The sequence below is a fragment of the Aotus nancymaae genome, unplaced genomic scaffold, assembly GCF_030222135.1.
Source record: "Aotus nancymaae isolate 86718 unplaced genomic scaffold, 86718_ANA_hifiasm-v0.15.2.pri h1tg000076l, whole genome shotgun sequence".
Lineage (NCBI taxonomy): Eukaryota > Metazoa > Chordata > Mammalia > Primates > Aotidae > Aotus > Aotus nancymaae.
Window position 1 is genome coordinate 25,199,915 of NW_026988491.1, and position 123,591 is coordinate 25,323,505.

Here is a 123,591-nt window from a genome sequence, read left to right on the forward strand (position 1 = left end):
AGACCTGGAACCAACCCAAATGCCCATCGATGATAGACTGGACAGGAAAAATTATGCAGCCATCAAAAATGATGAGTTCGCATCCTTTGTAGGGACATGGATGAATCTGGAAACCATCATTCTCAGCAAACTGACACAAGAACACAAAATCAAACATTGCATGTTCTCACTCATAGGCGGGTGTTGAACAATGGGAACACATGGACACGGGGAGGGGAGCACTATACACTGGGGTCTGTTGGGCAGGGAGTAGGGGGGACAGCGGGGGGTGGGGAGTTGGTGAGAGATAGCATGGGGAGAAATGCCACATATAGGTGAAGGGGAGGAAGGCAGCAAATCACACTGCCACATATGCACCTATGCAACAATCTTGCATGTTTTCCACATGTACCCCAAAACCTAAAATGCAATTAGAAAAATAAAAAAATAAAATGTTTTTATTACATTACATTTTATTTTTAAAAATTCCTTGCATATGATTCAGAAGACTAATGCAGAAAAGTAGTTATAAATCTCTATTAATTTCAGGCAATGCATAATTATATAAGTTGGAATTAGCTGGAAATACATAAGTTGTAGAAACAAATTTGTATGGACACAATTGTTTTAATTAATCCAAATTTAAAATGGTATTAACTCATATACAGTTATAAATTCATGAGATTAGTTACAAATCCTTAATCACTAAAACAACTAAAAAAAAAAAAAGATTAAAAGAGAATATAAACTGTAGACTAAAAAAATCAATAGAATAAAAATCTCAACAATAAATAAATTAGATTTCAAAAAGATATATCACAAAATATAAGTAGCAAAATAGTAGAATTCCATCTTTTGTAAATACTTTAAATAGAAATAAAACTGTACAATTACAGTGCAAACAGTGGAAAATTATTTAAAAAAATATATAATCCAACTTTATGTTATCTGCAAGAAACTCTCATTACTGCTTCTCTGTAGGTCATAAGTGAAGGAATTCCTAAAGATATTGTAGACAAAGAGTAACCAATAGAGCTGGAGTGGGAAAATAAATATTGAGATGACAATCTTACAAGAGACAAAGGAGGACATCATATGTTGAAGAATTGTAAACATACCAATATGATATAAAAATTGCAATTGTATCTACACTGAAGAAAGATCTCAAAATATGAAACAAAAAGACAGTTAATGACAGAAGAAAATTATACAGATTTGTTGACATAACAATAAGAAATAGATCTGTCAATCAAATACAAAAACTCTTTACATTACTTGCAAAAGAAATTAATTTAGTTTTCAGATTCTGAGTTGGTTTTCAAAAATTAATTTAGCAATCTTATTATATGAAATGGTTATTTTTGGAAAGATATATATATTTTAAAATTATACTTTGAGTTCTGAGATACATGTGCAGAACATGCATGTTTCTTTCATAGGCATGCATGTGCCAGGGTGGTTTGTTGCACCCATCAATCCAACATCTGGGTTTTTTTTTTTAAATTTTAATTTAGGTGCATACTATATCCGGCATTTCTCCCCCTGTTATTCCTCACCACCCCCCACTGTCCCTACCCTAGCCCCCTCAACTTCCCCCAGTGTGTGATGCTCCTCTTTGAGTCCATGTGTTCTCTTTGTTCAACACCTGCCTGTGAGTGAGAACATGTGGTGATTGGTTTTCTGTTCTTGTGTCACCCTGCTGAGAATGATAGTTTCCAGATTCATCCAAGTCCCTATAAAGGACATGAAGTCATTGTTTTTTATGGCTGCATAGCATTCATTGCTGTATATGTACCACATTTTCTTTGTCCAATCTATCATCAATGTGCATTTGGGTTGGTTACAGGTATTTGCTATTGTATACAAGGCTGAGCAAACATATGTGTGCATGTGTCTTTATAGTAGAACAATTTATAGTTCTTTGGGTATATACCCAGTAATGGGATTGCTGGGTCAAATGCAACTTCTATTTCTAGATCCTTGAGAAATCACCACACTGTCGACCACAATGGCTGAACTAATTTACACTCCCACCAACTGTGTAAGAGTTTTCCTATTTCTCCACATCCTCTCCAGCATCTGTTCTCTCCAGATTTTTTAATGATCATGATTCTAACTGGCATGAGGTGGTATTTCAACTTGGTTTTGATTTGCATTTCTCTAATAACCAGCGATGATGAGTATTTTTTCATGTTTGTTGGCCTCATACATGCCTTCTTTTTAAAAGTGTCTGTTCATATCCTTCATCCACTATTGAATGGGGTTGTTTTTTTCTTGTAAATCTGTTTTAGTTCTTTGTAGATTCTGGATATTAGCCCTTTGTCAGATGGGTAGACTGCAAAATTTTTTTCCCATTCTGTTGGTTGCCAGTTTGTTCTAAAGGTGATTTCCTTTGTTTTACAGAAGCTCTGAACTTTAATTAGATCCCACTTGTCTATCTTGGGTTTTGTTGCCATTGCTTTTGGTGTTTCAGTGATGAAGTCCTTGCCTATGCCTATGGCCTGGATGGTTTTCCCCAAGTTTTCTTCTAGTGTTTTTATGGTGTTAGGTTTTATGTTTAAATCTTTAATACATCTGTAGTTCATTTAGTATAAGGAGACAGGTGGGATACAGCATCTGCTTTCTGCACACTGCTAGCCCGTTTTCCCAACAACACTTACTAAACATAGAGTCCTTTCCCCATTGCTTACTTTTGTCAGGTTTGTCAAAGATCAGATAGTTGTAGATATGTGGTATTGCTTCTGAGGCCTCTGTTCTGTTGCATTGGCTTATGTCTGTTTTGATACCAGTATCATGCTGTTTTGATTACTGTAGCCTTGTAGTATAGTTTAAAGTCCAGCAGCCTGATGCCACCAGCTTTGTTCTTTTTGCTTAGGATTGCCTTGGCTATGCAGGCTCTCTTGTGATTCCATATGAAGTTTAAAGTGTTTTTTTTTTTTCCAGTTCTGTGAAGGTTATTGGTAGATTGATGGGGATAGCATTGAATCTATAAATTACTTTGGGCAGTATGGACATTTTCCTGATATTGATTCTTCCAAACCATGAGCGTAGAATGTTTTATCCATCTATTTCTGTCCTCTCTTATTTCCTTGAGCAGTGGTTTGTAGTTCTCCTTGAAGAGGTCCTTTATATCCTTTGTTAGTTGTATTCCTAGGTATTTTATTCTCTTTGTAGCAATTGTGAATGGCAGTTCACTCTTGATTTGGCTCTGTTTGTCTGTTATTGGTATATAGGAATAGACTCAACTAGTATTGTCTATTTGAGTCTATTCCTATATACCAATATCAGACAAAATCAATTGTGATTTTGGCACATTGATTTTGTATCCTAAGACTTTGCTGAGGTTACTTGTAAGTTTGAGAATATTTGGGGCTGAGAAGATGGGGTCTTCTAGATATACAATCAGATCATCTGCAAATAGAGACAATTCAACTTCCTCTTTTCCTAATTGAATATCTTTTATTTCCTTTTCTTCCCTGATTACTCTGGCTAGAACTTCCAATACTATATTGAATAGGAGTGGTGAGAGAGAGCATCCTTGTCTAGTGCCTGACTTCAACGGGAATTCTGCTTTTTTCCATTCAGTATGATATTGGCTGTAGGTTTGTCATAAATGCCTTTAATCATTTTATGATACATTCTGTCGATACCTAGTTTATTGAGAGTTTTTAGCATGAAGTCCTATTGAATTTTGTTGAAGGCCTTCTCTGCATCTATTGAGATAATCATTTGGTTTTTGTCTGTGGTTCTGTTTAGGTGATGGATTCCATTTCTGGACTTGCATATGTTGAACCAGTCTTGCATCCCCAGGATGAAGCCTACTTGATCATGATGGATAAGCTTTTTGATGTGCTGTTGCAATCAGTTTGCCTGTATTTTATTGAAGATTTTTGTGTTAATGTTCATCATGGATATTGGCCTGAAGTTTTTTTTATTTGAGTTTCTGCCTGGTGTTGGTATCACAATGATGTTGGTCTCATAAAATGAGCTAGGGAGGATTCCACCCTTTGTATTGTTTGATACAGTTTCAGAAGGAATGGAACCACATCCTCTTTGTATGTCTGGTAGAATTCAGCTGTGAAACCATCTGGACCTGGACTTTTTTCGGTTGGTAGGCTATTGATTGATGCCTCAACTTCAGCCCTTGATATTGGTCTATGCAGTGTTTCAACTTATTCTTAGTCTTGGTAGAGTACAAGTGTCCAGGAACTTATCCATTTCTTCCTGGTTTACTGGTTTATGTGCATAGAATTGTTTGTAGTAATCTCTGATAGCGGTTTGTATATCTGTGGGATTAGTGATTATGTCCCCTTTATCTTTTTTTATTGCATCTATTTGATTCTCCTCTCTTTTCTTTTTTATTAGTCTGGCTAGCAGTCTATTTTGTTGATTTTTTCAAAAAACCAGCACCTGGATTTGATTTTTGAAGGGTGTATTGTGTCTCTATTTCCTTCAGTTCAGCTCTGATCTTAGTTATTTCTTGTCTTATGATAGCTTTTTAGTTTTTTTGATCTTGCTCCTCTAGCTCTTTCAATTTTGATGATAGGGTGTCAATTTTAGATCTTTCCTTGTTTCTCATGTGGGTATTCATTGCTATAAATTTCCCTCTCGACACTGCTTTAAAGGTGTCCCAGAGATTCTGTGACTTCATTCTGATTGGTTTTGAAGAACATCTTTATTTCTGCCTTCATTTCATTGTTTATCAAGTTGACATTCAGAAGCAAGTTGTTCACTTTCCAGGTGGTTGTGTGGATTTGAGTGTGTTTCTTAATCCTGAGTTCTAGTCTGACTGCGCTGTGGTCTGACTGTTTGTTATGATTTCTGTTGTTTTGCATTTGCTGAGGAGTGATTTATTTCCAATGATGTGGTCAATTTTAGAATTAGGTGATGTGCTGAGAAAAATGTATATTCTGTGGATTTGGAGTAGAGTATTCTGTATATGTCTATTAGGTCCCCTTGGTCCAGCTCTGCATTCAAGTCCTGTATGTCCTTGTTAATTTTCCATCTTGTTGATCTGTCTAATATTGACAGTGGAGTCTTGATGTCTCCCAATATTATAGTGTGGGAGTCTAAATCTCCTTTAGATGCTTATTGTTTCTTTCAGGAGCTCTTGTAGAGCAGGTCTGATTGTGACAAAGTCTCAGTAATTGCTGGTCCATAAATGACTTTATTTCTCCTTCACTTACAAAACTTACTTTGGCTGGATGAGATTCTGGGTTGAAAATTCCTTTCTTTAAGGATGTTGAATATTGGCCCCCACTCTCTTCTGGCTTGTAGGGTTTCTGCCAAGAGATCTGCTGTGAGTCTGATGGGTTTCCCTCTGTGGGTGACCTGATCTTTCTCTCTGGTTGCCTTTAGCACTTTTTCTTCATTTCAACCCGGGTGAATGACAATTGTGTGCCTTGGGGTTGCTCTTCTTGAGGAATATCTTTATGGAGTTCTCTGTATTTCTTGAATTTGAAATTTGGACTGCCTTACTAGGCTTGGGAAGTTCTCCTGGAAAATATCACAGAGTGTGTTTTCCAGCTTGGATTCATTCTCCCCATGATATTCAGGTACACCAATGAAGCATAGATTAGGTCTTTTCATATAATCCCATATTTCTTGGAGGCTTTGTTCATTTTTCACTTGTCTTGCCTCGTCTTTTTATTTCATTGACTTAATCTTCAATCTCTGATATCCTTTCTTCTGAATGATCAATTCAGCTATTAAAACTTGTGTTTGCATGGCATAGTTGGGGGGCATATGGGAGAGACAATGGGGGGTGGGGAGGGAGGGGAGGAATAACATGGGATGCAATGCCAGATATAGTATGCACCTAAAGTAAAATAAAAAAATATAAAAAAACTTGTGTTTGCTTCACGTAGTACTCATGCTGTGTTTTTCAACTCCACCAAGTCACTTATGTTCTTCTCTAAGCTGGTTAATCTAGTTAGCATTTCATCTAAACTGTTTTCAAGGTTTTTGGTTTCTTTATATTGGGATAGATCCTGTTCCTTTGCATTGCGGTTTCTTTGCATTGAGATAGAACGTGTTCCCTTAGTTGAGAAAAGTTTATCATCAACCTTCTGAAACCTGTTTCTGTCAATTCATCACACTCTTTCTTGGTCATTGTGTTCCCATGTTGTTGAGTTGTGATCCCTTGAAGGAGAAGTATTCTGGTCTTTGATAGTTTCATCTTTTCTGCACTGTTTTTTTTTTCCCCATCTTGGTGGATTTATCTGGCTATGATCTCAGGGAGCTACTTGATGAGGTTGCTTGTCTGCCTGTGGAGGCACTACTAGATTTCTAGGCACTCTTTCAGGTTACTAGGTAAGCTTCATGTGTCTTGTTTATGCTGGGAGAATAGGCCCACCTCTTCTGCTGACCTAGAGGGGCTGCTGGGTGGTCAAGAACACCATCCCATGGCTATGTAGTCTTCCTGTGTTTTTTATTAAAACATGAAGCCAAGTACCACCCCTTTAAGGATTGGTTGTCTTTTTTCCACTGGGCTAGATCATTCAGTGCTCAGCTCAGACTGTGGCACTGGCTGCACAACCGACTAAAGTTAGTGCTTCAGTCCTCTAGGGTTTGTGGGGGAGGGCAGGGACCTGCCCAGCCACACCTGGCTATCTCCCCAATTTCCACTTCCTCTCTCTGGTCACGGGTGATGGGCCCACCCAGCTGCTCCACCCATCCTCCTGCTCCCTCTCTGGGCAGGGGGAGGGGGCAATAGCTCAGTCAGCAGGCTCTCATGTCCGGGTTTTGGGCTTATGCATTTGCTTAGATCTGTGCACCAATCCAGGACACCATCCTGGATTATTATTCAACTCCATGCTTGTAATTCCCAGTGCTTGATTGGCAGAAACCCCCTGTTCTGTGTATTGCTGAGGCTTTGGGGGAAGCACTGTATCTGGACCAGAGTGCCAGATGGGGAGCCTCTGACTCCCCAGATACACTGTTTGGGTGAAGTGGCACGCCTCCCCACCTCAGTCTGCCCTGTATGGGCTTTGCTCTCAGACCACACCTGTTGAAATGCATCTGGTACCTCGGTTGGAGCTAGGAGATCTCCGGATTTCTGCATCTCTCTCGCTGAGTGTGCAGTTGTGTTTTGTCTATTCAGCCATCGTGGCTCCTATGGAAAGATATTATTTTAAACTTTGCATAATCACACTCAATTCAATGTTTCCAGTATATTTTTTGTTATAAAATCATAGAAGTATAATTTTAAACTATTTGCATTTTCATCAAGATAATCATGAATCTGTGGCTCTATTGATCTTTTATTAATATTCCTTTTCAAAAAACTGCATTGTGATATAATTACATTTTCTATCTATACAATAGTACATTTTGTCATATTTCAATCTGTTTTCTTTTCACTTATGATGTATTTGAAATACATTCTTCTTTTTCTTATGTATTGGGAAATGTGTTTAAAAGAAAAACAGAAGAAATCTACATTCCTTTATATTTCTGCTTTTTCTTTTCCTTTAGAAATGTTAAGTCAAGTATTAGCAAAAATACTTAATCAAGAATTAAGAAAAATACACTTGACCGGGAACACTGGTACATGCCTGTCATCCCAGTACTTTCAGAAGCTGTGGCAGGTGGATCATTTGAGGCCAAGAGTTACAGAATAGCCTGGCAAACATAGTGAATGCCATTTCTACTAAAAATAAAAAATTAGCTAGCATGGTAGTATGTGCCGATAATCTCAGCTACTAAGAACACTGACACATGAGAATCTTTTGAACCCAGGAGGCAGAGGTTGACACGACTCAAGATCATACTACTACACTACAGCCTGGGTGAGAAAGTAAAACTGTCAAAAAAAAAAAAAAAAAAAAAGAAGAAAAAGGAAGGAAGGAAGGACAAACAAAATAAAAGACAAACTAAAAAAAAAATCTAGGGTTGTTAAAACAATAGAGAGACTAGTTAACAGTACTTTATTGTATGTCTCAAAATAGCTAAGGGAGAAGTTCTGGAATGTTCCCAACACAAAGAAATTATAAGTTTTCTGGAACCAAGCCATGAAAAAAATTTTCTTGAATAAATGTTTGAGCTGACTTAAAACTAACAAAGCTAATAAAACTACTAAGCTTTATTACACATTGTATGCTTGTATCAAAATACTACATGAGCTCTGCATATATGTACAATTTTTATGTATCCATAGAAATTAAGCCGGGCACGGTGGCTCTCGCCTATAATCCCAGCACTTTGGGAGGCTGAGGTGGGTGGATCACGAGGTCAAGGGTTCGAGACCATCCTGGTCAACATGGTGAAACCCCGTCTCTACTAAAAATACAAAAAATTAGCTGGGCATGGTGGTGCGTGCCTGTAATACCAACTACTCAGGAGGCTGAGGCAGGAGAATTGCCTGAACCCAGGAGGCGGAGGTTGCAGTGAGCCGAGATCACGCCATTGCACTCCAGCCTGGGTAACAAGAGCGAAACTCCGTCTCAAAAAAAAAAAAAAAAAAAGGAAGTTAAAAATAAACAAAATTCTCACAAATAGTAAGATAAAATTTTAATTTGTAAAATGATCAGAGAAAAAGGTAGTTAATATTGAATCACTTATGAAAGTAAACTTTAGGGAGTCTAGTCAACTTTTGCTTTGTAAAATTCTTCATTCTAATTCATTTTAAAGTGCATAGAAAAATGACAGCTGCCCTTCAGGAGAATAGGAGTTTCAATGTTGTACTGTACCACATTCTTTGTCTTCTCTTTTTGGTTCTCATTTTCATTTTTGATCACAATCAAGAAGTGTAATTACCTAATGACTTCCTGTTTTAAGAGATTATGCAGTGTCCTTTATCTCTTGGGTGGCAGTGAGAGATCTGAATTTGTTATCCCTATAAGACAACACCAGACACAGCTGATCCTCAATGACCATAACACAGAACATTTTAAAGGCCAAGCCCTGAGCTTTTTAAACACAAATATTCACCTTTGCTTTCTGGTATATGGTAGACTCCTGAGAGGTGTGAGTAAACTATTAGGAAATCAGACAACCCTATTTGCTGATATTAAGCAGGTTTAATCAGCAGAGATCTGGGGAACCCACACAGCCTCAAAAGGGAAGCTCATCAGACTAACAACAAATCTTTCAGAAGAAATCCTACAAGCCAAAAGAGATTAAATCTCAATATTCAATGGTCTTTAAAATGAATTCTAACCAAAAATTTTTATCTCATTAAATTTAGTTTCAGAAGTGAAAAAGAGATCACGTACTATTCAGATAATAAAATGCTAGGTCAAGCATGATGGCTAATGCCTGTAATCCCAGCTACTCAGGAGGCTGAGGCAGAGAATTGCTTGAACCTGGGAGGAGGAGGTTCTACAGTGAGCCAAGATCATGCCGTGGCACTTCAACCTGGGTGACAGAGTGAGACTCAGTCTCAAAAAAAAAAGAAATGAAATGAAAATGCTAAGAAAATTTGTTACCACCAGGACTACCTTACTAGAACTGCTAAAGAAAGAACTAAATAGGAAAGAGAATTACCAGATACTACAAAAACACATTGAAGTACAAAAACACATTGAAGTACACAAACCAGTGATACAACAGCAACCATAAAACATTGTTTTACACAATAAACAATTCTGTAAAATAACGAGATAAGCTTATGATGACAGAATAAAATCCACACTTACCAATACTAACCTTAAATGTAAATGGGCTAAATGCCCCAAAGAAGAAACAAAGTGACAAATCTGCATAATCAAAACACACTTGTATACTGTGTCCAAGAAATTTACGTCACATAGATGCAAAAAGATGGATAAAAACCTACCTTGCAAATGAAAAGACAGAAAAAAGCAAGTATTGCAATCCTTGTCTCTGACAAAACAAAATTTAAATCAAGAAAGATTATAAAAAGGTAAAGAAGGGCATTATATAAAGGGTTAACTATGCTAAATACATATATATCCAACATAAAAGTACCCAGATTCATAAATCAAGTTCTTCGAGAACTTTAAGAGACATCAACTCTTACACAATAGTAATGGGGAAATTTAACACTTCAATAACAATAATAGACAGATCACCGATACAGAAAATTATCAAAGATATTAAAAACCTAAATTTGACACTGTGTCAAACTGACCTGAGAGATATCTACAGAACTTTGTAACCAAAAATAATAAAACATACATTTTTTTACCACCATGATGCATGCTCTAAAATCAATCATATAATTGGAAATAAAACACTCCTCAAAAAATGCAAAACAGCTGATATTGCAATCTCTTGGACCACAGCAAAATCAAATTACAAATCGACTAAGAAATTCACTAAAAACCATAATTACATGAAAATTGAATAACCTTGCTATGTCAGAATAAATAAGTTTTTTGAAATTAGTCATAACAAATCAAAAACTTTAGAACATAGCCAAGGGAGTGTTAACACAGTAATTCACAGTGTTAAATGCTCACAACATAAAGTTAGGAAGATCACATTAAGAGCCTAATTTTACAAGTACATAAACTAGAGACAAGAAAACAAATCTCAATGCCAGAATAAGACAATATTAAGAACAAAATTTAGAGCTAAAAATACTGAATGTATTTTAAAAATCAGTAAATCCAGGAGCTATTATTCTTTTTAAAAATTTGATATTTTTGTGAAACTATTGGAAGTTATTCCTTTTAAATTATTCTGTGTATAAGATCTGTAATGCAAGCAAAATTACCACATTTATCTATTTTTAATTTTTCTGTACAGTAAATTTTTACAAAGTAAAATTGTGGACTATAAGACTTTTTTAAATGCCCCTCAACAGTAAATAAATTTATATTATATTTTTTCAGTATGAAATCTCCAATATTCAACAAAATTTCGGGACCTTTTAAAGGCTTTTTTACATTTTCAACACTTGTAGAGTTTTTCTTCATTATGAATAGTGTCATGTTTAGTAAGGGTTGAGAAGCACTTCAAGATTTTGCCGCATTCTTCACATTTGTTAGGTCTGCTTCTAGCATGAATTCTCTTCTGCTTAATAAAGTCTGAGGAGTAGAAAAACTTGTGCCATACTCTTCACATGGATAGGGTTTGTCTCCAGTATGAGTTCTGTTATGATCAATAAGATCTGAGGACCACATATAGGCTTTGCCACATTCTTCACATTTTTAAGTTTTCTCTCCACTATGGATTCTCTTGTGTCTAACAAGAGTTGAGTTGCAGCCAAAGCCTTTGCTACATTTTTCACATTTGTAAGGTCTCTCTCCTGTATGAATTCTCTTGTGTAAATTAAGAACTGAGGTGCAGCCAAAGGCGTTGCCACATTCTTTACATTTGTAAGGCCTCTCTCCAGTATGAATTCTCACCTCTGAAAGAACCCTAAAGACTTTGCCATTCTTCACATGTGAAAGGTCTCTCCCTAGTATGAATTCTCTTGTGTCTTTTAAGATTTGAGGAGCAATCAAAGGCTTTGCCGCATTCTTCACATCTGTAAGGCCTCTCTCCAGTATGAATTCTCTTATGAACAGTGAGCTCTGAAAAAACCCTAAGAACTTTGCCACATTCTTCACATTTGTAAGGTCTCTCTCCAGTATGAATTCTCTTGTGTCTAAAGAAAATTGAGGACCAAACAAAGGTTTCGCCACATTCTTCACATTTGAAAGGTCTCTCCCCAGTATGAATTCTCTTGTGTTTTTTAAGATATGAGGAGCGACCAAAGGCTTTTCCACATTCTTCACATTTGTAAGGCCTCTCTCCAGTATGAATTCTCTTATGAACAGTAAGCTCTGAAAAACCCCTAAGGACTTTGCCACATTCTTCACATTTGTAAGGTCCCTCTCCAGTATGAATTATCTTGTGTCTGTTAAGAGCTGAGGAAAAATCAAAGGCTTTGCCGCATTCTTCACATCTGTAAGGTCTATCTCCAGTATGAATTCTCTTATGAACAGTAAGCTCTGAAAAATCCCTAAGGGCTTTGCCACATTCTTCACATTTGTAAGGTCTCTCTCCAGTATGAATTATCTTGTGTCTATTAAGAATTGAGGAGCAATTAAAGGTTTTGCCACATTCTTCACATCTGTAAGGTATCTCTCCAGTATGAATTCTCTTGTGCCTAACAAAAATTGAAGACCAAACAAAGGTTTGGCCACATTCTTGACATTTATAAGGTCTCTCCCCAGTATGAATTCTCTTGTGTTTATTAAGAGTTGAGGAGCAATCAAAGGCTTTTCCGCATTCTTCACATTTGTAAGGCCTCTCTCCAGTATGAATTCTCTTATGAACAGTAAGCTCGGAAAAATCCCTAAGGACTTTGCCACATTCTTCACATTTGTAAGGTCCCTCTCCAGTATGAATTATCTTGTGTCTCTTAAGAGCTGAGGAGTGACGAAAGGCTTTCCCACATTCTTCACATCTGTAAGGTCTATCTCCAGTATGAATTCCCTTATGAAAAGCAAGCCTTGAAAAAATCCTGAAGACTTTACCACATTTTTCACATTTGTAAGGTCTCTCTACAGTATGTATTCTCTTGTGTTTAATAAGAGTTGAGGAGCAGATGAAACCTTTGCCACATTCCTGACACTTGTAGGGTTTCTCTCCAGTATGAATTTTCTTGTGTTGACTAAAGTCTGAGAAGCTATTAAAGGATTCGTCGTATTCTTCACATTTGTAAGATATCTCTCTGCTACAAATTTTCTTATCTTCATTTAGAAATGAGCACCACTCAAGAGTTTTGCCACATTTATTACATTGACTTGTTTTACTATGGATGGTTGATAAACATTGATGAGGGCAATTATAACTACTCTTCGGCCCCTTGCAATTATTCACATTTGGCCATTCTTTCCTTAAGTATAAATTATCAAGGTGACACTTTTCATATTTTCTCAGTATTATGTTTTTAGATGAATCTTTTGTGTCCTGCTTTGGCAATACCTCTGCAGAAAAAAAAAAGACCCAGTTGAAAAACAAATGATCTTACTTGTTAGACTAAGGTGAATACACTTTATGCATATAAAATTATACTAAGTACATTAACACAGTGAGACAACAAAATGCTACCAGCTCTAATTTCTTTATACACATATAAACTTAATAGAAATATACTAACCAAAATAAATACAAAAACCAGTTAACTATTTGCAACAACACAAGTGAGTAAAATGCCAAGAATACAGAAGTGGAAGAAAAGTTATTTAGCCACTACACCCATTCTTTTTCTCTACTACAGGACAGTGCCTTTGAGTATAAACACACAATTTCTGGCTTCTACTTTGAAAAATAAATAGTGCCAATGTGTCCATACTCCTGGCTTTCTTTTGCCTTGCCAAAAAACAATTTCTATGTTCCATGACAGTGCTGAAAGAAATGGTGATATACTTTGAATGACAGGTTTGGTCAGCTGAAATAAATGACAGTTACAAAAGAAGAAAAACTTCAATACCATAGACAGGCAATGGGTATAGAAAGTGATTGTAGGTTCTCTATAAAAACATGGGAATCTTCTTTAATGGAAAAACTCACAAACCAAGAGAAATCACATCCATATAACAGGTTTGAGAGACTGAAAAAATCTCTAGCCTAAAAAATTGGTGCCACATTAGCCCAAACCAAAGCCACTACATAAATATTTTGACATGGATTTTTTTGTACAAATCACAACCAAATACACAAAACATCAGGATGATGTGGCTGAATCAAAGAATAAAATGAATATCCAGAAATCAATCCTAGAAAAATGAATACGTAAAAATTACCTGAAACAATGTGAATTTAGCTAGAACTATCTTTTGAAAGAAAAACAAATCACCTTAATGTGCTTAATTAGTAAAATGGGTACATAGAAACAAAATAAAAAAAACAAAATGAAACTATCACCTAAGATATAAGCACATACAAAAAAATGTGAAGCAGAAGTACAAAGTAAGACTGATACACACTTCCACATTTTAAAAAATAAACTAAAAATCAAGAAGCTAAGCAAACTTTAACTAAGATTAACATAAAGAAATACCAAACAACAAAAACAACAAAAACTCCACAACATAACATTGATTTGAAAGTCACAAATAAGAAGAGAATCTGGAATGCAAGAGAAGAGAAAAGAAAGGTGTCACGGTGGCTCATGCCTATAATCCCAGCACTTTGGGAGGCCGAGGTGGGTGGATCACGAGGTCAAGAGATCGAGACCATCCTGATCAACATGGTGAAACTCCATCTCTACTAAAAATACAAAAAATTAGCTGGGCACAGTGGCATGTGCCTGTAATCCCAGCTACTCAGGAGGCTGAGGCAGGAGAATTGCCTGAACCCAGGAGGTGGAGGTTGCGGTGAGCCAAGATCGCGCCATTGTACTCCAGCCTGGGTTAGAAGAGTGAAACTCCATCTCAAAAAGAAAAAAAAAAAAAAAAAAGAAAAGTGTCATTTATAGCCGTGATCCTGCAAGACTGCCATGAGATTTCTAAACAGAAACCTTTGAGGCAAGAAAAAAGTTGGATGATAAAGTTAAAACACTAAAAATTAATTTTAAAAAATGTCTAAACAAGAATACTATGTTCAGCAAGGTATCCTTTGAAAGAAAAGAAAAAATTGACTTTCCAAGATACCCAAAATGTAGAAAACAGTGTGAAAACTTTTCTACAAGAAATGTAAAAGTTTCTCTCACTGAAAATAAGATAAACTAAAAAACATCAAATCATGTAAAAATACATAACTCTCTAAAAAAATATGTACATACTCAACTATAAAAATGTGTAGTATGGAGAGGAAGATCCAAGATGGCCACTTAGGAGCAGCTCAGGATTGCAGCTCCCAGTGAAAGTGCAGAGGGTGAGTGGATGCCGCATTTCCAGATGGATTTTTATTGCCCACAGACCAAGAGAATCCCAAGTGGAGGAGCCCCACGGGTCACCAGCGCTGCTGTTTTGCCAGCGTCCCGACACGGTGGTTTGCCATACAAAACACACTGGTCTGGTTCTGGTGAGTGGAGGTCCGGGAAGTCACAGTTGCCCATTCATCTGATTAAAAAAGAGGGCTGAAACAGGGAGCCAGGCCAGGAGATACCTGGGGAAAAAAAAAAAAAAAGCTCCATGAATCTCAGTGCCGCTGTTTCAGCCAGCTCAGTGGGTCACCACATGGGAAAGCACACAGATCCCAGCAACTTTTCAGCAGGCAAGAGAGTCGACCATTCAACTAAAAGAGAAAAAAGGGCTCTGAGGCAGGGAGCCAGGTGATCAGACTCGGCTGGTCCCACATCCACAAAAAAAAAAAAAAAAAAAAAAAAAAAAAAAAACGAAAAAAAAAACACGAGCAATTGGAAACACGCTGGGTTGAGAGCTTCACAGCAAGCACAACTGAAAAAGAAATAAAGGGTATTCAAATAGGAAAGGAGGAAGTCAAATTGTCTCCATTTGCAGATGACATGTTTGTATATTTAGAAGACCCCATCGTCTCAGCCCAAAAGCTCCTGAAACTGATAAGCAACTTCAGTAAAGTCTCAGGATACAAAATCAATGTGCAAAAAACACAAGCATTCCTATACACCAATAACAGACTGAAGAGCCAAATCAAGAATGAACTGCCATTCACGATTGCTACAAAGAGAATAAAATACCTAGGAATACAACTAACAAGTAATGTAAAGGACCTCTTCAAGGAGAACTACAAACCACTGCTCAACGAAACAAGAGAGGATACAAACAGATGGAGAAACATTCCATGTTCATGGTTAGGAAGAATCAACATCATGAAAATGGCCATACTGCCCAAAGTAATTTACAGATTCAATGCTATCCTCATCAAGCTACCAATGACCTTCTTCACAGAATTGGAAAAAACCACCTTAAACTTCATATGAAAACAAGAGAGCCCGCATAGCCAAGTCAATTCTATGCAAAAAGAACAAAGTGAGAGGCATCATACTACCGGACTTCAAACTATATTACAAGGCTACAGTAATCAAAACAGCATGGTACTGGTACCAAAACAAAGATATAGACCAATGGAACAGAACAGAGGCCTTGGAGGCAAGACAACTTATTTACAACTGTCCAATCTTTGACAAACCTGATGAAAACAAGCAATGGGGAAAGCATTCCATGTTTAATAAATGGTGTTGGGAAAACTGGCTAGCCATGTGCAGAAAGCAGAAACTGGACCCCTTCCTGACACCTTACACTAAAATTAACTCCAGATGGATTAAAGACTTAAACATAAAACCTAACACCATAAAAACCCTAGAAGAAAATCTAGGCAAAACCATTCAGGACATATGCATAGGCAAGGACTTCATGACCAAAACACCAAAAGCATTGACAACGAAAGTCAGAATAAACAAATGGGACCTGATCAAATGCCACAGCTTCTGCACAGCAAAAGAAACAGTCATTAGAGTGAATCGGCAACCAACAGAATGGGAAAAAATTTTTTGCAGTTTACCCATCTGACAAAGGGCTGATATCCAGAATTTACCAGGAACTAAAGCAGATTTACAAGAAAAAACAAAGCCATTCAAAAGTGGGCAAAGGATATGAACAGACACTTTACAAAAGAAGACATACATGAGGCCAACAAACATATGAAAAAATGCTCATCACTGGTCATTAGAGAAAGGCAAATCAAAACTACATTGAGATACCATCTCACGCCAGTTAGAATGGCGATCATTAAAAAATCTGGAGACAACAGATGGTGGGGAGGATGTGGAGAAATAGGAACACTTTTTCACTGTTGGTGGGAGTGTAAATTAGTTCAGCCATTGTGGAAGACAGTGTGGTGATTCCTCAAGGATCTAGAAATAGAAATTCCATTTGACCCAGCAATCCCATTACTGGGTATATATCTAAAGGATTATAAATCATTCTACTATATGAACACATGCACACGAATGTTCATTGCAGCACAGTTTACAATAGCAAAGACCTGGATCCAACCTAAATGCCCATTGATGATAGACTGGACAGGGAAAATGTGGCACATATACACCATGGAATATTATGCAGCCATTAAAAACGATGAGTTTGTGTCCTTTGTAAGGACAGGGATGAACCTGGAAATCATCATTCTCAGCAAACTGACACAAGAACAGAAAATCAGACACCTCATGTTCTCACTCATAGGTGGGTGTTGAACAATGAGAACACATGGACACAGGGAGGGGAGCACTACACACTGGGGTCTGTTGGGGGGAAATAGGGGAGGGGACAGTGGGGAGTGGGGAGTTGGGGATGGATATCATGGGGAGAAATGCCACATATAGGTGAAGGGGAGGAAGGCAGCAAATCACATTGCCAAGTGCGTACCTAGGCCACAATCTTGCATGTTCTTCACATGTACCCCCAAACCTAAAATACAATAAAAAAAAAAGTATAGTACTATATTATTTTCAAAAAAAATTTTTAATTATGCCTACAAGCTATTCCTTGATTTGTTAAAATAACAGGAAAAAAGAAAGATAGAAAGATACAAACATACAAATAATTTTGAAAATGTTGATATATAGGAAACATAGCATATTATTAGTGATACTGATAACAAAGTTGAGAGTAAATATAATGAAGATAAATTTTTGTGTGCAAAAGATGGCAAGTCATTAGCAGTTTAAATTCAATAGTAACTTTAAGAGGTTTTCGGTAATCCCCATGTTTACCACATGGAAAATACCTATAAAGACAAACAAAAAGTTGGAGTCAAGGGATTTCACTATCAAATAAATATTACAGAAAGAAACAAGAAGTGAGAGAGAGAAAATTGCTAAAAGTGCCAAATAAAACAATAGAATGGTGATAGTAAGATTTTGTTTTTCATAAAATTATTTAAGTAATAATGGAGTAAACTTTCTAATCTAAACTCATATACTGACTGTGAGAACTTAAAAAAAAAAAGATCTAACTATATCATGTCTCGAAGAGACTCACCTCAGATCCAATTTAACAATAGATTGAAAATGACAGGATAGAAAAAACATTCCATACAGGTATTAACCAAATAAGGAGAGGGAACAATTAATCAACAGCTGTCATGTTTCATGTAGTTTCCTTTAAGTCAAAATTCACAACAAACAAAGTAAGACAATAAATTATAGGAGCGTTCATTCATGAAGAATCTACAAATAGAACTGACATTAGTTTTTTTCCCCAACATATGAAGCAAACATTGACAGAATTGAAGCAAAAAATAGATAACAATGTAAAAATGGTAGGGTAGTTCAATATCCCACTTTCAGTAATGAATAAAGCAAAACTAAATATTAATAAGGGAACAAAAACTTGAATGCAGTATACAACAATTACAGTTAACAAATGTATACAGAGAGCAGAATACACATTATTTTTAAGAGATCATGAAACGTTTTGTTAGATAGACCACCTGTGATATCACAAGTCTTAACAAATGTTTAAACATTGAAATTTTGAACTATTCTTTATATCCCAAATGGAAGGAAAATATAAATCAGTAACAGAAAGAAAACTGAAACATTTACAAACTATAAAAATTAAATATATTCTTCAGCATGCTCTTGTTCAAGGGTTGAAAGGTATAATAATGTGAAGATGTCCATACTGCCCAAAGTGACTCACATATTGAGCACAATTCTTTTAAATTTCCATTTTTACTTTTCTGAAAATAGAAAACAAAAACAAAATTATATGAAATTTCCAGGGACCATAAAAAGCCAGATAATCTTAAAGAAGAAGAAAACTAAGATTCAGGATGGCTGATTAGACACAACTCCAGTGCACAACACCTAGCGAGAAGACATGCAGAAATCCAGAGATCTCTTAGCTCCAACTGAGGTACCAGAAACATTTCAATGGGTCTGGTCTGATGGTGAGCAAAGCCCACTCAGGGCACACTAAGGCAGGGAAGGGTGCAGCTTCACCCAGGAAAGTGCATCTGACCAGCAAGTCGGAGGCTCTCTCTCTAGCACTCCAGTCTAGATACAGTGCCTCCCCCAAAGCCTCAGCAATACACAGAACAGGGGATCTTTGCTACTCGAGCATGGGAATTACAAGCATGGGGCTGAATATGAGCGTGCGGACTGAGCTAACGCCCCCTCACCTTGCCCAGAGAGAGAGAGAACTGTAAGCGGGAGTAGCTGGGCAGGCCCCTACCCCATGACCGGAGGAAGCTGAAAGGGGGAGACGGCCAAGTGCGGCTGGGTGGGTCCCTACCCTACCCCACAAACCCCAGAGGGCTAAAGCGCTGACTCTAGTGGGTTGTGCAGCTAGTGCCACAGTCTGAGATGAACCCTGAATGATCCAGCCCAGTGGAGGAAGGGCACAACCCACGACTAGAGGGGTGGGACTGGGCTACACGTTTTAACAAAAAACACAGGAAGCCTACGTAGCAATGGGATTGTGTTCCTGACAACCCAGCAGCGCCTACAGGTCAGCAGAAGAGGTGGGCCTAATCTCACAGTATAAATGAAAAAGATACAAGAAGCTTCCATAGTAACCTGAAGGAGTCCCTAGAAACTCAAAAGTGCCTCCACAGGCAGAAAAGTGACTTCATCAAGCAGCTCCTTGACATCACAGCCAGGTAAATCCACAAAGATGGGAAAAAAAAAACAGTTCAAAAAAGATGAAACCATCAAAGACCAGACCACCTCTTCTCCTTCAAGGGATCACAACTCCACCGAAGAGTGTGATGAACTGACAGAAACAGGCTTCAGAAGGTGGATAATAACAAACTTTTCTGGGGCCAGGTGTGGTGGCTCACGCCTATAATCCCAGCACTTTGGGAGGCCGAGACGGGTGGATCACGAGGTCAAGAGATCGAGACCATCCTGGTCAACATGGTGAAACCCTGTCTCTACTAAAAATACAAAAATTAGCTGGGCATGGTGGTGCATGCCTGTAGTCCAAGCTACTCGGGAGGCTGAGGCAGGAGAATTGCTTGAACCCAGGAATCGGAGGTTGCGGTGAGCCGAGATTGCGCCATTGCACTCCAGCCTGGGTAACGAGCGAAACTGTCTCAAAAAAAAAAAAAAAAAAAAACCCACAAACTTTTCTGAGCTAAAGGAACACATTCTAACTCAATGCAAAGAAACCAAAAACCAGGAAAAAAGGTTACATGAAATGCTAACTAGAATAACCAGCTTAGAGAAGAACATAAACAACTTGATGGAGTTGAAAAACACAGCACAAGAACTACCTGAAGCAAACACAAGTTTTAATAGCTGAATCAATCAAGCAGAAGAAAGGATATCAGAGATTGAAGATTAACTCAACGAAATAAAAAGAGAAGACAAGATAAAAGGAAAAAGAGTGAAAAGAAATGAACAAAGCCTCCAAGAAATATGGGATTGTATGAAAAGACCTAATCTACGCTTGATGAGTGTACCTGAATATGATGGGGAGAATGAATCCAAGCTGGAAAACACACTCCAGGATATTATCCAGGTACCCCAAGGCACACAATCATCAGATTCACCAGGGTTGAAATGAAGGAATAAATGCTGAGGGCAGCCAGAGAGAAAGGGCAGATCAGACTCACAGCAGATCTCTCAGGAGAAACCCTACAAGCCAGAAGAGAGTGGGGGCCAATATTCAACATCCTTAAAAAAAAAAAGAACTTTCAACCCAGAATCTCATATCCAGAAAAACTAAGTTTTGTAAGTGAAGGAGAAATAAAATCCTTTATGGACAAGCAATTACTGAAAGAGTTTGTCACCACCAGACTTGCCCTACAAGAAAATAAAAAAAATGTTTATTTTCCTAAAAGAAACACTAAGCACAGAAAGGAACAAGTAACAGTCACTGCCAAAGCAAACCAGTGGACAAAGACCAAAAACGCAATGAAGAAAATGAGTCAACTAATGGCAAAGAAAACCAGCCAGTAGCAAAATGGTAGGATCAAATTCACAAATAACAATATTAACATTGAATGTAAATGACCTAAATGCCCCAATCAAAAGACACAGACTGGCAAACTGGATAAAAAGTCAGAACTCATCAGTGTGCTATATTCAGGAAACCCATATCACTTACAAAGACACACATAGACTCAAAATAAAAGGACGGAAGAAGATTTACCAAACAAATGGAGAACAATAAAAAGCAGGGGTTGCAATCCTAGTCTCTGATGAAACGGACTTCAAACCAACAAAGATCAAAAGAGCCAAAGAAGGACACTACATAATGGTAAAAGGATCAATCCAACAGGAATAGCTAACTATCCTAAATATATATGCCCCCAACACAGGAGCACCAAGATACATCAAGCAAGTTCTAAACGACCTGAAACAAGATTTAGACGCCCACACAGTAATAGTGGGAGATGTCAACACTCCACTGTCCATATTAGACAGATCAACGAGACAGAAAATTAACAAGGATATCCAGGAATTGAATGCAGAGCTGGACCAAGCCAATCTAATAGACATATACAGAACACTCCACCCCAAATCCACAGAATATACATTTTTCTCAGCACCACATTGCATGTACTCTAAAATTGACCACATCATTGGAAGCACATCACTCCTCAGCAAATGCAAAATAATAGAAATCATAACAAACAGTCTATCAGACCATAGCGCAATCAGACTAGAACTCAGGATTAAGAAACACACTCAAACCTGCACAACCACTTGGAAACTGAACAACTTGCTTCTGAGTGTCAATTTGATAAACAATGAAATGAAGGCAGAAATAAAGATGTTCTTCGAAGCCAAGCAGAATGAGACACAACTTATCAGAATCTCTGGGATACCTTTAAAGCAGTGTCGAGAGGGAAATTTATAGCAATTAATGCCCACATGAGAAACAAGGAAAGATCTAAAATTGACACCCTATTGTCAAAATTGAAAGAGCTAGAGTAGCAAGATAAAAAAACCTCAAAAGCCAGAAGACAAGAGATAACTAAGATCAGAGCAGAACCGAAGGAGATAGAGACATGAAAATCCCTTCAAAAAAATCAATAAACCCAGCAGCTGGTTTTTTGAAAAGATCAACAAAATAGACCGCTAGCCAGATTAATAAAAAAGAATCAAATAGATGCAATAAAAAATGGTAAAGGGGATATTACCACTAATCCCACAGGAATACAAACTACCATCAGAGGTTACTACAGTAAACCAGGAAGAAATGGATAAATTCCTGGACACTTGTACTCTACCAAGACTACACCAGGAGGAAGTTGAAACCCTGAAGAGACCAATAACAAGGGCTGATGTAGAGGCAGCAATCAATAGCCTACCAACCAAAAAAAGTCCAGGTCCAGACAGGTTCACAGCCGAATTCTACCAGACATACAGAGGAGCTGGTTCCATTCCTTCTGAAACTATATCAAATAATACAAAAGGACAGAATCCTCCCTAACTTATTTTATCAGACCAACATCAGCCTGATACCAAAACCAGGCAGAGACTCAACTAAAAAAGAAAGCTTCAGGCCAATATCCATGATGAACATTGACACAAAAATCTTCAGTAAAATACTGGCAAACATATTGCAACAGCACATCAAGAAGCTTATCCATCACGACCAAGTAGGCTTCATCCCGGGGATGCAAAGTTGGTTCAACATATGCAAATCCATAAATGTAAACCGACATATAAGTGGAACCAAAGACAAAAACCACATGATCATCTAGATGCAGAAAAGGCCTTTGATAAAATTCAACAGCCTTCATGCTAAAAACTCACTAAACTAGGTATTGATGGAATGTATCATAAAATGATAAAAGCTATATTAGAAAAACCTACAGCCATTATACTGAACAGGCAAAAGCTGGAAAAATTCCCTTTGAAATCAGGCACTAGACAAGGACTCCCTCTCTCACCACTCCTATTCAACATAGTATTTGGAAGTTCTAGTCAGAGAAATCAGGCAAGAAAAAGAAATAAAGTGTATTCAATTAGGAAAGGAGGAAGTCAAACTGTCTCTATTTACAGATGACATGATTGTATATCTAGAAGACCCCATCGTCTCAGCCCAAAATCTTCTGAAACTGATAGGCAACTTCAGCAAAATCTCAGGATACAAAATCAATGTGCAAAAATCACAAGCATTCCTATATACCAATAACAGACAAACAGAGAGCCAAATCAACAGTGAACACCCATTCACAATTGCTACAATTGCAATCTACCCATCTGACAAAGGGCTAATATCCAGAATCTACAAAGAACTAAAATAGATATACAAGAAAAAAACAAACAACCTGATTCAAAAGCAGGCAAAGGATAAGAACATTTTTCAAAAGAAGACATGTATGAGGCTAACAAATATATGAAAAAATGCTCATCATCACTAGTTATTAGAGAAATGCAAATCAAAACCACATTGAGATACCATCTCACATCAGTTAGAATGGTGATCATTGAAAAATCTGGAGACAACAGATGCTGGAGAGGATGTGCAGAAATAGGAACAGTTTTACACTGTTAGTGGGAGTGTAAATTAATTCAACCATTGTGGAAGACAGTGTGGCAATTTCTCAAGGATCTAGAAATAGAAATTCCATTTGACCCAGCAATCTCATTACTCGGTATATACCCAAAGAACTATAACTTGTTCTACTATAAAGACACATGCACACGTATGTTCACTGCAGCCCTGTGTACAACAGCAAAGAACTGGAACCAACCCAAATGCCCATCAATGATAGACTAGACAAAGAAAATGTTGTACATACACACCATGGAATACTATATAGCCATAAAAAACAATGAGTTTGTGTCCTTTGTAGGGACTTGGATGAATCTGGAAACCATCATTCTCAGCAAACTGACACAAGTACAGAAAGCCAAACACCGTATGTTCTCACTCATAGGTGGATATTGAACAATGAGAACAGGCAGACTCAGGGAGAGGAGCATCACACACTGGGGGCAGTTGGGTGGGTAGGGGAGAGATAGCATGGGATGGGGAGGGATAACATGGGAGAAATGCCAGATATAGTATGCACCTAAAGTAAAATAAATAAATTTAAAATAAATAAATAAATAAATAAAAAGAAAAATATTGAAGGTATCACACTTAATAATTTCCAAACACAAAACAAAGCTACGGTAAACAAAACACTTCAGTACCGGTATAAAGGCAAAACACCAAAAGCAGTAAAACAGAAGGAAGCAGAGATATAAACTCTTGCATATATGGTTAAATGAGTTATTTACAAATAATTTATTGAAGCATTATCCACAAAAGCTAATAGGTGAAAACAATTTAAACTTCTTGTACCAAATAAATGGACAAATATAATTTGAAATACAAAGAAAATGAAGTATTACTCCACTTTTAAAAAGCAGAAAATTTTCTAGTATCTACCATAAAGACAAAATTTGAAGAAATTATGTTAAATTTAATGTTAGTCACACACACAAAAAAATACTTTAAGAATATACTTACAGGGAGTATCTAAAATAGTTACATCTTTAAAAAGAGAAAACAGAATGATGTTTGGAAAGTGCAAGTTAATAGGAATTAATAGTGGCTTCATGTATATTGCATATTTATTTTATAAAAATATGTTCTAGTGATATATTGCTAATATACTTAACTATATCATTGAAAATATTAAAGATTATAAATTTTGATATGTATTTTTTAGAATTAAAAATAAAACAACTATTCACAATCAACCAAAAAAACAAAGCCAACTCTTCAAGTCATGAAAGAGGGACAATATTTATACAAACAAACACAAACATAATTATATTGGCAATAGATATATAGCAGATTCATATCTCATTGTCTTAATGTATACAGGATTAAATATTGACATAGAAAATTTTACTTTATAAATAAAAACAAAAACACAATTAATTAATGTGACATAGCCTGTACTAAAATCAGACACAGGAATGTAAAATGGCAGAACACAATTTAACAACAACAACAAAAAATTAATGAAAACAATTGAATAAGAATAATATACTACTAAAGAAAGACTTCTTCTAGATAGCTACAGTTTTCAACTATGACTGCACATTTACAAAGAACATATTTTGGTGTTTTATTTTTTTTTCAACTTTTACTTTGGGTTCAGAGGTTACATGTGTAGGTTTGCTATATGGGTATACTATAGACTGCTAAGCTTTGGGGTACTACTACTATACAAGTAGTAATCACAGTACACAATAGGTAGTTTTTTAGCCCTTGTATTCTCTCCCTTCCTCCTCTAGTGGTACCCCATGTCTGTTGTTTTCATCTTTATATTTACATAACCCAGTACTTAGCTCTCACTTTCAAGTAAGAACATGCATCTTTTGGTTTCCTGTTTCTGCATTAATTTACTTTGCATAATGATCTCCATATGCATCAACATTGTTACAAAGAATTTGTCCTGTTTTTATGGCGATGTCGTATTTCAGGGTGTATAGGTATCCTATTTTCTTCATCCAATCCACCACTATTGGGTGTCTAGGTTGATTCCATGTCTTTGCTATAGAAGGCCATGAAGTTTGAATCATTAGTGTACAATGAAAGCCATAACATTTTATAGAAAATGCATTAGTATCATTCATACTTTAACAAATTTAAAGAAACAAGCACTGAAATGGTATAGAAGAATCTTCTTTATTACATCATTATTTTGCTATTTTTACACAAAATGTAAAGTTATAATTTGACCTTTAGAAGCAAAGCAAACTATTAACATTTCTAAATAATATAAACATTATAAATACTGTACAATATGGTATGAAACACTAATACACTAAATGAACAATTAGAAACAAATGCATATGATTATTTAAATCACATAGTTTGAGAAAAGTGAATAAAAATGCTAGTAACTTTTAATATTCAGTAAATGTATAAAAATTTTTAATGAATGAGGTGCCTATTAATTATATAATTCTGTTTTTATATAACATATACATTCAAGTACATTACCTTAGAACTTGTGAAATTACAGGCAAAGTTGGCATACAGAGAATGAGAAAGTAAAAAGAAAAAACGTAGGACACAGTCCTACTAATCTTCATAGTAAGATAAAATTATAGAATAGTTATTAAAAAATTAGTAATAATTGGGAGTTTATGCTGAGCAGTGTTGTAAGTAATCTATGATATTAGTGTTTTTAATAAATTTATGAGGTAAGTAAAATCAAATATTCAACCATTAAGTTATTTGTCATAGATGTTTTGTGCTCTGATGAAAGTTCTATCTCATTTTTTATATGATCACCTGACTGGAAATTACAAGGCAGAGAAAATATGACATTTGTTTCTGGTGCCTCTGGAGTCTCTTAACCAAATTTTAATGTTTCCCCTACTCCTTTCATAGATGTCTAATGTAATGCAAAAACAGATCTTTTAAAACAGTCTAACATAGTGGTTTCTGAAAATGCACGCACTTAAGAGAATTTAAGAGCATAGTAAGCATACATCACAAAATTTTTCTCCATCACAGTAAAATAAACAAACCTGGTTTTTAAGAATCAATTCCATTTGGAACACAAAATTTCAATCCCTATTTTAAACTGTGGTTTTTCTCTTTTACTTTTGAAGCTTTCACATATCTTACCTGCTAAATCATTTATACTAAGTGTATGACTATTATTTCCCCTCTTTCGCATTCCTGGAAATTTTCTATGCTGCAGAAGGTAACCAGGTTTAGTTTAAGACTGTCCAACACAACCAACACAATGATAAAGTAATGCTGAGAAGAAAGGTAAATGCTTGTCACAATACTAAAGTATTGCAATGCCAAAATCAACTAGAAAAGCAAAAGATTATAAAATCTTAAAAGAAAATGAGAAAAAATCTCTTTAACTTAGAAATAACATATAAAAGTAACAAGACATAACTGAGAACATGTTTGTGAAACACTAAATATCCATAGCCTGGATTATTGCTTTAATCAGTCTTTAAGTAAGTCTTTTAATATTAGATTAGATGGCTATGTATTGCTTTCCAAATTTCAGCAAAGGATCTCAGGACAAAAGAAAAAAAGGCAGTGGGGAGGGATAATATGGGGAGAAATGCCAGATACAGTATGCACCTAAAGTAAAATAAATCAATTTTTTTAAAAAAGAAAAAAAGCAGAAAATTTACCCCACTTGAAGAAACAAAAGGTGGGGAAAATAAGAGATGTTGTTCATATGGTACAAATTTTTAGTCATAAAACAAGTTATGGTGACTTAATTTACAGCTTGATGACTATAGTTAATAATGCTCTTATGTATGCTGAAAATTTGCTGACAGATCTTAATTGTTCTCAGTACACAAAAGGTAACTATATAAGGTGATACATCTGTTTGTTCACTAATTTTATTATACTAACCATTTAGTATGCATACACATAAAATCAATAAATTGTATACAATAAATATCAAAATATTCAGTTATTATATGTGAAAATATCCATGTTAAAAACACATACATATATACACAGATGTATACATATGAGCATTGTGTGTATATATACATATACACATATATTTGAATGACAGAGGCCCAGTAAGCCTTATATTAAAAAAGAGAAAATTCTAAAATACAAATTATTTAAAAATAAAGCTAAAATTGAGCTTTTAATATATACTCAACAATGTTTTAAGTTCCTCAATGACATAGTCTATTTTACAAATGTATGAAGCAGATAAACTGAAGCATATTACAGTTGAGGGATTTAGGCATAGAGAGTTTAATTTATCAATATCAGTTTATATAAAAAGAGTAACATTTTCAAGTAACAAAATTTTAGACGTTCTTATATTTAGGGAGATGCTTAGTGTTTTGATTAAATTACTGAGTATAAATTTCTATAAAATCACATTTAAAACCCCTGTAGGATAGAAAAGTATAAAGCAGAAACACACATCTTTTTGATGTTCCTGGGATTTCTTAACTAATTCCCAATATCATTAAAACTCTAATATATTTTAGACATCATACAAAAAAAGAACCTTAAAAATTGTTTAACATAGAGTTTCTCAAAATTACAGATATTACTATTTCTTTCAAAGCAATGAAAGAGCATTCAGATCGCATGTTCTTTTAAGTTATGAGTAAGACTTTCATTATCACTGTAAACTAAGAAAACAATCAAAATAACCGTAACTGAAGAGGACATTAAAAGTTAATGAGAATGAGACAAAAGATGTCCTTATGTCAAAGCAAGAGAAAGAAATGTAGGCTAATCAGAAACTATTTCCATTGGAAAAGAGCCTCTTAAATTATAATTAAAAATCTGGCACCCTCCTTGACACTGGGAACTCTCATTTGTGTCATCTGCTTCATTCACTCCTACCTACCTGGGTGTTTGACTACTGTCTCCTGTCTCTTCACATTCCAAGGATCTATTCCTTGCTCCAGATGGGTAATTAATTCTGGCTTGGAGTCACCAAGACCTGTTTTATTAAAAAACAGAACATAACTCTTGCTAGAACAGTCCAATTACCAATCTAGTACTGTGCTCAGTAGAGAAGAGAGAACATTATAAACGATTCTAGAAAATTAATCTCAATATACTGTTTCCTAAGGGGAATTTTATAATATTTATATTGTATTTTGAATTTGTGGTTTGTTAGCTCTACTACTCAGTAACAATAAAAAAATTAGTGGTGAAAAATTGATTTTAAAGTGTAGGTGACAATATTTTATGACACTACATTTTTGGTATTAAAAAAGATTATTGTTAAGATAAATCATCTTAAAAGTTTTTCTCCCTCAACAGATACTCATTTTCTTGCTTTATTTTGAAGCAGGATTCTGAAACTCATTCATGCAAAGCATAAATTCCCAGAAAACAAAACAAAATAAATTATTAAGTGTGGAATGTGAGTTGTATATTTAAATTATTCTCACCCAGGAACACCAGGTTTCTGTAGTTTTCTAACATCACATCCCTATACAAATGTTGCTGAGAAGAATCAAGGCATTCCCACTCTTCTGGACAGAATCCTATGGCCACATCCCTGAATGTCAACATTTCCTGAAAAACATAACATATTTAGCAAGTGGTCATAGGAAGAATTCTAAACTTTACATCAGGTAAATTGAGAGCAAAAAGAACTGTTTCTGACTTATATGAGTGTAATTATCCAATGAGATATATACATATATATATGTATATATTTGAAACAGAATTTCAATGCTGGAGTGCAATGCATGATCTCTGCTCATTGCAACAAATGCCTCCTGGATTAAAGTAATTAACCTGCCTCAGTCTCCCAAGTAGCTGGGATTACAGCCATGCACCACCATGCTCAGCTACTTTTGTACTTTTAGTAGAGACAGGGTTTCACTATGTTGGTCAGTCTGGACTCAAACTTCTCACCTCAGGTGATCCACACACCTCAGCCTCCCAAAGTGCTGGGATTACAAGCATGAGTCACTGCACCAGGCCCAATAAAATACTAAAGTACTCTCTAATGTATTCTTTAACTCTGATAAAAGAAAATCGCATAGGATCCACAAAACTACTGTATATACAATACTTTTCTTGATCATACAGTATAAAATGAAGGACACCAACACAGACATGTACTTCTGAAAGCTATATTTATATAATATAAAATAAGCTCTCTACAGTTAGTAAATAAAAACTTCATAGTAAAATAGAAACGCATTTCTCAAATCTTATTGTGTGCAACAATAAACAGGAGCTCTTGTTAAAATGTAGATGTTGATTCTGGAGATTTAGAATAAAGCTTGAGTTTTTGAATTTCTAACAAGTTTGCCAGTGGTGTCATTGCTTTTGGTCCAAGGATAATATTTTGTCAAAAATATAGTAAGTGGCGCAGCATAGGTTTTCAGATTATTTGACCAGTAAATGAAGATGAGAGTCTTCATTTTTTATAGCACGCTATACGTCAAGAGAATCTAAGAAAAAAGAACTATCAGATTAAATTTGGTTTAATGTTGGGAGTCTTCCTGTGTGAAATCTTGTAGAGCAAGTTTCACAATACAGGGAGGCTAGAATCCAGATACAGTGTCTCTGGGAAGGAGGGACGAGATCAGATATCCAGGAAAAAAGGAGAACCGCCTTAAAGATAAACTAGAGAAAGAATGCATTCACAAGGAACAATGCTTTAGCATAAACATAAACAATCATTAACCTTTTATGAGCATGTATGGTATTTGTTAATCTTCACCTTGCATAGTTGTGAGCACATGATTTGTCCATTGATTACTTATCTAGCTGTAACAATTGAGGAAAAGAAGTCTGAAAAATGTATATATACAGAGCTTCTGAAAGTAAAGTTGTTGTTGGAGCACTGACTCCTCAACCCTCCTGACCCCATCTGTCTGTCTTCTTTCTTTCCCGTGCACCCCCGACTCAGGTTGGAATCCTCTTGCTGGCTGAGAGTTCCCAGCAGTTTAAGCTTTTTGGTTTTTTGCACATCAGTTAATAAATGTCCCCTAAGTACTGATTAATAATAAAAATTAAAATAGATAACTCTAGAGTAGAAAAAATCTGAAGAACATATTTACCAAGTGAATACAATTCACATCAACTATAATAAAATAAATTGATTTCAGAGGGTGATATGCACAGGTTGATGAAACACTACTGTGATACTACTAACTCAAAAAAGAGTCAACTTAATCTGAATCTAGTCATAAAGAAACATCAGTTTTAAGGAAAGCTTAAGCTACAACTATTTCCTATGTTCTGTAATCTCTAATGGTGTCTATAAATAAGTTTAGTTTTAGCATCCTAGAGAGGCAGCTGCTTCTAATTATTTTTTTAGCTGTAGTTTTACTCTGTCATGCAGGCTGGAGTGCAATGGCATGTTGGCCTACTGTAACCTCTGCCTACCAGGTTCAAGTGATTCTCCCACCTCAGCCTCCTGAATAGCTTGGATTACAGGCACCCACCATCTTGCCCAGAAAATTTTGGTATTTTTGTGGAGATGGGGTTTCACTATGTTGGCCAGGCTGGTTTTGAACTCCTAACCACAGGAGATTCTCCCACCTCAGCCTCCCAAATTGCTGGGATTACAGGCATCAGCCACCATGCCCAGCATCTATTTGTTATTCAGCACTTTCTGAGTTTTCCTGGGCTATAAAAGCCATTCTCATTAAATGTGCATTTTTATAATTTGCTTGGCATAGAGTTAATGAAAGCTAACAGTACATTGCCTTTTTCCTCACTGATATCCAAGGACCTCATCCCATCTCTAACAGGAATCTTGGGCATCCACAACTTCCCATGTTCAAAAGCCTCAAAAGGAACATTTGTAACATTACATGTCATAAATTCAAGGTGATGACTTTTCTTGGCTTATTACATGCTGGATGCAGAGAATTAAGAGAAGGCTCTGACATATAAGAAAGAAATATTTATCAGAGTCCCTTGCCTATTATAAGAAAAAAAAAGAGGGAAAAGAAGTTAAAAGAAACTTATTAGGCAGGAACATCACAAGTAGAGAAGTAAACATTTGCAAATTTTACAAACATGACATTTCAGAAGGAAAACTGGACACACTCCCTGACCTGAAACACATTCACCTTAGAATAAGCCAGTTTTTCATTTTTCTCCTCCTCCTGTGTAATCCCAAGACACGTTATAATCTCCACAAATTACACCTGCATCTTAAAAATACGCCTTTGAAGCATCAGCAAATCTCCTTCCCCTATATCACCAAACCCACAGGCAGAAGAACCTAGAATTGCAGATAAAGTCTGCCTTTTTCTCTTCTTTATCACAGGAGTAGTTCAGAAACAATAAAATCATATAAAAACCAAAATATGAGCTTCTCCTTTCCAATACTCAGGTGTCCTCCTCTGCCAGAGATGCCAGCAATTTTTGCTGCAGCAATGGGAATATGGGCCGCCCTGACCTGACCATGCCAAACCCAAACAGCAGTCTCTATGATCTTCATTTGCAAGTAAAGCTAAACTCACCTCTCATAAATATATCTGGAAGCACTCATGGTTGACCCTGGGCTCACCTTAGCCTCACATGTGGCACTTAATTACAACAATATGGCTGCAGAGGAAAAGTGGAGGAAGATGACTAAACAGAACCCTCTAACAATTACCTCCCTGATGGAACAACAAATTGAAAAACTATCAAAAGAAGAAGCATCTTTATAAGAACCCAAACTCAGGAGAGTAGTAACAGTAAACTGAAGATGGTAAAAAAGCAAGCACTGGATTGCCAACAGTACCTCTCCTCCATTCCCTGGTAAATCAGCTTGGCAAGAAGAGCAAATGAGTGCTTACAGAAAGAACAGTGCAATGAGGGTGAGACATTGCAGTACAACGCAGTGCTGACTGTCATAGCAGAAAGCAACACAGGGCAAAGTTCAGCCAGGGCCCAAAGAGAAAACACTTATAATAGTCTGCCAAAATGTTAATTGTCCATTTTAGTGGTCAAAAACCAAGCTTCAGATAGCCCCACCACGATGGGCTAAAGCACTCTGGGGTCCTGAATAAATTTCAAAGGCAGTCTAAGCCATAGGAACTGCAATTTCTGGGCAAATGCTGGTGCTTTGCTAGACTCAGTCAGAAAACTTGAAGTGCATGTGATCTTGTGAGATACCAACAGAGATGCCCATAGATGTGCTTACATTATCCTTACCCCAGACACAAGCAGTGCAGCTCAAAGCTTCAGGAGAAACTTTTTCTGTCTACTTGAGGAGCGGAAAAGAGAGTAAAGAAGACAGTGTCTTGCAACTTGGATACCATCTAAGCCATAGTAGAATATGGCACCAGGAAAAGTCCTGAGGCCCCTCATTCTAGGACATAGTTCCCGGGTAACAGTTCTAGACACATCTTGAGCTAGAAGAGAACATACTGCCTCGAAGGGAAAAACCCAGTTCTGGCAGGATTCATCACCTGCTGACTGAAGAGCTGTTGGGACTTGAATAAACATCAACAATGACCAGGTAGTACTTGCTGCAGGCCTTGGATGAGACCCAGTGCAATCCAAGCTGTGGCAGCCATGTGGAGACACTTCAGCTTGAGGAAAGGAGAGAGAAAAGTAAAAAGAACTTTATTTTGAAACTTGTTTACCAGCTCAGCCATAATGAGGTAGAGTAACAAGGGCTCTTGAGGTCTCTGAATTTAGGCCTTGGCTCCTGGATAGCATTTCTGGAACAACACTGGGCCAGAGGGAAACTCACTGTCATGAAGTGAAAGATGCAGGCCTGGCAGAGTTCACCACAACTGATGGAAAAACGCTTGGGTCTTTATTGAATATCAGCTGTAGCCTGACAGTACTTGCTGTGGGCTCTGGGAAGAGCCATTGGGTCTTCAGTGAGTATCAGCAGTAGCCCAGCAGTACTTGCTGTAAGCTCTGGGAAAAGCCCTTGAGTCTTCAGTGAGTATCAGCAGTAGCCCAGCAGTACTTGCTATGGGCTCTAGAAAGAGCCCTTGGGTCTTTAGTGAATATCAGCAGTAGCCCAGCAGTACTTGCTGTGGATTTTGGGTGTTGGTGGCCAAAGAGAGTGGCTCCCTATGCTTGAGAAAAGGAAGAGAAGACAAGATAGTTGTCTTGTCACTTCAGTGCCAGCCAAGCCAGAGCAGAATAGGACACCAAGTAAATTTCAAAGGTTCTGACTCCATGTTCCAGATGACATTGTTACTTTCACAAAGATGATTGCCCTGAAGGAAAGGACATGGGTCTCACTGGATTTAGCATCTCCTAACTGAACAGAACTTGGGCCTTCAGTGAACATCAGCAGTAGCTAGGCAGTGGTCACAGTGGGCCTTGTGTGAGACTCAGTCCTGTGCCGGCTTTGAGTCTGAAACAGTAAAGTTCTAGTGATGGTGGCCACAGAGGTACTTGTGTCACCCCTAACCCAGCTCTAGGCAGCTTGGCATGAAGAGAGAGACTCCATTTATTTGGCAGAATGTAAGAAAAGGGAAAAAAAGAGTCTCTACTAGTTTGCAAGCATCACAATGTTACAGGGTTTGAGGTTTCCCTTAATGCAGATATGACTGCAATAAACAAAAACTTAAATTACAACACCGCATTCCCTTTGAATTGTTAGAAAGCCTTTCAAAGAATAGGTATATATACATTAAAAAAAAGCCCAGGTACAAAGACAAAATTAAAAACCAAACTCATTAAAGCCCAGGCATCAATGAACATTCACAAAAATTAAGATTATTTAGGAAAACATGATCTCATTTAATGAACTAAATAAGACACCAATGTGCAATTCCCGAGTAACAGATATATGTGACCTTTCAGACAGAGAATTCAAAACAGCTGTTTTGGGAAACATCAACAAATTTCAGAATAACACACAAATAAATTAGAATCTTATTCCATAAATGTAATTAATTAAAGTGATTTTGAAATATGAAAAAGACATTCTGGTGTTGAAAAACTCAAAAGACATTAAAGAATGTATCAGAATCTCTTGACAGCAGAACTGATTAAGCAGAAGAAAAAATTAGTAAGTTTGAACACAGGCTAGATGTATCAGAATCTCTTGACAGCAGAACTGATCAAGCAGAAGAAAAAATTAGTAAGTTTGAACACAGGCTATTTGAAAATATACAGTTAGAAGAGAAAAAAAAAAAAGGAATGAAAAACAATAAAACATGCTTATCAGAGCTAGGAAACAGCCTCAAAAGGGCAACTCCAGGACTTATGGCCTTAAAGAGGAGGGATAGAGATAGTTCAGGGTAGAAAGTTTATTCAAAGGAATAAGAACTTCTCATACCTAGAGAAAGATATTAATATTCAAGAACAAGAAGTTATAGAATGTCAAGCATAATTAAGACTACCAAAAAAGTTTTAATAACAAAATTCCCAAAGAAAAAAGATTCTAAAAGCAGAAAGAGAAAATAAACAGGTAATATTCAAACGAGCACCATATGTATCACAGCAGACTTTTCAATGAAAACCTCACGGCCCAGAAAACGGTGGCATGACACACTTAATGTGCTGGGAAACAAAACAAAACAAAACAAAAACAAAACAATCCTAACAATTTTTATCCAGGAATAATAGATCCAGCTCAAATATTCTTCAAACATGAAAGGCAAGTGAAAACTTTTATAGATAAACAAAACTGAGGAATTTTATTAACACCAGACCTGTCCTGCAAAAAATGCTAACAGAACTTCTTTAATAAAAAAAAAAAAAAAGACATTAATAAGAATAAGAAAACATCTGGTAGAAAACTCACTGATAATATTAAGTACACAGAGAAACACAAAATTTTATAGCACTGTAAATGTGGTATGTAAGCTATTCATATTTTGAGGAGACTAAAAAATTATTCTATAACTACTTGTAGTTATTAAATATAATAACTCTTTCTCTACATTCTGTTCAAGGCCATAACTCTTACATTTCCTTTTTGAGGCTGTTGCTGTTATTAAAAATACTAACAACAAGTTTAAGACATTGACAGCATAATAAGAGAAAAGACAGGATAAATGGCAGGCAGGGAGAGAGGAAAGACATCAAAAATCAGTTAAAAGAATGACAGAAGTGTCTTTACTTACCAATAATAACATTAAATGTAAATAAATTAAAATCTCCCATTAATCAAAATATATAGACTGGCCAAATGGATTAAAAAAAGAAAAAAAAAAAGACCCAACAATCTGTTGCCTAGAAAGACACACACATTCCCCATAAAAACATATAGCAACTAAAAATAAAGGAAAAAGATATTCCATGCAAATGGAAACCAAGTAAGAGCACAAATAGTTATATTTATAAAACAAATTTTAAGACAAAAACTATAAAAACAGACAAAATTATGATAAAGTGCTCAGTTCAGAAAGAGGATATAATAATTGTAAATGTATATACACCCAATACTGGAGAACTCAGCTATAAAGCAAATATTAAAAAAGGAACAAAAAAATCAAACCCCATACAGTAATAGCTGGTGACTTCAACACCCTACTTTCAGCAGTGAATAGCTCATCCACATAGTAATATCAAAAAATAAACATTAGACTTAATCTGCACTATGGACCAAATAGATCTAATAGATATTTACAAGCATTTCACCCCACAGCTGTAGAATATAAATTCTGCATCTCAGTACCAGGATTATTCTCAAGGACTGATTATATATTAGGCCACAAAGTGATTCTTAAAATATTTACCCCCAAATTAAATTATATTAAATATTTTCTCTGACTATAATAGAATAAAACTAGAAATCAATAACAATAGCAACTTTGGCAACTATACAAACACATAGAAATTAAAATTAAAATATACTCCTGAATAACCAGTGAGCCAAAAAACAAATTAGAAGAAAATTTAAAATTTCCTTGAAACAAATGAAAATGGAAACACAACATGCCAAGACTTTGGATTAGCAGTACTACGAAAAAAGTTTGTAGCAATAAGTGCCTACAACAGAAATAAGAAAAAAAAAAAAGACTTCAAATAAACTATTGATGTATCATAAAGACCTAGAAAAACAAGAGCAGACCAAATTCAAAATTAGGAGAAGAAAATAATAAAGATCAGAGCAGAAATAAATAAAAAATTAGAAAATATTTAAAAAGAACATTAAAAGTGAGTTTTTTGAAAAGAGAAACAAAATTCACAAAACCTTAGCCAGCCTGGTTGGAATTCAGGGCCCGATAGTGTTGAATTACTTTGAGATCTAAAGTTGCCAAGTACACTGAAAGATAGAGCTGAAATGACAAACTGCTCTGCTATGAAGCTATTTTTTTCTAGAAATGTGGTTAAACTACTCTGGAAGAGACTGCATATCACAAATACATGGATAAACATTCTGCCTGCACATTTGGGTGCAAGCCAAAGAGAGAAAAGCCTCTTTGAATTAAAGTCTTAAAAATAAATAAATAAATAAATAAAGTCTTGTGGGGACTTCATATGTTTATATCCTGTCTGGTAATTCTGTACAGTCTTTGGGAAGCACAATTTAAAACAAAATTATCTGGCCAGTTGTGGTGGCTCACACCTGTAATCCAAGCACTTTGGGAGGCTGAGGTGGGTGGATCACTTGAGGTCAGAAGTTCAAGACCAGCCTGGCTGACATGGTGAAAATCCATCTCTAATAAAAATAAAAATAAAATATATATATATATCTCAAAACTAGCCAGGTGTGGTGGCAGGCACCTGTAATCCAAGTTACTTAGAAGGCTGAGGCAGAAGAATCACTTAAACCCTGAAGCTGGAGGTTGCAGTGACCTGAGATTATGCCACTGCACTCCAGCCTGAGCAACAGACTGACACTCCATCTCAAAAAACAAAATAAAATCTCCAAACTCAGAGATGCTCTACAATGGTGGATTTTTAAATTATATAATTAAACCAGAGTGTGATAGGTAACACAGGCAATCTGCTAAGACATTACAAAAACAGACAGAAAAATCAACATATTAAGTCCTTAGGTAGAAGTATTAACAGCAGAATTTGTCATATATAGGTTATCCTAAGTTTACCTGGTAATTGAAAAGGTCATGTGTATATAGGGCACATTCAATGAGAACATAAATTGGTTAAATTCTCACTATGTTTCCCAGGCTGGTCTCAAATTTCTCTCCTCCTGCCTTAGCTTCCTGAGTAGCTACGATTACCAGGGTGAGCCACTGCACCTAGCTATGTGTTGAATTTTTTTAAAAAAGTGATCTGAAATACACATGGTTGGCTGGAAATTTATATCTGTAGTTAACAACAATCCCCTTAATCTTGCTAAAAGAGCATCCCCTGCTCACCCCCAATGGCCTGACATGGTCCCCACTCCCATACAGGACAAAGAACCTGAACTAGACCATCAGGTGCCTCCATTCCAAACCCAGAACTCACCACACCACAGGCTCTGTGGTGTGAGACACAAAGAACATGTGTAACTAGTCAAAGTTGACTTTGCAGTTGTGGGGCTTAGCTTCAGGCCCTTCCTCAAGCTAACCTTCTTCTCTATTAAATGTCCTTGGTCACATTCTCAAACATAATTATAGAAATGTCTAGATTTTTAATCCTGCTCACACTACCTTTTGATGTCATGAGTTACTATCTAAACACATTTTAGAACAGTGCCTAGCATACTGTATACAGCATTATCAAACATATTTCCCAGAAAAAAATACAAACATAATTTCTATTTGTAGATAATATAATATACCTAGAAACCCAAGAAATTCAATAAATACAAAGATATGGCATAGTGGCTGCATAAAAAAACTGTTTATAAAATAAATATAAAAATTAATGTCCTATCATATTGAGATACCATGTTACATACACATTACAATGGCTAGTATTTAAAAACAATAATATAACCCCTATAACAGAAATTGGTGTAAGGTATGATGAGAAATAGGAATTTTTTTTTTTACTGCTGGTCCAAATGTAAAATGGTACAGCCACTATAAGAAAGTGTAAACATTTCTTGGAAAAAAAAAAAAGAAAAACATAAAATGTACGTTCTATATTTAGAACATAGAATTATATGATCCAGATATTCCACTACTAAATATATATCCAAAAGAATTAAAAGCAGGAGACTAAAGAAATATTTGTATGCTTGTGATTATGGTGACACTATTCCCAATGGCCAAAAGACAGAAGCAACCCACATCTTCATCAGTGAATAAATAGATAAACATGATGTGGTATTTACATGCAATGGAATATGATTAAGCCTTAAAAAAAATTCGGACACACGATGAAGCTTAAGGACATTATGTTAACTGAAATAAGCCAATTTTAAAAGAACAAATATTGTCTAACTCCACTTACATAATGTACCTAAATGGTATAATTCATAGAGACAAAAAGTAGAATGGTGGTTATAAGACACAGTACAGAATGGGAAATAAACAGGTGTTGTTTAAGAAAAGTAGAGTTTTAACTCTGCAAGATAACAAGTGTTATGGAGATGGATGGTGGTAACAGATGCAAAACAATGTGAATGTACTTTGACATCACATTATATACACTTAATAATAAATTAAAGTGATGAATTTTATGTTATGCACATTTTATCATAGTATTATTTTAAAATAATTTTCATACAGAAAAACCAATAAAAATTTAACATATACAATGAAGGAGAAGATGATGTGACAAAAGCTAAAATAAATACATTTAGGAGGACATTTTAAAGAAATATGTAAAACGTAAGAACAACTTTAAAAGACAAAAAAACCAAAATTTTTTTGGAACATCCGAAAAACACCAATTTTAACATGATTTCAGGTATTTAACACAATAGACAAATAGTTGGTGAATAAAGTCAGGTAGCTCATAAATTTGAAAATAAAAACAGAAATGCACACGTGTCAAAAACCCCACAATATTCAGTGCCGCTGTAAGATACAGACACTCTTGTGCAATCAAAGTAGAAGAGAATGTACAAAATACGTAAGCATTCACTCTGGATTCTGGAAATCCAATTCTATGACTATACCATGCAAGAGACCTTTACAAACATTAAGAAAATATTAAAAGGGTCATTCCCTGTGGTTTTATTGTCATAGCAAAAAACAGAAGGGCAACTATACTCATTTATAGGGCAAAGGGTGAACAGTCCCATGCCACCATCATATTAGAACACTCAGCAGCCAGGAAGATGAAGGAGAAAGGCCTCTGTGTGCCTTAATGGAGCCTTGGTCATGGTATATTGTAAAGGGCTGTGTCTGTGAAAGAATGTAATTATCGTAAGAAACGTATTGGTCTCTACCCCAGCAAGCTCAATTCCTGAGATTCTAAGCAAACTTATCTTTTTCTCCTTTCTAAAACAAACCTGAAGTTCAATTTTCCTTTCAGAGCACAGACCAACCAGAAACCAAGGTGTGCTTTCAGACAGGGGTGGGCATTGAGGGAAGGCTGCCCTTACATCCACAAGAACCTGCATGCTTTTCCATGCAAGCAGAAGCCAGCTCAAAACATCTACTTACTAAGTGAGTCTCCACATACACTAAGCCCTGCTGCACATCTGGGCCTCCTCCACTAAGCTTGGCAGCTCATGGCTGAGATATTTATGCCCAAGTGGGTGTTACAGAACAGCCTTCTTTTCTGACTCCTACCTGAAGTGCGAGGATTACAGATGTGAGCCACCATACCTGACCTAAATTAAGGCAGTTCTTTTTTTTTTCTTTTTTTCTTTTCTTTTCTTTTTTTTTTTTAGATGGAGTGCCTCAGCCTCCAGAGTAGCTGGGACTACAGGCATATGCCACCACATTCAGCTAATTTTTGCATTTTTAGTAGATATGGAGTGTCACCATATTGGCCAGGCTGGTCTTGAACTCTTGACCTCTAGTGATCCATCCCTCTTGGCCTCCCAATGTGCTAGGATTACAGGCATGAGCCACGGAGTCCAGCCCAATTGAGTCTTTTTTTAAAAAAAGAGAATGCATAATTTTTTTTTATAGTTGCAATAGAGTTTAAAATACTTTTACCTTGAGCTTTATAGGAAGAAAAAAAGTAATTAATAATAGAAAAGAGGCCAGGCATGATGGCTCATGCCTGTAATTCTAGCACTATGGGAGGCCAAGGCAGGTAGATCACCCATGGTCAACCTGGCCAACATGGTTAAACCCATCTCCACTACAAAAATATGAAAAAAAAAAAAAATATATTACCCACCTACTTGGAAGGCAAATGCAGTAGAATTTCTTAAACCTGCAAGGCAAAGGTTGCAGTGAGCCAAGATCACACCGCTGCATTCCAGCCTGGGCTACAGGGCAGGACTTTATCCCCCAACAAAAAAGAATAGTAAAGAGCCAGGCATGGTGTACACTTGCAGTCCCAGCTACTCATGAGGTTAAGGTGAAAGGATGGCTTGAGCCTAGGAGTTCAAAACCAGCCTGGACAACACAGTAAGATTCCTATTTTTAAAAGCAATACACATGACAATTAAAAAGATACAGATATTTCCTCATTAAGCACAATGGAGAGGGGAAAAGCCCAGCTGGTGGCTCAAGGCTGAGCTCTACTGGTTCCCAAGCCCCAGGCAGCAATTTTACTGCTGAGTCTGCCTCGCCATCTGTGAAATGGAATATTTCTGGCACCTTCCCCAGAAGCTGAGTGAGCACTGTGAGCCAGCCATACCCTGGGAGGCCCTGAGCCGGCCTGACTGAAGCAAGTGCTGGACCCACATGAGCGCTGATGACACCCCTGATGGCACAGGGAGAACAGAGCAAGAGCCTCATAAGCACTGTGCGGAAAGACAATGATGATGGCCAAACCCAGTGGTGGCATCACATGTGGAGGAACCAAGCCCATGGCCCACTTACCTGGCCTAGGACATCAAGAGGCAGCTGTGAGTTCATGAGGACCAACTGAACTTTGTTTCCAGAGAGCAAACCATTGATGTGTAAGACACTTTGAAGAATCTCATCAAAATTTGCCTTTTCTTCCACCAAGTGGGAAAGAAATAGCCATAGTAAGTAAGAGAGTGCGCCAGTGTGAGTGTCCAGACCGAGCTCTAACCCAAAGCCGAGTGAAAATGGCCATAGACTCATCATCGCCCTAGGCTAAAAAGGACACGATAATCTAAGAACAGTCTTGGGCCCCTTGGTTTTCTGAAGAAAACAGCACTCTGGCAACCTCAAATATGGGAGCCAGAGTCCTCAGAAGGGAGGCCCTGGCCTGGATCTTGCTCTCCATCCCAGCTACTATCCAAGTGGGGCAGAGGCCTGGCACCAAGGCAGTATCTCTGCAGGGAGATAAAGATTACTCCCACATGCCTCTTAGGAGCCCACTTGTTCCAGAAAGCCAAAAGCATGAGTAGATGTTAGTGCTTAAGCAAATAATTATCAAAATCAACTTTAAATACAGAAAGGTCTCAGTTTCTAACAGTAAATAAATTAATATGTAAATAGGAAAAGCTCCTCAGAAACAGAAAAAAAGGTGAATGACTTACGATGCAGAGTTGCAGCTCCTGCCATCCTGAAAGACACAGCACAGGCAGCGTGTAAAAAGAGACCATGAGTGAGTGGGCTCAAGGTAACAGCTTCCAGTCTGTTCTGCCCTCCAAAATAAACAAGGCCCATGACAAGCGGGAGTGAGGGAGAGCAGACCTCTCACTACCTGCTTGGCCACATAGTGGAGTTACTGTGAGCACTAAGAAAACATGCTCCAGAAGTGTCCATCCACAGATAAATGCATAAGCAAAGTGAGGTAGATCCAGGTAGTGGAATATCATTCAGCCACAAAAAGGAAGTGAGTTCTGACATATGCTACAACATGGACAAACTTGGAGGACAGCATGCAAAGTAAAATAAGCCCCCCCCATCCCCCCCCCCCACACACACACACACTAAAAAAAATACTGTATGAGACTGGCACGGTGGCTTACACCTGTAATCCCAGCACTTTGGGAGGCCAAGAAGGCAGGACTGCTTGAGGCCAAGAGTTTGAGCCTGACCTGAGCAACATGGTGACACCCATTCTCTAAAAATATAAAACAAACAGGTCAGTCACAGTGGCTCATGCCTGTACTTGCAGCACTTTTAGAGGTGAAGTTGAGCATATCACTTGATGTCAGGAATTCGACACCAGCATGACCAATATGGTGAAACCCCATGTCTACTAAAAATACATAAATTAGCCAGGTGTGTTGGTGCACGCCTCTAATCACAGTTACTAGGGAGGATGAGGCAGAGGAACCTGAGAGGTACAGGTTGCAGTGAGACAAGATTGTGACATCACACTCTAGCCTGGGTGACAGAGTGAGACCCCATCTCAAAAAACAAACAAACAAAAAAAAACTGCATGGTTTCACTGATAGGAGGTCCCCAGACTGGGCAAATCTATTAAGACAGAAAAAAAATGGTGAGTGCCAAGGGTTGGGGAAGTAGGGGTGTTCAGGTACAAGTGTCAGTTTGGGAAGAAGACAAATTTCTGAAGGTGAATGGTGGTGATGGCTGTACAATGTGAATGTACTTAACATTCCTGAACTGCACACTTAGAGATGGTTAATATGGTAAATTTTATGTGATGTGTCTTTCAACCACAATAAAAACAGTTTAATTTTTTAAAGAGAAAAAAAAGATAGCGTCCTCATCACTGGCAGACACTAGACGACCTCACAACTGTAAATGCTGAGAAGCTGAGTGTTCCAAGGTCTGCCTTGGGTGCCTGGGATTCTCTCCCGGCCATCAGACTTGGTGACTCAGCTCTGAGAGAAGCCCAGGAATGTTCACAGCAGAAAAAAACTGTGGCTGTAGATGGAATGCAGAATCTCTCTTTACCATAGTCCACCCAAATTACAACACCTGGTCCCTTGCTCCCTGACTGCTCTTTGTAAAGTCCTCAGGCCCCTCAGTCTTAGCTCTTCCAGTGAGGTCTGGACATAATCCCTGCTGAAAAAGAGCCATCACATTTTCAGGAATAAGATCTCTTGGACACCGTTTCCTATGACAAAGCAGCTCTCTTTCAAAGTCTGCATGATGTCACTAACTGACAGGAAGAAACCCTTCACCATGGTAATTGCCACTGGCAAAGTTCTAAATTACAGAGGTGACTTCACAACCCCTCAGTGACATGATGTCTCATCATGCACTCTTTCTGCACAGACACCCCCACTCAGCCCTGGACCTTTCCAAGAAAGGGAATCAACCAACCATGTAAACACAGGATGAAAGTGCTTGGGGTAGGGGAGGTAGGTCTGCCTGTATTTGGTAGCAAAACTGTTATTAATGTCAGGATTTAAGCCACATAAAAGTGAGGAAATATGACAGTCCTCTGAAAATAAAGGGAGTGTAAAGAGGTCTCACATTATCTGAGGAGATCATGCTCACTTCCTTTAGAAGAAATTTTGTACTTAGGAGAAGACAGCCCTCATTTTTTTTCTCTTCTGGAAGCAGTGGCACATCTTTCCAGCCACAACATCCTCTAATTTAAAAATAACACTTCAAGTGCTGTGAGAAGTTTTTCACAAAGCAATCAGAACATCAGGAAAAAAAAAGAATGGTAACATGCAAAATGGCTGAAAATAAATGAAAAAGCAAGGAACATATTTGGGGGTCCACATGCTTGCAAGCTCTCACCACTTTCTCTTCTATTCTGAATAACCAACACAAGCAGAAAAAAACACAGAACGTCACCTAAAAATGCAAGATTCAAACTGCAGCCTTTTAAGAATCCAGCCTGACACTTAGCTCACTGTCCCAGTAGGCAACTCCCAATTACAGTGAAAAGCAACAACCTTTTCAAAAGATGTTCATTCAAGCAGGCAAGATGGCTCACTCTTGTAATCCCAACACTTTGGGAGGCCAAGGAGAAAGGATCACTTGAGAAAAGGAGACCTGCGTGGCCCACATGGTGAAACCCCAGCTCCAACAAAAATACAAAAAAATTAGCTGGGTGTGTGGCACATGCCTGTAGTTCCAGGTGCTTGGAGGGCTGAGGCAAAAGAATTGCTTGAACCAAGGAGGGGTAGGTTAAAATAAACCAAGATCATGCCACTGTACTCCAGCCTGGGTGACATAGTTTACTTTAAAATTATTAAAAGTAACACATACTAGAGATGGGATCCAAGATGACCAAATTGTAACAGCTCTGGAGTGCAGCTCCCAGTGAGAAGGCAGAGGGTGAGTGATCAGCACATTTCCAAATGAGTTTTTCCTGCCCATAGACCAGGAGATTCCTTGGCTGAAAAGCACCACGAGTTTCCAGCACGGCTGTTTCAGCTGACACAGCAGGTCTCCACACAAAAACTCACAGAAATCTCGGCAGCCATTTCAACTGGTGCCTGGAACGACTAAGAGACAGAGTCACCCGTTCAACTGAAAAAAAGGGGGCTGAAACAGGGAGCCAGGTGATCTGCCTCAGCGGGTCCACCCCCACAAAGACCAGCAATCTGAAACGCTCTGGATTGAAAGTTTCACAGCAAGCACAGCAGGACCCGGGATGGTCCAACTCTGCGGTGGGAAGGGCGTCCACCATTACCGAGGCAGTCCACCATTACTGAGGCAGACCTACATTACCGAGGGAGTTCTAACTATACCTCTATAAACAAAACCTCAAGGAAGTTCACAGAGCAACTGGTCAGAGCCCATGGCAGCTCAGCAATGCCTCTGCTGGCAGACTGTGACTACGCTACCTCCTTGGTAGGCAGGGCATCTCTGAACAAAGGTAGCAGCATATCAGGAATGTATAAATAAAAGTACCACCCTCCCAGGATGGAGCACCTAGGAAAAAAAGGTAGTTATGAGTTCCACTGCATCAGACTCAAATGTACCTATCCAGCAGCTCTAAACAGAACAATGGAGCTCACAGCTCAGCACTTGAGCTCCTAAAAGGGACAGACTATCTCCTCAAGCAGCTCCCTGACCCCTGTGTATCCATAGAGACACCTCATAAAGGAGAGCTCAGGCTGACATCAGGCAGGTATCCTTCTGGGTCAAAGATAATAGAAGAAACTGGCAGCAACCCTTACTGTTCTGCAGCCACCGCAGGTGATCCCCAGGCAAACAGAGTCTGGAGGGGACCTGCAGCAGGCCTACAGCAGAGGGGCCTGACTGTTAAAAGGAAAACTAAAAATCAGAAAGAAATAACTTCGTCATCAACAAAAAGGACATCCACTCAGACATCCCTTTTGAAATTCACCAACTACAAAGACCACAGGTATATAAATCCACAAAGATGGGAAGAAACCAGTGCAAAAAGGATGAAAACACTCAAATCCAGAATGCCTCTCATCCTCCAAGGGATCACAACTCACCAGCAAGGGAACAAAGCTGGATGGAGAATGAGTCCGATCAATTGACAGAAACAGGCTTCGGAAAATGGGTAATAACAAACTTCTCTTAGCTACAAGAACATGCTCTAACCCACTGCAAAGAAACTACGAACCTTGAAAAAATATTTCACAAAATGCTAACAAGAATAAACAGCTTAGGGAAGAATACAAATGAATTGATGGAGCTGAAAAACACAACATGAGAACTTCATGAAGCATACACAAGTTACAGTAGCCGAATCAACCAAGCAGAAGAAAGGATATCTGAGACTGAAGATCAACTCAATGAAGTAAAATGAGAAATCAAGATTAGAGAAAAAAAGTAAAAAGAAATAAACAAAGCCTCCAAGAAATATGGGATTATGTGAAAAGACCGAATCTACATTTGATAGGTGTACCTCAATGTGACAGAGAGAATGAATCCAAGCTGGAAATTACTCTTTAGCATTTTATCCATGAGAACTTCCCCAACCTAGCAAGGCAGGCCAATAATCAAGTCCAGGAAACACAGAGAACACCACAAAGATATCCCTCAAGAAGAGCAACCCCAAGGCATATAATTGTCAGATTAACCAGGGTTGAAACGAAGGAAAAAATGCAAAGGACAGACAGAGAGAAAGGTCGGGTTACCCACAAAGGGAAGCCCATCAGACTCACGACAGATCTCTCGGTAGAAACCCTACAAAACAAAAGAGAGTGGGGGCCAATATTCAATAACCTTAAAGAAAACTTTCAACCTAGAATTTCATATCCAGGCAAACTAAGCTTCATAAGCGAAGGAGAAATAAAATCCTTTATGAACAAGCAATTGCTGAGATTTCATCACCAACAGGCCTGCCTTACAAGAGCTCCTGAAAGAAGCACTAAACATAGAAAGGAACACAAAGCACCAGCCACTCCAAAAACGTACCAAATGTTAAAGAGCATGGACACAATGAAGAAAGTCCATCAACTAATGGGCAAAACAACCAGATAGCATCAAAAGAGCAGGATCAAATTCACACATAACAATATTAACCTTAAATATAAATGGGCTAAATGCCCCAGTCAAACGACACAAACTGGCAAATTGGATAAAAAGTCAAAACCCATCAGTGTGCTGTATCCAGAAAGCCCATCCCATGTGCAAGGATACACATAGGTTCAAAATAAAGGGATAGAGGAAGATTTAACAAGCAAATGGAGAGCAAAAAAAGAAAAAAAAAAAAAAGGAGTTGCAATCCTAGTCTCTGATAAAATATAAACCAACAAAGATCAAAAGAGAAAAAGAAGGTCATTACATAATGGTAAAAGGATCAATGCAACAAGAAGAGCTAACGATCCTAAATATATACACACCCAATAAAGGAGAACCCAGATACATAAAGCAAGTTATTAAAGACCTACGAAGAGACTTAAACTCCCACACAATAATAGTGAGACTTTAACACACCATTGTCAATATTAGACAGATAATTAACAAGGATATCCAGGACTTGAACTCACACCTGGACCAAACAAAACTAATAGACATTTACAGAACTCTCCACCCCAAAGCCACAGAATATACATTCTTCTCAGCACCACATCACACCTAGTCTAAAATTGACCACATAATTGGAAATAAATCACTCCTCAGCAAATGAAAAAGAACAGAAATCATAACAAACAGTCTCTGAGACCACAGTGCAATTAAATTGGAACTCAGGATTAAGAAACTCAGAACTGCACAACTACACTGAAACTGAACAACTGCCTCTTGAATGCTGACTGGATAAACAATGAAATGAAAGGAGAAATATAGATGTTCTTCAAAACCAACGAGAATGAAGACACATGTACCAGAATCTCTTGGATACATTTAAAGCAGTGTCGAGAGGAAAATTTATAGCAATAAGTGCCCACATGGGAAGCAAGGAAAGATCTAAAATCAACACCCTATCATCAAAATTGAAAGAGCTAGAGTAGCAAGACCAAAAAAACTCAAAAGCTAGCAAAAGACAAGAAATAACTAAGATCAGAATAGAACTGAAGATATAGAGACACAAAAACCCTTCAAAACAATCAATAAATCCAGAAGCTGGTTTTTTGAAAAGATGAACAAAATAGACAGACTGCTAGCCAGATTAATAAAAAAGAAAAGAGAGAAGAATCAAACAGATGCAATACAAAACGATAAAGGGGATATCACCACCGATTCCACAGAAATACAAACTACCATCAGAGATGACTCACAACTCTATGCATATAAACCAGTAAACCTGAAAGAAATGGATAAATCCCCGGACACTTGTACCTTCCCAAGCCTAAATCAGGAAGAAGTCAAAACACTAAATAGACCAATAACAAGGGCTGAAGTTGAGGCAGCAATTAATAGCCTACCAACCAAAAAAAATCCAGGTTCAGATGGGTTTACAGCTGAATTCTACCAGACATACAATCCTTGGGATTCCCCCTCTTTTTGGATTGTTTGGAATAGTTTCAGAAGGAGTTGTACCACCTCCTCTTTGATACCAAAGCCCGGCAGAGATTCAATGAGAAAAGAAAACTTCAGGCCAATATCCTTGATGAACATAGATGCAAAAATCTTCAATAAAATACTGGCAAACCAATTGCAACAGGACATCAAAAACCTTATCCATCAGGATCAAGTAGGCTTCACCCTGGGGATGCAAGACTGGTTCAACATACGCAAGTCTATAAATGTAATTCACCACATAAACAGAACCAAAGACAAAAACCTCATGATTATCTCAATTGATACAGAGAAGGCCTTTGACAAAATTCAACAGCCCTTTATGCTAAAAACCCTCAATGGACTAGGTATTGATGAGATGTATCTCAAAATAATAAAAGCTATTTATGACAAACCCACAGCCAATATCATACTGAATGGGCAAAAACTGGAAGCATTCCCTTTGAAATCTGGCATTAGACAAGGATGCCTCTCTCATCACTCCTATTTGATATAGTATTGGAAGTTCTGGCCAGAGAAATCAGGCAAGAAAAAGAAATAAAGGGTATTTAATCAGGAAAGGAGGAAGTCAAATTGTTTCTATTTGCAGATGACATGATTGTATATTTAGAAGACCCCATGGTCTCAGCCCAAAATCTCCTGAAACTGATAAGAAACTTCAGCAAAGTCTCAGGATACAAAAATCAGTGGGCAGAAATCACAAGGATTCCTATACAGTAATAACAGACTTAAAGAGAGCCAAATCAAGAATGAACTGCCATTCACAATTGCTACAAAGAGAATAAAATACCTAGAAATATAACTAACAAAGGATGTAAAGGACTTCTTCAAAGAGAATTACAAACCACTGCTCAAGGAAATAAGAGAGGACACAAAGAGATGGGAAAAAATTCTACATTCATGGTTAGGAAGAATCAATAATGTGAAAATGGCCATACTGCCCTAAGTAATTTATAGATTCAACACTATCCTCATCCAGCTACCTATGACCCTCTTCATAGAACTGGAAAAAAAACACTTTATATGAAACCAAAAGAGAGCTCACATAGCCAAGACAATCCTAAGCAAAAAGAACAAAGATTTCCATCTTTGTCCTTTAAATAGTTTTAAGTCAACATTATGCTATCTGACTTAAAACTATACTACAAGGCTACAGTAATCAAAACGGCAGGGTACTGGTACCAAAACAGAGATATAGACCAATGGAACAGAACAGAGGCCTTGGAGGCAATGCCAACCATCACATCTACAACCATCTGATCTTTGACAAACCTGACCAAAACAAGCAATGGGGAAAGGATTCCATGTTTAATAAATGGTGTTGGGAAAACTGGCTAGCAATGTGCAGAAAGCAGAAACTGGACCCCTCCCTGACACCTTACACTAAAATTAACTCCAGATGGATTAAAGACTTAAACATAAGACCTAACACCATAAAAACCCTAGAAGAAAACTTGGCAACACCATCCAGGACATAGGCATAGGCAAGGACTTCATGACTAAAACACCAAAAGCATTGGCAACAAAAGCCAAAATCGACAAATGGGATTTAATTAAACTCCAGAGCTTCTGCACAGCAAAGAAACAACTGTTAGAGTGAATCGGCAACCAACAGAATGGGAAAAAATTTTCGCAATCTACCCATCTGACAAAGAGAGCTAATATCCAGAATCTACAAAGGACTAATACAGATATACAAGAAAAAAACAAACAAGCCCATTCAAAAGTGGGCAAAGGATATGAACAGACACTTTACAAAAGAAGACATATATGAGACCAACAACCATATGAAAAAATTCTCATCATCACTAGTCATTAGAGAAACGCAAATCAAAACTACATTGAGATACCATCTCACGCCAGTTAGAAAGGTGATCATTAAAAAATCTGGAGACAACATATGCTGGAGAGGATGTGGAGAAATAGGAACACTTTTACACTGTTGGTGGGAGTGTAAATTAGTTTAACCATTGTGGAAGACAGTGTGGTGATTCCTCAAGGACCTAGAAATAGAAATTCCATTTGACCCAGCAATCCCATTACTGGGTATATATCCAAAGGATTATAAATCATTCTATTATAAAGACACATGCACATGTATGTTCATTGTGGCAACATTTACAATAGCAAAGATCTGGAACCAACCCAAATGCCCATAGATGATAGACTGAACAAGGAAAATGTGGCACATATCCACCATGGAATACTATGCAGCCATAAAAATATGATTAGTTTGTGTCCTTTCTAGGGACTTGGATAAATCTGGAAACCATCATTCTCAGTAAACTGACACAAGAACAGAAAATCAAACAGGGCTAGTTCGCCATTATACACAGGTGTTGAACAATGAGAACACATGGACACAGGGAGGGGTGTATCACACACTGGGGTCTGTGGCAGGGGTGGAACTAGGGGAGAGACAGCAGGGGGTAGGGAGTTTGGGAGGAATAACATGGGGAGAAATGCCAGATATAGGTGATGGGGATGGAGGCAGCAAACCACATTGCCACGTATGTACCTATGCAACAATCCTGCATATTCTGCACATGTACCCCAGAACCTGAAGTGCAAAATATATGTGTGTGTGTGTGTATATACACACACACATATATATATGAAAGTTAGACCATAGACCTTGTGAAAAACAAGGTACATAGACTTGTTATGAGATTAAATAAATTAAAAAAAAGCACATACTATTCACAACAGTCAAAAGGGTGGACAGAACCTAAATGTTCATTTGTAGATGAATAAAGAAGTGATGCATCCCCATAATGGAATATAATTCAGACACAGAAAGGTGACAAAAAAGAACAGAAAAAAAATATTCATCTGAAGAGGTGTTTTATCCACATTCTGTGGCCACTTACACTGAGACAGAAGAGGGGATATAATCATTCTATAAAGTGCTCAGAACAATGTCAAACTAGAAGAATTCCAGAACAATTCTATCTGGAAGACAGCCAAGAAGCTGTCCTGGTCACTTACCCTCACAGCCCAGTGGGCCTCTGCTGAGGCTGGCGTGACCATCAGAGGATTGCTGGTGCCATCCTGGGAAGAAAGAGAAACATTCCTTTGTGGCTGGGTTAGAATTAAATCATAGGAGGGTGGGTTTGATGAAAAGAATACACATTTCAAAGTGCTTGCAAAAAAAAGAACACTCAAAAAGTTAAACAGAATTACTACATGATCCAGCAATTCCACTGCTAGGTATTAAGTTAAAAACCAGTGATTTTAACTAAAAGAATTAAAAACAGGTGTTAAAATGAATACTCATAGCACATACTATTTATAACAGTCAAAACAGTGGACAGAACCTACATGTCCATAGGTAGATAAATAGATAAATAAGTGGTCTATCCCTAGAATGGAATATGATTCAGCAACATGAATGAACATGATTCAGAAAGACTGATCCATGTTGCAACATGGATGAACCCTGAAAATACAATGCTGAGGGAGAGAAGCCAGACACAAAAGGCCATGTTATATGATTCCATTGATATGAAATGTCCAAGACAAGCAATCCATTGATAGAAATAAAATTAGTGGTTGCCAGAGACTGGGACAGGGGAATCAAAGAGTGGTGACTTAATGCAGATGGAGTCTCATTTTGAGGTAATAAAAATGTTCTGGAAATAGAGGTAATAATTGTACAAAATTATGGATGCAGTAAATGCCAATGAATAGTTCACTTTAAAATTATTAATTCTCTATTATGTGAATTTCACTGAAATAAAAAGGGAGGACTAGAGAAAACACGGAGATATACACACACATGCACACACACACATGCTATTAGAAGAAAGAACTTGATGGACTTGGACACTCACAAACTGAGGCGGTGGCATGCTCAAATTCAGATTGTTCAAGGTAAGTTTATGGCCGCTCTGTGCACAGCCCACCAGTCTCAGTGCAACACAGGAACACTGCAAGTCCAAAGGAAAGAAAGGAGTAAGCAGCACCATATTGCCACTGATGGCAGGGGAGCTGTCTCCAACAGCGGGCTTTAGGGAAAGAGGAGGTCCACTTCAACAATGAAGGCTGCACAAAAGCCCCCAGGAGTTTGGCTGAACTGGACTCACCTTGGGGACACTGTTTAAATGAATAGAATAAAATGCACTTGGCTCATTGCATCTGGAACTCTGTAAAATTTCAGATGCAGGTATTTTCCAAATATCATGAGTTCACAATATTTAGGAAAGGTTAGATTGTATAAAGCAGCAAAATTACATGCTTAAGGTGACAATTGAGGAAACAAATGTGCTGAATTTGTGTTTGTTCCTTCTAAAGATGGAATCTCACTGTGTTACCAAGGCCCATGCACAGTGGCAACATCACGGCTCACTGTAGCCTCAAACTCTGGGGTTCAAGTGAATCTCCTGACTCAGCCTGCTAAGTAGCTGGGACCACAGGTGTGCACCACCATGCCCAGCTAAGTTTTTATTATCTTTTTAAGGGATGGGATCTTGCTATGTTATGCAGGCTGGTCTCAAATTTATGTCCTCCTGCCTTAGCTTCCTGAGTAGCTAGGATTACAAGTGTGAGCCAATGAACCAAGCTATGTGTTTAATTTTTTAAAAAAGCAATCTGCAATAAACACAGTTGGCTAAAAATTTATATCTGCAGTTCCCCACTATCCCCTCAGCCTTGCTAAACAGAGCATCCCCTGCTCACCTCCAGCAGACTGACATGGACTCCAGTCCCCACAAGGGACAAAGAACCTGAACTTGACCATCAGGTGCCTCCACTTTGAACCAAGAACCTCCCACACCATAGGCTCAGGGGACTTGATGCATCACCATTTTTTTAAATTAATTAACTGGACTAGAAACATGAATAGTTTAAAGCTATAAATAAATACAGTTACAGTTTTTAAAATGTCTTCAAAATGTTAAGTGCTAAAATCAGTCTCTCAGAAGCCCTTGCAGAGTGTAGAGGATCATACCGGGGTGTTGAGGAAGGGGGAATTTAATTCCTGCAAGGCCTGAGAAAAGAAAATAATTAATACATAGACACTTTAAAAAAAAGAAACGAGATAAGAAAATGGTTGGCCAGGCACGTTGACTCATGTCTGTAATCCCGGCACTTTGGGAGGCTAAGGCGGGTAGATCACAAGGTCAGAAGCTTAAGATAAGCCTGGCCAAAATGGTAAGACCCCATCTCTACTAAAAATAAAAAAAGAAATTAGCAGAGCATGGTGGTAGGTGCCTGCAATCCCAGCTACTTGGGAGCCTGAGGCAGAGAACTGCTTGAACCCGGGAGGCAGAGAGTGAGCCAAGATCACGCCACTACACTCCAGCATGGGTGACAGAGCGAGACTTCATCTCACCAAAGAAAAAATGGTTATGGGGAACTATGTTAAGCAAAGTCAAGTCAAATTTCTTTTCCACAGGAATTCTCAGAATACTTAACTTGCAGTAGTGGCGCTGAGAGCAGTGGTTCATGTCTGTAATCCCAGCACTTAGGGAGGCTGAGATGGGAGGATCACTTGAGCCTAGGAGTTCAAGATTATCCTCGGCAATATAGTGAGACCTCATCTCTACAAAAAATAATAAAATATTAGCCAAGAGTGGCAGTAAATGCCTGAACCCAGCTACATAGGAAGCAGAGGCAGGAGGACCTCTTGAGCCCAGCAGGTAGAGTCTACAGTAAGCCTTAATTGTGCCACTGCACTCCAGCAGAGGGATCAGAACAAGGCTCAAAAAAATTAAAAAAAGAAAAAAAAGAAAAAACATACAAATGTGCACCATGAATCTCAAAGAAGGGAGGTACAAGTAAAGGCGCCTTCCTCAAAGGCTGGATTATGAGCCATGGCATAGCACAAACAAGGTCCCTTCCAACAAAACAGCCATATACAACCACCTAAAATTACAGTTACAGACTATGTAAATTACAATTACAGACTATGTATCCCTCATTTGAAATGCTTGGGATCAGAAGAATTTCAGATTTCAAATTTTTTTTAATACCCGCATTGTACATACCAATTGAGCATCACTAATTTACGAATCCAAAATCCAAAATGCTCCAAAGAGGATTTACTTTGAATGTCATGCCCTCATTCAAAAAGTTAAAAGATTCTGAAGCATTTCAATTTTGGAGTTTTGGATTTAGGATGTTTAACCTTAAATTTCTTTTATAGAAAATTCTTGAAACAACAAAATTATCATAATGGAAAACAGACCAGTTTGCCAGGAGTTAGTGAAGGTATGACTGTGAAAGGGGCAGGAGAAGGGCAATGATCTGGGCAAGAAACAGTTCTGTGTCTGGATTGTGGTGGTGGTTACACAAATCTATGCAAATGATAAAATTTCATAGAACTACAACCCCCCACCCACACACACACAAAACTGCATATAGAACTGCTCAACTCTGACTAAGGCCTTTAGTGTTACACTGATGTCTACTATCTGGCTCCGATCACTGTGCTGTTGTTAATCAAGATGCCATCAACAGGGAGAGCTGGTGAAAGATACGCAGAAACTCTTTAAGCTACTTATGCAACTTCCATGAGAGGCTATTTCAAAACAAAAAGCCTGGACAACACTTTAATCACATGTAAGGTTACAAAATACTAAAAGATACTCTAGCCATGAAAGATGACTCCAAGTGTTTAAAAGATGTTTATTTTAAAGTAAAATCTTCCCGCATTAAGTTTGATAGTTGTGCTCCTGCCTAGTAATACTTGACAGCAGAGGAACATGGAAGGAGGCACAGAGGTCACCCAGCCTGGGGGCTCTGCCCAGCCCCTCCACTTGCTCTGTGCACACATATATATACCTGTTTGTCCAAGAACCCCTTACCTGCTGGGTCAGCCAAGTCCTGTATCAGCAGAAACACAAAATGCTCAAAAGCGTGACTGCTAATCTTTGCCCATGTGTTAACAAAAACAAGAGCTACCACCACCACACCACCAGCCTTGCAAATCAAGGGCCTTGTGGGGCAGGAGTGACTGTTTCAAAGTTGCTCTACAGATGATAAGGTCAATTTAGAGCAGATGAATGATCTGTCCAGGGGCACACAACCAGTCAGTGGCAGGGCCCAGAGCCCATCAAGGTGTACTCAGCCCCCAACCACGTTTATGACATCCTTATTTCTTCAACAAACATCTACAAGCTATCAAGAACCCAAAAGTTCTCAGGTCTCTTGTCTGCTACCCAAGTGGTGAGGGCTACCACCTGGGCATTTGTGTCCAACAATTACAGCCTGAGAGGTCTGCAGCTACCAGGCCAATCACTAAAAGGCCTGGCACCCTGGAAAAGAATCTGCACAGGCTGGCTCTGACCTGCCAGGCAGAGCTGTGAGGGAGACCACAGAAAAGAAACTCCTAGTTATCTTCACCTACCTTCCTGAGGATAATGTCTGAAAGGCCAGACTTCTTTCAAAAGTGCAGCTTCACTTGCCCCCACTCTCCCTGCACATGTCAGATCAACCTGAGATGGGAGAGCAAGAAGCAAGATAACTGTTCAGCAAATGCAGCAGCAGGTGAAGCAGAACCCGCCATGCTGAGTGGCTGGTGATAGAGAAAAGGACAAAGGCCGCTCAGCTGGGCTTCTACTCTGTACTGTGCTTTCCAGCTCAGTCACTCTCTAGTTCAATCTAAAAGACTTCAGTTAAACTTACCTGCTTGTAATAAGTTCATACAATAATTTTTCAGTGGGAATCTGTAAACAAAAACACAGATATTGGTCAAAACCAAACATACCCAGTTGGGAGAAAAAAGGTTAACCCCTCAATTTTGTCATGACCAACATATATGATGACAGTTAAGAGTCAAAAAGTATGTATTTTAAACCTTCTCTGAACAGAGAACTCAGATTATATTCAGACACAGATATTATTAAGCTTAGTTGATTTGGAAAACATAAACTTAATTTTCTTCAGTAAATCATAATTCTAGGGCAAACAATAGTCACCCAGAAAACAGTAACAGCAGAAGCCCAGTGTCAATTTCGAATAACTGAACAAAGAGATTTCATCTCCTTGGAGAGCTCAGAGAGAAAAGACACTCTACCCTCTGAGATTGGTCTGTGGTTCCAGAATCAGAAGAGGAGTTTCCATGCATCATCATGCATCACCGGGCACACAAGTTTGTGACTGTTTTCTTTGCCTGGGTCTGATTCTCACACATCTCATCCCTCCTCCTCCAGCTACCGGAATGGTCAGACAGGCACACAAGCCCCCACCCAGAGAGAGCTGGCCAGTGATCACTCCCACCATGGCAAGAAGAAAGTGCAAAGTCCTAAGCTTGGCACTAAAGACATTCTACTTTCTGGCCCCTCAAAGCCCCAAAACATAGCTGTTTAGAGAAGGTCAATGACTCATCTAGGATTACACAGCTAATTAGGGCCACAAGAGGCCATAACTGGATCCAATCTGGCCAGCGGCCAAGTCTACATACCTCTCTCACCATTTCCTGACCTCAATCAGGCATCTCCTAGGGGAAAGGAGAGGTTATCTAGATAAATGTGTCAACACAGCGGGCAATTAAGCAGCTACTAACATGCTGACTCTAAAGGCTTAAATGTATTGGTGTTTTACTGGGTGAGGTTAAAAAAAAAAAACAAAATTAGCACATGACCAGGCATGGTGGCTTACACCTATAATCCCAGTGCTTTGGAAGGCCAAAGCAGATGGATCACCTGAGGTCTGTAATTTGAGACCAGCCTGGTCAACTTGGTGAAACTCCATCTCTACTAAAAATACAAAAATTATCTGGGTGCAGTGGCATGTGCCTGTAATCCCAGCTACTTGAGAGGCTAAGGCAGGAAAATCTCTTGGACCCGGGAGGCAGTGGTTGCAGTGAACCAAGATCATGCCACTGCATTCCAGCATGGGAGACAAAGCGAGGCTCTGCCGATTTAAGAAGTGACAAAAGCCAGGTGCAGTGGCTCACGCCTGTAATCCCAGCCCTTTGGGAGGCCAAAGTGGGCAGATCATGAGGTCAGGAGATCGAGACCCTCCTGGCTAACACGGTGAAACCCGCTCTCTACTAAAAATACAAACAATTAGCCAAGCATAGTGGCACGCTTCTGTAGCCCAGGCTGCTTGGGAGTCTGAGGCAGGAGAATCACTTGAACCCAGGAGGCAGAGGTTGCAGTGAGCCAAGACTGTGCCACTGCATTCCAGCCTGGGTGACAGAATGAGACTCAGTCTAAAAAAAAAAATATTAAAAAAAAAAAGTGATAAAAGTGAAGAATGCACAGTTACTCCTAGTTATACAGAATGGGTGTGTAAACAGCTAAAGAAAATACAATTGGTAAGGAAAAACAGTACTGTCTGAGGGACAGGATTACAGTGTTTTTTCAACAAATTCCTGGACTGCTGTTGTATGACTTCTCACACTGAATAAAATTGGGGGGCATAGGCTCCTTCCAGTTATAGTCACTAGATCTGCACCAATATGCACCCAACACTTGCATACTCTTGTATTGCAAAGGGTTATTCCAATTAAGAATAAGGCCCGGATTACAGTCAGCTTCTCTGTGGGGGATGCCAACACCTGTGAACATATAAAGACCTAAAAGTACAGAGATCAATGCTAAGACAGAGTGAAAATAGAAGAAAAATAGAATAAAGATCTGAAAGGGGAGAGGAGAAAGTCAGAACAAAAAGGAAAAGAAAAAAGAAAAAACACTAGAACAATTTGAAAAAGAAAGAAAATCCAGAGGTTAAGAAGTCATCATTTTAAAAAAGACAGAAACAACAAAGAAAAGAATTAGGAGGTAAGTGTATACCAACAGTGGCCCCCAACTGGCTGTCCCACTCATGCTGGGAGGCCTGTGACACTGTCTCTGTGGGAGTGGTACAGGAAGTACCCAGAGGGGCCATTACTCTGAGCTTCTTACAATCTCATTAGATGATGGTGTCCAGCCATCACAACTGTGTTAATTTCTGGGTTCAAACTCTAGCTTGCTACCACAATATGTTTTCCCAGACCAAGAAGACCCACAGAAACAAGGCCAAGTCAGGCAGGCTGTTTGTCACCTATCAGTAAAGGTGACAGTGGTCAGGTCCAGACAGTAAACAGCACATCACCTCCACAGGTTCACAGACTCCAGAGGCCCTTGCTTTGGATGACAAAGGTGCCTTCCCTGCCAATGATCAAAAAGGTCCAGATATGAAATACATTTTCAGTTGAGGTTTTTTTTGAGACAGAGTCTCGCTCTGCCACCTAGGCTGTAAGGCAATGGCACAATCTCAGCTCTCTGCAACCTCCGCCTCCTCAGTTCTTCTTTAGCCTAACCTCCCAAGTAGCTGGGATTGCAGGGGCATACCACCGTACCCAGACAAATTTTTTATTTTTAGTAGAGCAGAGGTTTCACTATGTTAGCCAAGCTGATACAATAACACAGTCTGAAGTAGAGCCTGCTTGATAATCCTTGCATTTTTGCTTTCCTCTCAGAGATTCTGCATGGGCTTTTCACAACCATTATCCTACATGTACCCCAGGCCTCCCGACAAGCCGGCTCATATTCTTAAGGTAAGGTAACCTGGCTTGGTCATGTGGAAAGCATGTCGCAGAAATGGGATTGACTCAGTAGCACTCGAAAGGCATCAGAAGCCTGGCATGGTGGCTCACACCTGTAATCCCAGCACTTTGGAAGGCTGAGGCAGTTGGATCACCTGAGTTCAGGAGTTCAAGACCAACCTGGCCAATATGGTGAAACCGTCTCTACTGAAAATACAAAAATTAGCCGGGCATAATGACACACGCCTATAATCCCACCTACTCAGGAGGCAAAGGCAGGAGAATCATTTGAACATGGGAGGTGAAGCCTGCAGTGAACCAAGATTGCACCATTGCACTCCAGCAAAAAAAAAAAAAAAAAAAGTCATCAGGGAAACTCTGGAACATGTCTTACCTCTCTGAACTGGATAGTTAGCTCTCTCCAACAGTGCCATGAAATGTTCCTAATCCAGAGCTAGGGTAAATGTTTCCAAGGGAAGGAGAAGACTTGGCAAGTGAGAAAAAGCTTTTACAAATCACAAAGAAAAAGACATTTAAATTAAAAATGAGCAAAAAGTGAAACGCAATTCAGAAAGAAGAGCTGCAGCAAAGTTAGAGAGAAAATATTCTGCTTCAATGGTAATTTAGGCATTGAAAAACAAAATAATGTGCTGGGTTCTGCAATCAGCTTGGCAAAGTCAAATAAAGACAGCCACTGTGTGAGTTTGCAAAGGTGGACACACACATCCTGGGCCCTATTGGTGAAAACGTCAACCTGTCCAGCCCTTTCTGGAGAGAAATGGGACAATGTGAGTTAAAATGTGTGCAATCCTTGTACAGAGGTTTAGCCTATTTCCAAAAAAAACTCCTGCAAGATGTTTTGTAAATATAGATAAGATTATTCTAAAATTTACATAGAAAGCAGAGAGGGTAAAAAACATAGAAAGAATAAAGCCTACTACAATGACAAGTTTGGAAAGTTAGAAAATAAAATGAAATAATAAAAATTTTAAAAGACCTATTCATTGTTGCCATTTTGCAGTAAAAAAGAAAATCTATGATTTGATAGCACAATATGATGACTATAGTAAATAATAATTGTATACTTTAAAACACAAAATAAATTGTTTTTTGAGACACAGTCTCTCGGCTTAGTTTTTTTTTTTTTTTTGAGGCAGAGTCTTGCTCTGTCACCAGGCTGGAGTGCAGTGTCACAGTCTCGGCTCACTGCAACCTCCGCCTCCTGGGTTCAAGTGATTCTTTCAGCTTAGTTTTTATGTGATATCCCTTACAGAAACTCTCTTCATCTCAGAAGGGAATTGCTACAAAGTCCTGCTGTCAATTTTAAAGGGCAAAACCCACACATTTCTTGAATTTATGGCTTCTATAAAGTTACATTAAAATCCTTATGTGAAGTTTTTTTTTTTTTGATATGGAGTCTCATTCTGTCACTTAGGCTGGAATGCAGTAGTGTGATCTCAGTGGACTGTAACCTCCACCTCGCAGGTTCAGATGATTCTTCTGCCTCAGCCTCCCTAGTAGTTGAGACTACAGGCATATGCAACCACACATGGCTAATTTTGTAATTTTTTTTAGTAGACCTAAGATTTCATCATATTGGCCAGGCTGGTCTTTAAGTCCTAATCTCACAATCCACCCACCTCAGTCTCTAAAAGTTCTGGGATTACAGGTGTGAGCCACCATGGACAGCCTAATTATTTTTTTAATAAGAACAGCAAAAAAAGAGTTCCTTAGTATTTTTTAAATAAAAATCAAATACACTTAGTTAAAAAAAATTAAGGCAGGGAAACTAAAATAGCTAAAACAATTTTGAAAAAGAAGAAGTAGAAGGAATTGGTCAACAAGATTTAAAGAGTTTATAGCTAGGGTAATTAAGATAGGAGAGTAGGGCTAGGCACGGTGGCTCATGCCTGTAATCCCAGCACTTTGGGAGGCTGAGGCGGGTGGATCACGAGGTCAAGACATCGAGACCATCCTGGTCAACATGGTGAAACCCCGTCTCTATTAAAAATACAAAAAAATTAGCTGGGCATGGTGGCACGTGCCTGTAATCCCAGCTACTCAGGAGGCTGAGGCAGGAGAATTGCCTGAACCCAGGAGGCGGAGGTTGTGGTGAGCCGAGATCACGCCATTGCACTCCAGCCTGGGTAACAAGAGTGAAACTCCGTCTCAAAAAAATAAAAAATAAAAAGATAGGAGAGTACTAGCAGGCAGCGGGCACAGACAGCAAAGCACAGAACAGAATGGAGAATCCAAGAAAAAGACCCACACAGATATGTCCAGTGGATTTTTTGACAAAGTGCAAAAGCACTTCAGGAGGAAGGACAGCTTTTCCACAAATGGTGCTGGAGCAATCAGCATTCATAGGAAAAAATGGGCCTCCATCTATATGTATTATGCTTCATACAAAATAAAACTCAAAATGGATCATGAATTCAAATATAAAACATAATCCTCGGGATCTAGAACAAGGCAGTGTTCTTAGACTTGACCCCAAAGCCTGAATCATAAAAGCAAAGACTGGCAGACAAACTGGACCTCATCAAAATTAAAAATATTTCTACTGTGAAAGAGCCAGATAGAAAAATAAAAAGACAAGCTACAGACTGGAAGGAAATGTTTTCAAAGCACATATTCGACAAAGGACTACTGTCTAAAATATATAATAGAGACCTCTCAAAATTTAACATCATATAAAAGAAAACAATCAAATTAGAACATAGGCAAGCCAGGTGTGCTGGTGCATGCCTGGAGTTCCAGCAGTTTGGGAGGTCAAAGTGGTAGAATTGATTGAACCCAGTAGTTCTAGGTTAGCCTGGGCAAAATAGTGAGATCCCATCTCTACAAAACAATTAAAATTAGCCAGTCATAGTGGCGCACACCTGCCGTCTCAAAGCTAGACTCAGGCAAGAGGATCACGAGTTCAGGAGTTTGAGACCAGCCTGGGCAACATAATGAGATCTGATTTCTGTATAGAATAAAAAAAAGGCTGGGCACGGTGGCTCACACCTGTAATCCCAGCACTTAGGGAAGCTGAGGTGGGTGAATCACAAGATCAAGATATCAATACCATCCTAGCCAACATTGTGAAACCTGTCTCTACTAAGAATACAAAAATTATCTGGGCATGGTGGCACCTGCCTGTAGACCCAGCTACTAAGGAGGCTGAGGCAGGAGAATTGCTTGAACCTGGGAGGCAAAGATTCCAGTGAGCCGAGACTGCACCACTGCATTCCAGCATGGCAACAGAGCAAGACCCCATCTAAAAAACAATAACTAACCAACAAACAAGGAAAAGAACATAGGCAAGAGATCTAAAGGCAGAGAGATATTTTACCAAAGAGAATATACAGCAGATGGCAAAAAAGCCTATGAAAAGATGTACATCATTACCCAATAGGGAAATGCAAATGAAAACCACAGTGATGCTACTACATGCCTATCAGAGTGGCTAAAATAACAAATAGTGACAACATGAAATGCGGGTGAGGATGCAGAGACACTAGACCACTCATACACTGCTGGTGGGAATATAAAAGGAAGATACAGAGACTCTAGAAAACAGCTTGGCAGTTTCTTCAACATACACACAAACTAAACTAAATACAAAACTACCACATGACTCAGCCACTGTCCTAGGCATTTACCCTCCTAAAATGAGTGTGTCCAGCCATCAACTTTTAATGTGTTTAAATTAAAGACCACCATTTGATGTGTTTCTGCCTTGACAAGGACCCTAATGGCACAAGCTATGTAACATTTAAATGAAGACTTTTCTCACAGACAGGATTGTGCTTTTGTCAAATATAAACTAGCATTTCTCTAAAAGACATACAAGTGGCTAGGCACAACGGCTCATACCTGTAACCCCAGCACTTTGGGAGGCTGAAGTTGGCAGATTACCTGAGGTCAGGAGTTCAAGACCAGCCTGGCCAACATGGTGAAACTCTGTCTCTACTAAAAATACAAAAAATAGCCAGGGGTGGTGGCAGGTGCCTGTAATCCCAGCTACTCAAGAGTCTGAGGCAGAAGAATTGCTTGAACCCAGAAGGCAGAGGCTGCAGTTAGCAGAGACTGAGCCCCTTCACTCCAGCCTGGGTGACAGAGTGAGACTCCATCTAAAATAAATAAATAAATACAAGCATGCCCTACCATGGTGACAAAATCTGCTCCTGGGAGAATGATAATTATGCAGGATGTGGGAAGGACAAAAGGGTTTGTTCAGTTTTCCCTTCTTGAGGGCACAAACGCAGACTGTGAATGTTAGAAACAGTGGAGGACTGGTTAAGCTCCTAATAAATTGCTGTGTCTCCACAGAACAGAATAAATAACTTCTAGAAATAAAAACAGCAGGAATGTTTAGAAATGGGGTACAATCTTTATCAGTTTGCAAAGTGACAGGGGTACATTCTAGCAGGTACAGGGTGACATGGCTTATAAGCACACAGCATCGTTTTGCCCCAATATCAGAACCTGGTGCAACAAAGGTCACACTAGCCAGGATTTCTACAGGTCAACTAGTTTGCTTCCTCTCTTCCTGGTTCTCTGGTGTTCTACATTAGCATGAGCTGCTTTTATAAATCAGACAATCACAGAAATTTGTTCAAGGAAAAGCAGAATCTGAGGAATTTTCATCAACCCAGGGATCCAAATGACCTTCTTAAAAGACCAGCAGAAGATGGACACTCTTAGGGCTTAGGGCCTCCCTCCAGCCTAGACAGAACTCAGGGACTACAGTGGGGCATGGAACAGAGGTAAGGCCTGCAGTCCCTGCCCTGGAGAGGAACCAAGAAGCAAGAGAACCACCCCTCAGAGTTCAGATATGCAACAAAGCAGCAAGGTGAATGACATGGACCGGGGAAACGTCAGAGCACAAAATCAAGGTTTGAAACCCTTTTTAAATTTTATTTTATTTTTTTCAAAGAAACAGCTCTGTTTCCCAGGCTGGAATGAAGTGACACAATAATAGCTCACTGTAGCCTCAAACTCCTGGGCTCAATCAATCCTCCTGCCTCAGCCTCCTGAGTAACTGGGACAATGGACATACACCTCCACGTGTGGCTTTTTTTCTTTTCCCCATTTTTTTTCCCCGTAGAGTCTCCCAACTTTCCAAAGTGTACTCTGGGCCTTTTCAACATTTCTTTTCTGTATCAGCTACTCTTGGGCTCCAATGTGCGTGCCATCTTCTGTTGTCTGACCCACCACACCCTGACCAAGTACGCTGTCTGGGACTCAGGTCCAGATGGGTCTGACCTCCTGTTCCTGTCCCTAGGTGGTGGCTCCTTGCCAAGGATTCCAATGTCTCTCACACTGGGCCAGGTCAGTGCCATGCCACCTTCCTTCTCGTTGCTGTGGGTGGCAGTGTCAGCCTTTCAGCCCACTTTATTTTTCTGGCCCTTCTAATGGAAGGCATCTGTTGAGGCTCCTGGATCCCACAGTGAGCAGAAAGATGGTCACTGCCACCATGGAGCATCACAGTTTTGTCTGAGCACCAATGCTAGTAAGCTGGCACATGTACCAACACAGAAGAACAAGTGCATGGGTAGAGGTGGTGAGGACAAAAACAAGGATTGGAGATCTGTTCTGATGGGAGAGCAGACTTCCACCCGAGGCTCCCAGTTCCCTGCTCACCCCACACATGCCTCTGCAGAACCTGGCCCAGCTCCCTCGCCATGGCCCTGCCTTCACCTGCTTCCCTACTGCACCTCACACAACTCACTCCTCAGCTCAGAAAAACACTTTGGGGTGTGCAATGAAAGCTAAGGTCCAAGCTTGTGATCAAGTCTTAAAAGTGCTCCCTGGCCATCTCCTCCCTTGCTGGGCTGATTTTACTTGACAAACACACTGGGCCACACACACATATTCACACACAGGTACATTCAGGGTCACCCACATGTGCTCACACTCACACATACCACACTCAAACCTCACAATACACTCACAAAGCACTCTCCATATTGAAGCAACTTTCTCCTGTCCCCACACTCCCACAGCCCTGAGCTCAGACAAGGCACGTACCTTGAAGTCCATCTGATGAACAAAAAAAAAAAAGGCTGCTGAAATGACTGGCCCCTTACCTCTCACTACATTCTTAATGCCTGGAAGGTGGAAGAGTTATGTGGTACCCTCCTGGAAGCAGGCCTTTGGGAAATGTCTGTTGAGGGGATGGGCAGAATTCAGGAGTTGAGGGAGGCATGTGGTAGCTGAATGCATAGAGGTGCCACCAGCAGGGGGAGCAGATAGACACAGTTACACAGCTCGGCAGCACTGAGGACAAGCTAGCAAGCCTCCCTGTGCCTCAGTGTTTCCATCTGTAAAGTTGGAATAAGAGCACCTGGCCTGAGAATTCCTGTAAGTCACAAATGAGAATATGCAGCTGAACACACTCTGAATGGGAAGCCATTATTGCATCTCTTATTATGATTAGTATTTTGCCATTATTCCTGAGACAGAGGGGCAGGCTGTATTTGCAAGGAATCGTGGTGGCTGAGGAGGGAAGTTAGGCAAGGCTGTGAATCAGTAAGTGTTACAGGCATAAAGTCACAGTCCTTATGTATCCTACTCTGTCAAATGATCTTTGTCAAACAAGAAAGCATAATATTTCATCAAATATTGGCTATATCACAGAACTTATGCTACCTATTTTCTCTACCAACTACTCAGCTAATCAGCTTCCAACATCTAGAATAGAACAGTATTTGAAGCCAGAAACAGTGGCTCATGCCCATAATCCCAACACTTTGGGAGATCGAGGCAGGAGGATCCCTTGAGGTCAGGAATTCAAGACCAGCCTGGCAACATAGCAAGACTCGATCTCTATAAAACTTAAAAACTTAAAAATTAGGCCAGGCATGGTGGCTCATGCTTGTAATCTCAGCACTTTGGGAGACCAAAGTGGGTGGATTACCTGAAGTCAGGAGTTTAAGACCAGCTGGGTAACATGGTAAAACCTTGTTTCTACTAAATATACAAGAAATTAGCTGGGCATGGTGGTGTGAACCTATAGTCCCAGCTACTCAGGAGGCTGAGACAGGAGGATGGCTTGAACCCAGGAGTTCAAGGCTGCAATAAGACACGATGGTGCCACTGCACTTCAGCCTGGGTGGCAGTGAGACACTGTCTCTAAGAATAAAAATAGTATTTCAACAATTCTCTTAATCTCAATGTACAATTTTACACCGGCAGGTAAGTACACACCTGTAAAAACCCACTTATGTAATTGTGAATTAAAGGACATTTTCCAGTGACTAAATGTCAACAACAATAAATTAAATCAATAAAATCAACTGACTAAATGTCAATTCAGAGACTGGCCTAAAAGAAAATGCCAACAAGGCCAGGCGCGGTGGCTCACGCCTGTAATCCCAGCACTTTGGGAGGCCAAGGCAGGTGGATCATGAGGTCAAGAGATCGAGACCATCCTGGTCAACATGGTGAAACCCCGTCTCTACTAAAAATACAAAAAATTAGCTGGGCACAGTGGCGCATGCCTGTAATCCCAGCTGCTTAGGAGGCTAAGGCAGGAGAATTGCCTGAACCCAGGAGGCGGAGGTTGCAGTGAGCCAAGATCGCGGCATTGCACTCCAGCTTGGGTAACAAGAGCGAAACTCCATCTCAAAAAAAAAAGAAAATGCCAACCCCATGGCCTGGTATGAGCGAGTAAAATAATAGAATAATTTGCACCCTGGTGATCAACTACCTCACCGGCCCCATTCAGCAATTGTGGAACCTACTTCTCCAGTCCAGAATTCTCTGCTGCATAGATGAAGTCTTCAAAGCCAGCAGAGGGTTGTGCTACAGGCACAATGCATTCTAGTTCTTAGCCAAAACAAAACAAAACAAAAAAAACACTCAAAGGGAGGAACGTCTGCGAACACTCACCCAGGTCAATCATGTCTAGGACCCTATGACCACAACACTGCCATTTGGAGGGTGTGGGAAAAATTTAAAAAGCCAGTCCATCCCCAAAACTGTACAATCCTTGTTAAATATTCTTAATGTGAGTATCTCATCATCAAGGTTTTTCCTGTTTCATCTTTGTCCTTGGAAAAGAGTCTAAAATAAGATAGTTTTCTCTTCCACTGAAAACATAAAATTCAAAAGCACATCCTCTTCAGATTAATAAAAGTTGGCTGGGCATGGTGGTTATAACTGTAATCCCAACACTTTAAGAAGTTGAGGCTGGTGGACTGCTTTGAGCTCAGAAGTTAGAAACCAACCTGGGCAAAATGGCAAAACTCCATCTCTACTAAAAATACAAAAATACACCACCGGGCATGGTGGTGTACATCTGTGGTCCCAGCTACTTGGGAGACTGAGGCTGTAAAACTGCTTGAACCTGGGAGGCAGAATTTGCAGTGAGCAGAGTTCACACCACTGCATGCCAGCCTGGGCAAAAGAGTGAGACCCAGTCTCTAAAAAAGAAAGAAAGAAAGGAAAGAAAGGAAAGAAAGAAAGGAAAGAAAGAAAGGAAAGAAAGGAAAGAAATAAAAGAAAGAAAAAGAAAACAAGAAAAGCCAGTTTTCTAGGAATCTGTGTAATGATGGAGACAGCCTTGTTGATGTCACTCGTGTATGAGAAAAGCCCTTTCCTCAGGAGGATGAGCAGAGATGAGGAAGAAGTGGGACCCCAACCTTGGTGATGCCCTGACTGCTGTCATCAACCAGTGGCCTGGGATGGTGGCTCTGGGCCCTAGGCATGTTCCTTTGCCCAAGAGACAAAAGATTTCTGTCAACTACCCTCAAAGGCAGCTGGAGAGGTAGATTGTGTTCCTGGCTGCTGTTCCAGGTACCCAGCCTCCAACTGACAGATGGTTATCACAGGTCCACTATGTGCCAGGAGCCCAGATTTCAGGGACTGGGGACAAAGCCAGAAGTGGGACAGACAGAGCTCCTTTTGCCTCCCAGGAGCCCAGGGTGTGGCATCCACAGGACACAATGCTGGCTTTGAAGCTGATCCAGGTGTCTGTTCTCCCTGGTGGCCTGCCCAATCATTTTACCTCTCTCCTCATTTTTCACATCTAGAAACAAGCACAAAACAAAGATGCCATTGGTGGTCCTACAATACCCCCTTACTGCTGCATAAGATCTGCACCCCAAATCTCTCCTAATGGCCCTGAGTCACCTACCCAGGTCCACTCACTGGTGATGGTGGTCAGGACTGGGGTCCCAATGCCACCTGTTCTGGGAGACTAGGTTATCAGAATCAAGAAAGAGAGGCTCTGAGTGGACAGAGTAGGGGACAGGAAGCTGTGAAGATGGTGCTGGGAAGAAGGGCCCGTGAAGAGGGCTGAGGAAGAATGCTGGTTTGAACAGTGTGAGGCCTGTCTGAGAAGCTGTACCCAACTGCTTCCTCCAGTCCTGCTGAAACAGAGCAGGAGGAAAAAAGGTACAGGAGCCCTCTTCCTCCAGTCCTTTACTTCCAGCCAACTGGAAGTGATTGATCCACCACCGTGGGTGCCTCCTGACTTCCATGAGTTTGTCACACTGTGTCCTAGTTTTCTGTGTGCCTGGGTGCTCGGCTGCAGTTGAGCTGACCTGGAGGGTGCTCAGTTTTATTCATCTCAATCCAAAGACAATACACATTTGCTCAGCAGAAAAAATCTAATGGTGCCACAGCCCCAAAGCTGGACTTCTTTTCAACTGTACCTAATTTTGGGGTTTCATGTGGTCTGGAGGGTCTCATGCAAAGTGATGGATTTTGCCTCAACTGACACAGTCATGGCCCATTATGCTTCACCCATTCAGCACTCTCACTGCTGCTGTCCTGGCTCCCTGAGGTGGCCTCATCCTGCCGACTGCACACATCATGCCTGCTTTTTCCCCCTGTTCCCTCCCTTCAACTAGACCCTCACCTGTTCAAACAGCTATTCTACATTCTTCCATCAGCCCCTTCTGCTCATCCTGAAACAATCTCAGGCCAGGTTTCTCTTGATCACTTCATGCCCATATCACAGGGACCATCTCTGAGCTAGGAACCAGCTCCAAACACTCTCTGTATAAGCAGCAAGACCATCTAAAGGTGTCTTTCCCGAAGAACCTGCCATAGCTTCTTACAGCCTCTCATAACACCACCTAATCGACATTCAACAGTGATTACTGAAGACCTGCCTGTCGGGTGCAACCTGGGAAACAAGGATGAATAAAACAGGCACAGCCTCTGTCTTGTGGACCTACTGTAGGTGGTTAGGAAAGATAATCAATCAAATAACCCCACACAGAAAAAATTACCAAAGGCTAAGTGGAAGAGGTGTCCATCCCTGCCAGCGGTAACGGAGAAGCTGAGCCAGTTTGTCAGGAAAGACTTCTTTGAGTAAGCAATGCCAAAGCTGAGATATGAAAAGGTACAGGAATTCACCAGAGGATGAAGGGTTTGGAAAAAGCATTCCAGAGAGGGAACAGCAGATGCAAAGGCCCTGAGGAAAGATAAAGTATCGTCTGTGCAGAAGACAGAAAGAAGAGCTAAGGGGCCACCAGGCAGAGGGAATGGGGAGTGCAGGCCTGGGAGACACAGGGAGCAGGTGTGCTGTCAGCTGCCAGGAGCAATACCTGATCCAGCCCGGCTTCCTATCAGAGTGCACAAGAGAAGTGGCTTTATGTTAGCCTGACCTACACATAATCAGTAAACAGATTCTGCTATGAAATCGACATTTCATGCCACAGGCAGTGCAGGTGGAAATCAGAGACAAATGTCTGTGGTTATCTGTAACCTCTGCTTCCAGCCAACAGCTTGTGGTATAAAGAGCTGAAACTCCTATAAAGGGAAAAGCCCAAATAGGCTTTAAGAGCTAATTGTCTGAACTCCATGTGGAGTGTGACCTTCAAGGTCACCACTGGAATGGCGTTAAAGCCCAGGTCTGTGTAGAGGACAGTGGACAGGTCTAAGCTCCCCTGCTCCCATCATGACCTTTTGTATGTCCATTGCCAGCTTTTGTTCTCCTGTTTTATCACCATTTCTTTTAATTTTCTGACTGCCCTTTCAAGGTAAATGGTAAGCTGAGACACTACAAAATATGGCCTGAAAATACAGATTGCACTTCACTTGCAGTAAGCTGTCTTTGGAAAAAATAGTAATTATAAAAGAGCTTCAGTTTTTTTTTTTTCTTCTCTCTCTCTCTCTCTCTTCAAAGCTTTAATTAAAGCCAAACAGGATTTCTTTGGTTTGGCCTCAAGCATGTTTATTTAGTCACTCATTCAGGTATGCCTTTGATTTAAAATTTTGGTTATATTTAGAGTGTGATGAAAATTTTTGTTCGGTTTTGTTTGTTTAGCCTTCTCTTCTGAACTAAATAAAACCATATACTGTGGTTTGGAAGAAAAAAAAAACATTTACTAAAAAATTTCAAAAACAAAAAGCTTTAAATAGTGATTACACTTACCTCCAGTAAACAAAAATGTCCCATCTTCAAAATTTCTTTTTGATGTAAATTTTAGAAAGAAAAAGACATATAAATGTTTGCTGTGTACCTGGCTAAAATCTAATTTTTTTTAAAAATGTAAGAGCTCTACAGTCAAAGTCCATTTACTAAAACTGATATTCAGGCTATATATATATATATGTTAATTTGAGGCCTGTGGTGTTTTCCTATATGCTTATCAGTCAACTAAATTTCTCTCTCCCTAAACTCCTGCCAACTCTAGGGAGGGAGGTCTGTCTGATTTTTCTCTTGTTGACCTCCAACTTACAAATTTTGTTTACTGAAAATGCCACAAAATAAAAAATTATCTCCAAACCTGTTGGAAGGAAACATATTAGATATTGTTGGACAATATCTGTACTGCTAAATTAAAGGGCAATGTCTTATCAAATATTTGGTCATCCCATCTATCTATAAACAGCTCTGAAGAAACCCAGCACTTGGACAAATTCTCTCAAAAATTTTACAAGGTATGGCCACCAATTTGTTTTAGATGGAGATTCTATTTTGAGAAAATCTACTAATAATCGGCCTAGCTTACAGGAAAACAGCTTTATTTACTGGGAAAATTTATTTGCCTTGGTGAGGCAGCTCTGTAAGTCAATGCCAGGAATGTAGTTTTATTTGTGCCACTCTGTGATACCATCACAATTTGGCTTTTGGGGCACTTTTAACATTTCTCATGGAGATGTCTCCTCTTCCCCTCAACCCAATGTGAGTCAGGATTATCAGGGAATAAGCCTTCTCAGTCAGAGAGACACCCTAACACTTAAAATTTGATCACTGAAGCTTTCAAAAAGACAGATTTTGATCAAAAACAGAAAAATGAGAAATACAAAACTATCTTATTTGAAGAAAGACAAAGCCCCCTCTGAATTATCAGGCCCAACTAAGTAAAGGAATAAAAAAGCAGTCATGTCCTACTTACCCTCCAGGCCACTGAGCTATATCATTTCTTGCAGTTGCTTGCTATGTGGATTCCAGACTGACAAAAAAAGTAACGAACCTAACCATGCTACATGCTGTACACCATAACCTACAGTTCAACCGTGTAGAGTAAATTACTAATCAGCATTAGTTCTGTGAACCAATGAAAATTTCTGCCAAATAACTTTGTATTGGCACACTCCTTGTCCCTCTTTTTGTCTTTAAAAACCTGCATATAACAAAGATCAAAGGAGGTTCATATCCAGGTTACTTGAGTCTGAGCCTTCCAGGCACCTGTCCTTACCTTGGCTCAAGTAAACTCTTTAAAATTCTATTTTATGCCTTAGTTTATTTCTTTAGGTTAACAAATGTATAAAGCATCAGCACTTGGGAACAAAACCAAAAATACCATTGCCAACAACATCAAAAATTAAATTTAAACAAGTCTCAAATGGGTTAAATGGGTGAGTCAACTGAGTGAGCCAAGGCCTCAGACAGCAGCATATGTGCAACAGACTGAGGCAGAGAAACAACAAAAAAATAACCATTTTGCCATAAAATTAATGAAATGTTAAAGATAACATTCAGTTACTGAAAACTCAAAAAAGGTAAAACCAAGCAAATCCCTGCTTCATGATAAATAGTTAAGCAATAAAAAAATGTCACAACAGTTAGTAGAAGGTAGATGAGATCAGGAAAGCACCAGAACTGACTAAGTCCTGTTTACTCCCCATGGTGAGTCCATGCAGGGTTATATTCATATTTAAACTCAGAATAAAACAAGTAACTTATTTTAAGAATTATCGGGAGGCCAAGGCGGACGGACCATGAGGTCAGGAGATAGAGACCATCCTGGCCAACATACTGAAATCCTGTCTCTACTAAAAATACAAAAATTAGCTGGGCTTGGTAGCACATACCTATAATCTCAGCTACTTGGGAGGCTGAGGCAGAAGAATAGCTTGAATCAGGGAGTCGGAGGTTGCAGTGAGCCAAGATCACAGCATTGCACTCCCGGCTGGTGACAGAGTAAGACTCCATCTTAACAAAAAAAAGAAAAGAATTATCTTTCCTTTTCTATGTTGTATCACACAATCCACTCAAATTCTCAACCAATGAAATAAAAATCTTACACTCCAATCATAGAATAAAATTCTTAAATATTGGGCACACTGGCATTATATGGCAGCAAGGTTTTATTTTATTTAAAAAAGGAAAGTAGCCCAGGGAAACATCCTCTTGTATTCACATTCACAAGAAACCACATGCTCAGTAGGTTAAATGTGTTCCCCAGCTTGGTGTCCACTGTCCTTGTGAAGGTAGCCCAAGGTGGCTTACTCCTAGGTGGCAAGTGAAAAAAAAATTAGCACCTGAGAAATGAAATTCTGGGAGCTCCACAATTTCTACTGTCCTCTTCTCACAGTGTGAGAATGGTCTCTCCTCCAGGATATCAGCTCTCACCAGTGACAAAACTCATCTGGAGTCAGTTTAATGTTCTAACCTTTGATGACTTTTTTCCTGAAAATATTTTTGACAGCAAATGTGTGGAGCTAGCTGAATGCAAACCAATTTTTCAACAGTCTGTCCAACAGTTTAATTCTATCATCACCCAGAGTTAGTACAGACCACACAAGTTCAGTGCTCAGTCGCACAAACTGCCCCCATTACAGATGCTGGTCTGGAAGGGGGTGGCATCTACACTTCTGAGCATCTACCTATAAATCATGGGCTCCTGTAACTCCTCCAGTTCAATAAATTGTTAGAACTATTCATAGTATTTATTCAGTAAAACATTGTACTATGTTTTCCAGTTGATTATGAAGGACACAATTTAAGAACAGCCAGGTGAAAGAGATGCGTAAGTCAAGGGAGAGTGATGGGGGATGTTGGGACAAGTAGGTGACCCTGGTAAAAAGTGGTAACTAAAGCAATCTCCCATCCTTTGTGTTCAGCAAGAGCAACATACTGCCAAAAAAAAAAAAAAACAAAAAAACTCTTCCCATTATGACATTGATGTTGCTCTGTTATTTACCTGTCACAAAACGAAACACAGACACTGCAAATTCCCATTTTTGCCTCATGAACAATTAGATGAACAGTTTTCTTCTTCAGTGGTCAGAACAAAATACTTATTAATCTAACTTTGCTTAAGTTTCTCTCCTTACCCCAGACTCCTGAACTCTGACCCACCTCAGCCTGAGTCAAAATACAACCCCTCTTTCTGCTCCTCCTAAGAACAGGCTGACTTCAGGGCAACACATTCTGATTTCAAAGCTGATATTGCCACCCTCCATCTGGTCTCTCCCTCCCACCTTCTTTCTAATCTTGTTTGCTTCTCTCTAGGGAAACAAACCTTTGTCTGCCTAAACTTTGAGATGCTGGCAGATCTCATGTTTCATGCTTTCTCTCACTGTAATACTCCTTTTACGATAGTTACTTCTAACCATAACTTGAAAACATTTTATTTCACATTTACCTAGAAACAGCCCAAAACAATGACAATTACACCCTCAGAAAAGGCATTACACCCCCTACTCCCATCCCAAATCTCACCAATTTCCCTTTGGATTCCAATTTTTCCAAGATTCTGCATAAAGAGCTCATTCCATGGTTGGTTTAAACAGATTGGGACACCTGCAGTGAAGACTTCCTGAGAGGAACCAACTCGGCTTTCACTGACCCCCTCTTGCAGAATTAGGATGGATATTTGCTTGGATTCTCTAAGGCCATGTGTCTGCTTTCAAGTCAAGAATATTCACTTTGTTTCAAATAAGTAAAAACCTAGTGATAAGTAAATCCAATAAATTACTCAAACTCAGTGTTTATGCTATAGGCAGAAAATTTTGCATTTTTATTTTATAATAACTCAACAAAAAAATAAAAGTATCTATCTTTTCCAGGCAGTAAATGTGTCATTTAATTATCATTTTTATAACAAATCATATAGTAAACAATAATGTATGAACACTTGTAGTAGTTGCCAAGTTTCATTCCATAAAATTTAACATTAAACTGAAATCCCAATAACAGAACTGAGGTACCCACTCTCAAAAATTCTCCACTCTGCACAAAAGAGGAACTGATGTTTTCATAAATGTTTGTAATTTGCGTGTTAACCTACTTTTTTGTAGAAATGTATTTATTTTTCTGTAGCTATGAGAAACATTTCTTCTATTTTTTTCTAAGATAGGATTCCCAAAGCTAAGCCCTGAGATTCAGTTTGAAATCATGCTAAAATAGAACAGACCTCAGAATCTTCCTACATTCACTCTGCAAAATAAAAAAGGTAAATGAAAATTTTTAACCAATTGAATATAAAACAAGATATTTTCTCTGAAATCTATCCCTTTCTTTCCTCTTAGAAACATTTGTGTTTTTTTATCTTTCAAGCTCTAATGACAAAATACATTATACAGTTAATAAAAATGGAAATAAGTGAACAAATATATTCAAGATGACAAACACAGGGAGAGGTGGTGCTGAGTGGAACACAAACATATTGGACTTGTGTGTCAATCACTTGAGAGATTCCCTAACCCCCCATCCTGCTAAGGTACTTAATCACCACCCTCTCAGAAGACACTGCACTTGCCTCCTGTGTGCCTGATGTGTATTTTCCTTTGCAAGTTCAGATACTACCTCATTAAGGTGGGTTTTTCTTGCACTTTGGGATAGTTATTCTCCCTTCATAAGCCTGAGAGAAACCACAGGACAAGATGCATGTGTGCCTTTTCTCCTTAGTACCAGCGCCAACGCGTCTGCCAGGAAAGGAAGCTGGGACTGAGAGAAAAAAAAATCTTAATATTCAAAACAGTTAGCTTTTTAGAGAAAATGTATATCAGGAAACTGCTCTCAGCAAAAGGGCATCTAGCTGTTTCCCTAAGATGCTCCACCCAACACCTCAGGCTCTCTACTGGGAGAGAGCTGATACTCACCAGACACTCCAAGAGACAGGGCCACTGTGAGCATCTTGGGTCATTCCCAGACAGTTGTAAAACCCAGAACCAGGAAAATACAGAAGAGTGGCTGAGGACGCATCACCCCGCAAATGTACCAAAAAGCAACCTCAACCCAAAGAAATTCTGTTAAGGTGTGTGCCTAGGCAAGATAAAGAGAGAGGTGCAAAGGTTTGTTACAGTATTGTCAGATAATTATTCTTTACTTTTTGTTCATGTGAAATGTTCACAAACAGAAAAATAGACAACCACCATCCTGTAAAACAAAAATAAACAATTAAAATATTGTGTTTGTTCTAAAACCAAATAAAGAATTAACAGTTGATAATGTGATTTGGGAGAGGGATAATTGGCATTTGGGAATGTGAGTCATAAATTGGAAATTTAGTTTCCTTTTTTTTTTTTTTTTTTGAGACAGTGTCTCACTCTGTTGCAAGGCTGAAGTGCAGTAGCACCAACTTGGCTCACTGCAATCCTCCTGGGTTCAAGAGACAATGCTGGCCAGGATGGTCTCGATCTCCTGACCTCATGATCTGCCCACATCAGTTTCCCAAAGTGCTGGGATTATAGGCATGAGCCACCTCACCTGGCTGGAAATTTAGAATTTTCTACAGGCCCTAGAACAGCTAGGCTAGGAGAACAAGTATGGATTTGGAGATCCTGCTTGCCATACGTTGGAAAAATGCAGGGAAAACCAGTCCCCCTGTGAAGCATTAAAATAATTAAATGGCTCACAATTTGACTAAATTGGCCATAGTGCCCTGGGATTCTACCTGAGGAAACTCAACTATGTCAAATAAATTTCCTGTGAATTACTAACCTAGAGAAAAACAAAACTTAGGCTTAACCAATCACATACTGCCAATAAAGCTCTGACTACATAACCAGGACACTTCCACCTGATGCATGCAAATGCAATATATAACTGTACCCAATCCAATAATGAATTTGGTTTGCTTCCTCATGCTTCTTTCTTCCTCATGCCTTATCTTCAAGTTCCACCTTTGAGCCCACAAACAACAAACCACAGCTGGGTGCTCTCTGATTCATAAATTGGTGTTTGGGCAAATAAATGTTTTGTATTAATTCATTACTGCATTGCTATAAGGAAATACATCAGACTGGATAATTTATAAGAAAATTGTTTTAACTGGCTCATGTTTCCACAGGCTGTACGGAAAAAAAAAAACACCAGCATCTGCTTCTGGGAAGGCCACATGGTGGAAAATCATGGTGGAAGGCAAAGCAGGAGCTTCCAGCTAGGGCAAGGGGGATGAGAAGTGGTATACAACTTTTTTGGTTTGAAACAGAGTCTGGCTCTGTTGCCCAGGTTGGAGTGCAGTGGCCTGATGTCGGCTCACTGCAACCTCCGCCTCCCAGGTTCAAGCGATTCTCCTGCCTCAGCCTCCTGAGAAGCTGGAACTACAGGCGCATACCACCATGCACGGCTAATTTTTGTATTTTCAGTAGAGACCGGGTTTCATCATGTTGGACACGATGGTTTCGCTCTCCTGACTCTGTGATGGGGGTGGTATACACTTTCAATGACAAAATCTCCAGAAAACTTCTATTGAAGAGACAATACCAAGAGAGATGGTGCTAAACTACTCATGATAAATCCACCCCCATTATCCATTCACCTTCCACCAGGTCCAACCTCCAACATTGAGGATTACATTTCAATTTGAGATTTTGGCTGGGAAATGTAAGGCTGGTGCCTTCTTGGGAGCCGAATGGACACGCCCTTCTCTCTCCGCGCCTAAAAACTACGTCATCATTCTGAGCGCATTGCTCAGCATTTGCCCGCTCCACGCGGGCTCCCACTTGCCCCCCACGTCCAAATTATATCACTGCTTAACTTTCTAAAGATGCCTCAACTTAGGCCGGGGCAATGGCTCAGGCCTGTAATCCCAGCACTAACGAAGGCCCAAGGCGGGTGGATCACTTGAGCTCAGTGGTTCCAGACCAGCCTGAGCAACATAGCAAAACTCCATCTCTATAAAAATTACAAAACTTAGCCAAGCATGGTGGCACACGCCTGTAGTCCCAGCTACTTAGGGTCTGGGGTGGACGAATCACCTAGGCCCGGGAGGTGGAGGCTGCAGTGAGCCCTGATTGTGCTACTGCACTCCAGCCTGTGGGACAGAGTGAGACACTGTCTCCAAAAAACAAATCCTCAGTTTAATTTTTAAGAGGAGAAAGGTGGGACTGGGGCCCCACGGACCACTACTTCTTCCCTGGTAAAACTCCGGACTCCACGTGGGAACTCCTTCCCCTTATTCCCTCCAATGGTCCCCACACAATCTGAAAGAGACTTGCGGTCACACAGAGCTACCCAGAAAGGACTCTAGGCTGGGGAGTACTTCGTGTTTAAGGAAGGGAGTAAGACGCTTGGGGTTTTGGCTGCTGGGTCAGCCCCTAATCTGCGACGGAGGGAATGGAGGGCCGAGCTGTGCCAGCGGGAACTCGGGTCTGCAGACTCCAGAGCTGACCACGAGGCCCAGATCCCACCGCAGCCGGTTTCTGCCGGATTCAAACAGCCTCCTCCCCGTTCTCAGGACGCCCACCCTGTGTACTCACCGTTTTCCAGCCTCTGAAGGTTCCGGGGTCTTCCCTAGGGATCTCCCAGTACCTGCAGGTCACAGGACAACAGGGTCTGTGGTAGCCTCACCCAGGAGTTGCTGGCGCAGAGAAGACGGAACAATGGAGACAAGAACTGAACCCAGGGTACCACATCTTTCCAGATTGCAAAGGCCGCCTCTTCCTCTCTGTCTGCGAACCTGATTGGACAGTTTTCACGCTGGCATCACGGGTTAGCTGGGGCACCAGGTTCCACCCCTTCAGGCCCTGAGTGACAGGCGACGTAACCAGAACCTGGGCTGAATGAGGGGAGAGAGGCGGGTTTTTGGCTGCAGCGTTTTCAGAGATTCCTACTGGTGCTGGGACCTGGCCCTGCCTGAGGAACATTTGCATTTAACCTTGCACGTATGATTATATCACTTTCTGAATTATATTTGTGTGTGTAAATATGTATACACTTACAGAGTACATATATGTTACTCTCAAATTAAAAAAATACAATGGCAATTATTTGAAAGTTTCAGATTTTATAACCTTCCTGGCCTCCGGTCTTCTAGCGGGAAGCCTGAGCTTTAGAAAAGGTGGCAATGGGAGGTGGGGGCGGGCGGCGGGGCAGATCAGGACCGCACACAGGGCTGCGGGGCCGGAGACAGAGACTAAGCCGGTTGGGCGCCGTGGAGGGGCTGCGTCGTGTGCTGGCACGCTGGAAGCACTTCCATATCAAAGTGAGTCTGGCGGATGAGTCACAGCTGGCGCCGCTGACCATACAGCCGCAGGAAAAGCTCTGCTACCTAAGCGCCCAGCCGGTGGCCTGAGCAGTAGCTCCCGGGAGCGCGCCTTCTACTACCATGCGGAGGCTGGACAACCACTCGACCGTGTGCCCGCGCCTGCAGGAAGGCTGATGCTACTGCTGATCAGTGACCCAAGGTAGTCTGGGTTGGAGGAGGGAGAGCTGTGAGCCGGGGATCTGGGTGCTGGCTAAAGAAACAGGAGGGGATAGGGCTCACTTTTGGAAGGTACCTCTCCCGCCTCCCGGGGGCCTAGACGTCACTACAGGGTTTCGGGGCCCAGGTGGACGGGGGAACACTGGCCTGCCTGGCGGACGCACACTGCTTCCGACACTGCTGCTGGAGCCCCAGCCCCTGACACTGACCTAGAGCATTGCTGCTCCTGCCCAGCCTATCAGGAGGGAGCCTTGAGCCTTCCAGCTCTACTACTGTGTGACTTACAGGCTGTTGCTCCCCTCTTGGGACCCCGGGAGTCCTGTCTTCAGTGGGAAGCAGTACGCCACTTTGGAAGGCTCCCATGGGCAGCCAGAAAGCATCACATACAGAGGGGACGGGAAAGGAACTCTGGGGCACCTTTTCTTTTGCCCAGGACATTGTCCCATCCACACTTTTGTCCAAGCCGTGTCCCCTGCCTGGAGCACTTTTCAATCTCCTCTCTGCAGCTTCAATTCACCTGGGATTGCAGCTTCGTTCAGGAAGTCTTCTCATTTTTTTTTCCCCCAGGTTGAAAGCACTTAGCCTTCTTTGAGGCCTTCACAAGGCCTTTGAGCAATGAACAGCCCTGGCTGGGAGTGCAGCCCATCCTGCCCAAACTCTCAAATGACTAAGGGTGGCGATACGGTCATCCCAGCGCCTTCTCGGCTCACCAACTGTGCCCCATCTCCACCTCCAAATACCTTCACAGGAGGCACTTGTGCTCATCCCCTGGGCGGTTTTCTCCTTCCCCTTAAATCCTGATGCCTCACCGCTTGCATGGGATCTTGGGGCTTTGGGAAAAGGAGTCTAAAGGGCTCTGGCAAAGCGGACGCGGATCTGGGAGTGGGGAACTGTGCAGAGGTGTGGGAGGTCATCACAGGGCCTTGTGGGGGATGTGTTGTGGGAATTCCAGGTGGAGACTTTCAGGGCACTACGCAGGGTCTCTAAGCACTAAGATTACAGGTGTGAACCACCACATACAGTCTAAGAACTGCTTTTAGTGTTTTCTGTATAATGTATGTCTGCTGGCAACAAATTGCATCAGTTTTTACTTATCTGAAATGTCTTTATTTTTCGTTAATTTCTAAAAGATACTGTTTTGGGCATAAGATTCTGGTGAATAGTTTTTTCCTTTGTACATTGGACAAAGAAGTTATAAGGGGAGTGGAAAGTTTTCAAGAGGACAAGCAAATCAAGACCTAAGAATACTGACTGGATTAGGCAACAAGGTCATAGTAATGATGGCTGGTGATAGATTGGAGTAGGTTAGAGATACCATAAATTATTACAATTAAAGACAGTAGAAGCAATGAGATACTATCCTACAACAGTCAGAAGGTCTATTATTAAAATGCCAAAATCTAACAGATGTTGGTGAGGTTGTGGAGAAAAAGGAATGCTTACATACTGCTGATGAGAATGTAAATTAGTTCAGCCACTATTGAAAGCAGTTTGAAGATGTTCCAAAAAACTTAAAACAGAACTACTATCTGACCCAGCAATCTCATTACTGGGTATACATTCAAAGAAAATTAAATTATTCTACCAAAAAGGAACATGCACTGACATGTTCATTGCAATTGCAATTCACAGTAGCAAATTCTCTCATCACTTTTCACGTTTATTTTGATTTCTGACTCTGTAGACTGTGGGTGTTTTGATTTTACTTTTCTAAGTTATCTCTCTTGCTCACTTTTAGATTTCTTCTTTCTCTTGCTGTTAGGAAGTTTGAATGTTATTTCTATTAAGTATTGTTTTATCTTTTTTTGATACACTGCGATTTTGAATTCAAGGGCTTATGTTTAGTTTGAACTTAGATATTTGTAAATTACCATTAATATTGTTACTTATATTTTTTATTGTAGTGAAAGAAATAGGCATTATTTACTCCTCCTTATAGTTTTCACCTAGTTAAAACTATATTTATATTTTACAAAATTTTGTCCCTTTTTATAGTAGTTGGCTGTATTTATTACACTCAATATTCCAGTTCATTAGTTTTCTTATTTCAATTTATAGGTTAACTCACACACTGCGTATTAACTTGATATTCTTTTTTGCTGTTGTTCAAATATGCTTTTAACTTGAGACAGTCTCACTGTTGTTACCCAGGCTGGAGTGCAGTGACATGATATTGGCTCACTGCAACCCCCACCTCCCAGGCTCAAGGAATCCTCCCACCTCACCCTCTCAAGTTGCTGGAACTACAGGTACATACCACCATGCCTGGCTAATTTTCACAATTTTTGTAGAGATGTGGCCCAGGGTATTCTCAAACTCCTGAGCTAAAGCGATTCACCTTCCTCAGCCTTCCAAAGTGCTGGAATTATGGGCATGAACCACTACACCTGGCCTTAAATTTTATAGCTTCTTGTTCTTTTCACAAAAATAATATTAATTTTGTAATGTATTTATGTAAACATTTTAAACATAATTTCAATAAGAAAAGCTATTGAATTTTTTTTTCCCGCATACTTCCTCATTTCTTTTTGTCCAGTTTCTAATTTGGTTCTCACTTTTGGAAAATATTACATTTTGGATTTTTATGGTTCTGTTATTTTTGTGTTTATTTTATTTTCCCTGGGAGCAAGATAAACAACCACATAGATTTGATATCCTTGTGAACAGTCACTATTCGAATTAGGCACATGCTTCTTAGGTCTACTACTCCTCTGGATTGTTCTCTTGATTTACTTCTGTTCCGTGAGGTTCATGTATTTTCCTTTAACTCTGTTTTGCACTTTAAGCATTTTTATAACTTCTTGAGAATTTTTAATTGTCTACATTAAAATATTTAAGAATATGTAGCATTTTTTCTAAAGTTGCAAATATCCACAGCACTTTATGAGATATCCCAAGCTTCTTCACCCAGAATATGCATCTCTCTCAAATATGCCATGTGGTAATAGTAACTGTAAAGGTTAATTTATTTGATACTTAAAAGTTTATCTTGGCCGGGCATGGTGGCTCACACCTGTAATCCCAGAATTTTGGAAGGCCGAGGCGGGCAGATCATGAGGTCAAGAGATCGAGACCATCCTGGCCAACATGGTGAAAACCCTGTATCTACTAATAAATACAAAAATTAGCTGGGCGTGGTGGTGTGCACCTGTAGTCCCAGCTACTTGGGAGGCTGAGGCAGGAGAATTGCTTGAACCCAGGAGGTGGAGATTGCAGTGAGCTGAGGTTGTGCCATTACACTCCAGCCTGGCGCCTGGTGATGGAATGAGACTCTGTCTCAAAAAAATAAATAAATAAAAATAAAACGTTTATCTTATGTTTTACATGTATTTCTGAAAATATAACTTACTGCAGTGAACTAAGTTGAACTGAATACAGCAAAAATTACTGTTTTGTTGTTGTTGTTGTTTGTTTTTTTAAAAAAAGTTAAGTTATCATGGATAGAAATATTCACCTGAATTCAGGTCTTTTCTCTCCAGTAGCCATGATACCTTTGTAGCATATTATTGAATTTTTTTTTTTTAATCTGCCATGTTGACTTCAGAGCCTGACTTTATAAAAATAATTTGTGGCTGGGCACAGTGGCTCACACCTTTAATCCCAGCACTTTGGGAGTCCGAGGTGGGCAGATCACGAGATCAAGAGATTGAGACCAGCCTGGCCAACATGGTGAAACTACATCTCTAATAAAAACACAAAATTAGCTGGGTGCAATGGTGGGCACCTATAGTCCCTGTGGTGGCTGCCTGTAGTCCCAGCTACTGGAGGCTGAGGGAGGATAATCGCTTGAACCCAGGAGGCAGAGGTTGCAGTGAGCTGAGATTGCACCACTGCAGCCTGGCCACAGAGTGAGACTTGGTCTCAAATAATAATAATAATAATTTGCTTGCATTTTCTATTTTATAAATTAATTAAAAGAGACAAATATAATTCGTATGTGGCTAGATATTTCTAGTGTCATTTCAGTTGCCTAGAAAATACAACCTTTTGGATTTCTACTTATAAAGTCAATGACATTGTTAAAATTAAAATCTTAGCATTTATTATTTCCCCTCTGGTATTGGAATATAATCTATATCTTCTGTTTCCTAATGAAGAATGCTATCCATCTGTCTCTGTGCCTAGTTAGCCAAACTTTCTAATAATGTTATGTAACATTTGTATGTTCATTTAGTTACTGTATCTTAATGTTACCTAATATTATTGTAAATGCGTTAATCTATCTTTTTTATGTATTTCTGTTTTATACATGTTGAACCCTTAGGTATTGTTTATGTGTGTGAATTACTTAGAATAATCCCTAATACTTTGTAGAGGGTACTAAGTACTAACTTCTCTGATTCATTAAATTTCTACTTGTTCATATCATGTTTCATTTAGCAAATTATTTTTTGTTTGTTCTTACTAAATTTTTATTTTCTATTCTATCTATATGTAAAAGATGAGATAGGCTAATGTGCCATGTAGATAAAATTTAATCTCAAGTGACATGCTTAATGGTTTTCTTTTAGAGAGATAGCTTTTCTGACTCAGGCAATAAATGCAAGTGATAAGTACAGCAGTTATAGTCATTTTCTCAATTCTAAAACGCGTGAAGCTTTGGATAATTTATTGATTTTCCCAAAGCTTTATTTTCCTGTGTTAATCTTTCTGAATCTTTCATTGCAACTGCCTAGAAAATCTAGAAACATAGAATATTACAAATCAAAATAAATACCTTGACAGGCTCAAAATAACAAAGGAAACTCAAGACAAATAGAATATGTAAGTAGACCTATATAACACAATATTTATTATTATTATTATTATTATCTTTGAGATGGAGTTTTGCTTTTGTTGCCCAGGCTGGAAAGCAATGGTGTGATTTCGGCTCACCACACCTCAACCTCCCGGGTCCAAGCAATTCTTCTGCCTCAGTCTCCGGAGTAGCTGGGATTAAAGGCGTGCACTACCATGCCCGGCTAATTTTGTATTTTTAGTAGAGACGGGTTTTCTCCATGTTGGCTAGGCTGATCTCAAACTCCCGACCTCAGGTGATCCACTCACCTCAGCCTGTTAAAGTGCTGAGATTACAGGCGTGAGCCAATGCACCCAGCCCCCGACATTAATTTAAAAAATATTTTTACAAAAGAAAAAACAAACGCTGAAAATGAAAATACTGAATGGTAAATTCTGCCAAACACTTTATGGAAAATTAATACCAATTTTTCACAAGCCTTCCCCAAACATAAAAAAGAAGCAAATCATGCCAGGTGATGACCCATGCCTGTAATCCCAGCACTTTGGTAGGCTGAGATGGGCAGGTCACTTGAGGCCAGGGATTCAAGATCAGCCTGATCAGCATTGTGAAAACTCATCTCTACTAAAAATACAAAAATTAGCTGGGCATGGCGGTGCATGACTGTAATTCTAGGTGCTCAAGAGGCTGAGGAGGGAGACTTGCTTGACCTGGGAGGTGGAGGTTGCAGTGAGCCAAGATCACACGAGTGCATTATAGTCTTGGTGACAGAGCAAGATTCTGTTAACAAACAAACAAAAAACAAAACAAAAGAAAAAAAAATAACAGATTTTTGATCACTTTATTAGGCCATTGTTATTATTTTATTTTATTTTATTTTATTTTTTTTGAGGCGGAGTTTCGCTCTTGATACCCAGGCTGGAGTGCAATGGCGCGATCTCGGCTCACCGCCATTGTTATTATTAATTTTTTTATTTTTATTTTTTATTTTTTGAGACAAAGTTTCTCTCTTTTTGCCCAGGCTGGAGTGCAATGGCACAACCTCTGCTTTCCAGGTTCAATGATTCTCCTACCTCAGCCTCCAGAGTAGCTGGGATTACAGGCATGTGTCACCATGCCCGGATAATTTTGTATTTATAGTAGACAAGGGGTATCTCCATATTGTTCAGACTGGTGTCGAACACCTGACCTCAGGTGATTCACCCACTTTACCCTCCCAAAGTATTGGAATTACAGGCCTGAGCCACTGTGCCCTCCAGGAAATTCTTTTTCATGTATCCCTTGCAACTATCACAGTTTGAAATAGACCAAGGGAGAGGAGATGGAGGCCAGTATTATTATACCAAAATCAGAATAAGGCATCATATGCAAAGAATTATCTCAACAATTATCTCTGATGAATATTAAAAATGTACTAGCAAATTAAATCCAGCAATATACAACAATAATTATATACTACAACCAAAGAAACTATTTCACAAATGCCACGTTTACTTAATATTCAAAGATAAATCAATGCAATACACAATAGAATAAAGAATGCAAAACTGGGCTGGGCATGGTGGCTCACACCTGTAATCCAAACACTTTGGAGGTCAAGGTGGGCGGATCACGTGAGGTCTGGAGTTCAAGACCAGCCTGACCAACATGGTGAAACCCCATCTTAAAAAAAAAAAAAAAAAAGAATGCAAAACTATCTTTACATAGACATGGGGAAACTTGTAACGAATACAACATTCATGCATTATAAAACCGTTAGCAACTAAGAAACTTTCCAGAACTGCTCATGAGCACTTTTAGAGAAATCTACAGCTAATGTTATACTTAATATTGAAAGACTGGATGTTTATGTATAACTCTGCAAATGAGACAAGAATGTTCACTTTGACTACTTTATTCAACTCAAACTGGTAGTATTACCCAGAAAAATTATATAAAAAATAAATAAATAAAATATTTCTAATTGGAAAAAAAAGATAAACTCCTTGTTTATTGCAAATTTCATAAGCTTCTATATAAAAATCTGTAAGAAATTAACTAAAATCCAGTAGAACAAATAAATGAGTTCAGTGAGGTAGATAGATAAAAGATTAAAATACAAAATTAAATTGCATTTTCACATGCCAGCTGTATGTAATCTCAAAATTTAAAAATTCCACTCATATTATCAGAAGATAATACTTAGAAATAAAGTTAACAAAAAAAGTGCAAGTTTTTTACACTGAAAAAAATTAAAGTAATAAAAAAAGCCAAAAAAACAAATTAAAAATAACATTCAATGTTCAAAAATATAATGTTGATAATTTCTCATTGCTTCTCAAATTGACCTAGAAATTTAATGCAATTCCTCCAAATTCTGAACTGTAGTTTTATAAATATTGACCATCTCACATTAAATTTAAATGAAAATACAAAGGAAACAATAGCAAAAACAATATTGAAAAAACCTGTAATTTGATATTTTACACTTTTCAATAATAATTCTCACTACAAAGTTAAAGTATTCATGATAATTTACTAGTAGTATAAAGATATATTCATGTAATTCAATCACCTTGATTTGAAAGTCTGGCAATATGCTCATATTTATAGGAAAAAATATATATATACACATATATATGCTTTATCTATATATAACATATATATAACAATATATTGTTTTATATATGTTTTATATATATTTATAAAGCAATATATATAAAATATATATATATATATATATATTTTTTTTTTTTTTTTGAGAGGGAATCTTGCCCTGTCACCAGGCTGGAGTGCAGTGGTGCAATCTCAACTCACTGCAATCTCCAACTCCCTGATTCAAGCGATTCTCCTCCCTCAGGCTGTGGAGTATCTGGGATTACAGGCACACACCACCATGCCCAGCTAATTTCTTTGTATTTTTAGTAGAGATCAGCCTTTCACCGTGTTAGCCAGGATGGTCCCGATCTCCTGACCTTGTAAAGTGCTCACCTCAGCCTTTCAGAGTGTTGGGATTACAGGCGTGAGCCACCATGCCCGGCCCACAGATTCTTTTTTGCTTGTTTTTGTTTTGTCTTTTTTTATTCAGTCTCCCTAGAGACTGTCAAAAATTGCCAATGCCGACTGTATTGCATGTCATCATGGTGCGGTATTGGGAAAAGTTTTCAATTAGCAATAATCGCATCTCGGATAAACCTCATTGGCTACGATACTGCCATTGTGCAAAGATCACAGATTCTTTTCAAAGCAAGTGTTGTTAGAATTTACATATCAGTCCAGTTTCACGTATAGATGCCTCTAACCATTCAATGACGTTGCTACCTTGTAAGATAAGTCAGTATTGCAGTAACACTCCCAGAAAATAGTTTGACTAATTTTTGGAGATTTTCTGGGAAAAAATACGGTTTAACTTTGCATAGACTCAGGCAGAGAATATGGCATTATGGTCTACATGTACAGGGAGATTTTGGCCTGTGTGTCTGGAAAGCAGGCTCATCTACTCACCAGGCTTCATCTAGGGCACCTGGAATAGTCCTGTCAGAATTTGTATTCTTGCCCTGAGAACATTTCTGTGCTTGTGCTATGACTAAACACTGATTTGGTCATATGTGAAGTGTGATTTGCTTAACGTGACCTGCTTCTCTGAATTTATTTACAGAAAGTCAAAGTGATGATGAGGAAGAGGAGGAAAAAAGGCCAGTGACCCCGAGGTAATGCTGTGGAGTTGTGGGCTGTTAGTTCAATAGTGACACCTGGAGACTGTAGATCCAGGGAAAATGAGGAAGTGATGACTAGAACTCTTTCTTCCACTCACCCAGCTACAAATTGTCCTTATTGACAATGTTGTGGGTGATTTGTGACACTTGTATGGATTTAATTTCTTAGTCCTCCCAAAATAGGAACCTGCAATCAGATGAGCCAGGTGAACTCAGCAAACAGGGATTTCCTGGTTTCGCCTGTTCTCCCCCATGTGTTTAAACCCAGGAGGCATAGACTCCTGGGTTTTTTTTTTTTTTTTTTTTTTTTTTTTGCTGGTATCCACTGCGGTTTGATTTATCAGAGTAACTGCGGGAAGGCTCTCTCTGCTGCCCTGGCCAGGGGATGGCAGAGCAGTCAGGGAGGAACAGCATGGTCCCCTCTAGTAGCACACAGGTGACTCTGATGTCTCAGTGCAGCATTGCCATGTCCCCAGCAGGATACACCGAGCAGCTTCCACAGGGAGGAGCATGGTGGAGAAAGCCCACACAGGCCCTAGGCCCGGCAAGATCCAGGCAGATGCTCTGTCTTCCTCTCACACACTGTTCCCTCCAGATGCACTCCTCTCAAACAGGGCTGGCCACCTGGCCTGCTGGCTCTTTTCATATGGTCCACACACTAAGAATGGTTTTCACATTTTTAAATAGCTGATACACGTGATACACGTGGAATGCATTCGCTGCTTTGCCCCAGAGTAACACTGAGAGGATCCAGGCGTTGATCAGCGCCCGGTTTGATATTTCAAAATCTGACAAACTCTGGTCTTCGGATGTTTGACTCAAATCTCCAGGCACCGGTCCCCGGAGATCGATGAGCTCCTGTCTCATCTGGGACACGAGGGCTTCCTTGGCCACCAGGGCCCTGTGCAGGCGCTCGTTGAATTCAGTCAGCTCGCCATGCATCTCCGCCACCTCGATGTGCTTTCTTTCATAGGAGCTTGCAAGTTCTTCAGCAACTTCTCCTGGCTTCTGTTCAGTGACTGTAACTTCTCCATCAACACTCCAAAGATTTGGCACAACTTCAGCTGTTTGACCTTCTCTTTTCAGCATCTGGACAGCTCCTACTGGGCAGCGCTCACCAAATAAGCTAATACTGAGCTGACCAATATGCAGTCTCCGTAAGAGTGGAGAAAACGCCATTTTATTAAGTTCCCCCAGACAAAGGCGGTAACCACTTACGGCTGGTTAACCTTTTTTTTTTTTTTTTTTTTTTTTTTTAAGGCCAGCTGATTCTTTATTGCTTTGGGAGCAGGGGGCTCAGGAGCTCTTGGTGGGGCGGGTCCGCTTCCTCTTCACCATCACAGGCTTCTGGCTGCGCAGGATGGCGCTGGCCCTGCGGATAGCTGCCATGTGCAGGTCGGACTGGTACTTGCATATCGTGTGTCTGATGATGCTGCTGAGCGTGGCGCGAGCATTCTTGTTGATGGTGGTCCGCACGTAAGAGGTGGCAGGCTTCCGCTGGCCGGATCTCCGCTTCATGACCACCACGACACCTTTGCCGTCGGCCGCCGGCTCCACGCCCACAGTCTTGCGGTGAATCAGCCCGTTGTAGCGGAAGGAGTTGCGGGCCTTCAAGTTACTGGGCTCGGTGCTGTAGGTCTGCTTGTTCCTCTTGATGAGGAAACTGGAGCAGTTGCGCACGACCATCTATTGCAGATGCGCAGACATGGCGGCGGCTCCTCTCGCGGCGGCGATCTTTTTTTTTTTTTTTTTTTTTTTGAGTGGGTAAAAAAGCAGTTTATTATGAAATAAACACACACAGTTCTGTTCTGTCGTCTTCCCAGCAGCTTGGGACTGAACAGCAGGGGCCTCTCCCGTGCCCACCACCGTTAGGAACGTGCGTCCGGGGCCCTGAGCCAGGTCTCAGGTTTTCCCCACGACCTGTATCTCCGTCACCAGGCAGTCCCCCAGGCCGGCTCTGCCCGCCTCCCAGATCACCAGCCTGTGATTTCGGAAGCCGTCACCCATGGGGTCTTTCATGTGAGGGATGCGGGGAAACAGTCTCTCCATCACGAGGTACCTTTTGCAGAGCAGGACAGCACAGAACAAGGCCAGCAGCGTCCCCAGCGCGATGAGCAGTGACATCCGCCAGGCTTGGGTGTGCGGGCCCTCCTCCTGATTGCACTCTAAGCGCTGGGGGCTGCTCCAGGCTCTCCATAATTTATCGTAGATTTCCTGGGCTCTTATTTTTACTGTGTATGTTCCAGGATTGAGCAGCTGGAAGGAGGTTATGCCTTTGACCTGTTCTGTGATTGCAGGCTGCTTTTTTTTTTTTTTTTTTTTTTTGCTCTTGAAAATATTTTTATTGGTTCTGAGATAATAGGGCTGAGGCGAGCTGGGATGGGCGCAGAGCGAAGGAGGGAGGCTTTGCCCTGGGGCGGACATGCTGTGTGGGGTCTGCTGGCAGGCTCCCTGGCCCACCCAGCCAGAAGCAGCTGGGCACATGGCACTTGGCACCTGGCATGACCTCTGCCGGCTTGGCACGGTGGCCTCCTCGTCGGTGGGCGCCCCCGCATTCCAGTTGCAGGAGTTAGTCTTTCACAGTGCGGAGGGGTGGGGGTCCGGGATGGGCGCCTCCCCGGGGTGCAGGCAGGCCCCATCCGCCAGTACATCCTGGGCTCTTGCCGGCTATGGTGGGTGAGGCCAGCTCTGACTCCTCTTTGCCCCGCCTTGGGAGCTTGGCAGTCCTGGAGGGGCCCTCACGGCCTTAACGGGACATCATCCGTTGATAGTAGATATCAGCCAGTGTTGCCAACACTGTGTTTTTTATAATCCATAGTTTCCAGAGTGATTCATGATGATACACCTACTGTATACCAGGTTCGGAGTCTGTTTCTGGGATTACTATCTTTTTCCATTTTTCTGTTTGTTCCTATGCTAGAACTAACCTTGTTACTCTTATTTCTGAAAAAGTATCTTAATTATTTGTGAAAATTTTTTATTTCATGTAGTTTTTAGAATTAATAGAAAAGTTTCCTCCAGAGATCAACTGTGATATTTATTCGAATTGATTTAATCCAATTCAATAATTTATGGGAAATTGACAACTTTAGACTTTCAAGTCCATGAAACACATATATCCATGAAACACATATATACTCCATTTGTTTAGATTTTCTGTTGTTGTCTTCAATAGAGTTTGAAAGCTTTTCTCAATAAAAATCCAGTTGACTATTAAAATATATATATATTTTTTAATATGTATATATATTTATATATATATATATGCTTTCTGCCCATTTATTGTTAGCATATTTGCTAGGATTTGTGCAAGAGAAGAAATTCAAAAAATATACATATTATATCAAAATACTGGAAAAAGGAGGCCCTTAATACCCAAGATCTGGGTGTCTGAAATGCCTCAAGAGCTCTGTTCCCTTGAATGCTGCATGTAAAATTCAACACCACTTATGCGAGGCAGTTGAAGCCCCGTGTTGGTTCTTGTGCTGCAAGTCACGATGATAGTTTACAGGGAGCGTCTGGATGGCCTGCAGTGGCTCATCTGTGGCAAATGCACTGAGCACATGCTGCTCGTTTATGCTCTGTCCCCAGGGTAGTCACCCTCCACCCTGCATTTAGAAGGATAGTTTTTTTTCTCTTGAAGGAAAAATGCCTTTGCTTTCTATGACCACTCCATTCTGACTTCCATCAGCTCAGTTGGGAGACTTTGTTGTCTAATCTCTGTTGGTTTAATCTTCTGTCGTCCCTGTCCTGCCTGGCTCATTAGGAATCTGCAGGAGTCTGTGGAGGAAGAAGCCCCCCAGGAGTCCTGGGATGAAGGTTATTTGACTCTCTCAATTCCTTCTGGCACATCCGCTTTCCATGAGTCTTACAGGAGCAATTTGCACTCATTAGAGGAGCAGCAAGTCAACTTGGCTGTTTACATAGGCAGTGAGTACTCCATTCTGAAGTTGGTAAAGCTCCAGTTTGTGTCCCAGATAAAACCCCATAATCTCTGGGCCTTGCTCTGCTGGCTGGGCTGAGGGTTGTCATCACTGTGGGCTGAACCTATCCATCAGTATAGATTTCAATCACTCTGGATTCCAGTCTGAAGCTTGGGCATGGGGTGGGTCAGTGAGCTTTGCTCTCTCTCTCTAGTCTCAGACCATGCCTGTGGCACCCTGGACCGACTGTCAGGACATTGAAACCCAAGGCAGGTGTTGCAAACTCACACCAAGCTATGCAGCGCATGTCCACGAGTTGTCTGTCAATCTGAATTAAATGTCTCTTGCCAGCTACCAAGTTCCTCGTAAGTTTTGTTCCCAAGCGTGTCTGTGAGGTTCTTCCTGTTTGTACAAACTTGGGATAAAGGGATAATGGTCCACCAGAATAGGGACGTTTCACCATTGGTTCTAAGACAAAAACCAAGGAATCTCTATCATGATTGGCCTTGAGACCTCCCAAAGTCTATCTCTCACATTATCCTGTTCTCATGCTGAGGAGCCTGAGGTCCCTGTGCAGGGATTAGACAGTGGACTGTTATGGCTGTAGGGGAATGGCTTAATTTTGTCTGTCCCTATCTGAATTTATTGCAGAGACTAAAAAGGACCAAGAAGAGGAAGAAGACCAAGGCCCACTGTGCCCCAGGTAACTTTGAGCAATTGTAAACAGCTAATTTTGTGTTGACACCTGGAGAGGCCAGGTCCAGGGAAAAGAGTGGGCTGACAATATCGATACCATCTTTTCAACGAAGCCTGAATGATTCCTGCTAACATTGCTGTTGGTTTTCATTGCAGTAGATATTTAGGTTTCTGTTTCTTCATCCGCTTACCATCTACTAACTACTGTAGGTTGACCATACTTGTTTTTATGATCAGTGTACGCCGTGTGTCCTGAGGGTACTAACTCAGAGTGTCCTTTTACTCCCTCATCAGTATGTCACCTGTACAGTTCACTGAGCTTACTTTCTCTCTCCCTCTCTCTCTCTCTATCTTTCTCTTTCATTCTTTTTTTATGCTACTCTTGTCCATCCCAGCATAAGGCAATAATTTGTTACGTCATTAATGGATCTGTGTTTTTTTCTTTTCTAACCACTTCCTTGAGCTACCCATGGAATCTAGTTGGGGGTCCACGGTGTCTTATTTTCCCTGACTTATTCTTTGATTTTTCCTCCTTTTGTAGGCTTAGCATGGAGCTGGTGGAAGCAGAAGAGCCTGAAGTCTTCCAGTACTCACTGGATATATTGTATTCAACATATACGGCTTATCTTGAGTTTTATTACACATGCCAGGCTTACACATATGCCATTTTTTTATTTGCAGAAGAGCATGTTTGCTTGACTTTGGACATGGACAGTAGGTTTCTTACTATGATGGTGATAAGACTCCACCTGGTCTCCCGGATAGGGGTCATATTCCCACACTAAGACAACATGTCACATGGGACTCTGCCGGTGCAGAGTATGAACAATGCCATGTTCTTGCTGAAAATGCTTAGCCTGAGTTTCATAGCCTTAGGTAATCTCCAGACAACTTCAGAATGTAGACCAGTGAGCAGCACAACTGATCTGTCTCCTTCAGACAGCCCATGTCACCACAAATCACACAACTAAAAGGAGAAGAGACATTTTGGGTTGAAAAAGAGTAAAAAGATAATGTAGCTCCATTTCTTTAGTTCTTTTGAACCCGAAGTGTCTCCTCACCTTTTTGTTGTTGTCATGGATGGTGGTGACATGGGCTTGTTTGTAGAGGACAGGTCAGCTCTCTGGCTCAATGCTCTACACTCTGAAGTTGTCTGAAAATGTCCTCATGATTAAATTCACCCTAAGTGTTTTGCCAGGAACATTGCAGAGTCAATGCGTCACCCATCTGCAGGCAGAGAAAGTCCCGTGTGTCTACCACTGTGATCGTGATACCAGGACTGTTCCCCCATTTGTCTATCACCATGATCATGATACCAGATCTGCACCTTTTAGAGACACCTTATTTATACTGAAGTAATTGGAAAAATGGTTTTTAAAAGTATTAATATTCTGTATTCAGATGATCATCCCCTCAACATTTTATTATTCATTAATCATCCCTGGCTGTGTCAATTATTATATTTATATCTCTACACTGGAAATTTTCAATTTTTACTGTATCTTTGCTTTTGCTAGTTTCCGTTGTTGAAAAAAAAAATTCCCTGCCTGCATTTTAATTTTTGCCAAAGTTAATTTTAGTCTATACCATTAAATTTTTTTTGGCTTAAGATAAGACTGTCAGCACATAAGGCCACAGCAAAAGATAGATTTTCTAATTTTTAAGCCTTTGTTCATTTCTGGCTGTCAGGAGACATAGTTTACTTAGTTAACTGCTAATATCTATTTAAGTGAGCAGCCAGGGAAATGTCAATCAGACTAAGGATAGGCAAAGCCCAGGCCATTCTCTTTGAGTCTTTTAAACTATTTCAAAAGAGAGGAGAGTAAGTAGATTCCACGTATGTGGACAGGAAGGAGAATACACTAAAGACACAAACAACTATTTCCCAGAACAGAATAGAAAATTCGATTTAAATAAACATACACCATTAAAATTCACAAAATATTTTCTCATGAAATGTAATCTCTCTAAACTTAACCATTATATGCAAGTCAGTTCTTAGTTCTCAGTTCTTTTTTTTTTTTTTTCGCTTGGCAGGTTTCCTTTTATTGGTTCCGACAGTTTGTGGAAAGAAGACATGAGGCCGTCTAAAGGCCGGCAGGTTCACCCCATCCTCCAAACGCCGCCACCCTGAAGTAGTGATGGAAGCTGAGATTCCAGAGATGTCGCAGCCCTGAGCACAGTGACAGGTGGGGACAGGTGGGGGCACGAGGGGCAGGGGTCCCCGAGGTGTTGAGAGGCTGGTGAGGGCAGAGAAAAGTTACATCCTGGAGCTGACGCCCTTGTTAGCCCTATGTGCTTGGAGCACGCCGGCGCTTGTCCTTCTGGGCTCTGGTCACGCCCAAGCCTCCTGCCCTGGCCACCAGCAACGCCAGCCTCGATGCAGCAGAAGCTGGTCTTGTAGCCTGACCCGTCCCAGGGTGCTAGGATGGCTCAGTTGCTACCGTTGCTGTCGTCACTGTCCAAGTACGCGCCCAGCTGGCTCAGGGAGGACTCGCCGGGCGTCAGGAGCACAGGGTCGGCCTCCTTCCTGCTCTGCGGGGGTCCTGGGGCTGGGGCCGCCTGGGGCTGCCCGTTGCTGCGGTCGGGGTCAGCCTTTGCCTTCTTCACCACGACCAGCCCCGACATTGCCCAGGCTGCCAATGCTCTGCTCCCAGACCTCCACCTTCCTCTTGGGCTTTGGGGCCTCATCCAGGATGGCGGTGGGGTTGGGCCCAGGGGCCGGCTGGAGGGGCACAGGAGCAGCCTCATCCTCTGAGTCGGAGTCTTCCAGCAGTCTTCGTTTTCTGGATTCCTCCAACAGGGCCGCGGTCTCCCGCTCGTCCTCCTCCTGCTCCTGGTTTGTTAGGGAAAAAAAAGGGACTAAAGACTTTAAAGAGACTTTTCAAAATACTATTTAAAAATTTTAAAAGGTCAGTTTATAACAAGTAAATACCTAACATAAATAATGTACAGTGAAACTTGGGCATTTAGGATACCATGCCTCGCCCACCCCCTGCCCAATCAAAGTATGATCCAAAAAAAGCCAACAGCTGTATATTTACATTAACCCAAGACAACCCTGATATTTTGGTTATTTGTTGAGACTCATTGGTACTGACTGCCAAGTCTTCTGCTTTAAAGTATTGTGTATTAAAATGTTTAGACAGCATGTGTTTTAAAGCGATAAATGCAAAATGTTAAGTTTGAAATGGTTAACGTAAATTATTACTTTAGTTTCTGGGCACTTGCTGTGCTACAAGTAGGGGAAAAACCTACTTAAAATATGGCAAATGTGTGTTTTAAATTTACTATTAAGTGACGTACTTCATTTGACTTTTTGTTTAAGGAGCCATGGTACTTTTTTCTTGAGTTATTTGGATATGTTTTTTTCAGTGCCATCTGAAGATTTTGTAATTGAGTAGCAGTAAATATACAAATAACTACAGTTCATGAATAGCTGGTTGTGTAAAACTACTTAATAAAAAACTAGACTTTCAAAAAAAACAACACCTTGGTGTCCGCCGAGCCCGGACACCAAGGACCGGTGGCGCAGCATGACCGTGGTGTCGTAGCTGGAAGACCTGCACGGTGCCGACGAGGACGAGGACCTCTTTGATATCGAGGACGACATCATCTACACTCAGGACTTCACGGTGCCCGGACAGGTCCCAGAAGAGGAGGCCGGTCAGAACGGACAGAGCCGGGGCCTACCCAAAGCCGTGTGCATGAACGGCACGGAGACGGCGCAGCTGAGCACCAAATCCAAGGCGGAGGGCAGGGCCCCCAACCCCACCCGCAAGGCCTGCTCGGCCAGCAGCAAGATTCGCCGGCTGTCGGCCTGCAAGCAGCAGTGAGGGTGCCGCCTGCAGTCCGTGTCCAGGTGCCCGCGCCAGGCCCTCCTCCGTCTTCCTGCCGGTCCCTCCCTCCCGGAGAGGCGGCCGCCGTGCCTCTATGCTGACTGCGCCCCAGGACCTCAGGAGCTCCTGCAGGGCCGGACGGGAGGACCGCAGGGACCGGCGTAGCCGTGTCCGCCGCCCGGGAGGGCCCGCAGCTGGTTGACTTGGTGGCCCCGGGCGGGCGAGGGAGGCGGGAGGCGGCCCCGACGCACTTTACGTGGAGACTACTGGCCCCGCCGCTGCCTGAGCTCCGCAGACCGACGCCCTGGAGACCAGCCCGCCCCGCCATGCATGAAGCGCCGCCCGGGAGCCGCGGAGGCCGCCTCGGTATTGTTGTTCGGTTGGTTCCATTAAAAAAAACAGGTTTATTTATTTATTTATTTATTATTTTATTTTTTTTTTTTTTTTTTGCGGGGGAAAAAGAAACAGTCTTTATTGATAAATAGCTTACAATGAAATAAATAGAGCAGTGGTTTGTTAAAGAATAAAAACTAGGACAGAGGCTAGGTGTCTCTCCACCCCTGCCTCCGGCCCTAAGCTTCAGCCCTCTGGCTGGACACTTTGAATGATGAGGACTTGATGTTGATGGGCAGCCCATCCTTTCTCGAGCCCTTAGGGGCCTCTGTCTTCCTGGACAAGCGTGCAGGCACCACCTTGGACCCACTGGCCTTAGCAGAAGCACCCTTGGCATTTGTCTCCTGCCCAGCCCCGGGGGCAGCTGCCCCTCTAGGGGCCTGGGCCTTGGCCCTGGCTACCAACTTCTTTTTGGCTGGGGAAGCAGCACCATTCTTGACCTTGCTGACCATGGGTCTTGAGCTCTTACTCTCGGCTTTGGTTTTCCTGCAGGCCTCAGCATCTCCTTGGCTCCTCCTGCTGCCTTTGGCCTCTGCCTTCCTGCTGAACCCACTGGCACTAGAAGGGGCCCGCATGGCCTTGTCCGGCTTGGGGGGCACCTTCTGAGCCTCGCCTGGCTGTGCCTTGGTGTCCTTGACCTTGCTGCCTTGCTTGCGAGCTTTTTCTGTGGCTGCACCTGGCTTGAGAGGAAACTTCTGCACCTCTGCTGGCCTCTTGGCTGCCTTTTTTGCCTTGCCTGCCTTGGGAGGCTCCTCCTTGGCCTCATCTGGTTTCTTGGGGACCTTCCCCTTGGCCTCACCCGCTCTCCTGGGGGCCTTCGGGGGGGCCATCTTCCTGGGCTTGATTTTCCTCTTGTGCTTGGTAACTAATTTGAAGCTGCCAGTGGCCCCCCTGGGAGTTGAGGGGCCTGGTGAGGAGGCCATGGCGCATTCCAGTGGCCAGTGCCTGCTTCAGCAGGTACTTGAAGTGAAGGACATCCACTGTTGGGTACTTTTGCAGGATGTAGAGCTTGATGGCTGCCACCGACGTGCCCCGGCGCTGCTCCCCTGCCTGCAGCGCCTCCAGCACCATGCGCAGCACGGGGAGGGGGGTGGCAGCGTCCCACTGGGAAGCTGCTGTGGCTTGGGCCTGGCTTTTCAGATTCAGGAGACCTGGATGATCCTGCTGTGGAAGTCGAGGAGGGTGAGCTGCTGCTGGTGACGCTCCCAGGAGCCATGAGACTGACGGATGCAACTAGCAGACCCCTCACCCGGGTACCTTTTTTTTTTTTTTTCATACAAATGTTTTTATTTGCCACTTAAACCATGGTTTCTCTGTGCTACCCTGATAGTGTGTGGGTGTGAAACAGGCTGCTGGAACCATGGTTTACAGTAGTAGCAGGTAGATTAGTAGCGTGAATGGTGAAATGCTGCATCAAGTGTCTGTCGCTTGGCTCCCAGGGAAATATCATGCAGCCCAGGAATAGTGTCAGATTGAGAAGGGCTGAGGCAGGAACAGTCACTGTTTCTCCTCATTTTGGTGAGGAATGGGTCCCACATAATAGAGGGCCCAGCAGAAGCATCCAGTTCTGTTCTGAACAGAGCAGGCCAGTGGCAGCGGCCTCTTCCTTTCATTTACCCCTTTGGGCTTCTTGCCTAAAGTCTCTGCTCCTTCTTCACCTCCCAAGGCCCTGTGGCAAAAGGGAAGACACTGCCATTCCTGGCTCTTTCCCTGGATCAGTGTCTGATCTGGTGGAGATAGCTTGTGGGGCCTGGCTTCCTCCAGTTCTGGCGGATCCTGGCACTTGTCCTCCTAGAGTGCAGATATTGCTCGCTGGAGCCTGTCTCCGTGGCACTCTGTGGGTCAGCCAGTGGAGAGGGGGGCTCTGGGATTCTGAGCCGGCTGCAGTGGTGTAGCGAGTGGCCAAGGGGTTTCTGCCTTGGGGGCCTCTTCCTGCTCAGCCTCTTCAGGGCCTCCGCCACACGGTGGTCTCCTGCACATTCCCAGATGATCTGTGCCCATTCCTCAGCCAGCTGGTCCCCGCTGCGTCGAAACAGGCCTTGGATCTGCAGCAGCTCGGCGTCCTGGAAGATGTTGACTGAGGCCTGCTTGCGGCCCCGGGCCTCAGTTGGGGCTTGCCAAGGTGGTGGCTCACTGACCACCGAGGCTGGGGTCCCCATTGTGGATGCTCACGCTGAAGGGAAGCTCCGACAGACCTCAAATGGGGATGAGACAAGGTAAGATGCGCCCACTCCAGCCCCTTCCACAGCCTTCCGAAAGGGCAGGCGCAGCTCTGGGCTTCCTGCTGCGAGGGTGCCCACAAGGGCCTGGCGGTGCTCACGGGCAGCACAAGAGCGTGGGAGACGGTATCCTGGCCGAGGTCCTAAGGCGACATCTCCAGCACGAGGAGGCCCTGGGGCTCAGACGTGGCCGCTTCTCAGAACGACGGGGCCCTAAGTGGATCTGGCGGTCGCGTCCCAGTGGCACCCCGGCTCCCACCGCAGCGCCGAGCCGGGCCGCCGACCTACGGACCCGGTTGCTCGAGGGGGGCCGCACGCGGCCGCAAGCTGGTCCGATCCACTTGGGTCACAGCAGCGGCTCCCGGGAGAAAGCGCTCCCCAGCCCCGGAACCGCCAGTCCTCTGACCGAGCCGGGCGTGAGCTCCCGGGCGAGCATTCCAAACCCAAGGCGGAGCTCCGTGCGCCAATCAGCGGCGGGAGACGGGAGGGGGCGTGTCCATCACCCCCCCGCCCCCGCTGGCGTTTTTTCCTAAAGTATTGGTCTTTCTAATGTAGCGATTTTTCTTGTTGCATCTTTTCTACTTCAGTACATTTGGTGTACTGAGTTAATGGCTAGTACTGTATTGGCTCTGTGAAAACATATTTGTGAAAAGAGTATGTAGTGGCTTCTTTTGAACTGTTAGATGCTGAATATCTGTTCGCTTTTCAATCCCAATTCTGTCCCAATCTTACCAGATGCTACTGGACTTGAATGGTTAATAAAACTGCACAGTGCTGTTAAAAACAAAAAAACAAAAAAACAAAAAACAAAAAAGACTACATCAACTGTTGACATTCATAAGAACATATTTCCAGGTTTATTATTTTAAAAAGCAAATGGACTATAATCCTTTTTTTTCTTTGCCATGATCTTTTTAAGATTGAGGATATTTTTAAAAAATAAAACCAAGATTTTAAAGATTGAAAATTGACGTTAAAATTTAACTTCTCAAAGTAGTGATGTTTAACTCAGTCTTATTCCTGTTTATGGTATAACTGTAAAGTTATCATTTAACCATTCTTTAAATATTTCAAATTACTGGGAATAAATCACATTCCAGGGTGTATCTTCTTTTTCTTTTCTGTTTTTTTTTCTTTATTTTACTTTAAGTTCTGGGGTACATGTGCAGATCTTGCAGGATTGTTACATAGGTATACACATGCCATGATGGTTTGCTGCCTCTATCCCTCCATCACTTATGTTAGGTATTTCTCCTAATGCTATTTTTTCCCAATATTCCCATCCCCTGCTATCCCTCCCTCACTCCCACCCTCAACAGACCTCAGTTTGTGATGTTCCCCTCCCTGTGTCCGTGTGTTTTCATTGTTCAACATTCTCTTATGAGTGAAAACATGTGGTGTTTGGTTTTCTGTTCTTGTGTCAGTTTGCTGAGAATGATGGTTTCCAGCTTCATCTATGTCCCTGAAAAGGACATGAACTCATCCTTTATTATGGCTGCATAGTATTCCATGGTGTATATGTGCAACTTTTTCTTTATCAAGTCTGTCATTGATGGGCATTTTGGTTGGTTCCAAGTCTTTGCTATTGTAAACAGTGCCACAGTGAACATATGTGTCCATGTGTCTTTATAATAGAAGGATTTATAATCCTTTGGGTATATACCCAGTAATGGGATTACTGGGTCAAATGGTATTTCTATTTCTAGACCCTTGAGGAATCATCACACTGTTTGCCAAAATGATTGAAGTAATTTACACTCTCACCAACAGTGTAAAAGCATTCCTATTTCTCCACATCCTCTTCAGCATCTGTTGTCTCCTGATTTTTTAATGATCACCATTCTAACTGAGATGGTATCTCAATGTGATTTTGATTTGCATTTTTCTAATGACCAGTGATGATGAGCATTTTTTCTTATGTTTGTTGGCCACATAAATGTCTTCTTTTGAAAAGTGTCTGTTCATAACCTTTGCCCACTCTTTGATGGGGTTGTTTTTTCCTTGTATATTTGTTTTAGTTCTTTATAGATTCTGATTATTAGTTTTTTGTCATATGGGTAGCCTGCAAATTTTTTTTCCCATTTTGTTGGTTACTGGTTCACTCTAATGATTGTTTATTTTGCTGTGCAGAAGCTCTTCAGTTTAATTAGATCCCATTTGTCTATTTTGGTTTTTTTTTCCAATGCTTTTGGTGTTTAAGTCATGAAGTCCTTGCCTATGCCTATGTCCTGAATGGTATTGCCTAGGTTTTCTTCTTGGGTTTTTATGGTGTTAGATCTTATGTTTAAATCTTTAATTTATCTGGAGTTAATTTTTGTATAAAATGTAAGGAAGGAGTCCAGTTTCAGCTTTCTGCACATGGCTAGCCAGTTTCCCCAACACCATTTATTATAAAAAGGATTTATTAAATCCTTTCCCCATTGCTTGTTTTTGTCAGGTTTGTCAAAGATCAGATGGTTGTAGATGTGAGACATTACTTCTGAGGCCTCTGTTCTGTTCCATTGGTCCGTATCTCTGTTTTGGTACCAGTACCATGCTGTTTTGATTACCGTAACCTTGTAGCATAGTTTGAAGTCCGGTAGTGTGATGCCTCCAGCTTTGTGGCACAGTGGACTGATCAACAAAAACCTCATTGATTACTTTATCCCCTTCTTGCCCTTGGAGTACAGACATGTGAAAATGTGTGTGAGGGTCGAGATGAGGGCCCATGGTTCTGCCATAGATGAAGACATTGTCACCATAGTGGCAGAGGAAATGACGTTTCCCCCAAAGATGAGAAAATCTACTCAGGTCTCACTCTGTCATCCAAGCTGGAGTGCATTGGTGCAATCCTCAACTCACCGCAACCTCCGCCTCCCAGTTTGACTGATTCCCATGCCTCAGCCTCCCAAGTAGCTGGAATTTCAGGCATGAGCCACCATGCCTGGCTGGGATATAGCATCTAAGAGCTGATTTGGGAAAACACATGAATCTATTGCATGCATTTGTTATTTTGCAAGATGACAGCAGTCCAGCTGTTCTTTGTAGCTGAAGATGAACTTTTAAAATTCCCTTCACACTTAATGTACTGATCATGACAGAAGTATCTGAAAACAGCTGTGCACGGCAGGCCTAGCAATCATTTCTGACCCACAGCACCCACACCTCAGAAGCTACTGTGAGGACTAAAGGAGTCCAGGGACCTGCTGCAGGTTGGGGGTCACTGGGTTCCCACTGGCCAAAAACATCCTTTTGCTCTGTTTCATTGTTTTTTGTTTGTTTATTTTTGTTTTTGAGATGGAGTCTCACTCTGTCACCCAGACTGGAGTGCAGTGGCACAATTTCAGCTCACTGCAACTTCTGCCTCCTGTGTTCAAGCGATTCTTCTGCCTCAGACTCCTGAGTAGCTGAGACTACAGGTGTGTGCCACCAAGCCTGGCTAATTTTTGTATTTTTAGTAGAGATGGGATTTCGCCATATTGGTCAGGCTGGTCTCAAACTCCTGACCTCGTGATCCACCCACCCTGGCCTCCCAAAGTGCTTGGATTATAGGCATGAGCCACTGTACCCAGCCTGTTTTGTTCTTTACACAGAGAGAGTTCACTACTTGAAGTATTTTCAGTTAAACTTGAGGGTGCAGCGCAGATGGTGTCCGATGGGAGGACGTGGCCATGCCCACTGAGCACTCTTGATCTGGGCTGAACTATCTGTGTATGGGGTGGGGCTTCCATCTAAGACCTCTGCAGCAGACCTGGAGAGACAGGTCCCTCCCATCTCTCCATTGCTCTGGCTGCTAATACGGCCCTGATTGTGGTAATTCCTTCACTATCTCTCAGCTGGTATCAGCCCCAGGCTTCCTTGTGCTACATCTCAGCTTGAAGGCAGAGGTTGCAGTGAGTGAAGATCGTGCCACTGCACTCCAGCCTGGGTAACAAGAGCAAGACTCTGTCTTAAAATAATAATAATAATAATAATAATAATGAAAGAATCTCACAACAGATGCAACAGAAATTTTTAAAAGAACTTGAGGTATTATGATGAGCAACTAATGTCAATAATTAAGCAAAATAAATGAAATAAACAAATTCCTAGAGAGACTTTAAGTAGCAAAATTGACTAAAGAACAAATAGAAAATCTTTATAGATGTATATAAAGTTAAAAAAATTGAATTAGTAATTAAATATATTCCCCCCAAAGAAGAGTATAGTGCCAGATGGCTTAACCCATGAATTCCATCTAACATTTAAGGAAGAAAGTATGTCAGTCGTACACAAACATTTTCAGCAAATAGAGAAGAGAACGTATGCCAAAACATTTAGAAAGTATTAGCTTATACCAAAGCAGGATGGAGACATCAGAAGAAAAGCAGAGTTCCAAACAGTATTTCTCATAAGTTTACATGAAACGTATTTAAAAACATGGAAGCAAATTAAATCCAACAACACGTAAAATGGTCGTGCGCTATAACTCTCTAGAATTACTGACTAAAACCCAATGAACATAGTACATCATATAAATAAAGTAGAAAATCAATAGAATTATGTCAAAAGGCATAAAATAATTTTGACAAAATCTAACACTAATTTCTGATAACTCACAACAAACATGCAGATAAAAAACAAGTGACAAAATATAAAGGACAGAGGAGGGTAACTGGAATGATACCATTTTAAGGCTCTTACCTTACACAAAAATGTTAAAATACTAATTTTAATTCAAGATAGACTGTGATAAATGTAAATATTGTATTTTTTTTTTAAGACAGAGTCTTGCTCTGTCACTGAGGCTGCAGTGTAGTGGCGTGATCGGGCTCACTGCAACCTCCGCCTCCTGGGTTCAAGTGATTTTCATGCCTCAGCCTCCAGAGTAGCTGGGATTACAGGACCATGCCACCACACCTGGATAGTTTTGTATTTTTAGTTGAGACAGAGTTTCACCATGTTGGCCAGGCTGGTCTCGAACTAATGGCCTCATGTGATTCACCTGCCTTGGCCTCTACAGGCGTGAGCCACAGCACCCGGCCTACATATTGTAATCTTTCAATTAACAATAAAAAAAATTAAAACAAGCAGATATAGCTAAAAAGCCAGCAGAAGAGAGTGACAATCAGGAAGTTAGCACATCGTGTGGCTCTTCGTGGCCACTGAGGCGGGTTGAGGTCTGAGGCTCTTGTGGGGCCTGGGCGCTGATCACTAGGTGTTCTGTTCGGTGGGCTCGTATTTCTAGCCTGGCAATGGCGATGTACACCTGCATAACTTGCCAGGTGGCGTTCCGCGATGCAGACATGCAGCAGGCCCACTATAAGACGGAGTGGCACCGCTGCAGCCTGCGGCAGAAGGTGGTCAGCATGGCCCCAGAGACCGCCGAGGGCTTCCAGGAGCGAGTGGGCGCAGCGGGTTGTCGCGGAGGAGGCGAGCAAGGGCTCGGCCACCGACTGCACCGTTTGCACTAAGAAATTTGCCTCTTTCAAGGCCTACGAGAACCACCTCAAGTCTCGGCGGCACGTTGAGCTGGAGAAGAAGGCCGTGCAGGCCGAGAATCGGAAAGTCGAGATGATGAATGAAAAGAACTTGGAGAAAGGACTGGGCGGGGACAGTGTGGACAAGGATGCCATGAACGCGGCCATCCAACAGGCCGTCAAGGCCCAGCCGTCCATGTCTCCCGAGAAGGTGCCCCCAGCGCTTGCAAAGGAGGCCACGAGTGCCGTTGCCACGGGTGGCCGTGAAACCCACGACCGAGACCCAAGCGAGAAACCGCCCCGGCTCCAGTGGTTTGAACAGCAGGTGAAGAAGTTGTCAAAGCATCAGGAGGAGGACAGTGAGAAGGAGGAAGAGGACCCGGATGGAGACGCTTGGGAAGATACTGATTCTGATGAAGAATTGGAATATGAGGCTACTGAAGCAATGGACGATGCGGTGGAGCAGGGTGCAGAGGAGAAAGGCTTGGGAAAGCCCACTCCTTGGTGCCATCCCTATTACGGACTGCTTATTTTGTTCCCATCATTCCAGCTTACTCATGAAAACTGTGGCTCATATGACCAAAGTCCACAGTTGCTTTATTCCTGATATAGAATATCTTTCAGATATTAAGGGACTATTTAAATACTTGGGAGAGAAAGTTGGCGTTGGAAAGATTTGCTTGTGGTGCAACGAGAAAGGGAAGTCCTTCTACTCCACAGAAGCTGTACAGGCGCATGTGAATGACAAAAGCCACTGTAAGCTCTTCACAGATGGTGATGCTGCTTTGGAATTTGCAAACTTCTATGATTTTAGGAGCAGCTACCCAGATCACAAGGAAGTGGCGGACCCTGATGAGGCTGAGGAGTTGCCTTCAGAAAAGAACTTGGAATATGATGATGAAACTATGGAATTGATTCTGCCTTCTGGAGCCAGAGTGGGTCATCGATTTGGCTTGTCAAGATCTGTGGCAGTTACTGAAAATCAGAGTTCAAGGTTACAATGAGCTATGATTGTGCCATTGCAGCCCAGCCTGTGTAACAGAGCCAGGCTCTATTTCTAATACATCAATAAATATAGAAAGACTGAATATCTCCAATTTTTTTTTGAGACGGAGTCTTGCTCTGTCACCAGTCTGGAGTGCAGAGGTGTGATCTCATCTCACTGCAACCTCAGCCTCCCAGGTTCAAGCGATTCTCCTGCCTCAGCCTCCAAAGTAGCTGGGACTACAGGTATGTGCCACCACGCCCAGCTAATTTTTGTATTTTTAATAGTGACGGGGTTTCACCATGTTGGCCAGAATGGTCTCGATCTCTTGATCTTGTGATCAGCCTACTTCGGCCTCCCAAAGTGCTGAGATTACAGGTGTGAGCCACAGCACCTGTCCCCTAGAGTTTGCTGATTCTTTATTCTGCCTGCTCGAGTCTGCTTTCAAAAGCCTCTATTAAATTTTTTATTCCATTTACTGTACTTTTCAACTCCAAAGTAACTTCTGATTTCTTTTTAGGTTTCTAACCTTTTATTAATATTTTTATTTTGTTTATATATTGTTTTCTTGATTTTACCCATGTCTTCCTTTAGTTCTCTGAGCACCTTTAAGACCATTATTTTAAAATCTTTGTCTAGTGGATCTGCCAGCAGATAATTTTCAAGAACAGTTTCTGTTTATTTTATTTGTGCTTTTGAACAGGTCATATATTCCTGTTTCTTTGCATTCCTTGAGATTTTTCTTGAACACTGAACATTTGAATCTAACAATATGAAACTGTGGAAATTTGATTCTCCCACTTCCTCGAGGTTTACTGGTTTTGTTCTAATTTTTATTTGTTTTATTCTTATAGACTATCTCCTTTTAGTGGCTCGGTCTGAGGTATAAACTTAATGTTTTTTAACTCATTTCTGAACCTGTAACTTCTCCTAGACATGATAACTTTCTAAATGCTAGTCTTTGTACCTTGTCTCCAAAAGTTAAAAGAGAGCGAGAGAGAGGGAAATGAGAGGACTGGGGCCCTGGCCCTTTTAATTTCATGAAACTCACTTCAGCCAGTGGCAAGGAGCTTTCAACAATGGGGGCAAGTGCAAAAACAATGGCCACTATTTCTTTATGTGCACTTCTGTAATCAGAAGCAATAATCAGCAATCAGAGCACAAATCTCTTATATGTGGAGGACAGGGTCCTTTTTGCCACTCTGGTTCCCTCAAGCTGTGTGTAGATTGTTTCAGGAACACATGGTGTCTGCTATGGGTTGAGCGGTCGGAGGTGGGTAGTTGCTACTGTCCTAAGAGCAGTAAGTGACTGAAATTAACTGCAATTTATCATCCAAGCCTTCTTTCAGAAGTCACAAATCTTTAACAGACTTCAGAATTCCAAAGTAGTAACAGATAAATTCTGACAGTGTAATTATTCTCTAGTTGTGAAGACAGATTTTAGGTGCTTCTTTACACTTCTATATTTCCAGACTCTTCTTCATGTGCTTGATTTTAATATGTAACACTCCTAGAGCAAGTTACATCATATTATAAAAATATTTAAATAGGATTTTGATGAAAATGACATCTCCTTAAGTCTGGTCTTACTGATGCAAAGTCATTCTCTGAGAGTAAATTGAGCACATGCTGAAGATATGTAATTCCCTTTTTTGGAAAATGTAAAACATACTTAAATATTATTTTAAAACAAAATATTAGAACACAAATAGTTTAATATTTAGCATTTAATACGGGACAAACTAATTCCTGAGTGTTAATTAAATCATGGCAAAAAATGTTAAACTTACTTATACTCAGTCCAACACATTTTTACTTGTATTTTTCTAAAGAGGTGGCAAATCACTTACGAGCTTTGGTTTTACAATTATTTCACCTTCATCACTTTCTAGTTTCATTACATTACACAAGTTGCAATATGTCTTTGATTCAGTTCATCACAATATAGTATATCTATATTGGATGATAAGCATCGGTAGTAATCTGCTTCATTCACTAGCTCCTTCAAATAAATTGCAACAAAAATAATATGAAAATCACTACCATTGTCTTTAGAACACAAGCATGAAGCAGTCAACTTTTATGATCTGGCTATTTTCATTTGTTTTAAATATCCATTCTCCAACAATAAGTAGATGTTACCTTTTCAGAAATTTGTGTGCACTCTCAAAATTTGTATTTAATGCCCCTTTCTAAAATGGATTTTAATTGTTTTATACATGTCTGATCTTACCTTCTAGTTTATTAGACCTTGAGAACAAAGGCAGTGCCTCATCTAACTTCACAATGTTGAAGTGCAACAAATACTTTACTTAACATATTAAAAATTTGAGTTAAATGAGGATTTAAATGATTATTTCATTTTTCTAATGCCATAGATAAACTGTAGATACTAACAGTTTAAGTGATTTATTCAAGTTCATGCAGATTTTTAGAGAAAAAAATAAAAATAATGTTCTCCTAGACTTTCAATTCAATAATGCTCCATATAATTGGCCTGATGATTTTCAAAGTATATTGAAATATAACAAGCTTATTGTGCCCAAGTAACTTCAAATAAATCAAGTGGTCCATCTTCTGACAAATGATGAATACAAAATAATAAATAGCATTATGCTTAACATGTGTTCACTGTTAAGCATATATTTAGGCCTCATGTATATACTGGGTTTACATACATTCTATTATCACCCTGATTGAATCTACCATTATCCTGCCTTTTTTCCACTACAAAACAACCTGCTCACTGGTCCTCTTGCATCCCATGGGCCTGTTTCTTCCTAATTAGTTCTCCGTGCCACAACCAAAATGAATTATTTCAATGTGAAAATCCAAAAGTCACTGCCACCACTTTTTCTACCCTCCCCAACCTTTTGTGCCAATGCTGCTTCATCATTCCTAGAGAAAAAACATGGCTTCTAAACATCCACATAATGAATTTTAAAGTTCACCATCTTACCGCTACCTAGACATAAAGGTTTCTCAACCTCAGCATCGACATGTTGACCTTGATAATTCTTTGTTGTGGAGGGTCCTTGCATTTTCCTATTTAACTTTTACTCTTTCATCAGATATGAGCTTAAATATCACTTGCTCAGGGGATATCAATCTAGCCTACTTGTCCTCTCAAATCCAATCCGTCTCACATATGCATGGAAAACACTAGGAATCTCTCCTTCGTAGCATGTGTCATAATTGCAAATCTATATTTGTGTGGTTACTTGATGAGTGATTTTCTCCAGGAGTGTGATAGTGTAAACTGTTGGTCTTTGTCCCCATTTCTTGGCATGCAACTCCTAAAATCCTCAGAATCTTGAAGTGATTTTTGTGTATGCTACTGAGGGACTGATGACTGGTAGCCATTAGGTAGCCTTAGGATGGGAGTGGTCACCAGAAAGACCAAGGCTTGACTAGAGGATTAGAACTTCCAAACTCACCCCTGGCTTTCAGGGAAGAGAGAGTGGCTAAAAGTTAACTTAATGGCCAAGGACTGATGGCTTAATTACCCATGTCTACATAGTAAAGCCCTTATAAAAACATAAAAAGACTGCATTAGGAGAGCTTCTGAAAAGATGAACACATAAAGGTGCCTGGAGAGGGCATGGAAGCTCTGTGCCCCTTCCCATATAACTTGCCCTGTGAATTTCTATGTCTGTATCCTTTGTAATATCCTTTATAATAAACCAGTAAATATGTTTCTCTGAGTTCTGTGATCCACTCCAGCAAATTAATTGAACCCAAGGAGAGTTCATGGGAACCCCAACCTGAAGCCAGGTTGGCTGGAAGTTCTGGAGGTCTGCACTGATGACTAGTGTCTGAATAGGGTAGTCTGAAGACTGAGCCCTCTGTCTGTGAGATCCAGTGCTATCTCCAGGTATATAGCATCAGAACTGAATTGACAGCTGGTTTCCACTGCTTGATATGTGGGGAAAACCCCTCCCAACATTTAGTCACAGAAGTCTATGATGATTATTGTTGTTGTCTGAGAAAATGGAAATAATATGTTGAGTGTTGCTTTTTGGGCACACAAAGAGGTTAGTACTTTTTTTCCCCTATTTTGTAATCTCCAGTACCTGAAAAGCTGTGGGCACATAGTAGCACTTAATAAGCATATGTAGATATACACCATGGAATACTGTGCAGCCATCAAAAATGATGAGTTTGTGCCCTTTGTAGGGACATGGATGAACCTAGAAACCATCATTCTCAGCAAACTGACACAAGAACAGAAAATCAAACGTCGCATGTTCTCACTCATAGGTGGATGTTGAATGATGAGAACACATGGACACAGGGAGGGTCTGTTGGGGGGAAATAGGGGAGGGACAGCGGGGGTGGGGAGTTGGGGAGAGATAGCATGGGGAGAAATGCTACATATAGGTGAAGGGGAGGAAGGCAGCAAATCACACTGTCACGTATGCACCTATGCAACAATCTTGCATGTTCTTCACATGTACCCCAAAACCTAAAATGTAATTAAAAAAATTAAATTAAAATAAATAAATAAGTATATGTAGAATTAAGAGATATAATTTAATTTTCTCTATGAAGTAGATGCTATTATTAATTTCATTTTAATGATGAAAAAACAAATTCTTACAATTTAGAAAATGACTTTTGATACATTTGTTTTATTTGTGGTCTATGTGTATTTCTGAGCACATACTAAAGACTAAATGCATCATGGTTGGAGATGATCAGTAATTCAACTGAGAACCATTCTGGCAGAAGAGAGATGAGCACATTAAGGTATGTGTAACATTTGAACTGGAGTCCTGGGAAAAAATTATTGGTTTGCCACAGTCCTCCACTGAAATCAAAATAGCCAGTCCTTTTGTGTATTTAGATGTGGTGGTAAGAAGCAATAAGCTCTGTTAACAATTTTACTTGCTTATTAGATCTTCAATAATCTTGGCCCCAGGCGCAAACACTTCAACAGTACCAGTAAGAAAAACAACCTCAGGTTAACTGAAGGAGTGCCTTCAGAAAAACCTGCTTTCATTTATTTGAATACTTGGGAAGAAACATCAATCTTAGCCTTTTTAATTCTACCTAACTGATTTTTTTTTTCTAAAGCTTCTCTCCTTTTAAAAACTCAGTAAGTCAGCCGGGGACCAAGGTGGCTCACACCTGTAATCCCAGCACTTTGGGAGGCTGAGGTGAGTGGATCATCTGAGGTCAGGAGTTTGAGACCAGCGTGACCAACATGGAGAAGCCCCATCTCTACTAAAAACTCCAAAAATTAGCCGGGTGTGGTGGTGCATGCCTGTAATCCCAGCTACTTGGGAGGCTGAGGCAGGAGAATCGATTGAACCCTGGAGGCAAATGTTGTGGTGAGTTGAGATCACACCATTGCACTCCAGCTCGGGCAACAAGAGCTAGAATACATCTCAAAAACAAAACAAAACAAAAAACTCAATAGGCCTTTTGTAATTTGTGCTTTCTTCAAAACAGTAACATTGACTAAAGCATGACAATTTAATACTATTTGTCAAAACTACTAAATGGTTCAAAATATAGACAATGTGTGTCATTGTAGTATGTTATTATGTTCAACTCATTTAGTATACCGGGTATCACGTAATAGTGAATAATTTGCAGTGCTGAAAAATACAGTAATTAGCATATGTTTATAAATCATACTTTCAGCAGTAGTACTTATTAAAGATGATAATCAAACATCTGTAAGATGTATGCCACTTTTCTGACAACAGCCACACATACCATTCCAATCTAATACTATATATAAGATACAATATTCAATTATTTTGATGACATATACAAGGAGGACATAATCTCTGGATTGAGTTTCTCAGTGGGGGCTATGTTCCCCATACAAATCCCCTCAAATAAAGATTACTTTTGCTAATACATTATTCAATGTATCCTATAATTATTGCCAACTCCCTGAAAAGTAATTTACCACAAATGTCAAGTCAGCAATATACATTTGAAAGCCAATTTTATATTTACTAAATATTATGAAGAAGCTGTTAAATGAATAGAAATAATTGCTTCAGTGCCCAGTTAACAGCACTGAATTTAACAAATTACTCTTAAGTATTAATTTAAACATCAAATAAATATCTGCCCATAACTGCTTTTATGATGATTCTAAATAAATGAATAGATTCACTTCTTAGGCAGTTTACTAAGGATTCCAATGAATATCGCATCTATATCAAAGTAATACTTACGAATAAATACATCAGCACTGAGATGTTTAGACATACCCATAGTTTTTCCAAATATAAGCTGAATTTCCAGATGTAATTTATTAACTTTTGCTACAGTTAATAAATCATAGAATCTTTTATAATTTCTCCTGTATTTGTAAGACTTTTTCTAACAGAACAATTTTCTCAAATAATAAGAAATTTGCCTGCCCAGTTTCTGTAATTCAGCATTTTCAGCATGTGAGCATAGGTCTTACCGTATTGATTTTAATAGTTCCACTTGTAGTTTGAAAAGTGACCTTTAGTTGGTTTGTGCAACTTAAATTGTAAGTTAAATTCTCATTGATCTTTTTAAAATACTGAAAAAGTTATGAATCTTGTTTAATACCTTCATTTAATAAAGCTGCTTGTTTATGGTTTTAATTGGATTGAAATCCAAATGAAGATATTTACCCAATCATCACCTCCGCAGTAATATTCACAGACCTGCAGTACCATTTTCTCTGAATCTGAATCGTGGTGAGTTGATAAACTCAAGGCTTGATATTTATATATCCACTTTATAGTTACTTTTATCACATAGAATATGATACTTTTTTTTTTTTTTTTTTTTTTTTTGACATGGAGTCTTGCTCTGTTGCCCGAACTGGAATGCAATGGCGAGATCTCAGCTCACTGCAACCTCTGCCTCCCGGGTTCAAGCAATTCTGCCTCAGCCTCCTGAGTAGCTGGGACTGGATAATTTTTTTATATTTAGTAGGGGTGGGGTTTCGCCACTGCTCCTGGATAATTTTTGTATTTTAGTAGGGACATGAATTCCTGATCTCAAGTGATCCACCCGCATCGGCCTCCCAAACTCCTGGGATTACAAGTGTGAGCAGAATGTGGTATTTTTTTTCAACATATAGAATGATCCAAACTTGTTTCATGATAATTTTTCCAACCATATACTGAGATATCGTTACATTATGAGAAAACTCAATATTGACGTTTTAGCATGCAGTGATAAATCTTTCTTCATATTGTAAGGACCCTCTTCCTCTACACTGATCTCAAAGGGCAGAATGTAATGCCTTATTTAACTGGGAGAAGGAATATATCAGTATTTAAATGTTCTTCGTATATACATGTTACCTTATTCTGGTTTGGTTTTTTTTTGAGACGGAGTCTTGCTCTGTCTCCAGGCTGGAGTGCAGTGGCGCAATCTTGGCTCACTGCAACCTCCGCCTCCTGGGTTCAAGCGATTCTTCCGCCTCAGCCTCAGAAGTAGCTGGGATTACAGGCACGTGTCACCATGCCCAGCTATATTTTGTATTTTTAGTAGAGATGGGGTTTCACCATGTTGGCCAGGGTGGTCTCGATCTCTTGACCTCGTGATCCACCCGCCTCGGCCTCCCAAAGTGCTGGGATTACAGGCGTGAGCCATCGCTCCTGGCCTCTTTTTTTTTTTTTTTTTTTTTTTTTTTTTGAGACAAGAGTCTCGCTCTGTTGCCCAGGCTAAAGTGCAGTGGCATAACCTTTGCTCACTGAAATCTTCGTCTCCCGGGTACAAGCAATTCCCCTGCCTCAGCCTCTTGAGTAATTGGGGTTACAGGTGTGTGCCACCATGCCTGGCTCATTTTGTATTTCTAGTCGAGATGAGGTTTCGCTGTGTTGGCCAGGCTGGTTTCAAACTTCTCACCTCAAGTGATCCACTAGGCCTCCCAAAGTGCTGGAATTACAGACATGAGCCACCATGCCCAGCATACATCCAAACTTTATTCTTTGCAAATGTCTTTGTGTATGTCTAATGGTTTAAAAACTAACATTGTATCTATACATAACTCTCTATAAAAATGTTTATTGTTCATTGTAAAAACAAAAGGAGTTATATTATCAGTGCTAAATAATCCCTTAAGAGAATCCAGCAACGATTACTCACTCTAAACCACAAAAGTTGCCCCCATCTTCTACAGTTTTTCAAGAACTGCTAAACCCAATTAGTGTTAACCGATGATGAAGTGGTAATCAAAGACTTTATGAAATATAAATAGTATTTTACATTTCATGGGTCTTGCTAATTCTGAATGATACCTAGGAGAAATGCTCATTTAAAAAACTAACTGGGTCACTGGACATTAAAGAGATAATTCTGAATAAATTGAAATCTATAATAAAATATACATCTGTTCCCATGCTAATAGGTATGTTCCCATGCTAAATATATTACAATGGTTTATGAAGTACTCTCTTTATGTAATATTGTAGAAATAGAAAAAAAATTATACTTTACTAAGATAAAACTTTAAAATTATAACTATTTTCAAAATTCATTTTATGTATAAGATAATCAAGAATTAAAAAAAGCCTTTCTCCTCCATCTGCTGTTACGTTCAGGTTAAACCGAAGTTCTTTAATTTTATTATTACATTATATATATGTGTGATATCTTCATTAAGATGTCACTAATTTTAATCATCAACCCTAGAATAAATATTAGACAAGAAAGTACATACAACATGAAAAAAAAATAAATTCAAACATCAACAAAAGTTTCTACCAAAAAATAATATAATATCAATTTTGATTCAGCATTGTCAACTACATACAGTGAAAACATATGGTGAATATTCACAAATGAATAGAACTGATGGATCTTATTATATTTCAACAGAAGAAAAAATAGCCTCTGTGAAAAATAATATCTTTAAGTAATCTCCCATTGGTACTAGTTTTCATTGCCAAGTTTTGAGTAAGTCATTCTGGGGGAGGAGGGAGCTGGAGAAAGTTACAGAGAAAACAAGAAGTCCCTTGTTAAAAGGAATTGAATCTTCTATTGATGAAAAGCTGCCTGCAACCTGGAATGGTGACTTGCAACAACACAATTTAACATTCTCTAAAAAAAACAACCCATTTTTGCACACAAAACTAAAGTACTAAAGATGTTCTGCTAAACACATGAAAAAGATAGTAAAATCCTTTTCATTTGTATGATCATAGGAAATCTACCTCTGGCATATGTAAACATCATAACTTCTGGATCATCTTTTAAAATGTTAAAAATTCATGTAGATTATTAAGATGCAGTTTTGGTCTATGTACTTGTAAATTTACAGAAACACACATACACATGAACACACACATAAGCTTACGTGTTCAGACACAAAATGATGCTAGAAATTAGTTCTTAAATATTTGATTAATATCAGAAGTACATTTTGCAACAATAGTCTTCATAATTATTCCTCAATGTATAGTCACAGTTTTACTTTATAGAGAGCTCTATAAATTAATTTCAAGAATAAAAAAGATGGCTGGGCATGGTGGCTCAAGCTGTAATCCCAGCTCTTTGAGAGGCTGAGGTGGGTGGATCACCTGAGGTCAAGAGTTCAAGACCAGTGTGGCCAACATGGAGAAACCCTGTCTCTACTAAAAATATGAAATTAGCTGGTGTGGTAGCACATATCTGTAATCCCAGCTACTAGGAAGGCTGCGGCAGGAGAATTACGTGAACCTGGGAAGCGGAGGTTGCAGTGAGCCAAGATCACACTATTGCATTCCAGCCTGGGCAATAAGAGCAAAACTCCATTTCAGAAAAAAAAAAAAATTACACTAGGTGAAAGAGAAAAATTTCTATGCATCAAGATTCCCTGTGAAAAACTGACTTGCTATACACAGAGAAACAATAATAGGCCCTTTGGCTAACTTTTCATTATGATCAACAAAGGCTAGAAGAGAGTGAAATGATATAATTATTGCCTTATCCTCTAGCTATAAGACCCTCATTATAAGACTCTGAAAGATTTGGATAGAAATTTGGTTTTATCTACAATAATTTATAGCACAAATTTGTCTTGTAAATAAAATGCAACCACTAAAGATATAAAACCAGTTAAAACATTAGCTTTATTGCCAGAGATGGGGAAGAAAGGACAACCAAGAATTCTATTTCCAGTGAAAATATCCTTCAAAAATAAAAGCAAATTAAAAATTAAAATATATCTGTCCATTAAAATGTTTTTTAAAAGGCTTTTCTAAATTACATATTGCAGAAATTATCTTCCAAAGAACTTTTAAACTATACTCAGAAACTAAAATACTTACGTATACCATTAATTTTTATTCACACTGATAATCACTCATTTTTGACAAAACCTTTTATTATTTCCAAATTATTTTAGCCACCAAAGAGATTTGTGTTTTTTTAAAAGTCACAGACAACTTTAATCTTGCAAGAGCACGATTCCACAACATGTGAGTTAAATGTGAAAAGGTCAAATCTACTGTAATAAAAGCCATTCTTTGGATGTCTTTATAGTGAAGCAGCCAAAAGGCTATACTGAATGCTGGAAGAATTAAGTATTCAGATACTTATTTTCCTTCTCCAATATAGCATCATGCTGGAAATTTATTCAATGAGTTATTTTGTTGTTGTTTTACAAAATGGAACATTTCAAACCATACAAATAGATTCTGATACAGCTCTAAATGTTACAACACACTGAAAAGTTCAATATTTAATATTATAGTATTAAAAAGCAAAAAAATTATATTTCAATGAATCTAATGAAAATTATAGTTTTATTTGCTTTTTTATTCCATGTATATTTCAATGTCTAAATATTACCACCTCCTGTAAGTGGTATGTTTTCCAATTCATAATAAAAGAATTGTGGAATTGGCCGGGCACAGTGGCTCACGCCTGTAATCCCAGCACTTTGGGAAGCCAAGATGGGCAGATCACGGGGTCAAGAGATCGAGACCAACCTGGCCAACATGGTGAATCCCCATCTCTACTAAAAATACAAAAATTAGCTGGGCATGTTGGCACACGCCTGTAGTCCCAGCTACTCGGGAGGCTGAGGCAGGAGAATTGCTTGAACCTGGGAGGCAGAGGTTGCAGTGAGCTGAGGTCGTGCCACTGCACTCCAGCCTGGTGACTGTTGACAGAGCAAAACTCTGTTTCAAAAAAAAAAAAAGAAGAAGAAGAATTGTGGAATTACTGCCAGAATACAATTAAAGCAGCTAATAAGGTATTGTAGACATAATTTTTTTGCAATTTTTATAAAAGAGTAGTAGCAAATATTATTAAATATAAAAAAGTTTTTAACAAAAGTCCCTTCTGTTGTCATTTAAACAACTGATGTATCCATGCATGATTAATTTTAATTTCAGTGACTGTCATTAAAACAAAAGTAAATGCACATGATTCAAAATGTACTAAGATTAAATTTTCATTGTTGGTTCACAATAAAGCTAATATTTTACCTTGTTTTATGTCTTCAGTGGTTGCATTTTATTTACAAGATAAATTTGTGCTATAAATTATTGGAGATAAAACCAAATTTCTATCCAAATCTTTCAGAGTCTTATAAAGAGGGTCTTATAGCTAGAGGATAAAGCAATCAGCAATAATTCCAAATTAAGGAATTATATGACCAGTTCCATATAGGTGATATATACACAACAAGCATTGTAGTAGTTCAAACGGTATAATGTGAATGTACATATTGTCATGGTTAATTTTTTTTTAATTCAGACAGAGTCTCTCTGCCACCCAGGCTGGAGTGCAGTGGTGTCATCGTAGCTCACTGTCACCTCAAACTCCCAAACTCAAGATATCCTCCCACTTCAGCCTCTCTAGTAGCTGGGACTACAGGTGTGTACCACCATGCTTGGCTAGCTAGCTATTTATTTATTTAGTAGAGACAGGGTCTCATTATGCTGCCCTGACTGATCTTGATCTTGGCTCCTGGCCTCAAGTACATCTTGTATTTTCATCTCCCAAAGTGTTAGGATTACAGATGTGAGCCTCTGTGCTGGCCTGATGGTTAATTTCATGTGTCAACGTGACTGGGTTAAAGAATGCCCAGATAGCTGGAAAAACATTCTTTCTGGGGGTATCTGTGAAATGTTTTTAATAGCATTTGCATCTAGTAAACAATCAGGAGTTAAAGAGGTCCACTGTCACCACTGTTGGTTGACATCATCCAAGTCACTGGGGGCCTGCCCCAACAGAACAAAAAGCAGAGGATGGGTTCTCCAGCTCACAGACAGCAGAGCATTGGGCTTGTGGGCCTCCATAATAATAAATGTGACCTCATTCCCACCATACATCTCTCCTTGTATATTTCTGCATGTCCTATTGATTCTATTTCTCTGGACCCTGAAAAAAAATATATATATAGGTGTGTATATAGTTTTTAAAATAGTGACATTTAACAACTTATTATCTTGCGCTAATAATTATTAAAAGCCCACAGTAATGCCAAATTTCTTTCTCTAACTCTCGAGAGAACATCCCCTTATCTATGGCTGATGGTCAATAACAGCTTAATAAGATTAGTATGTTTCATTTATTAAGCATTTTCTATTTTCAAACCCTGTGCAAGTCCCATTATGTATGTGAATATACTGATTCTTACAACAACTTGGTGAGATAGTTATTAATATTCATACTTCCAGATGAGATGATGATGTTGGAAAAGTTCAGTTAGCTGCCAGAGTCTTGTACAGTTAAATGACCAAATAAGAACTAAATCCAGTACTGTGACTTCTACATACATACTCTTTGCTTTGTGCTTCATTGTCTTGGAGAATCAGTCCCCCAACGTCTTTATGCACTTTCAGAAAGAGATAGACATTCACATGCTCTAAACCCAACGACGACCTTCCCCTCATTGTGCTTTCCAAAAGGTACACAAGCAGGTGGTAACCATACTTACTATCCACACGATGAACCCATTTGGTTCCTGTGGGGAAATGGCTGAGGAACTCCTGCTTGCAAATATTCGTCATCTAATTTATGACTTAGGTAAACTCCACTTATTCTACTTCCCTTAATATTTCCTTCCTTTCAAATTCACCCTTTGTTTTTTCTTTATTTTTGTGAATAATTTACAATGATAAATTACAAACATCAATATCTAACACTATAAAATGTCTGTATATAAAATTCATATACATTTTAATTGGCCTTTGGCTGTTGTTTTAATAGGAAGAAGGCCATGGGCAAGAAACAAAGCAAATCACACAAAAAACACCCTTTAAAAACCAAACCGCGAGATACTGAAGTACTTTGGTTTCAAGCATTTCATTTTATGAGCTCATTAATGAATGGTAATGTTTTTAACTAAAATTTACTACCTGGTATTTTTATGCTTCTCACCACTGTGAGTTGTTTTGCATACCAGTGATTTTTATTACCTTATTAGTATTCTAAATTTAGTGTGGGTAATAGAAATCCCACAATTATCTTATTTTTATTGGATACCTCCTCGAAGTAGTTTTACACTATTTATTCTCCTTTGGTAGTTTATAATGAATCTGTCTAAAACAGTATGTATAATAATGTATGCCATATAAGTATGGCGAATAAATGGCTCTGTTTAGCTAAGTCTACTCTAGTCTACCATGGAGATATTAGGTCTAAATTTCTAAACATTATAAACAACAATTTTTTGAAGTACTCTGATTTTCCTAAGAATATAATACTCCAGGCTATCTTAAGTTTACACATGTAAAAGAGAAGGAACTGTATATGGAAATAGCATGCCTCTTCTTTAGCTATTAGAAATTTTCAGCTGAGGTTTTATATCATCACGAATTTAGTGTTACTCTTTTGCTCTGCAACCTTCAGCTCTCAATATATAGCTAACACTTTTATTTTCTGGAGATTTTTAGACTCGAAGGAACTTATTCAAGATTGTTTAAACAACAAAGCAGGGGATGAATCGAAGACTTTCATTTTAAAAGTAAGTGCAGAAGAATTATGAAGCCTGATGATATGAAAGGCAGACAGCACCAAATGCTGCTGATGCTGGTAGGGATGCAGATGTTACATCACTTAGGAAGACAGTTCCTCAGCTTTTTATAAAATGAAGCATACTCTCATCATAGAATCTAGCAATCATGCCCCTTGGTATTTACCCAAAGAAATTGAAAACAACGTCCACAAAATAATCTGCACAAGAAGTTTATAGCAGCTTAATTCATAATTGCCAAACTTGGAATCAACCAAGATGTCCTTCATTTGATAAATGGATAAATCGTAATACATCCAAATAATGAAATATTACCCAGCATTAAAAAGAAATGACCTATCAAGCCATAAAAAGACATGAATGAATCTCAAATGCATGTTTCTGAGTGAAGCCAATCAGGTAACGCTATATATTGTACGATTCCCACTACATGACAATCTGGGAAAGGCAAAACTATGGAGACAGTTAAAAAAATCAGTGGTTGCCAAGAGTTTTGGGGGACAGATGCATGAGAAGGTGGAGCTCAGAGGAATTTTAGGGCAGTGAATCTCTTCTGTATGATACTAGAATTATGGACATTATGTTCAAATTTTTTAATAAGTAAAACTGAAATTTAAAATAGAATAAGACGGAATCAGGTTGATTTGCTTCAACTTAAATTTGTGATCACAAAGCCTGTATCTTTATATTTCCCAGAAAAAAATAATATTCCCTGCTCCATTATCTCACCCTCTCCCAGAGGAACAGTTCATATTTATTTTCTCTCCTTCCCATTTTCACTCTTTGCTGATGGCTTTATTTTCTATTTTACTTGTAAGAAAAGTGGTAATTTGACATGAACTTCAAAATCCCCAATCGCTACATCTGCTCACCTTCATGTATCTATACCTACGTTCTGTTCTCTCTCCTTTCATATGGGCGAACTGTCTTTGCTTCTAAATAATGTCCACCCTTCTTACTGCGACTAGGTCCTGTGTCCTGTTGTATTGATAGGATAAATGCATATATACAAAGGAGTTATTACAGAGGATTTACTCACATGCTCACAAAGTGAAGTTCCACAATAGGCTGTTTGCAAGCTGAGGAGCAATAAAGCAAATCTGAGCCCTAAAAATCCCAAAAGTCAGGAAGCCAATTAGTGCAGCCTTCTGTCTGTGGCTGAAGGCCTGAGAGCCCCTGGCAAACCCCTGGTGTGGGTCCAAGAGCCCACCAAAAGCTGAAGAACCTGGAGTCTGAAGTTTGAGGGAAGGAAGCATCCAGCACGGGAGAAAGATGGAGGCCAGAAGACTCAGCCAGTCTAGCCTGTTCACGTTCCCCTGCCTGCTTTTATCCTAGCTGCGCTGGCAGCTGATTAGAGGGCACCCACCCAGATGGAGGGTGGGTCTGCAGCTCCCACTTCACTGACTCAACTGTTCCTCTCCTTTGGTGACACCCTCACAGACACACCCAGGAACAATGCTTTGCATCCTTCAATCCAATCGAGCTGACACTCCATATTAACCACCACCCCTGTTATCTACTCACGCCTATCATCCCAGCAATTTTCTTGCTGCTTTTACTGCATCTGAGATTCTAATTCCTCCACCAAGTCCTTCACATCAAAAAACAACAAAAAGAAGTTATTTCACTTAATGTGAAACAACCAACAACTACCTTCACCCCAGTTGGCTTCCATCTAAAACCCCTTTTCTCCTTTTTAGCTGTTTTTGTCAAATTATTTGTCTTCGATGACTCTACTCCCATTCGCTCTCAACCTATTTCATCCAGGCATATTTTCCTCTACTTCTACACTGGCACAGTTTTCAAAGTGACTAATACTAGTAACTATTTATACATTGGCCATCTACATTCAGTATAGATAAAATGTAGATAAAGTATATTTTACGTATAAAATATTTGATGATGATTCTTATCCTCCTTTGCCAAATCCACCTAACTCCTCTCAAAATCTAAGTCTCCCATATTTCTCTATTATTTGAATGTTTACCATTTGCTACACACCAACATTCCTTAAATCTGGTTTCATGATTTAGTTATGCTGATAACTGCCATACGATTCTTTATATTCAATTTGGATATTTACTCAATGGTCATGTTGAATCATTTTCATCATGCTGACTTCTTCAGTAACAGGGCTTGGGGCTGGAAATTCTTACCTTTAAAAAAGTTATACTTATTCCACATAACACATAGAAAAAAAATTCTGAATATTAAAGATATTATAAAGACATATTTATAAGGACATCATAATTATATTCTATGTTTATCTCAACATTGTCGCAGTTTCAAAGTTCATATGTGTTTTTAATATTCACATGATACAAGCTTATGTACATACAAGTTTATGTATCATGTTACATGATACAAGTTTATGTAACAAACCAACACTTGTACTCCTGAACTTAAAAGTTAAAAAAAGAATATTATTCTTTAAATAAGAGACTCATAGAGAACTAATGAATAAATTAATCTCAAACATTTGATAACTTTAATATTCACAGCTTATGTTTCTCAGTAGATTATCTTAGGAAAATAAAAAGACTTCCCAAAAACTGGAAGAAAACATAAAATATAACCAACATAGAGACAGCAATGTGTTAATATCCAGAATATATAAAAAAGAATACAAATAACCCAATTAAATAATGGACAAAGGATACAGACATTATAGGAAATATAATATGAAAATATGAAAATGTGGTGTATTTATATAATGCTTAATATTGGTAATGAGGGAAATGCTAGTATACATAGAACAGGATGACATTTCACATTAGCCAGTTTGACAACAATTTAAAATTCCAATCACAAGTGTCAGGGAAATTACAGAACAAAGGAGACTGTCACACATGACTTGTAAGGAATGAGATGGGGATGGGGACATAGAAGTCACTGCCTCGAAATCAATGAGGTTACTCAGTTCACTAGTCAGTAGTCTGTGCTGTAAGTTTCACAATTATTTCATGCTTTTTGTGAGAGGAATAGTTTAACAAAAATATAATTTTTATCAATCTCACAATAAATTTGAACTAATATTTTGTGGGATTGAATTCCTTAAGACCCCATTATTTTATTATGGCTGAGTTTCCTGTGTTTTATTTTGTAGATACGTATAGTGGCTCTAAAAGACACAAAGATTTTGTAACATCAGTTACCCCTGTGAGTGAAAGGGGAGGAAGTTTTTTTTTTTTTTTTTTTTTTTTTTTTTACTATATATTACTTATGAATTTTACCCTAGGAAAATGTATTACTATTCTGTAACAAAATTCAAATATTAAAGTTTTAAAAGTTTTAAAGTGAAAATTTCAGTAGATGAGAGAGTCCATCTCTAATCAGGGGCTAATGACTGATTCCACCATAAACTAGACACACTATACAAAACTATCATTTTCAAACATTAGACAATCAGCAACTAGGGACTGTTTTTCTCCAGTTGAGAAGAAAACCAAAGCATGTAGGACCTACAATAGCCCCTGATTTCTTCCTGGGGATACTTACTGGACCACACCATAGTCAGCAGAACCCAGACAGAGCTTGGAGATATCCCTGACTCGAAGAGAGAGAAATATTATTCTAGGAGGGCTAAGGGAGCATCTCACATTTAAGGAAGGAACCATACAAAGAAAGAGCTCCAAATATCAGCATAGGTTTCCCCTGCATGGTGATTCAGGGACCGACTAACTCAGTGAGCATCTACCCCTGGATCTCGTATCTAATTTCCCCTCCTGAATGTCTGGGATAACTACCTTGAGCTGTCTTCATACCTGCAAATGACAGATTCCTCTCTGCCTCTCAGGACTGCACAAACCCGTGCAAACACTTTCTGCTTTTTGTGAAAAGCGCACATAACCTCACAAGCAAGTAGCATTTCCTGTGTTTTGGAGGATTAGCTCAAGCTTTGGAATTCAGACTTACGGGTTAGACACTTTAGTCTCTTCATCTTACTCTTTATTCTTGTGCCTGATTTTGCCTCTCTTTTTCACTTTTTATTTAATTTTTTGTTTGAGACAGAGTCTCACTCTGTCGTGCAGGCTGGAGTGCAACGGCCAAATCTCAGCTCACTGCAACCTGGTTCAAGCGATTCTCTCGCCACAGCCTCCTGAGTAGCTGGGGTTACAGGCGCCTGCCACCGCTCCTGGCTAATTTTTGTATTTTTGTAGAAACGGTGTTTATCGTGTTGGCCAGGCTGGTCTTGAACTCCTGACTTCAAGTGATCTGCCTGCCTATTACAGGTGTGAGCCGCTGTGCCCAGCCAGTTTTTCATCTCTTTAATCTCCCCTGTCGCTCTCAGAATCAAGGTAATTTTCTTATCTATTAATAAGTACAGCAATTTTGAAGAGTCTTTTGTTGCTTGATTAAGATGATGTGGTGCTGATTTCTTGTTTCATCTTGACTGGGTTACAGGATGCCCAGATATCTGGTTAAATGCTATTTCTGGGTGTTTCTGTGAAAATGTTTCTGGAAGATGTTAGCATCTGTGGAACGAGTAAAGCAGAGTGCCCTCCCCAGTGTGGGTGGGGGATCTTACAACCTGTTGAGGGCCTGAGTGGAACAAAAAGCTCAGGGAAGATGGAATTCTTTCTCTCTGCCTGACTGCATGAGGAGAGACATTGGTCTTCTCCTGCTCCTGGACTAGGCCTTACCTGTTTTCAGTTCTCATTCTCAGGCCTTCAGACTTAGGCTGGAAATACCACCACTGGGTTTCCTGGGTCTCCAGCAGAGATAGTGGGACTTTTCAGGCTCCGTAACTCCATAAGCACATGAGCCAATGCTTATGCTACATACTTTTATGCACACACACATCTCCATATCCTATTGCCTCTGTTTCTCTGGAGAGCCTAACATACAACACTATTTTTCTCTCATTCCCACAGGCTCTGTTTCTTATCAACAGTAGAACATTGAAATCATGTGTGCATCTTTTGTTCTTTATTTGTATTATATTTTCATTAATAAAGAGATTTTCTTCATTAAATACAGAACACATAACAGATTGAAACACTTCCCCTCCCCCAATTTGAAAGACAAGAGTCTATAAAACAAATGCCAGTTGTATTGCTCTAAGGGTAGAAAAAAATCTGGTGACCCCCACCCAGCCCCGCCTCTGCACCACCACCACCCCTACACTCTGCAAGAGAAAGGGGTCTGGGGCTTCAACTCCGGGGACTTAGGTGAGAAGCATGTGAATGTGTGCTGTCACCACTCTGTGAGGCATGGGCTATGCAAAGATGAGGTTTCCTTCTCAGCGGCTCTGACCAGCTCCTGCACTTCGGATTGCAGTTATGAAGCCCCTGGGCTAAGCCCCCAAGGGGGCTGCCAATTGGCTTCCCCACTCTCCGTTCCTCTGCTGCCTCCTTAGAGGGGAAGGGAAGGGCTCAGGGACCCCTCCCGTGCCCTGACCTGCGTGGAAACGCTGTGTGGAAGAGGCATGATGCTGAAAGTGAGGCTGCTGTAGGCCCCCACGCCCATGAGGCCAGCATGCCCCACCCCCACAGCTTTCCTTCCTCTGGAGTGGGGGGCACTG

At 40.0% G+C, this 123,591-nt stretch overlaps 4 protein-coding genes, 1 non-coding gene and 2 pseudogenes across 23 annotated transcripts; 2 read left to right on the forward strand and 5 right to left on the reverse strand.

Moving 5' to 3' along the window:
* Nucleotides 1-9,968: 9,968 nt before the first annotated feature.
* On the reverse strand, nucleotides 9,969-77,452 carry LOC105706701 (zinc finger protein 737-like). Of its 18 annotated transcripts, none has more exons than XM_064368299.1 (13): nucleotides 77,280-77,452; nucleotides 74,679-74,841; nucleotides 73,297-74,437; nucleotides 71,664-71,784; nucleotides 55,553-55,593; nucleotides 55,275-55,362; nucleotides 51,760-51,855; nucleotides 50,915-50,977; nucleotides 28,685-28,811; nucleotides 28,132-28,227; nucleotides 24,282-24,305; nucleotides 17,226-17,267; nucleotides 9,969-12,863 (listed from the first exon to the last, which is right to left on the reverse strand). In XM_064368299.1, exons 7-13 carry the CDS (start codon nucleotides 51,775-51,777, stop codon nucleotides 11,308-11,310), a joined length of 1,926 nt encoding a protein of 641 aa, XP_064224369.1. In that variant the 5' UTR covers nucleotides 51,778-51,855; nucleotides 55,275-55,362; nucleotides 55,553-55,593; nucleotides 71,664-71,784; nucleotides 73,297-74,437; nucleotides 74,679-74,841; nucleotides 77,280-77,452; the 3' UTR covers nucleotides 9,969-11,307. The 18 variants fall into 18 exon arrangements, with proteins under 18 accessions (XP_064224369.1, XP_064224364.1, XP_064224366.1 ...); XM_064368294.1 differs by lacking the exons at nucleotides 51,760-51,855; nucleotides 55,275-55,362 and adding exons at nucleotides 41,650-41,675; nucleotides 69,778-69,812; XM_064368296.1 differs by lacking the exons at nucleotides 51,760-51,855; nucleotides 55,275-55,362 and adding an exon at nucleotides 41,650-41,675 and having other exon boundaries at nucleotides 73,297-73,477.
* Nucleotides 77,453-77,882: 430 nt separating this feature from the next.
* Nucleotides 77,883-93,445, forward strand: LOC105706691 (neuroblastoma breakpoint family member 15-like). 2 transcript variants are annotated; one of them, XM_064368309.1, is made up of 7 exons: nucleotides 77,883-78,206; nucleotides 80,375-80,472; nucleotides 86,599-86,650; nucleotides 90,423-90,586; nucleotides 91,231-91,282; nucleotides 91,817-91,989; nucleotides 93,313-93,445. In XM_064368309.1, exons 1-7 carry the CDS (start codon nucleotides 78,181-78,183, stop codon nucleotides 93,354-93,356), a joined length of 609 nt encoding a protein of 202 aa, XP_064224379.1. In that variant the 5' UTR covers nucleotides 77,883-78,180; the 3' UTR covers nucleotides 93,357-93,445. The 2 variants fall into 2 exon arrangements, with proteins under 2 accessions (XP_064224379.1, XP_064224378.1); XM_064368308.1 differs by having other exon boundaries at nucleotides 91,817-93,404.
* LOC135271347 (U4 spliceosomal RNA) lies at nucleotides 86,029-86,169 on the reverse strand. The gene has a single exon (XR_010339450.1). It is a non-coding gene; the product is annotated as a U4 spliceosomal RNA (small nuclear RNA).
* Nucleotides 87,909-88,363, reverse strand: LOC135271287 (large ribosomal subunit protein eL28-like; annotated as a pseudogene).
* A 2,241-nt stretch (nucleotides 93,446-95,686) lies between the features above and the next one.
* LOC105706696 (histone H1.8-like) lies at nucleotides 95,687-96,723 on the reverse strand. The gene is given in 3 exon segments (XM_064367854.1): nucleotides 95,687-96,401; nucleotides 96,403-96,590; nucleotides 96,592-96,723. Coding segments are annotated over 3 exon segments (1,035 nt in total).
* Nucleotides 96,724-97,222: 499 nt separating this feature from the next.
* Nucleotides 97,223-97,731, reverse strand: LOC105706693 (arginine vasopressin-induced protein 1-like). The gene has a single exon (XM_064367855.1). It carries the CDS (start codon nucleotides 97,664-97,666, stop codon nucleotides 97,223-97,225), a length of 444 nt encoding a protein of 147 aa, XP_064223925.1. The 5' UTR covers nucleotides 97,667-97,731.
* A 5,208-nt stretch (nucleotides 97,732-102,939) lies between these two features.
* LOC105706689 (cytoplasmic 60S subunit biogenesis factor ZNF622-like) lies at nucleotides 102,940-104,168 on the forward strand (annotated as a pseudogene).
* The last annotated feature ends 19,423 nt before the right edge of the window (nucleotides 104,169-123,591 follow it).

Coding starts and splice junctions, on each gene's coding strand:
- LOC105706701 (XM_064368291.1), bottom strand. CDS start 41,674: ATGGCAGGAGCTGCAACTCTGCATC. Junction 41,140..41,649: donor AGGAGCTGCAACTCTGCATC/GTAAGTCATTCA, acceptor ACTTGGTGGAAG/AAAAGGCAAATTTTGATGAG. Junction 28,812..41,020: donor CTCTTGATGTCCTAGGCCAG/GTAAGTGGGCCA, acceptor TATGTTTTTCAG/GAAATGTTGACATTCAGGGA.
- LOC105706691 (XM_064368308.1), top strand. CDS start 78,181: ATGCTACTGCTGATCAGTGACCCAAG. Junction 78,207..80,374: donor CTGCTGATCAGTGACCCAAG/GTAGTCTGGGTT, acceptor GTTGTTACCCAG/GCTGGAGTGCAGTGACATGA. Junction 91,283..91,816: donor CAAGGCCCACTGTGCCCCAG/GTAACTTTGAGC, acceptor CTCCTTTTGTAG/GCTTAGCATGGAGCTGGTGG.
- LOC105706693 (XM_064367855.1), bottom strand. CDS start 97,666: ATGGGGACCCCAGCCTCGGTGGTCAGTGAGCCACCACCTTGGCAAGCC.